The following is a 144179-nucleotide window of genomic DNA, read 5'->3' as shown; positions in this document are numbered from 1 at the left end:
CTGAGGACAGGGCAAGGGACACAGGCCAGTGTGGAGTTGAAATTGGGAGATAGCTGGATGTCTTTCACATCTTGCTTTTGAAGCCTCCTGTGATTTGGAGTCAGAGGACAAACCCTGGAAGATGGGGCTCATGAAGAACAGTCTTCTGGATCACCAAGTGGGGCCCAGAGGGTATGCAATGGAGAAGGGAGGTGAGGGGACAGAGTGCCACTAGCACACATCTGTCTTGGTTTCCTAGGAATCAGAAACCACTCTAGGTATTTCAACCAAGTATTGCATTGCTACTGAAACTGTTGGAAGACCTGGAGGAGCAGAAGTCAACTGACTGTTGGATTCAAAGTCTCTCACTTGGGCAAACATTATCTATGTTGTCTAGCAGCTGGTTTTCCTTTACTTCTTGGCATATGGAAGTTTTCATTTGCCAATCTGCTTGCTGTTAAGTGGGATCATGTTACTAGTGTTAGTCTGGGAAATGTGAGAACAAATAATGGTTACTTCCAGAACTAGATGGGGAGAAGTCCTTGAGCTGTTCTCTAGGTGTCTCTTTCCCGCCATGGTGATCATGGTGGAGCCATGGGGTCAGCGTGCAGGAGCTCCCAGCTTGATGCCGCTCAGACCTCTGAGTTAGTCCCTGGAAAGCCACATTTTGCCTGTGAAAAGAAAACTTTTATTGTATAAACTACTCAGACCAGTTTATTCTGTTAAATTACAATATAGCTAGAATGGAAAGCTGACAATAGAACCTGCTGTTGTTGCCCCATCACCAGTGGCTCTCATACCTGTAAAAACCATGAGAGGAGTCTGCATAACACATAGATGTCATTGTACCTTGCTTCCAAGTGGCCCAGCCACCAGAAGAGAGCCTCTATCTTACCCCCACCCTTTTTTTTTTGGTCATGAGTACATCCCTTTGATAGACCTATTTATATCATGAACTTGAATCGATTGGATTTTTATGTCAAGGTAAATTTTCCAAGTTGCAAAATGAAGAGTTCTGTAACCCTGAGGCCTGAGGTGACTGTGTGGCAAATGGTTGGTTGCCCCTTTACCCTCCCACCCCTAACCAGGAGCGCGAAACAATCTTTCCTTGTGACTTTTTGAGGTATTTTTCTCTAATAATAATAAAAAAAATTGTTACAGGAGCAGGGCTCTATTGTAAAAGTCTCAAACTAACCAGCCCCTAGACAACAAAGGAAACTACTACAGGAGGCTGGAAAGCGGAAACCGTTGTCTAGCCTGTTTTCTGTGCCTTTCAACCCAGTGCCACACACCAGCTGAATTATAAAGAAAAAGAGGTTTATTTTGGCTCCCAGTTCTGCTCTGAGGTTGGGGGACTGCATCTGGCAATGGCCTTCTTACTGGCAGAATCCCCAGGTGGTAGAGGAAGAGGGAATACACTAGAGACTTAGCCAAACAAGCTCTAAGAGCACATTCACTCTCTGAGGAGCCCATTACCCCATTACTCCATTAGTCCTGTGAATGGGTTATCCGTTCATGCGAGTAGAGCTATAACCATCCTCTAATGTCCCACTGGGGTCTCACCTCTCAACGTCTCATTACAGGGATAAAACTGCAACCCGAGTTGCTGATGGAGCAAATTATTTTCTAAGCACAGCCCACAATAGCTCATAGGAAAAACAAGGCATCTACCAACCCCTAACTCCAGGAAATGGTCAAAAATAGAATGGTAGGAGGTAAGATTTATGATCAGTTTTTAGAGAGACATTACAAAACATGAGACAAACTCATACAGTAATTAGCAGGCTTGCAAACATGGATGAAAAAGGAATATGGAAAGCACAGAAATTGGAATCCTAAAAGGCTTAGAGAAACTGATTGCTCTGTCATTCAAAGAACAGGAGCTATGTTTAAAAAAGGGTTTTGGCCAACAAGGACCATTTGTCAGCAAAGATGAGATTTTTAGGGTGTGGCCTTCACATTTAAGTCTCAAAGCAGCCACTTTAACTTGAGAGGGAGACAGGCTCTGGAGTGAAGAAACAAAGACAGAAATCAGTCTCAGGAATTGTATTTACCAAACTTCAGTGTTATTCACACATGGAACTGCTTGGGACATTTCTTCTTCCTTTTTTTTCCCAAGAAATTGATGAGAAGTCTTCGATTCTTGGAGGATGGTAGTTGCTGGAGAGAAACTGAATCTGTGCTAAAAGCAGGAAGTCACACCCCCTAACACTCAGTCCAAATGCATGCTTAGAAGAAAAGCTTGCAGAGACCAGAGCCAGCAACCGCAGAGGACCACGGACAAGGAGCTCTCTCACAGAGAGTGGAGATGGGATCTAACTGTGCCCACCTGCCAGTTCAGGGCCATCACAGTGCGTACTTGCAGAATTTCATCTCTGCAACAGTACAGTGTCTTCCCTTTTTCACCTGCAAGTGCTTACTGCAATTCCTTTGCTCTATCCTTATATATTAGGGGAGAGATGGGTCATAGCTCCTCATGTTTGGTATAGTTGTTGGGTTAGACTGGATAATTCTTTGCTGTCAGGCTGTCCTAAGTGTTACACAATGTTTAGCACCCTCCCCAAGACTTAATCCACTAGTTGCCAGTAGGATTCTTTTTACTTCTAGTTGTGCTGATCAAAACTGTCTCCAAATATTGCCCAATATCACCTGGGAGACAACTTCACTCTGGAGAGAGGATTACGGGGTCACAGGTTAATGTGGAGTTAGGTACAGACATGATGAAGAATCTGGCGCATTGCTTGGGGATCCTTTCCTCTGAACTTGATCCAGTGGCTGGGAGGATTTTAGGTTATCTTGTTTGGTGAGAGAGTAAGCTTGTTATTTCTTTGACATAAGGTGAAATGGCTATTTAGTGATCAAATGGATAGACTGTGGCACAAAATATTAGATTATCACCAAACTTGTTTTTCCCTCTTCTCCAACATACCATTTCAGTTTACCTTGCAATTAGTAACTGTAATAAAATTCCAGTTCTGGCCAATGGAATATTTGCATTTGCAGGCCTGGCCCATAAAAGTTTTGTATCTGTGATCCTTTCACTCTTTCCCTACCTCATGGCTAGATGTTGATGCCAAGGAAGACCTTAGAACCCAGGCGTTGAAGACAGGAAAATCTCTTATAAACCTGGGTCCCCAGTTCATCACAAAATGCTTCACTCACCCTCCCAAACCCGTCAACCAGGATATTGGTGTTCATGACGTCAACAGAAATAAGCACTTAATTTTCTGTATGATATTCTAATTATTTTTAAAAATTGTGTTTTAAAATAACATGAATTTACCATTTTAAGTGACGTTTAGAGGCATTAAACACATTCATGTTGTTGTACAGCCATCACCACTGTCCATCTCCCGGCATCTTTTCAAAACGACAGTAACGCCCCATTTCCATTATCCTTATTCCTGGCAAATACCATTCTACTTTGTGCATCAGTGTATCTCGCTATTATAAATGCCTCCTGTGAATGAAATCACACAGTACTTGACCGTTTGTGACTGGCTTAATTGACTGAGATATTTTACCTTAAAATATTTATTTGACAGGCAGATGGAGAGGGGGAGAGAGAGCTCCTGTCTGCTGTTTTTTCGACAAATGCCTACCATGGCTGAAGCAGAAGCTGGGAGCCAAGAGCTCAGGCCAGGTGTTCTACATGGGTGGCAGAAACCCAGCACTTAGCCGCCACTGCTGCCTTCCAGGTTCTGCAATAGCACGAGCCTGGGACTGGAAGCCTGACGAGCCTGGGACTGGAAGCCTGACGCAGGAACTAAACCGAAATTGGTAAGATACCTGGGATGCAGGTATCTTAACTGTTAGCTCTAACACCTACCCTGTCTTCTGATTTTTATGCCACTGAAATTTAGGGTATGTTTGTTATACCAGCTAGAATTACATAGAATATAGCAGGGACAGAGTAAGTCCCCTCAAAAAGTTGGCCAAGTGAGTAAATATTCAGCTATTGTTAATTTGAAACACTGCTTAAGAGACTATGCTGCATTTAATTTATTAATTTATGTTGTTTTATTGATGTGTCAAATTCATATATGATTCTATATTTAATGTACACTTAAAAAAACACAAACATTATGATAGTTTAAATAAAAACCAAGAGTCCACGATATTATGTTCTCTGTGCATTGATTTTTGGGAAATTGCTAAACTGGGTTGTTTGAAAAGGCATATTCCAACAAAATTAAATCCAATACTTACTTTATTTTTCCATTGCCTAAAATGAAACTAGATTAGAGTTTTGGAGATTGATTATAAGAGAATGACTTAGGAGTTTGTAATAATTACATTTCTAGAAATGCAAAAGCTTTTAGTTTTCATTTTTAAAGACTTTATTTTATTTTTAAAAATATTTTATTTGAAAGCAGAGTTCCAGAGAGGAAACAGGACAAGACAGACAGATTTATCTGCTGATTCAGTCTGTTGGTCTGAAGCCAGGAGCCAGGAGCCAGGAGCCTGGAGCTTCCTCTGATCTTCCACATGGGCGCAGAGGCCTCCATTGCTTTGCCAGGCACATTAGAAGGGAGCGATATTGGAAATGGAGCAATTGGGACACAAACAAGCAATCATATGGGGTGCCAGTGCTGCAGATGATGGTTTTACTTGCCATACCAAAGTGCTGACCTGTTTTTTAACTTTTAATTTATTTATTTTTAATATCAGAGAAAGTGTAGCAGTCAAAACACACCTGATTTATTCATCCAGCAGTGAATACAGATGTTGCTGATACCTAAATATTAACATTTAATTATCTTGGATATTAGTTGGTCTGATGGGAGAATAAAAGAATTTCAAAGAAAGAAACAGATTACTTTTTAAATTATTTTATTTGATTTTAGTACTTGACCTTTTTCATTACTAGTTCCTTTTTAAGCCTACTTTCAAATTTCAATGAAAGATGAAAAATTGTGTTTTTATTTTGTTTTTAAGATTTATTTTTTTATTTACTTGAAAGAGTTACAGAGAGCAAGAGGCAGACAGAGAGCAGGAGGCATGAGGGTGGGTGGATGGGGGCGGTGTTTATTTTTTAAAATCAACACTGGGCTGTATACTTTTCTACCAGAAACCACAAAGTTTATTCAACAACTTCTTTCCAGTCAGAACATAACTGGAGTGGATCACAGAGTGTTCTTTCGTTGAGCGTTTTTGATAGCTCTAAGTGTCCTAGGCTGACAGCAAGTGGGAAATCCCTAAACTCCAAAGTGGCCCTTCCACTGCTTGCTTCCTTCAGAGTCTTAAGATAAGGGCAGCGAAGGGAATGATTCATTTCTAACATCTGTAAAGGTAGCTATTTCAGTGGGCAGGACTGAATTTCTCTCTCCAGAGAACACTGAATATTGATTTCTGCTTCTTAAAATTTTATTTATTTGAAAGTCAGAGCAAGAAAGCAAGAGAGCGAGAAAGAGCGATTCCATCTGCTGGCTCATTTTCCCAAATACCTACAACAGCTGGCACCATTTGCTCCTCCCAAGGGTGCATCGTATCAGGAAACTGGATTGGAAACAAAGCAGGGATTGAACTCAGGCACTCTGGCAAGGGAAGCAGGTATTCCAAGCAGCATCTTAAAGCCACACCAAATTCCTGTTGCTAAATACTAATTTCTTAAATAAATACATTATGTAAGTTGTAGGAAATGAGGCTGTTTCTTTAAAAGCATTTTTGAAAATGTTGATGCTCTTTCAAAAATCTGAGAAAAACTTTTAATAATTTAAATGAAGCCAATCTTGGGTTCCAAACCCAAATGAAGGTTACTAATGTGTTGATTTACATCCCCCAAATTTTTGTGAATTAGTGAATCAAAGCAGAATGCTTTAAAGAAATGTGAGGAAACACACCCATTGACCAGAATGCATTCTAGCTTTACATTCTCTAATTAAACTGACCAAAAAAGACTGCTACTTCGCTTACGTAGATATCTGAAAACCATATTTCCCCATTTACAACAGAGATTCAGAACTTTCATGTACATGTTTAAAAATTTTTAATGAAAATTTAGTAAAGCACACAAACTGATCAATTTAAGTACAAAGAAAAGAACAGCAAAGACCATGTCGCTTACAAAGGAGTTCTAAATTAAGGTTATATACAACTGGAATTCTCAATGATTCGGAGCCATGACTTAACAAAGGATATAATTTAGGGGTTCCTGTTTTAATCCCAGTTCTGCTTTTGATGGTTTGATTATGAACAAATGACAACTTCCCCAAGCTCATTCTGTTCTGCAAAAAGAAGGTAGTCTAGACAAGCATTGACTAGTAGCACTTTCTGCAACAATGGAAACAGTCTCTGCTCTCCCACATAGTAACCGGCCATATGTGGAGACTGAACCAGAGCTCAGTTTACGTTTGTTGTGACTAAGTATTGAATTTTCAGTTTTACTCAATTCTAAACAGTTTAACTCAATTCTAAATAGTTTAAATAACCACATATGAGCAAATGGTAACAATGCTGGAGAGCAGACGTCTAGAAGTACCCAGGCACTCATGCAATAAGCATTTCACTATCTACAAACTACAAATCACCCAGCTGGATGGGGACGGCCCAAGCATGGCAGTGTTTTTGCACTCCAGGGATGAAGATGAAGAAAAGTAATGAAGTGCTTGTTAATACCTGTATTTCAGTAAGCATATATATGCAAAAAGCACAGAGGAGAAATGGCCAGAGAACGTATCACCTCTAACATTCTCTCAGGCTCTAAAATTAGATGAATTAGGTTCAGAATCATTTACAGAGCACATTCTCTCTCTGGTTCTCCTTTGGATCTCAGTACAGCACTATCACACAGTTTGTAGCCAACAGTTACTGACAGCACTCTCATTTTATGGATTGAAAGATCAATCATTAGATATTTAGTGCGTGCTTTTGTAGGTACCAAGCACGTTGCTAGGCACACACGAAAAAAATGAATCTGATGATGTCTTTATATGATCTCAAAAGTCCATAGTGAAGCCCATTCACTTGATTTTTTTTTAGGAAATGAAACTGCTGGATTCACTTTGGCCATATTTAGGACTGATGGTGTTTTAACTGTATTTTTAACTAGGTAGAGCCAAGTCAGCTACATTGCCTGGTTTTAATGATAAAGAAAGTAGAAATGAAAGAATTAGGTATGTTTGCTCAAAACTCTGCAAGAACTGTGCCCATAGAACATACTGGTTAAAATAAATAGCTGGAAATGACCTAACCTTAAAGCCATACTGAACGGAATATAAATAAGTCTCTAGGTATTTTTGTTGAAAAGTCACATTTATTGGATGAGAAGTTTCCAAAACCAATAGCCTAACCCTGATTCTGGACAAAAATTTCCTGACAGATTTGTTTATGCTTTCTCCTGCAACACAACTTATACTGATTGGCCAGCAATAATTTTGTAAAACATTTCTATTTAAAAAAAAATTTTGTTTTCATTGGAAAGGCAGATCAGATTTGTGGGGAGGCGAGAAAGAAAAAAGATCTTCCATCCTTTGGTTCACTCCTCAAATGGCCACAATGGCCTGAGCTGAGCTGATTCAAAGCTAGGATCCAGGAGCTTCTTCTGGGTCTCCCACACAGGTGCCGAGTCCCAAGGCTTTGGACCATCCTCTACTGATTTCCCAGGCCTCAAGCAGGGAGCTGGACAGGAAGTGGAGCAGCTGGGACACAAACTGGTGCCCATATGGGATCCCAGCACTTACAAAGTAAGGATTTAGTCATTGAGCCATTGTGCCGGGCCCAAAATACTTCTATTTATAATGCATCTTTAGAATGTCTTGTACATAGGGTAGGTATAGTGCTGTTCAAATAAAAGCAGGTCCCTGAATTATTATCAAAACTTTATTAAGAGGAAGCTTATCAAAGAAAGCAAATACATACATTGACGTTTAATCTTTAAAAATGAATAAATACTTGGAGGTGATATGTGGTAGAAAACCTTGCTTCCTCGTGCTACCTATATTTAACCTTTATTCCTTTTTAATGTACTTTTTTGTTGATGTATGACTACAGTATCCAGTCTATTGATAAGCAGTAGTTTGTTATGAATTAGATCAGGCCTTTTAGTATAAAAAAATGATGCAATGTGTATTCTTGTTATTGGATATACAGATATTTATTTATTCAACCAATATTTATTTTGTTGACCATTATGCAGATATTACTATGTTATTCAATTAGAAAATTCAAAAGCAAATTGAAATTTGGATCTTAGGAAATCATATTAGGGAAAATAAGAATTAGAAAAAACTTGAAAGAGAGGTATTTACATAACAACCTTCAAGAACACTTCAGAGGAGGAAGCAATTATTTCCAGATGAGACATTTTTAAGAAGACTTTGTGGCGGATGTGGCATTGAGCTAGACCTTGAGTCTCAAAGGAAGTGAAAGATCTACAAAGACAGAGAGGAAGGAAAGGCCTTTTTGGAGGCAGGAAAACGTGAATTTAGGAGGAGAAGTTAAAACAAAGGAAAGAATAACTGAGAATGCAGAAGAGAATCAGGTGGGAAGCACAGATTGTGGCCACATCCTGGCTGGTCCAGAGAATCCGGAGTTTATTTTGTAGGTCATCAAACCTCTGAGTAAAGCTGTGAAAAATTAGAGTTTCTCATTAGCCAAGTCAATCTTGTAGAGAGTATTTAGGATACATTGGGCTAAGGAGAGGCTAACAGCAGAGAGCAGTGAGAAGGCGAGCTCTCAGTGCAGTGCAAGCAGTGAGTAATGAGGTACCAACAAGGAGTTAGAGAGGCATGGTGATTCTGGAGAGGTTCCTATTACAGCTAGAATCAGTAAGACCTGGCGATGAGGTCTGGAGACCTTGCATCCAGTGATGGAGAGAGCAGGAGGCATAAACAATGATTTCTGTTTCATAAATCTGTGACTGAGAAGATGATAATACCACAAGTAAATTCAGGGAACACAGGAAGGGAAACAGACTTTTAAACTGATGTAGGAAATATGCTCTTGGAAGGCAAACATATTTATGTTACACTCTGGGGGAACTCCTCTCTCCTCATCCTTCCCCCCATACATATACAAGCACTTGAACTGAAGCCAGTGATAACAATGTGGAGGGCACTGGGAGACATCTTGGATCTTCACATTGTGACAATAACGGATGTCCACATTACTTTTGTTCAATATTGTTCCTTTTATTAGATAAATATATTTATGTTCTCTGACTGATGAGTTGGAGTGAGACCTTTTGTAACCTTATCTCAACCTTCTTGGTTAGCCAAGTGTCTGAGGTATATGGATTTTCTGATTGCATTCAAAATCTTTAGCCAACGAGATTCTTAAAATAGTGCAAAAGATATTTATCTTTAACAAAACAAAAAGTGCCCATCTGTAGATGGACTTGAGCTTTTAACTTATATGCTCCTTGAACTCTTAAACTTACAAGCTTTTTAAAATAAATGTGATGTGGTGAATATATTTAAAGAAAATAACCTATTGACAATTACCATCATGAAATGAAATGTAAGTTCTCAGTTGGGAAGCATAACTGTTTATTTCATATTTCTAAGAAATAACATTGATAATTCAGCAAAATTAGTTAAGATAAAAACACTTGTAAGAGAATTTAACAATTGTCTTACTTAAATGCTTTCCTAATAGGACACAGAAGAGCTGTTATTTGCTTCACAAACTGCCTTATAGAACCTTGGCTTTCTCTTTCAATCTGAAAAGATTCTAATAGGAACATGCAGTGCAAACATGTCATAATTAACCTTATCAACTTTTAGTTCTCTTCTAAATTTTTTTTTAAGATTTATTTATTTTATTACAAAGTCAGATATACAGAGAGGAGAGACAGAGAGGAAGATCTTCCATCCGATGATTCACTCCCCAAGTGAGTGTAACGGCTGGTGCTGCGCCAATCCGAAGCCGGGAACCAGGAACCTCTTCCAGGTCTCCCACGCGGGTGCAGGGTCCCAAAGCCTTGGGCCGTCCTCAACTGCTTTCCCAGGCCACAAGCAGGGAGCTGGATGGGAAGTGGAGCTGCCGGGATTAGAACCAGCGCCCAGCTGGGATCCTGGCACATTCAAGGCGAGGACTTTCAGCCGCCAGACCAGGCCGCCGGGCCGTTCTCTTTTAAATCTTAAGAGTGACATTTATTTAACAATACTAACAATACTTTTTTTTTTTTGTCTCTTCTTGGGAAAGGAGGTCCAAGCCCAAGGTCTGCTGAGACACTCAGCATCGTTTCCTTTCTTCGGCGTGCTTCACAGTACTAAGGAAGGGAGATTGCCGTGGGAACAACGAAGGCTGCACCATGCTTGGCAAGTCAGTCTGACCAAAGGTTGTGGCAGAAACTCACCCTGAATGTTTTCATATGAAGCAACAATGCAGATGATAGATAGCAAAAGCAGAACTCTTCCCTAATGACAAGCAGGAAAGCAGCTGAGGTAACTTCATAAAACAACAGATTTAAACGCAAATCTTACTAAAATTATTCAATGCTTAATTTTTCACTTTGGGTTTATTTGTAGCAGAGAATTGATTTCTTGGCATGTATGTTAACCAAGTGCCTCTTTGGTGGAATCCTTTTATGGTGGAGCTAAGTGTGCTGGCTTTGCACTAACATGATAATCCTGGGTTGTACAAGATGTTGTTGCCTCCAAGGCTGAAGCTGTTAGTAAGGGACTGTGGTGATGATGTGGCATAAATGGGGCAAGGCCAATGGCCAGGGGCTCTCTGTTGATTACAGTGGCATTGGCATTGAAGACTACCAATATACTTTGATTTACACTATCAGGGTGTGTTCTGGAAAAATTGTACGAGAACTGATTTTTTTTTTTTTGGAGGGGTGGATGGAAAATGTGAATGGCAACTTGATTGGTTTCTAACTGGATGAGGTTTCTAAGACATTTGTTCTGAATTTCTCTGTTTTATGTTATCTTTCATGAAGTTAAAGACTACATTACAAATATTAATACATGTTTAGTGATTATGACTTACTTATTTATTGTGTGTGTGTATTGTGAGAAAGAGAGAGACAGAGACAGACAGAGAGAGAGAAACATTCTTTTATTGTGTTATTCACCAAGTGCTTGCAATAGCCATCTGGCTGCCTGGCCAGAGCTAAATAAGGGAGAAGTAACTCAATCCAGATATTCATGTGCATGGCTGAAACACATTACTTTAGTCATCACTATTGCCTCCCAGATCTATAGGAAGTTGGGGCAGAAGCAGCAGCAGCCAGAGGCAGAAAAGAAACCCAGAGCTCTGCCACAGAATATGGGTGTCTTAGTTGATAGGCTAACTGCCTACCAATGGTTGTGACTTTAAAAGTTCCTTTGTATGTGAAAAATAGTCTTTTCCTCTACAACCCCAATTTAAACTGAAAATGTGGCTGTCTGTAATATTTATGATAACAATAATATCAACAAACACTTAGGAAACACTTATGAGCTAGATATTGTTCTGGCCCAAGCTCTTACTCACACTCTATAGATAGATAGCCTTATTCTTCCATTTTACAGATGAAGAAACTGAGGTTTAAGGAAATGAAACAATTCTCCCCAAATTACCATATCAGCGACAGAATCCCCGAACCTCAGAGTTTTCTGAATGATGTCCATGACTGTAATTCAGTGAAACTTGGATGATTTCATGTTCACTTACTTGGAATTTATTAATTCTTTTGTTTACATAATAACTATATATTGAATTCCCATTCATGGGCAGTCACTCTTCTATGCATTGAACAAATGACAATGAGCAAGGCAAAGGAAATTCGTGTACTCACACAGCCTATATTCTGACAGCTAACAGAGGTCTTATTAACTCAATATTTACGTATTTGAAAGGCAAAGCAAAAGAGAGAGGATATGAGGAGACTCACACATACAAGCTAGAAAGAGGAAGTATTCTGTGAATATTTTCTCCTTTTATTTTTAAATTTTATTCTTGATATTTGTTACATAGTTGAGAGGGGTGAACGCCCATGTGGGCCTCTGATTAGGGTGGGGAGGGTCGAGGTATAGAATAAGGTGATTGGGACAAATTTTAGTTCTTTTTCTAATTCTCCTGGTACATTGGGGGTGAAGGGAAGGAGCCTCCTCTTGCTGTGAAATTACCTTAAACCCCCCAGGAATAGGGGTGGTCATTTGATGATGCCTTAGGGACCCTATGTGGGGAAGAACATTCTGAGAGTGTTACTTGAGTGGTTTTGATGGGTTTGGGATATTGTTGGCTTCGTTGCACTTGGGTTGAGAAAATCTTTCCAAAGTCTATTGGCTGATTTAGTCCACCTTTGTGCATCCACAGACTCAGGAACATGCTGTAAATCTTGGGCAGGAGAGTTGTCCAACCTGTTTTGCTTTCCGTCTTCTGATGAGGCATTCAGTGTCCTTTGCTGGCCTAAATGATCTGGCCATCATGTCCCCTGTGGGCATCTGGGCATGGCGTCCACTGCACAGGCATCAGCAATTGAGGAGGCATAGTCGTCATACATGCACTCCAAGACCAGAACACACATCATATGATCTTTCCCTGTGGCCAGGGTTTGAGTCCAGTGATCTAGTTTGGGGAGCCCCCCCCTCAGAAACTTTCCCTGGGATCACCTCATACTTGACTCTTGTGTATGCCAGCCAGTGCAGTGTCAGTTTTATTTTGTTATGTGTGTCAGCCAATACACGTACTGCTGGATGCAGCTGTCTGGGCAGTTCCACTTCTAGTCCCATCTCTTACGTGAATTGATGGGTGCTACAGCCTAGTCTAGTCCAGCCTGCCACTGGTCCAGTCTTCATGAACACCAGTGGGTACTGTAGCCTAGTCAGGGCAACCCCCGGTAAACCCCAACTGGCCTTCCCCCACCCCAGTCTGTATGTGCTGGCATGTGCTGTTGCTTAGCCTAATCCTTCCTGTATCCCATCTGGCTAGCATGCACACCCATGGGTGCTGCAGCTTAGTTCAGTCTGATCCACCTTAAGACTCAGCCCACATATATGCAGATGGGTGCTGCTGCCTTGACCAGCCTGGCACACCACCAATCCTGGCTCTTGTGTTCACCAGTAGGAGCTGAAGCCCAGCAAAGGAGTATCCTTAGTTACCCTGTCAGGCATGTTCCCAACCCTGGGTCTTGTGCCTGCCAGGGGTTACTGTGGTTCAGCTACTCATGACTTACACCCAGTGGAGGCTCTTGGCAGCTGGTATTGTGGCTTAATTTAGCTAGCCAACACCAATCCTGGCTCTCTTCACCAGGGGTGCAACAGCCTAGCTCAGCGTGGCCCACCCCCAGACCCAGTCCAAAAGGTAGCTGATGTATGGGACTGCAGCCCTGTCCAGATCAGCCTGACCCCAGTCCAAGCGCTCACACTCATCAGTGTGAACAGTGGCCCAGCAGGAGTATCCAAGCTTCCTCCCAGGAGGCCTGCTCCCAGCCCCAGTCCTTGCACATGCCAGTGGATGCTGTGGCACATTCTGAGATGGCTTGCCCCAAGTCTTGGCATTTGCTAACAGGTGCTGTGGCTCAGTCAGCCTGGCCTGTCCCCAGGCTTACCCCTCACGTGAACTGGTGGGTGTTGTGGTCCAACCTTACATGGCCTGTACCTTGTCCTTGCTCTCACTCCTGTGTGCCTTGAACTGGCCCAGTCTAGCCTGCCCACATACCCAAACCACAAATATACCAATGGGTACTGCAACCCAGTCTGGCATGGCCCCAGCCCCAACTCTTTGTTCCCTAAGTTCCTCTACCAGGCCCACTTCCAGTCCTGGATCTTGCAAGTATTGGCAGGTGCTATGGCTCAGCCTGACATGGTTGCCCCCCCGCCCACAGCTCTAGCACTCAATTGGCTGGTACTGTGGCCTAGCCTGACTGGCCTGTACCCATTCTCACTCTCACTGATGGGTGCTACAGCCTAGCTAAACCTGGGTCACCCCCAGACTCTGCTCTCATGTGATCCGGCAGATACCTTGACCTAACCTGTCCTATCCTATACTTATACTGGCCCCTGTAAGTGCCAGCAGGTGCTGGGGTCTAGCCAGGTCTGGCCTGCTCCCCAGTCCCAACCCACACATGCCAATGGATGCTCCAGCCTTGTCCAGTCTGATCTAACCCCAGCCCTGGTTGTTATACTCACCAATGTGAGCTACAGCTTAGCAGGGTTGTCCCCAAAATTCCCCTGCCAGGCCTATTTCCCACACTGGATCTTACATATGCTGGTGGGTACTTCAGCCCAGCCTGGCATAGCTTGCCTACAGTCCCAGCTATTGCTGGCAGATATTGCAGCTTTTCCCAGCCAGGCATGGCTCACATCCTGTCCTAGCTCTAGTGCATGCTAGCAGGTGTTGTTGCCTGGCTCAGCCTGGTCTTCTCCCAGACCTGACTCACACAAATGCTGATGAGTGCTACAGCCTTGCCTGTCCCTAGCTCTGGCTCTTGTGCCTAATTGTGGTGTTTCTCAAGTTCTCCCACCAGGCCCACTTCTAGCCCCAGATCTCACATGTGCTGGTGTGGCTTGCTCTCAGTCCAGGCCTTTGCTTATGGTGAGTGCTACAGCCTGGTCCCTCCCAGCCTCCTCCTAGCATTGGCTCTCCCGAGTATCAGATTTGTTCCTGTCAGGTGAGTTCCACTGTCCAGCCTGGCCCAGACCATCACCCCCCCAACTCTCAAGCTAACTGGTGGGTGTTGCAATCCCTCTGAATATTTTCAAAGATCTCTTCCCATCGCAAATGATAGTCATGAACAATCATTTTTTAGACACATTAAATCATCAGGGCATAAAATAGTAGTACTTTAATTCTACTCTTCTTACTTTAAGTGTATGTCTTTAAAAAGGCATAGTGACAAGGAAGAAGAGAGAGAGAGAGAGAGAGAGAGAGAGAGAGAGGTCTTTCATCTGCTAGTTCATTCCCCAAATACCTCCAGTAACCAGGGCTGGTCCAGGTCAAAGCCAGGACCGTGAACTTCACCTGGGTCGCCCATGTGAGGGGCAGAGGCTGCTTTCCAGGCTGCACATTAGTAGGAATTGGGATCAGAAGAGATGGCGGAAGTCAAACATAGGTGCTCCAGATTGGAATGTGGGTATCCTAAGTGATGGCTCTTCCTGAAATGCTACAACCTTGTCCCTTATTTTATCGTTATTCCTTGTAGAATTTTCACTTTTTTTTTTTTTTTTAATTTTGTGGACCTGGTGTGACAGACTAGTGACTGAAGTCTTCACCCTGCGTATGGGTACCAGTTCATATTCTGGCAGCTCTACTTCCCATCCAGCTCCCTGCTTGTGACCTGGGAAAGCAGTGGAGGATGGCCCAAAGCATTGGTACCCTGCACCCATGTGGGAGACCCAGAAGAAGCTCTTGGCTCTGGATTGGCTCAGCTCTGACTATAGCAGCCACTTGAGGAGTAAACCAGTGGATAGAAGATCTTTATGTCTGTCTCTCCTCTCTGTAAATCTGACTTCCCAATAAAAATAAATTTTTTTTTAAGATTTATTCATTTTATTACAGCCAGATATACACAGAGGAGGAAACAGAGAGAAAGATCTTCCATCCGATGATTCACTCCCCAAGTGAGCTGCAACGGGCTGGTGCGCGCTGATCCGAAGCCGGGAACCAGGAACCTCCTCCGGGTCTCCCACACGGGTGCAGGGTCCCAAAGCCTTGGGCCGTCCTCGACTGCTTTCCCAGGCCACAAGCAGGGAGCTGGATGGGAAGTGGAGCCGCCGGGATTAGAACCAGAGCCCATATGGGATCCTGGGGCTTTCAAGGCAAGGACTTTAGCCGCTAGGCCACGCCGCCGGGCCCAATAAAAATAAATCTTAAAGAAAATGTTTTAACATAATTCTATTTATTTGAAAGGTAGAGCTATAAACACAGAGAGGGAAAAACAAAGAGGGGTCATCCATTCATTGGTTCACTCCCCAGATGGCTGCCATGGCTGGGGCTGTGCAAGGCTGAATTCAGGACCCAGGATGGTGATTATTAAATGCTGGATATGGTAGGGAGGGATAGAGATTGGCTAATGGTTGCCAAATCAGAGCAGAATTAAGAAAATAAGTGCCTAGTGTTACACAGCATAGCAGGGAGACTATAGTTCACAGTATATATACTGTAGTATGTATCATATGAACAGATACAAGTTCTTGCTGTAGGGGCTGGCAGTGAGGCATAGCAAGCTAAGCCCCTGCCCGTGATGCCAGCATCCCATATCAGTGCTGGCTCACATTCTCACTGTTTCACTTCCAATTCAGTTCCCCCTGCTTATGGGAAGGCAGCATAAGATGGATCAAGCCCTTGGGCCCTGCACCCAGTGGGGGGACCCAAAGGAAGTCCCTGGCTTTATACAGGCCCAGGTCCGGCCATTGTGGCCATTTGGGAGTGAACTTGTGAGTGAAGATCTCTCTCTGCCTCTTCTTCTCTGTAACTCTACCTTTCAAATAAAAATAATAAAGAAAATCTTTTAAAAATTACTCATTTTGGGGCCAGTATGATAGGCTAGTGGCCAAAGTCCTTGCCTTGCATGTGCTGGGATCCTGTATGGGCACTAGTTCATTTCCTGGCTGCTCCACTTCCCTTCCAGCTCCCTGCCTATGGCCTGAAGGCAGTAGAAGAAGGCCCAAAGCCTTGGGATCCTGTACCCATGGGGGAGACCCAGAAGAAGCTCCTGGCTCCTGGCTTTGGATTGACTCAGCTCTGGCCATTGTGGCCACTTGGGGGCAGTGAACTAGCAGGTGAAAGATCTTTCTGTCTTTCCTTCTCTCTGAAAGTCTTAACATTAAAAATAAATAAATATCTAAAAAATTACTTTTTAAATAATAACATTGGCTGCTGTATAGAAACTGCATTAAAGATGGCAAGTGTGAAGCAGAGGATCAGTTAAGGGAAGCCTGTTGATTTTGGGTAAGGGTGAGCATCCATCTGATGGGTCACTGCCCAAATGGCCACAAATCCAGAAGCTTCTTCCAGGTTTCCCATGTGGCTGTAGAGTCCCAAAATCTTGATCCACCCCTCCACCCCCCGCTTTGCTTTCCTAGGCCATACACAGAGAACTGGAAGGGAGGTAGAACAGCCACGCTCAAACAGTTGTCCACATGGGATGCTGGCACTGCAGGTGGAGGATTAGCCTACTACACCGTGGTGCCAGGCCTCCAGCTTCTTCATCTTAAAATGGTAACGTACTGGGCCCGGCGGCCTGGCCTAGCGGCTAAAGTCCTCGCCTTGAAAGCCCCGGGATCCCATATGGGCGCCGGTTCTAATCCCGGCAGCTCCACTTCCCATCCAGCTCCCTGCTTGTGGCCTGGGAAAGCAGTCGAGGACGGCCCAATGCATTGGGACCTTGCACCCATGTGGGAGACCCGGAAGAGGTTCCTGGTTCCTGGCTTTGGATCGGCGCGCACCAGCCCGTTGCGGCTCACTTGGGGAGTGAAACATCGGACGGAAGATCTTCCTCTCTGTCTCTCCTCCTCTGTGTATATCCGGCTTTCCAATAATAATAAAATCTTTAAAAAAAAAAAAATGGTAACGTACTGGATTGCTCTGTGGGTTTGTGACCAGAATCCATGTGCCAATGCACACGAAGTACTCAAAGCAATATCTGACCATAGTAGTCTTACGAAGTGTTTGTTTCTATTTATGTTTTAAAAAATTACTTTTATAGCAACACAAAGGTGAAATAGTGGTGATGAGCTATCTTTAGAGAAAGTGTGGAAGTTTAGGATGTAATTTAGAGTTCGAGTTGCCAGGGCTTTGCCAGGGATGTCTGGTCAGGAAGAATGAGGTGGAGGGGGAGAGGACAGGAATTGCTGCCCAGTTTCCAGCGTGGGCATCTGCACAGACCTGAGAGTGTTGTGGCTGAGAACAGGGATTGTTCCAGGACATCACAGATGTTCTCAATGATTGATGCTGAAACAGTAACAGCCACAACAACAACAAACCCTCTGCTTTGTAAAGCACTGAAAGATTTCGGTGTCCCAGAAATAGCTCTTCTTCTTTTTTTTTTTTTTCAATTTAATGTACTCTAAAACAAAGTCACCTTTCTGACCCCTTGCCCTATTTTTGAGAATTGGAGGAAGTGAGGACAGGTAATTATGGGACAATATGGCTATTCTTTGAAGAACCAAGCGTAATCTCGAGGAGCAATCAACTATGGTGTAATAAACAGTCCCGGAAAAGGTGGTGAAACAAACATCGTTATCTTTGATAGAGGCCCTTCAAAATTTAACTGCTGAATGTCTAATAAACTACATAATGAAGTTAGCAGGTGTGGTCTACAATCTTATCTTTGGGCTTCCCTCCCTGCCCTGCCAAAAGCTCACATCATAATGTACAGATCAAGTGCTTGGTGCTTGGTGCATCTCAGACACCTGGAGTAGCATGTTACCTTGCCCTTGTTGGAGTGTGTTGATCTTTGTAACCAGGGTAACAGCCTGATTTCACTCCTGCAAGACGGCTGTGGAGACACAGGAAGCCTTCCTTTTTTTACTGTTGACTCCCTGTTTACCTCCCTACCCTCCTGGGATGGAACCAGTGTTGAGTGCCGGAGTTGTCTTTTGCCTGAGTCCGGACAGAAGCTGTCTTTATTAGGCCCTCTTGTTTGCTAACGGTTGGGAGGGCATTTGCGTGAAGCCCTAAAGCTGGCCGAAGACTACTCAGCTAGCGCCGTTTTCAGTCTCAGCTCTTGAATTTGGTAGAGAATACAAAGTGACTAAAAACTTCGTGTAGATTTGCACATTCTCTCACAATCAGAGCTGCCTTTCAGTTATGTCTTTTTTTTAATCTTTTGCTTTAAATTTTTTACTTAAAAATTATTTTTAATAATTGTTCATATAGTTGAGAGGAATGCATGCCCATATGGGCCTCTGTTTATGGTGAGTCAGTTTTCTTTCCTGACACCAGTCCACAGGGAGAGATTTGGTTGTCATGGTTTCTGGGGGAGAGGGAGCAGGTGTTCCCTGAGACCTTGATGTCTGCTTTTCCTACCATCCCAGGGCTGAGCCTCGTGGTGTCTCAGTTACCACAGTACCCCTGATGTAGATCATCCTTGGATAGGTGAAAATGACAGCATTTCAGAAATATCCAATCCACTTGGACAGAACCCTTGGAATATGTACGCATTGAGACTCTGGGTTGATATAAGTTGGTGGTTCCTCATCCTTGGGTCCAGGGACGTGTGGAAAGCCATGTGTGATTTCCCCCCTTGTTTCTCCTCTTCCCCCAAGAACAACAAGAAGAAACAGCAAATTTGGAAGCAATGAGTTCACCCAATTTTCCATAAACCTCAATCCTTCCCACCCTGATCAACCATGTAATCATTATTAAAAACTAAAATTAAGAATAAAAAAATCTTGATGTAACAAACATTCTTTGAGGTAAAGGTAATATTTCCTGCTCTTGGTGGTACTTGTCTGATTTGGCATGTTACTCTTGCTTTTGGCAACCTCATAAAGAGGCAGGCGTACCCATATGTTCCAGAAGGGAGAAAAGAAGATCAAATGCTAAAATACTGGGCTACTTCCCTAGCAACTGACAGGTGGCTGAGGGAGGAACCCTTGGCTTTCAACAAGTGACTATTTTAGAGAGCAGAGGAACAGTTTGAAATCTGCACAGGTATATATCAGAAAGTTAAAGTGTTTAAAACCAAAGGTTTAATATTATTTTGTTTCATTTAGTTTGTTATAGCCGGGCTGATTAGCTGGAAACATCTGCTTTGGAAATTTCCAGGCCAACATGATCTTAGCCATAATGTGTGGTTCTCTGGGGAATCTGCTGGATGTTTGCTGAGGGGCCAGAGTGAATTTGGAATTGTTTATTCTTTTCTTCTTACATTTTCTTCTTTAATTTACATCAAAGGAACACATGGACATGGTAGAAACAGAGTAGCACTGGAGAATTTTAAAATGGAAAACAACAGCTTTCTTCCCTTCTTCCCAGAGACCAGCTCTTCCTTTTTTGGTTAAAAAAAAAAAAGATACAAAAGGTTTTAGTTATCAATTTTTATCACTTTATTCATCTAAACTGCCGCCTGAGAAGTTACAGCTGCAAATAATCTCCTCTGTGTGATTCAAGACTGTATTTCACTGCTTAAGACAGATTCAGTCATGAGTCACTTACTGACTGGGTACATTTTGGGGTTTGTGTTGGTAGGCAGTGCTGTTATTGGGTAAAACCTCAGAGAGTTCTTATACAAACCAAGTTAACTGGGATGTCAACTAGGTGGTATAGTCTTATGGGACAATTGAAAACACAGGCTGCTGCTGACCAAAATGCTGTAGTGTGGAACATGGCTGTACCTACACGGCAATAGCAGCCACTTTGGAATAATTTCTCCTTTTTAGTATTCCAGTAATGACTTTCAAGCTCTCAGCTGCATGCTTTTGCTGACATTTCTTAAGTTGTCAGTGTAGAAGATCACTAACTTTCACATCTATTTCCTTTCTATAATAAAAACAGGGTTTTATCACGGAGGTGTTTAACTGGTAGTTAGGACATCGTGTCCCACGTTAGCATGCCTAGTTTGATCTCCAGCTGTGGCTCCTGAGTCCGGCTTCTTGCCAGTGTAGACTGTGGGGGGCGGGAGCCTTGATTCACTCTCAGGGTAGACCTGCTCCATGTTGCCCATGCCTGGCTCCCTTACAGGTTTGTGGGGATTGAACCAGTGGATCGGACTGCCCCTTGGTCGTGTGTGTCTATCTCACTGGTTCTCAAACAAGCAAAGAAAAGGAATTTCAAAATAAGAATAGAAACAAAGATTTAGGTACTGTCTTCCAGTTTTTATATAACTATAAATTTGATTTGGTTGCTTATACTTAAATATAATTAAATAGCATCCTTAAAACTCTGGGTTTTGTCCCATCTCTTGACCCAAAAGCTACATTATTGGCTAAGTGATTATTCATGGTGAGAGGCACAGTCTTATTGTTTAGCAGACAAAACAGATCCTAGCCTCACTGACACTTCACATTCACGTTGGAGGGACTTGCAGGGGCTGCAGACCCATAAGTGCAATAGATGTTGGTAGGTTCAATGTGGAAGAAAGGGAGTAGAGAGAGATCACGAGTCAGGGAGGCGGGAGTGATACTCCTTTTTTTCCCCCAAGATTTATTTTTTAAATTTCTTTTTATTTCCAGAAAGGTAGAGTTACAGAGTGAGGAAGAGAGACAGAGAACCTGCCATCTGCTGGTTCATTTTCCAAATGGCTGCAAAGGCCAGACTTGTCCAGGTTGAAGCCAGGAGCCAGAGGCTTTTTTTGGGGGGGGGGTTTCCCACATGGGTTCAGGGGCCAAGCTCTTGGGCCATCATCTGTTGCTTTCCCAGGTGCATTAACTGGGGGCTGGATTGGAAATGGAGCAGCGGGGTCTCGAACCAGTGCTGGCGTTATTATAGATGGAAGCTTGGCCTATATGCCACACGCTAACCCATGAGCATGATACTTTCACATCTGTTAGTCAAATTCAGCCTCGTTGTGAAGTGGAATTTGAGTAAAGATGCAAAGGTCAGGAGGGTGTTATCCTCGTGACCACCTCAAGAAATGAGAGCTCTAGGCAGAGGAGATAGCGAGGCCTCACTTGTGGACGTTAAAAAGTCTAACTTCCCTTCTATTTATATAATTATGACTATTTCATTACTGTTTATGACATAGACAAATCACGTGTAAAAATTTACATTTCCATTTTTTACAGGTCCAAGATCAGGACTTCTGGACTTCTTGAGGAAGAATGTTGGGGTGTTCAAATTAAATAGCTTTTTAAAAAAATCATTTTAGAAACTGCTGGAATTGTGCCATATTTTAAGTGAGTTCATATTTTTATCTTGACACTGTTACACAATGCTTGTTGTTTGTCATTCCTGGAATTTCCAGTTGTCTCTTTTTGATCTTGTTGAGAGAAGAAACACATGTTTTCTTCATTACAGCAATGATACTGATTCTATAGTCATGTTTTGTGTGGATGACACTTCATTGGTCTCTGCAAGACCTTGTGCTTGGAACTCACTATCGTCTTATTCTGATTTGACTTGCTTTACAAATACACAGCACAACAATAATCTTGGAATTGTTGTTTTCATTGGAGTCCTGAGTTCTACGCCTTCGTATCTCTTTCCATGTTTCTCTTTGTTGATTCATTTCCCTGGAACAGACACAAAAGTCTCCTCATCAGAAAAAGCAGATGGGAGATGGAATTTCAGAGTGCTTGCAAATGTAAAATTGTTGTTTGTGTGCCTTCATATTGATTTGTAGTTTGGCAAAGCACAAAATTTGTATTAAACACTGTCTCTCCTTTGGAACCATGAAAACATTGTTCATTCTCTTTTAGCATAAAGTATGACTAAGAAGGAGCTCAATGCTAGTGTATTATATTATTGCTTTGGGGTAAGCTGCTTTTTTTCTCTTTCTAGAGGCATTTAACTTCTCTTTTAACTCTCTAGAAGCTTTTAACTTCTTTTCTAGAGGCTTTTAACTTTTCTTCCCACATTCATTGAGCACACGTCACAGTAATCTAGGTTTGGAAACTACCTAAAGTCCATTGATGAATGAATGGACCAAGAAAAGGTGATATATGCAAAAAACTGCAATATCATACGGCTTTATTTATTTATTTGAAAGGCAGAGTGACAGACAGGAATATATAGATAGACAGAGATCTTCCACTTACTGGCTTACTCCCCAAATGGCCATAGCATCCAAGATTGGGCCAACTTGAAGCCAGGAGGCAGGAATACCATTCAGGTCTCCCATGCAGGTGACAAGTACTTGGGTCACCTATGGCTGCTTTCCTAGGGATATTTGCTGGAAGCTAGATTGGAAGCGAAACTGAGGTGATATTTGGGAAAAGTCCGTTTTTCTTTTTTTTTTTTTTTTATAAATAATACATATTTATTAAAAATTCAAATACAGAAATAAAAGCACAATATCCCACCCAGTATACAGACAGCCACATAAATCCCCTTCCCTCTAATCCCATTCCCCAGAGGTTATCACTGTGAACAAGTTAAAGTATATCCTTTGAAACATTTTCCTTTGTATATACAAGTACATATAAACACACATAAATGCACTTTTGCCTTTTACAAAAACGAAATCATGTAAATATACATGTTAATCTTCAATTTCTATCTTCATTCATTCAATATACAGAAAATTCACAACAAATCTGATTATCAGTCCTCTTGGGTTCGTTATTCCATTATATAAAATTCATATTCAAGCATCAATTACAAAACTCTTAATAATATACTTCCTGCCATCTTTGAGTCTCATCTCTAACCACTCCAGTATGAAAAGACTGGAACATAAATTACCTTAAATTCTTCCTGAAACAAAGGCAGTACAATCAAACAAACAAACTAGGAACACACTCTGTCATTCCTAGATTTTGGCCTTTTCACTTTGTGTTACATTCTGCCTGGACTTTTCCATCTGGCAAGTCCCTAATTCTTCCAACAATCAGTTTAATAATGATCTCTAGAAGACAAGACTTCCCAACTTTTTTCAAGACATAATCACTTCTCTATTTACCCCTATACTTTATAGCTAGCTTCTTAATTGTACTTATCTCACAGTACTGCAGTAATTCATTTACATGTTTTGAGTTACCTTTCCATCCAAAGGATCTGATGGAGTGTTTATCTTGTTTTTCTTAAAGATGTATTTATTCTTATTTGGAAGGCAGAAGTAAGGGGAGAGAGAGCGATTTTCCATCCATTCCCCTTTGGGAGTACCTGGTTTGAGCTCTGCTGTGCTGCCTCTAGTCTGGTTATTCCACGTCAAGTTCAGCCTCCTGCTAGTACACATCTCTCTGTGTGCATCTTTCTCTGTGTCTCACTGTGGCTTAGACAAAATTAGAACAAAAGAATAGAAAAGTTTAAAAATCATGAATATGAAAGTGAGGTAAAGTAAGATGAAAAGTTGAGTGAATGTTGGGATGTGTCTACTCTAGAGATAATATATTCTGTATCCATATAATTTCCCTAGGGACAAAGATATTTTTCTTCCCTTTTAAGGTCTCATCAGACATACAAAATAGCATCACTCCCCTGAAGTTTATGTCTATCTGCACTTAACTGAAATGTCTCTGTAGCTGTAGTTAGTACTCATAAGGTCATGTGGAAATAGAGTGGGCCCTCAGTCCAGGGACTGGTCTCCTTAGATAAAGATTACATGACTATACAGAATGATGTCCAACAGGGAAGGTCACAGAGAAATAAGGCAGAAACTAGAGTGATGCAGCTGCAAGCCAAGGAATGCCAGGAGATTCTGGCAAGCACAAGAAACCAAGAGGATGCGACAGAAGAGAGTCTACAGATCTGGAAGAAACGAATCCTTGATCTCATGTTCCCGGCTGCCTGGACTGTGCAAGAGTAAATTTCCATTGTGTCAGACTGCTCAGTTTCTGGCCACTTGTTACAGCAGTCCTAGGAAACAAATGCACTCCTCCACCTCAAAGCTCCCCAAATTTTCCTGTACATGCGTAAGTGAAGCATCAGTAGGTGGTCCATGAATAACTGGCAATGATACCAACAAAATGGTCACAAATGAAACCTGTTCTAACCTAAAGAGAAGCACTTCTACACTAACTAAAACAAAAACAGAACAAAAAACATATCTCAGGGTCATGGTTGAAAAGGCTAATCCTCCACCTCTTGTCCTGTCTGCTCTGTAGGAGGACATTGCGAGCACAGGATTACAGTTGATGGGACAATATTTGTATGATAAACAACTGAATGGATGTCTTGTGTGTGACTGATTGGATATCCTTTGCATGAGAACAACTGTATGGCTACCTTTTGTATACCTGATGAGATATCATTTGTATAAGAACAGTTGAGTGGGAAGTAATATACAAGGCAAAAGGACTTCCAAACTAAGGCATAGAAACAGTTGATGGTTCTGTTGATGAACTAAGTATCTCTACCCTAATCCTGTATGACCCTCAGCATATAAAGTCTGTTGCCCCTAATAAATTTTGGCTATTGATCATCAGTCAGTAGTCCAAGCGTGTTGTTATCGGCTCCGTGCACCAAGTCCATCGCTGCAGGACAGCGACACTGCTCCACTTCCGAGCCAGCTCCTTGCTTATCACCTGGGAAAGTAGTGAACCCTGCACCTGAAAAGGGACATTTAGGATTGAAATGACAGAAGAATTTAATTTGCTTTTTACTTTCTGTATTCTGCTTGCGGTAAAAGGACAGTGAAGGGCAGTGACACATTTCATGACAGAGCCTGGGAGCCTAAGAGATAAGGGGCACCTGCAACTAGCCTCCGCCCCTAATGGCATGGCCCCCTCCCTGCTCATGTTAATGATTCCCACTCCCTGCTCATGTTAATGGTTCACCCTTCCTGCTTATGTTAATGATTTTAGCCTTAGCTTAGCCTTTTAAAAACCCCTCTGTCTAATGATTCGGGGTCGATGCCTAGCTTCCTGCGTGAGGAACTGGCCTCGGCCCCAGCGCGCTGGTAACCAAATAAAACCTCTTGCTGTTGCATCCTTCGGCTGGTGTGTGCTGTTTCACCGAGCGACCTCATGTCCCGTTCAGAAGGCCAAGTTTGGCCTCGGTCTTAACACACCCACGAGGGAGACCCAGAAGAAGTTTCTGGCTCCTGACTTTGGATCGGCTTGACTACAGCCTTTGCAGCTATTTGGGGAGTGAAGCAGTGGATGCAAGCACTCTCAACTTCTCTCTGTGAATCTGCCTTTCCAATAAAATAAATAAATCTTTAAAAAAATAAAGTTAATGGGCCTTTAAAAAATTTAAACAAAACATACCCTGGTGAAGTAATTTTTTCTTTCTATTTTATGTTTTTGTAGAAAATATACTTCGGTTTACTATAAAATGATTTGCTACAGCTGCATTTAAAATGTTTTTTCCTTTTTTTTTTTAAGACTTATTTTGTATTGAAAAGTCAGTTAGATATACAGAGAGGAAGATCTTCTATCCGTTAATTCCCTCCCCAAGCAGCCGCAACAGCCAAAGCTGAGTCGATCTGAAACCAGCAGCCAGGAATCTCTTCTGGGTCTCCCATGTGGGTGCAGGGTTCCAAGGCCCTGAGCCATCTTTGACTGCTTTCCCAGGACGCAAGCAGGGAGGTGGATGGGAAGTGGGGCTGCTGGGATTAGAACCGGAGCCCATATGATATCCCAGCATGCTCAAAGTGAGGACTTTAGCCGCTCAGCTACCGCATCAGGCCATGCTGCATTTTGGTTTTAATTGCATGAATATTACATATGTGAATTACAGTGAAAGAAATTGGCATAAATGAGGATGATACCTTTCCATGTTTAAAAAACAGATAATATAGAAATGTGGGGCTGGCACTGTGGCATTTTACATTAAGCCTCTGCCCGTGGCACCAACATGACGTCCCATATGGGCACAGACTTGAATTCTGATTACTCCAGTTTCAATCCATCTCTATGCTAATGGCCTGGGGAAGCAGTGAAAGAAGGTCCAAGTGTTTGAAGTCCTGTATGCATATAGAAGATGCAGAAGCAGCTCCTGGCTCCCGGCCCTTTGGAGAGTGAACCAGGGATGGAAGGTCTCTGTCTCTGTTCTCTCTGTATACTGTGTTTCAAATAAAAATGTGTCATTCTCTGTGGTGACCAGGTTGGCTGGGAGTACTTATCACACTGGGGTTCATTAACTTGACAATCAACTCGCAAAGACATGGGTAAGAGAGATAAACTGTATCTGCAATATTTATGAGACAAGCAAGTTGCAAATATTTTAAAATTCAATTATATATTTAAAAGAGAGAGGGAGAAACAGAGAGAGATTAAAATTAGAGAGAGAAAAACAGAGATTAAAATTATCATCTGCTGGTTCACTGTTCAAATGCCTTTAGTAGCCAAAGCTGGGCTTGGCTGAAGCCAGGAGCCAGGAACTCAATCCAGGTCTCCCACATGGGTGACAGGGTCCTAACCGCTTGAACCCTCACCACTGCCTCCCAGCGTGTGCAATAGCAGGAACCTGGCATTAGGAGCGCAGTCAGCACTTGACCCAGGTGCTCTGGCTTCATTGCTTCTGACCCTCTGGAATGGATTTTTTTTTTTTTTTTGGTTAATGAGTTTTCACAATGCTGTAACATAAAACAAAAAAATGTAAAACAACAAATAAGTAAAACAGAAATATATGAAAATTATTTTTCACTTTGTTTTTTCCAAGTATATTTTATTCAGCATAAATTTATGCACTTTGTATATTCCTAGCCAAATATGTCAGTGGATCTGGGGAAACATATTCATTGAACGAATCACATTTATTGAAAATTACAGAAAATTCTTACAGCTACAGAAGGGTTCCTAAACTGTCATTCTGGTGTTCTTGCCCCCTCTACTGGTAAGTAATCAAACTGCACTTAGCCTTTCTCCCCCAGCCACTCCTCCCGCCCTTTTTTCCCTCGGAAGACAAAAAAGATGAGCTTTGTCCATTCGTTATTTATAAAATCTGTTCAATAACTTAAAAAATCATATTGGAAATAAGAATATAGGAAATTATCTGTTTATATCTCTATGAGTTTCCAAATGGAAATTAGAGACTATTTTATCCTCACATCCCTAGCAACCTGCATACCACTTAGCCCAGTACGTGATCTCAATAAAGATTGGATGAATGCAATATTGTGGGACTTTTAAAAACTGCTTCTTTCTCCATTTATCATTTTTATAAATTTTTATACTTCACAATTATACTATATGGATGAAGTAAACATTTCTAACATTTTAATTTCAAATATAAAATCCTAAGGGATTTGGCCATTAGACTATCATGCCAGGCCCTGAATATTATCTTCTGTTGGCTGTTAGTCTTTTTGTTCTATCTGTGTCTTTTCTTTGCCGCCTTTTTAATGATTTATTTTGATGCTCATGGTTTTAATTTTGTCAAATTTGTATTTTACTGTCTACACATGTAAATGACGATTAAAAAAAAAAAACCTTGGTTTGGGACTCTTTTCCTACACTGAGATCACAAATGTATTCACTTAGATTTTCTTCATAATTATTTAAGGTTTCATTTGTTGCATGTAGGTCTTCACCTGGGATTTATTTTTATGTGCATTTGAGGTGGGAAGACTCACCCGTCTCTGACGCTCCCCGGTTTCCTTTCTGCCCCACCGGTTCATCGGAGATGCTGATGCATTTCTTGCCAAATATAGAAAGGCACGATTCAGCCCCAGCTTTTTCTTTCACTCAATCTTTCAGTAGCATTTGGCATGTCTGGCAGCTCTTCCACTCTAAAAACAGCCTTGTCTCACGATTTCTTTAATAATATGCCTTCCTGTTTTCCCCTGTTTCTTTGGTAGCTTTTTCTCAGCTTCCTTGAAAAAAGATAACAGTAGCTTTGATCTATGAAATCATTTCTGTACTCCAGGCTACATGTAAAGTATTTTTTTTTTCCAGCTTAAATAACACACTATTCAGGGGGAAAAAACTGGCACTCATTAGAAAAGTGAAGCTAAGGGATTTTTGTGACTTTTTCAAGATTGTTTCAGTGCAGGCTGGTTGACTTGGAGTCTCGGTTCTTATCTGTTGCACAGAGTTGCCTGTATCATCTCAATTCAACGTTTACCTTTTAGAGTTTATCAGACCTGGCTCCAGGACTCTCTCCTTCCTCCGCTCCCAGTGGTCTTTTTTCTCCCGCATAGCTTTAAAGCTCTGTGTGTACTATTGACTTGCAAGTGCATATTTGCAGCTCAAACCTCTTTTGTGATCCATGCAGCCAGCTTGGGCTACTGGCAGGACGCCCCTGCTGGGGAGCTTGCGGATGTAGCCCACTCCCAAAGGTGAGTCCAGGGTACCCTGTGTCCCAACATATGTGCCCCATGGCAGCGTGTGGGGTTGTTTCCAAGGCTGCTCCCCAACAAGGCTCCCATGGAGTGGTGAGGGGCCAGGCTCCTGTGCTGGTGCTGGGGGGGGGAGGGCGGGCACTGGCCCCTCCCTTCACTCCCTCACTCAGAGCAGCTCACTCTGTGTTGCAATGTTTACAATAAATATAATGAGCGAATGCAGGGGGAAAAATGCATCTCAGACTTGTTATGTTTAAAATTGAAACCTTGGCCTATTCCCTAGTCAGTCTCTTCCAGGTCGGAGACTAGCAACTCCATCCACCTTGGTGTCTCATTCCAATCTGAAATCTGAGTTATCTGTGGCTCCACTCTGTGCCACCATCCAGTCCTTTACAAAGTTCTTTAACATACGTCACAATCTGTCTGCTTCTCTTCTCCAACCGCCACCATCCCTGACCAGGCCAACCACTCAGAGACTCTAACTGATCCCCTGTCACCAGTCTGCACAGCAGCTGGAGGGATCTTGAGACCTGGGAAATAAAACACGTTGTATTGTTGCCCAAAACTCTGAAAGGGTTCCTGTGATGGTAGTCCTATTGTCCAGCAATGTTCAGTATCCTTCCTTGCAAGAAGAATTTAGGTCAGAAGGGCATTTCACTTGATTTGGCTCAGTTGATACTGATCCCACAAATTATGATACATATTTCAATTATGATACTTTGAACTCAGAGAGAACCCCCAATAAGGACACTTTAAATAGCACAGGTTGATTTTGTCTCTTGCCTAAAGAAGCCCCATGGAAGTTGAATCCATAACTGGTTCCCTGGCTCAGTGAGGTTATCAAGAATGAGGGTTCTTTCTGTTCTGCTCTGTCATCCTTTTTTTTTTTAAGGTCTATTTATTTATTTGAAAGATAGAGTGACACACAGAGAGGAAAGGACAGAGATAGATGTCACATCTGCTGGTTCAGTTCCCAAAAGACCACAACAGCTACCAAGTCCTAGGAACTCCAGCCAGGTCTCCTGCGTGGGCGAGAGGAAGCCTAATAGGTGGGCCTTCACCTGCTGCCTTCCACCTCCCAGGTGCATTAGCAGGGAGTAGGAGGCAGAGGTGCCAAGACAGGAGCCTGCGTTCCAAGTGGCGGCTTAACTTGCTGCCCCACAAAGCTCATCTCTGTCATCCGTAAGTGTTGGCTCTCACCTTCAGCCTTGTCGCTCCAACGCCTGGAGAGATGTGTAGGAAATAGTTACCAATATCTGCTAACCGGGAGGGGATTCAAACATGGACAGAAGTTCCTAAATTTCAGTGTATACTAAAGTTCGGAAATGTACAGAACATGTATTTTGTTTGTCTAAACTGGTCTTTCTCCTGAACTCTGCCTATTGGATAATGAAAAAAAACAAGTTAACCAGGCATATGCTTTATTTTAAGGCTTAAACTAGTGACTGAATTCGTCCTTCGAGAAAAATTGACTTCCTGCTCATTAACTTAAGCCCTAAAGGAGAGAGTGTCAGGATGCATTGTGGGGGGTACATGGCTTAGGTGTGGCTTCTGAGGCTTTGGGGCAAAGGGGCACATTGGCCCCGTCCATATCCTTAGAGCTGCTGGTTGACATCAGCTCATTCACTGCTAGTTGGTCTTCATCTTGGGCCGTCCTCGACTGCTTTCCCAGGCTACAAACAGGGAGCTGGATGGGAAGTAGGGCTGCTGGGATTAGAACTGGTGACCATATGGGATCCTGGCGAGTGCAAGGTGAGGATTTTAACCACTACGCTATAGCGCCCGGCCCCATCCGTCTCTTAGAAAGAGTCAACACAGTTACTGAATGATCTAACAAGCCTGCTCCTGAGAATATATCCAAGAGAAAGAAAACATAAATATCCACAAAACTTAAGCTCTGGTACACAGCAGTATTATTCGTAAGAACCAAAATGTAGAAAAACTCAAGCACCCATCAATTTATTAAAGAATAAACCAAAAATGATGCAGGCATACCACCAGCAAGATTAAATATGAATATATGCTACAGTATGGATGATTAATACTGTTGAACAGTTCCTTATGTGATTATTTATCACTTGGATACCCTTTCTTGTAAAGTGTTTTGCTTATTAAAAATTATCATTTTTGTCTTTTCTCCTTCTGATTTAAAAGCATTTTTAATATATACCAGTTGGCAGTCCTTTTCCAAATTTGTAAAATACAAACATCTTCTCCAAGTCTGTGGCTCATATTTTCACTCTTTAATGGTATCTCTTGGGGAACAGAAGTTCTGACTTTTAATGAAGTCCAAGTTACCAACCTTTTTCTTTTTTGTGGATTAGAACTTTGTTATTATTATTATTGCTATTGTTGTTGTTTACATAATATAGTTCCATAGGCACAGGGATTCCTTGGTATTCTTTTTAAAAATCTCTGTTATCCCAAAACAACAAGTGTACAGTTTTCTTCTAGAAAACTTACTGTCTTTTCATATTTGGGTCTAAACCAATTTAGGATTTTTAAAATTTATAGTTTAAGGTAGAGGTCAAGTTAAATTTTTTTTTGTAAATTTTTTTGTAAATTTTATTTTGTAAATATGAATTGATTCAGCATAATCATGGAAAATACTCCTTCTCTCACCATTGAATTTTTTGGGGGGGAATCAGGTTACTTCAAATGTGTTGGCTTGTTTATGAACTCTTTGTTATTTTGGACTGTTATTGCAGTCAATTATCTTTTTTTTTTTACTTTTGGAAATTATTTCTTTTTTTACATTTTATTATTATTATCTTCATTTTATAATACAGTTCCATAGACTCCTGGTATTTCACTTATCCCAGCCCCAATTCCCTCCCACCCACCAGCTAGTTCCTCTATATCATTACTAACATATAGTTCTTCATACTCAGTCATATGTCCATCATTGTGGGCATAGACAATCGCAGAGAGTCCAGAACTCTATTGTCAAGATATAGTAAACAGTTTCATTGTAAGTCCATCTTTGTCTGGAAGTAGAAATGCATACTACATTGTATCCTCACATCTGGATGTTAGTCTCCATTTCACAGCTACTATACATCCCCTCAAATGAAAAGTCATAATACAAAATCAACAATAGAGAGAAAAGTAGAACTTCACAATGCCATGAAGTAAAATAACATGTTAATAGATAAGATAGTCTCCATTACACAACTACTATACATCTCCTTAAATGAGGAGCCAAAAACAAAATCAACATCAGGGTGAAAAAAGAAATTAACAATTAAATAACAATTAAACAACATGCTACTAAATGACTAACGTGTAGCTGAAGAAATGAAAATCAAGAACCTTCTACAGAAAATGATGCTACTCTATGATCTATGAGTCATCGAATAATTTAATCAGAAGAAAGTGCTTTGAAGAGATGAAACAGACAGAAAACAACAAAACCCATGCGATATAGTTTCCGCTGATCTTTGTTGGTGAAGTGTGTCTCTTCTAGACAATAAATAGATGGGTTTTGTTTTTTTTTAATCCAGTCTACTAATCTATGACATTTGCTTGAACTTAAGCCATTTTATTTTCAGGGTTAATATGTATGTGTGGTACTTTGGTCCTGTCATTTTAGGAATGGGTTGTTCATTGGTTTAGTCTTCTGTTGTCTTTTTACTGGAATGTTCTTCCCATTTGCCTTTGGTTTTGTTTGGTGCTATTCCTCTTCTCTGTCAAGAGAACATCTTGAAGTATCATTTATGGGGCAGGTTTGGAAGAGGCAAATTCTTTTAACTTTTCTTTACTGTGGGAGAATTTTATTTCATTTTCAAAGACAAAAGAAGGCTTTGCTGGATATATTATCCTGGGCCAACGATTTTTTTCTTCTAGAATCTGGAATATGTCACCCCATTCTCTTCTTGCCTGTAGAGTTTCCTGTGAGAGATCTCCTGTGAGCTTAATTCCTTTATATGTCAACTGATTTTTTTCACGTGCACATTTAAGGATCTTTTCCTTATGTTCGATTGAAGAGAGCTTGATGATCATGTGTCTTGGTGAAGATCTCTTTTGATCAGGCCTGTTGGGAGTTCTGTGCCCCTCCTGGATCTTGTTTTCCAATTGTTTCTCCAGATTACGGAAATTTCCCTTTATTATTTCATTAAATACATTTGCAAACTCAGTTTCTCTTTCTGCACCTTCTGGGACTCCCATAACTCTTATATTTGGCCTCTTAATAGTGTCTTTCAATTCTTGAATACTTTTTTTGGCCTGATCCAGCTCTACTTCCAGCTTTTTGTTTGCTTCTCCCTGATGACAGGGAAATATTTTCCAATTCTGAGATTCTTTCTTCTGCTTGCTTCATTCTATTTTGGAGACTCTCCACTGTACTTCTAATTTGCTCTACTGTGTTCTTAATTTCTGATATATCAGCCTTGATTTGCTTTATTGCTTCCTTAAATTCTTTGAACTCTTGTATGTGCTTCTCATTGTTGATCAGAAGCTTTAAAATGAGTTTTCTGAATTCTGTGTCCCCCATTTTCTCGATGTCTTCCTCAGTTAACTCTGAGGTTGGCAAAGGATTTTGCTCTTTTGCAGGGGAGTTTTCAGTAATATTCATTGAGCCTTTGTCTCTTCTTTTGCTCTTGGTCATTGTACTTCTGGATAGCAGAGTCTTCTCCTTGGGCAGGTTTCTAAGCTGTGTCACCCACAGGTCTGCAGTTTGATTTTACTTATTGCAGTTGGTACACAACTCTTTGCTTGCAGCCAGTTGTGCCACTTCCTCCAGCGAGTTCCAGGTCTGGGTTCTTATGTTAGATTTCTACCAAGAACTCCGTAGCCCCAACTCCTGGCTCACCAATCTCTATCTCCTGTGATACCGTGCTGAGGTTGCACCATTGTCTCTGCAACCTTTCTCCCACTTCTGGTTGAAGCAGGTCCCAGGATTAGAGAGACACCAAGTGTCCTATATAGCTAGGTGGCGCTGATCTTGCCAGAACCTGTTGGACGTTAGGTCTGGGTGCCACACAGACCTATTTTGACCTGTACAATGCCACAGTCGGTATTATTTTTCTGTGGGACCAGTGCAATCCATGGAACTCAGTGAGTTCTCACGAGCTCAGCACATTCTCCCCTACAGTCCTAAAGCATTTGCCACAGTGTACAAAATGGCACCTGACATACTACTACTTCAGTTCTTGATCTGCTGGCTGTCAGATCTGAGGGCTCCCCAGACCTGTCTTGGGTGGAACCTGTACAATGCCACGTTGCTGCAGTTCACTGAGTTAGAAATGAGTTCACTCCCAGCTCAGCGTATGCTCAATCCTTTCCCTTGCCTTTGCCTCTTGAAGCCAAATGGCGTCCAATTTGGCTCTAGGGGGCTGACTGGGCTGTGAAATCCACGCTGTTCTTGCACTGCCCATCTGGAATCTGCTGCTCTGTCTCTGCTCCTGGTCAAATCAAACGGACCTGCAGGACAGGCAGTTTTTTGTCTGGGCTCACCTCCCAAGCTCCCAGTGAAAGTCCTTTCCCACCTGGTTGCTTGTGGAGTTCCAGCTGCTGGTGGAGTTCAGATCACTGTTAGCTGAATGCAGCTGGAGTTTCAGTTACTGCAACACCACACCGTTGTGTCCACTGCTTTCCTGTGTCTGTCAGTCTCCAGGTACCCCTCTGCTGTTGTTCTGTCCTCTTCTGTTTCCTCGAATGTGTCCTCTCTGCTTCATCCTTATTAAATGCTTTTCCGTCCATTTAAATGTGTCCTTACCCTATTCCGCCATCTTGATTCTAGCAGTCAATTATCTTAATCACTGTAGCTTTATAAGAAGTCTTCGTATCAGATACTATAAATCCTCCAATGTTCTTTTTGATTAAGTTCTTGGTTCTTATGTTTTTATGTGAACTTTTTAAAAAATCTACTTACCAGTTTGAAAGGAAGAATTACACAGAGAGGGTGAGGCATTGAAAAAGATAACCACATGTGGTTTCATTACCCAAATGGGAACAAAAGCTGGGACTAAGCCAGCTTGAAGCCTGGAGCTGGGAACTCCCTCTTGGTCTATCATGTGGGTGGCAGGGACCCAAGTGTTTGGACAAACTTCTGCTTTCCCAGCTGCATGAAGAGGGAGTCAGAGAAGTCAGGATTCCGGCTGGCTGGTGCTCATATAGGATGCCAGGGGAACTGTGCTACAGTGTTCGCCCCTGTGCAAGATTTAAGATCGTCTTGTCACTGTCAATTGTTTTGAATTCATAGATCCAATGAAATGTCCTGTAATTTGCCATTATCTTAGATCCTATTTAATTTCTTTCAAAATCTTTAAAAATATTTTAAACATTGTTTACATATTTACATAGTTGAGAGGGATGCACACCCATGGGGGCCTCTGATTAAAGTGGAGAGGGTCAGGTATGGAGTAAGGTGGGTGGGTGGGATAGTACAGGATCAGGTGTGGTTTGTCACATGCATCAGCCAACATACACCGGGATGTAGCTGCCTGGTCAGTTCTGCCCCAGCCCCATATCCTACATGAACCAATGAGTAATGTAACCCAGTCCAGCCAGGTCACCATAGACCTGGTCCTCACATATACCAGTGGTGCTGTGGCCTAGTTGGGTTGACTCTCTGTAACGTTTACCAGACCCTGCATAGCCTCAGTTTTTGAGTATGCCCGTCTCTGCTATAGCCTAGTCCAGCTCAGCCCACATCCCATCTAGCTTTTGCGCACACCCATGGGTGCTCCAGCTTAGCTCAGCCTGACCTGCCCCCGGACTTGGCCCTCATGTATGCCGATAAGTGCCAATCACCTTGTCCAGCTTGACCTCTCAGCCCTGGTTCTCATGCTCACCAGCAATAGGTACAGCTTACAGGGAGTTCCCCAAATTCCCCTACCAGGCCTGCTCCCAGCAACAGATCTCTCATGTGTTCGTGAGTACCGTTACTGACTGATGTGGCCAACCCACAGTTTGGGAACTCACCAGTGGGTACTGTGGCCTAGCCAGACTGGCCTTTACCCATTCTGGCTTATATTAATGGATGCTACATGCTAGAACCGATAATCATATGGGATCCTGGTGCGTTCAAGGCAAGGACTTTAACTGTTATGCTATCATGCCAGGCCCAAAAATTTACTATTAGTACTGCTTTTGTTAACAAAATCAGAGGTGAGAAGGGAAGTATAACCATAGACACCATAGATAGATACAGAATCATCAGAAATTACTACAGTCATACAATAACAAACTGGAAAACCATGAAGAAATGGATAGATTTCTCAATGGATACAATCTACCTAAACTAAGTCAGGAGGACAGAGAAAATCTAAATTTACTAATTATTTTTTTTATGTTGTTTTAAGATTTATTTTATTTTTTTATTACAAAGTCAGATATACTGTGTCGCGGCTAGCTGAGCCAGCATAGTAGGCACGGCGAAGTCCAAGCGAAAAGCACCGACACAGGGAGACCATGATGGTGTTAGAAGTGCTGGGAGCCGTCTCCCCACAAGCCTCTTTATTACCATATTATATCCTCTTTCCCCCAAGCCCATTAACAGGACAATAGGATGCCAATGAGTCTGTAAAGGCCAGGTGCTACTGCCATAGGCCTGATTCCTGAGTGCTCAGCTAAAGGAATGTAAATCAGCTCCTCAGCCCACAACAATACTGAGAGGAGGAGAGACAGAGAGGAAGTGGAGCCGACGGGATTAGAACCAGCGGCCATATGGGATCAAGGCGAGCACCTTAGCCACTAGGCCACGTTGCCAAGCCCCTAAATTTACCAATTATTATGATGGGGATTGAATCAGTAATAAGGACCTACCCAACAAAGAAATTTCCAGGATCAAATGGCTTCACTGCAGAATTCTACCAAAGTTTTCTTGTAGAATTAACTCTAGTTCTTCTCAAAATATTCAAAACAATCCAAAGGGAGGGAATCCTCCCAACTCCTATGCCCATCACCCTAATTCAAAAATTAGAAAAATATACAATAAACTCTAGACCGATATTCCTAAAAATTACAGATAAAGAAATCCTCAACAAAATACTAGCTAATCAAATCCAACAACACATCAGAAAGATCATTCACCCAGACCAAGATGGATTTATTTCTGGTATTCAGGGTTCAATACATGTAAATCAATAAATGTGATACATTATATTAACAAGCTGAAGAATAAACACCACATGATTGTCTCAATAGATGCAGAGAAAACATTGGATAAAATACAGAGCTTCTCTTGCTAAAAAAAAAACTTTAGAAAATTGGGTATGGAAGGATCATTCTTCAACACAAACAAGGCAATACGTGAAAAACCCATAGCCAGCATCATATTGAATGGGGAGAAGTTGGAGTTGAATGCACTAAGATCTGGCAACAGACAAGGCATTTCTCAAAGGAGGAAGCTCAAATGGCCAACATCTGAAGCAATGCTCAGGCTTACTAGCCATCAGGGAAATGCAAATAAAAACTGCAATGAGGTTTCACTTCATCCCCATTAGAGTGGCTACCATTTGAAAATAAAAAATAAATAAATAAATAAATAAATAAATACTGATGAGGATGTGAGGAAACAGCTATCTGAATCCACTGTTGGTGGGGATGCAAACTAGTGCAACCATTATGGAAGACTGTATGGAAATTCCCCAGAAATCTGAAAATAGATCCACAATGTGATCCAGCCTTCCCACTCCTAGGAATTCATTCAAATGAAGTGAAAACAGAATACAATAGAGTTATCTGTACCCCTAAATATATAACAGTCCAATTCACAGTAACTAAGAAATAGAATCAACCCAAATGCTCATTAACAGATGACCAAATAACCAAAATGTAGCACACATTCACTATGGGTATGACTCAGCCAGAGAGAATGGAATCTTGATTTTGCTACTAAATGGATGCAATTGGGAACCATTATGCTTTAGTGAAATAAGCTAGTAAATAAGCTAGTCCCAAAAGACAAATATCGTATGTTTTCTTTGATCTGTGGTAATTAATACACAGAATTTTAAAAATATAATGTACAGGTACAAAAGTGACTCTCTGGGGTTTGAGTCTTGTGTATAGCTTCCGTGCTAACACTGAAGAAACAGCAGGTTCTTCAATTCTTTGTTTACTTATTATTCCTCTGCTTTTTGTTACTATTTTTTCTACTTGTTACTTGTTGTTATCGAGGCCTAAAGGAGTATATATTTGTGAAAAAGAACTGTAGTAAACATGCAATAAAAAAGAAGAATATTTGGTTTGCTTCTGGGTCCTTATGTGTTTTTGTTTGTTTGTTTGACACACATTGCCATTTCTGTAGGGTAAAAAGCTAAGGGTGAAATTGTTGGGTTATCCCTCAAATATTTTTGGATTGTGTTTGACTGACTGTGATGAATAATTGAAGCTGCAGAAAGTGAAACTGCAGGGAGTCATTGTTAGAGCGGGCTTTTGTTTGTAATGCCTTTTAATTGTATTTACAGTATCACGCTAGTTGTGAGGTCTAACATCTTGTTTTGTTTGTCTCAACTATTCTTACTCTTTTTTTTTTTTAAGATTTATTTTTTGGAAAGGCAATCACACAGAGATACAGACAGAAAGATTTTTCGTTGGCTAGTTCGCTCCCCAAGTGGCTGCAATGACTGCAGCTGAGCCACTAGAAATTTCTTCTAGGTCTCCCACACCGGTGCAGGATCCCAAGGTTTTGGGCTGTCCTCCACTGCTTTCCTAGGCCACAGGCAGGGAGCTGGATAGGAAGTGGAGCATCTGGGACACAAACTTGCATCTATATGGGATTCCAGCACCTGCAAGGCAAGGACTTCATCCACTAGGTTACTGTGCCCGGCCTATTTTTTAACTTTTCCCCCACTTTACACTCTTTGGATTAATTCGGAATTTTGGAGTTTGCTTTTTTGTTTTGTGGGGCAGAGAATGCTGTCATCTGCTGATTCTGACCCCGGAAGTTTGTAACGGGCTGAGGCCTGATCCAGTATCCCCATCCAGCTCTGCATCGTAGATGGCAGGAATCAGGTCACTTGAGCTAGTTTGGGCTTGTCCAATGTGCCAGCGGCTGAGGACACAGTGTCTGACTAGTAACAAATTGCACAGCCACCTTAGTACAACAGACTTCAGGGCCGTGCACCCCAACTCCTCAGGGCCTCCACTTCAGCTATGAGACCCATAAAGAAGCTAAAGGAGCTGCAAGACTCTTGGATCACAAAACCTTACAGGGTTTTAAGGTGTCCCTTGCGTCCCTTGACAAGGAAGTTCGTGCTGAAATGAGACTGCAGTGGCATTAGCTGCTGGAGGGGGATGAGGAAGCAGCAGTGGGATCGTGGAACCAACACAGGCCCAGGGTGAGAACACTGGCAGGGGCTCCTCTCTTCTACCGAGCTCCCTGACCCCAACACTCAGGTCTTCCCACAGGGGGACCATGGCACCGTGGCTTCACTGAGGGCATGGAGCAAGACCAGCACCTTGTTTGTCCAGGCCTCACCGGCTGCCGTGATCCTCAGGGCTCAGCCCGGAACTTTGTACCAGGAGTTTTGGAGAATCCCTAGTGAACGTGCTCAGGTTGCCCAAAACTTCCTTCAGCTTCCTCGGCAACCCCACCCAGAGGTTGCTGGGAACAGATCAGCCGGGCAGGACAAATCTCAAGAGGTGCCTCAGGCCAGAAAGCGCCAGAGGGTGCGCCCAGGCGAGGTCCTCTCTCGGCTGTGCTGAGAGTCCTCGGCGCAGGAGTCTTCACGTGCCGCGGGTCGGAGGTCGCGGGGGCGCGGGGGTCGCGGGGGCGCGGGGGTCGCGGGGGGCGCGGGGGGCGCGGGGGGCGCGGGGGGCGCGGGGGGCGCGGGGGTCGCGGGCATCCCAGCAGGCAGTTGCCGCAGGTGCTCACCTGGGCAGGGGAAGCGGCGGCAGGTGTCACCGGACACCGGGCCGGAAGGCCTTCACTCGGAGGTCGCCGCAGCCGCCAGCCGACCTGCCATGCTGCGCTGGCTGCTGGGCGTCGTGCTGCCAGGGGTGGCCTGCCAGAATGACGATGACTACAAACGCTACGGCAGCCTCTTTGAAAAACTGGACCATAACGGGGACGGCGTGTTGGACATATTGGAGCTCAAGGAGGGGCTGAAACACTGGAGTTCCGCGTTCGGGCAGAATTCGGAGAAGGTAAGTCACCCGCATAGGAGGGTGGGCAAACCTGCCGCGCCGTCAGCTCCCGTTTCGGAGGCAGAGGAGTGGGGTTCTCAGCCTCGTCAGAGCCAGGGGGTTCCCCCATGCAGCCGCTTTTCACAGTGGCCGAAGCATTCTGCTGAGTGGTGTCTGGAACCTTGTCTGACATTAGCCTCCCATAGTACTTGGCAGTCGCGTTGGCCGTTGGGAATTCACCAGAACAGGGTCCCCTCTTTTCTCAAGAGTGTCTGATGACAGGCTCGGATAGGTGCCCGAGAGCTGCTCCCTTTCTTATGTCCACACGGAGGGGCTTCAGAGTCAGACCCAGGCCCCTGGTTTACGCTTCAGTTAAAGCCCTCTTCTTGATCTGGACAATTTCTGAAAGTATTTAAATGAAATTTCTGAGTATGAAGAGAAGAAAATTATTTTCTCTCTGTCAATGAGCAGTCTCGGAGATGGTGTGCACTTATTTCAGCCTGCTTTCACGGGTTATACATTTACATGAGGGGACTTCAAAAAGGTTATGGAAAGTACACCTTATTTTTTAGTTTCATTAGGAAGGATATTTGCCTTCAATCACTGCTACGTTTTGCAAACTACACGAGTATTTGTTTCCTAGGCAAGGCATTCAGAACATCTTCCGCGAAGTCTTTTGTTTGTTTTTGGAAAGGAAAGAAACAGAGATTTACTCACAGGTTCTCTCCCCCAAATGCCTGCAACAGCCAGGGGTGTACCAGCTCAAAGCCAGGACTGGAACCCAATCTGGGTCTTCCATGTGGGTGTCAGGGCTCCGCGTGTTGAGTAGTCACTGCCTCCCAAGATGTGCATTAGCAGGAAGCTCAAGTCAGAAGTAGAACTTGGACTTGAACCCACGCACTGTGATGTGTGTACTTACCACTGCCAACCTCCATCAGATTCCCAACCATGGGAACACTCAATACTGTAATCGTAACTGTCGCTATGAACCAGTGTTCATCAGAAGCAGGTACTCAGTCTCCATGTGTCTGTATATTTTCTAGAGTTTCTTTAGTTGTTAATTTACAGCTTTATTCAGTTGTGGTGTAATATATTTTCTTTTTAATTTCCGGAGACTTATTTTATGGCCCAGTTCAATACACTGATAAAAAGAAGGTCGATTATACCTATGTGGGTTAAAATGTCCTGTAGATATTAACTAGGGCCATTTGGTTCATAGCACAGATAAGCTTTTTAGTTGTTATTGTTGGTGGTTTTCTATCTGTTGATGAATTAGGGTGTTAAAGTCCTTCATTATTATTTTTTGGGATTCTGTGTCCCGCTTTAAATCCACTAACATTTGTTATAAATAGCCAGGTGCTCTGGCATTGGGTTCAAAAACAGTGAGGTCTTCCTGTAGAAATGATCCTTTAGTCTTTGACAGTTTTTGCATTAAAGTCAGTTTTCTATATTAGAATGATTTCATCTGCTTGCTTTTTGTTTTTCATTAGCATATAAAATTTGTTTTCATCTTTTCACTTTCAGTCTATGTATATTTATGTTATTGAGGTGTGTTTTTTGCGAGGTAAGGCCAGAAGTGACTTCTGGGGAAGTACCCCAGAATGCTAGGGAAGTGGGATGGCTGCATTTGTTTCCTTTTCCCTCTGCAGAAAGACCCCCAAAATTTTCTGCACCTGGCATTGTCCTGACTTGGGGAGAGTGCAAGTATTTTCCCTAGTCTTCTAATATGATTAGCATTAGGTTTTTCAGATCATGGAGGTATCTCAAGCTTATTTCCAAGTATTGGTGTTTTAAAAAATTTTACCTCCTCTATGTATAGTTGATGGTTAAACATTTGGGGTAGGTGGGGTAGAGCCTGAGGTTCCATATTCTGTTGTCTTATTGCTGTTATACTCCAGAAATTTGTATCACTGCTATAAATGGGGATTTAGTAGATTAAAGACAAACATATAATAAAAAAAAATACTATTATTCTTCAGTGGTGACGAAGTATCATGCTGTTCAGTGGAACTGAGCCTGGGGATTATTCTCCGATTTTTTTCTGTAAAATACTGGCAGATGTTGATGACGAATTAGCACAAAACTGAGACATTCTTCATGATGTAACCAGAATGTTTGCAAGGGAGGTAATTTTTTCATTGTGTGATTTGGTGTTAGTATTGTTTGCATGTGTGTGCCAAATGTATCACACTCACTGGGAAACACTAAGCTGCAGAATTAATTTGAAATCCTTTTTATGGCATACACCTTCTTCATACTCTCTCCTCTGCCTTCTTGTCTCTTTCTTTTCTTGCTTGTTTGTCTTAAGTGAATTGAAATTCTATAGAGGTGTTAGGAATATCATATGAATCCATACAAATAAAGTACTCAGAAATAGGTGCTTATGAATGTTAGTTATTACTATGATCATTGTCATTATCTTTTTATAATTAATGTTTATTTTGCCTCCTTGGAAATGCTCATATGCTCTTTTCTTTGAAGATTTATATATCTTTTTATTTGAAAGGTCAAGAAAGAAGAAGAGGGAGGGGAAAGAGAGAGAGAGATATCTTTTACTAGCCAAATGGCCACAACAGCCAGCAACCAGAGGCTCCATGGAGACAGAAACCCAAGCACTTGGGCTGTCTTCCACAGCCTTCCCAGGCACATCAGCGGGAAGCTGAAATTTGAAGCAGAGTAGTCAGGACCTGAGCTGGCATTTCAACATGGTATGCTGGTGTCAGAAGCTCAAGCTTACCCCACTGTGCCACAGAAACAGCTTCATCATGTCTTCTGAGATATCATCTCTCATTTATCTGGTCTGCTAATGCCTGTTTTCCCTTGCGAATCTCAGCTCAAGCCCTTGCTCTATGAAAGACTCTTCTGAATCTTCTAACCTTAATTGCATTCTCATTTTGTCATCTAGCAGATTGCCTTTGGTTATGTGAGTGATCTTTGCTGACGTATAGCTTCTTACCTCACTCGCTCACACCTAGGCTACGGTCTGGCTCACAGTATTAATTTTTTGTTTCAGTGAACCCTTATTAAGGACCTGTGTATGATATGCTTTATGTTAGGTATCAGAGATACAAAGACAAAGAAGAAAATGAGGTGAGGAAAGGAGTCTGCTGGAAATATGTGGGATATGCAGCTTTAAAAAAGTATTGTTTATTTAAAAAAAGAATAAGTACTAAGTGAGATTCAAGCACACATTCTCAATTTACTAGGCTAGATCTCAACTCATTAAACTGGACACACTATTATTCCACATATTATTGAATTGAGTAAACAAATTTTGGCCATAATGGCAGACTGTGTATTTTAGTGTCTTTACTTCCTTGAGGTTCTTAGTATTTATTGTTTACCTCAGGTGCATACTTATCTGCTTTCAAGATTCATAATTATTTGGAAAAGTGTGGTGGTTACTGACTTTACTATTACACAACTTAGAAAATAGCTAAATGTTCTTACCCTTAAGGCTGAGACTGAAAGACAAAGATCTCTGGTGCTTATGACACTCATAATTAGTGTGAGTGAAATGTGCAAATGCTAGCATGATCTAATGGATTTATTTTTGACACATCTCTGCAATGGGTTTCTTCTTCCATGTAGGAAATCCTTCAGGCTGGGGATAAAAATGCTGACTCAGGATTGGACTTTGAAGAATTTGTACGATACCTTCAAGATCATGAGAAAAAAATGAAGCTGGCATTTAATAGTCTGGACAAAAATAGTGATGGTGTGTATATAGTTCATCTACAGTTAGCTTAACATGCAGTCAACTGTCACTCTGTCCTTTAATTTACTTCTATCAATGTTTCAATTATTTCTACTAGCAATATAGCTGTAATTTTTAAATTACTAAGAATAATATATAAATTATAACCAAGACTAGCTTCTTATTGGAGTCAGACACGCTACTGTTGCACCACAAGGTCCCCCACACAGGACTAGCTTCTTATTGGAAATCCTTAGATCAAATGTGTTTCGAGACTTAGAAACTGAACTTTTAAGAAGGAATAGGGCATATGCGAAGCAGGTGGTGTCCAAATAACTGAACACCACTGTGAAATTATATGTGTGAAGATTTCCTCAGTGCAATACGGGTATGCACACTAAATTAGAAAAAAAAATTGATTAAAGTTAACCACATTTTAGCTTTAAAATGTTTGCAAAATTTATTTTTAATTTATTTGAAAGGTAGGAAGAGAGAGAGAGAGAGAGAATGGAGGGAGAAAGTGAAGGAGGGAGGGAGATATCCCATCTGCTGATTCACTTTCCACAACAACTAGGGCTGGACCAGGCTGAAGTGGGGAGTCCTGAAGTCAACCTGGGTTTCCCACATGGGTGTCAGGGACCTTAGGACTGGAGCCATCATCTGCTGCCTCCCAAGGTGCTCCTTATTGCCCCTTTGCTGGAATTGGGAGTGGAGCTGGGACTTCAGAATTTGTCCCTCTAGTAAAACGTTAGCAGCAAATTAAAAGGTGTTACCACCCATCTCCGCAGCCATTTTCTCTGGCAACATCTTATGCAGCACAGGCCTAAGAGAAATGGTAAAGACCTGAAGCTATCACCTTTTTAAAGGGATTGTAATTGTACTGGGTCTTTGAAAATAAAAGGCTGCTCCATGCAAAAGGGAGTGTCTTAGAAGAGTGAAGAAAGATGGGTACTTCAGATACAAACTGATCCAGCTCCATGCAAGAAAGTCTGGGGATATGACACAGTGTGAACCCAGACACTCCAACTGGGGATGTGAGTATCCCAAGGCTTCACTTCACTGCTATGCCGCATGCCCACCCCAAACTCATATCAGGCAATTTTTTTTTTTCATCAAGAAGTCACTCACTTTTTATACCTTCTTAGGCTTTGGGCTGTGATGAACAGATTATAGACCTACAAAACATAGACTTTCAAATACTGTTGCATTCTAAATATATTTTGCTTTATTTTTTTTCATGTTATTTAACTTAGTATTTTCTTACTTTTTAAAGGAATTATAGAAGCCTCAGAGGTAGTTGCTGCTGTGAAATCATTGGGTATAGATATTTCGGAAGCTCAGGCAAGGAAGATTCTGAAAAGGTCAGCCCTTTAAGCAGTTTTGTGCTTTATACTCAGTATTAGAAGCTAATAGCTGCAAACAGAGCATTTCCTCCTTCTTACGTGACTTTGAACAAATGTTCCTTTTGAATTTGTTGAATTCTGTCCTCAGTTCGGATCTGTTTCTTTAAAAGCAACTTCAAGTCCACAAACAAATGGAAATCACAATAAGAAATTATCTAACCTCAGAGTGGCCATTATCACACAGCAAATAAACAGTGCTGGTAATGTGTAGAGAAAAGTAACTTTTCTACACAGTTTCTGCACATCCATGTTGACGAATTTGATGGAGATTCCTTAAAAAATCCAAAAATAAATCTACTTTGTGGTCCAGTGATCCCATTTCTGGGAATATGAAATCAGCATGTTAAAGAGGTCCCTACACTCCCATGGTCATTGCAGCACTATTTAAAATATCCAAGATATAGAATCAGCTCAGAAGCCATTTCTGGGTGAACAGATAAGGGAAATGTGGTCTATACACACAGCAAAAATACTGTTTAGCCATAAAAACGAATAAAATCCTGTTATTTGGAACAAGATGGATGCAACTATAGGGCATTATTTCAAATGAAATGAACTGGGCACATAAAGATACACTGCAAGTTCTTTTTTTATGTAGTATAATGATTCCTAGAAGATGGGATAAGGATGAAAGAAGTTCTGACTAGTGGGCAACAAGCACAGGGAGAAGTCCAAGGAGATGAAATGGTTATTGTTGTAATCTAACCAGGACACATTACATGTGAATATTGAAATACCACATCAATATTTGAAATACCACAAAATGTGAAATATTCCAATTATTATGTATTAATCAACATATTTAAAACCCCTGTGGAATATTTTAAAAATAATTACCACTTCCAAGCATTTTGTTACGTAATTGAGCATTTTAGCAATAGAAACCAAATGAAACCTCTTATTCATGAATATCTAGTGATCATCTCTCCCTGTGACAGACTTCTCTGTGAGGGGTCTGCTTTCACAGATAAGAGGATTGGTGGGAGTGTGTTCATTCTCACATTTTCCTGGGTTTGAGAAGCAATCAGTACACATTTTGATCCACTTCAGAATTATTTTAGGTGTATGAGTTGAGATGCATTTATCCCAAATGTCTGGTGCTTTGATGATCCTCTGCATAGAACAGAGTATGGCTGAGTTAGGATGATGTATGTGGTAGCATCTGTGACTTAAACAACTGTCTGTGGTTTTTAACAATGATGAGAGATGTGTAGCTCTAGGAGAATCAGCACTCATCTTTGCTGTATCAGATACTGCTTCAAGATAATACTTTGAATTTTGTGAGTTTTATTTAAATATTTCTTTGTATTCTTTATATCCGTGGGCAATTTAATTTTCTATTCTTGTTGTAACGACGTTGAATATATATATATATATGTCAACGCACTGATCAAAAATTGCAAATATATGCTAAATCATACTGTAAAGTAAATCATGAACTACTAAGAGCAGGGATTTATTTGAAATTTATTTGTTAAACTCTCATGAACATCAGTGAACAGGACACAGTTATAAACAAGCCACAGTTTTTGCCTCCTGAGTTTAGGCTTGTAGGGAAGATAATACCAGGTAATCACAATGTAGTGTCCTGGATGAAAGCAGGTTGAAGTGGGCGAATTGGCCACTGGTGAATTTTATTCACTTTTTATTCACTCACTCATAAAACTCTCAGTGCTGGAAATGTACAGGTGACTTAGAAATTGTCTTTCCCTTGAAGAGACACAGGGATATATGTGATAACCACATCTGTGTATGAAATTTGATATTTTGGGGACTAAAATAAATGTGTCTTTTAATTCCATTTTTCAAGAACTTTTAAAAACCCTCATACAAATAATTTAAAAGGTAATATGGAATAGGTTATAGTAGGGGAATATTCTAAGAAAAATACTTATTCAATACTCCTTAAAGATATAAGGTCTCAGAAATTGTCATAACTCTGGGGAGCCTATTATTAAATGGACTATAATCTCTTAGAGGAGACCCTAAAGCATCAAACAAAAAAAGAACATTAACTGCAAAATAATGGCATATGAATAGATATTATGTAAGTATACAGAAATTACATAAATAAGTGTAAATATTAGTTAATAATACTCTGTTAATATTGGTTAAGTGACGGAAGTCAGCTCCAGAGTTCAGAGCTCAAGAGGGGATGTGGAATCGGTGAAAAGAGACACAGAGACAGTCACTTGATGCCCTCTGTCAACAACTGTCTTTTTTATTTACTTAGCCACATTACAAATTTCTGCACACACGTTTGATTGTTCTATTTTTAACTTCATGACCAAGCCGTCATGCACAGATGTTCGATTAATTAATGTTTTACTTCATGGTCAACCAGGTGCTCCTAAAGATAATTCTGTAAGTTACCATAATCAGTTTCTTCAAAGCAAGCCATTATTCATTCTTCAGTAGTAGCCATTAGATGACAGCCAGGACTCCAAGGCCAACGCACATGCAGTTACCTACTAATTAGTAATACATTCCTACCACATTTCTACTTCTACAACTTATCTCTCACTTAATGGGAGAAATACTTCAAAAGGGAAAAACATAAAGATCCAAGACAAAAGTTTCAAATATTAAATCCCCTACAACTACAGGCTCTACAATCCCATTAACAGTCAAACAATAATTAAATGTATATCTCTATGATATTAATAATTCTTTTAGCCAAAAAATTATAAAAGTAGCTAAAACAAGTACATTTTCTATGCACCAAAGAAAGCCTTTAGGAAGTAACTGTATTTATCGCCGTAGCAGTTTCAGTTCATAGTGTCATCACTTTCATTAATGTTTGGGATACTTATAAAGTCATTTCCCAGAAGGGGTGCTACATGTCTGGGCCAGGTTCCAGGGCGATTGGTAGGCACACAATAAGGTGTCCAAAAACAGCATGGGCTTAATTGTACTTCTGTATATAAATTCTTAAAGATCCACTCACCAGACATTATCAGCAACATTAACTTCCAAGCTCACATTGGTTGCAAAAACCATCTCACAGGGCCAACGAACAATGCCTCAATAGATTACAGAATTTGCAGTGGGGTGCTTGAGTGTTCACACAAAAAGGGGTGAGACTATTTCAAGGTGGTTGGAGAGACATCCGCCAGGCCTTGCCATACAGCTGGAAGCTCCTCGCAGCTGTGCCAACAGGGGAGCTGTTCTCTTCACACCTTTGTGTCCACACCCACTGCACAGACACCAGCAGCTAAGTGTAAAAATTTAAGTTATTACTAATGGGGGAATAGGATTTCAGAATATAAGACAATTATCTGTACTGTCTTCTCAATATTTCTGAAAAACTAAACTGCTCTTAAACAAAGTTTTGTTTTTTTTTAAAAAATCCATTATGAAAATCATGATATACAAAGGTGTGTGCCAGTGATCAATATTTAAGAAAAATTACATTTATTTTTATAGTGATGCTAATCTTAGGTACTTTTAAAAAAATTTCAGCATCGATGTTGATGGGACAATGACAATAGACTGGAATGAATGGAGGGACTACTTTTTACTTCATCCTGCATCAAATATCAATGAAATCATTCGTTTCTGGAAGCGTTCCACAGTAAGAGTACTTTTGCATTTTACTACTTTTATTTAGCTTCAAATGTCATAGCTATTATTATGATCGATTGTATGAATGATCTTCAAAAGTTTCATGAGAAGTATGTATTATATAAAACCATGCATGAATTTAAAAGATACTGTGCATAGAAATATATTTATTTTTAAGTCAATTTTTCCATGAACTTGTAGAAGTACCCTCAGATTTTTCTTTTTTCACAGGTATGACATGCCTCGTTGGGTCTTTTGTAACAGGAAAAGTAAATCTAAATATTAGGCTTTCAACATTATAGACTCAGAAAGTGACACTGGACAGCAAGGGACTATTAATGGGTAGCATGGCCTCTGTCTTATTCTTGGCTTCAGCAGAAGGCAGAAACCTGTCATGAACTAGAGAAGTGAAAGCAAGAGCATTTTTATTAAAAAACAAAAACCAAAAAAACAGCAAAGGTCAGTCTGTTCCAACGTGGAGGAGTTGTGAGGTTCTACATATATGGGATATGGCAATGATGGTTTAGAGGATGTTGGAATATCTATTTCTGGGACAGAAGTGGCACTTCTAGGAACTATGAACTACTCTTGCACCTATCCTTAAGTAACTTCTACTTTCTGTCAGAGGGAGGTTCTTGATGATAAATAGGTAATGACCTTTTAAAAGAGGTCGCTTGTGTCTCTCCCAGTCATTATTGCTCTCCCTCCTCCAAAAATTAACAAATACATGTATGTTGGATTTCTCATTTTTGTTTATTATGTTTACCATGTGTGAATGTGTGTGAGCTGTATGTTGTTTAATTTTGCCCTTTTTGAATTGTGTATAGTTTTGTTAGCATTCTGCTTTTCTGGATTCAACTACAATGATGTTTATCACCATATTTTGCTAATTTCTCTTGTACAGTATATCACTATATAAATATATCAGTTTTGTTGATGTATTTCACTATTGAACATTTGTGTTACTTCTAGATTTTGTGATTGTAAGTAATCGTTAAGTTCCCTTTTAAAAGTACATATTTATTTTATGTTTTTATCTACTTGATAAGTAAAGTGACAAAACAAAATCAAAACAGAAAAGTGACATGCGGGGAGAGATCTCCTTTTTATTAATTCCTTCCCTAAATGTTGGCAACAGCCAAGGCTGGTCTAGGTTAAAGCCAAGAAGCTGAAACTCCATCTCAGCATTCCAGGGGGTGGTAGGGCCCAGGCACTTCCTTGAGCCATTATCTGTTGTCTCACAGCACGCATTAGCAAGAAGCTGCTTTGGAAACAGAGTAACTGGAACTTGACCAGCACTCTGATGTGGGGATGCGAGTGTCTGAAGTGGTAGCATAATTTGCTGCATCATAATGCTCACTCCTATTAATTTTCTTATACCTATCTCCCCATAAACAAGAGATTTTCTAGGAATGTGGAGTAATTGTTAATTTTTGCTAGGTAACAATATTTTTTTTCCAAAATACTTTGTTTGTAGTTTGTTTCCATTTGCACAGGATAAAAATTGCTGTTGTTACATGTTATTGCCAGTGGTAGTATTGTTTAGCTGATTTTCTGCCCAAAGGAATTATATTAAACATAGTATCATTATAATTTCAGTTGAATAAGGTTGGAAATTTTTAAATGAGTTCCATTCTGCCTCAAACTTCACAAACTTTTTTGTCAGCAAGTCCTGAAATTGTTCAAGACTGGTAATGACCTACATTTGCAAACCCCACCAATCATGTTTTTTTAATATTTCATTTTCATCTCTGTTGATTTGTAATAAATGATCACTCTATCCTTAAAATAAGTGGTTCACTTGACTTCCAGGACACCATATTTCATGGATTCCTCTCGCAGCCCTTTCCGTTAGAGCTTCCTTTTAATTTTATATGTATATTTATTTATGAATGCATTTACATTTATTTGTATGCGAAGTTATGGGCTAAATTGTGTCCACTTGAAGAATGACGTATTGAAGTCCTAAGTCACAGCTTGTTGTGATCTTATTTGGGAATAAAGTTATTGCAAACGTAAAACGAAGTTAAAATAAGGTCAGAATGGAGTATGACTGTTGTCTTTATCAGAGTAAGTAATTTATGATGATAAATATATGGAGAGAAAACATTGTGTGGGTGCAAACAGAGATTTGACTTATACTGGTGCAAGCCAAAGAATGCTAAAGGTTGTTGACAAACCCCCTGAAGTTTAAAAAGGCAAGGAAAGACTCCCTTATAAGTTTCAGATGCATTATATTCCTATTGACAACTTGATTTTAGATTTTCAGTGTCTAAAACTGTGAATGAATTTTTTCTGTTTTAAGTCTTCTGGGTTATTTCAACCAACTCAGTGGTTACACAGTTTAGCTGACCAAAATCCTAAAAACCATTCTTAACACTTACTTTCCTGATAACTTTAGTACCCAACAACTATTAGGAAGTCTGTAGCTCAGTCTTCAAGGTGTTATCCTGAATTTGAGCATCCTTATTCTGTTATCTTTTTTTTTGAAAGATTTATTTATTTTTATTGCAAAGTCAGATATACAGAGAGGAGGAGAGACAGAGGGGAAGATCTTCCGTCCGATGATTCACTCCCCAAGTGACCGCAACGGCCGGTACTGTGCCGATCCGAAGCCGGGTACCAGGAACTTCCTCCAGGTCTCCCACGTGGGTGCAGGGTCCCAAGGCTTTGGGTCATCCTCGACTGGGTCCCAAGGCTTTGGGCCATCCTCGACTGCTTTCCCAGGCCACAACAGGGAGCTGGATGAGAAGTGGAGCCGCTAGGATTAGAATCGGCGCCCACATGGGATCCCGGGGCGTTCAAGGCGAGGACTTTAGCCGCTAGGCCACGGCGCCAGGCCCTATTCTGTTATCTTGGTTGAAGCCACCGCCCTGCTCTGAAACTGTTACATTAGCTTCCTAACTAGCTACCCCACTTCTATTCTTGCCTATAGTCTCTTCCCACCCAGTGATAGATGATCATTTAACAGAAAACACTCTTTGAGGGTCTCCCATGGTATTAAAAATTGTATTCTGAGAAAGAAATAAAATGCAAGTACCTTATTTTGGAGATGATCCCAGGAAATAGAGGGAAAGGACAGGAACCAAATATGAGGGTGTGAAGTACATTGGCACCTTGGTTGTTGAGAGCTTAGTATCATTGAGGAACTCAGAATGGAAATAAAACACATTACTCAGAGTTACCCTGCCCAACAGTGAAGGAGCTAGGGTATCCATCCCTATTTTAAATTGAAACTATTGGTAAAGGGCTGTTCTAGAGGGTTAGCAGTACACGTTGATTTCCTAGTATTCCAGCCTGCCTTGGAAAGGTAAAGAGTCGGCTTCTGGCTGCTGTTAGGTGAACATGCGCATGTGGAGAAGATCAGTGTTGAATGAATAAGGGTGAAATACCAACAGTACTTTTTGTAAACATTATCTTTATACTGTGAAAACATTTTTGATAGTATGGTGATGCTTTGCCAAAAAAGAATTTTGTTTTGGCTCACATAGGGTTTAAAAATTGAGAAAGTTCATATGTAGGGGAGGTCTTTACGAAGTTCATTAATCTTCTCAGAACATCATGGAGTGAAACTAGAGACTAAAAGGTCAAAACACCTCAGAAGATGTGCAAATCTCTGGAGACTGAATAACATGCTGCTAAATGAACAAGCGGTTATAGATGAAATCAAAAAGGAAGCTAAAAAAACTTCTTGAAATGAATGAAGGCATCAACACAACATATCAGAACTTGTGTGACATAGTCAAGGCAGTGCTAAGAGGAACGTTCATTTCAGTTAATGCTTATGTCAAGAATTAGAAAGGCACCATCAGAGATTATTACAAGCAGTTATACACCTACATATCAGAAGACCTAGAAAAAAATGGACAGATATGTTGGACACAGACCATTTATCAAAACTGAATCATGAGATAATTGAAAATCTAAGTAGACTCATAAACAGGATGGAGGTAAAATCAGTAGTCGCATATTTCCCAACAAAGAAACATTCCAGACAGGACGACTTCACTGCCGAATTCTAAAAAAAAGTTTGAAGAACTTACTCCAACTCTCTCCAAGCTATTCAAATTATAAGAAATGGAGGAAATCCTTCCAAACTCTTTCCATGAAGCCAATATCACCTTAATATAAAGCCAGATAAAGACACAACAGAGAAAGGTAGCTACAGACCGAAATCCCTGATGAACATAAATGAAAATCCAACTGTACATCAGATAGATTATATACTCAGACCAGGTGGTACCTGGCATGCAGGGATGGTTTAACACATGCAAATCAATAATTGTGATACATCACATGAACAAATTGAAAAATAAAAATAATAGGATCATCTCAATAGATGTAGACAAGGAATCTGATAAAAATCCAACACCACTTCATGGTAAAAACGGTAAGCAAGATAAGCATAGATGAACCATTCTACAACACAATTAAAGCATGGTATGAAAAGCCCAATTCCAGCATCACACTAAATGGGTAAAGACTGGAAGCTTTTCCACTAAGATCTGGAACTAGACAAGGATGTCCACTTTCACCACTGTTATTCATTATAGTATTGGAAGTCCTTGCTAGAACTCTAAGGCAAGAAAAAGAAATTAAAGGAATTCAAGTCCAAAATGAGGAATTTAAATTATCCCTGTTCACAGATGATATGATTCTATATATAGGAGAACTAAAAGACTTAATCAAGAAACTATTGGAACTTTTAAGAGAATTTTGCATGATAGCAGAATACAAAATTAATGAACATAAATCAATGGCTCTAATATGCATAATCAATTCTGTGACTGAGAAAGAACTTGTAAGTACAGTCCTATTTAGAATAGTGGAGAAAAATCTTAAATATCCTGGGTTAACCATAACCAAAGATATGGAAGACATCTATGGTAAAAAATTACAAAACATTAAACAAAAAGAAATAAAAGAATGAAAAAATGGAGAAGTTTATCATGTTCCTGGATTGGCAGGACCAGCATCATGAAAATGTCCATATTACAGAAATTCATATACAAACTCAGTGTGATCCCAATCAAAATCCCAACAGCATTCTTCTCATATATGGAAAAGATGATAGGAAAATTCATCTGAAAGCACAAGAGACCACAAATAGCCAAAGCTATCCTGAAGATTAAAAATCAAGCTGGAGGAATCACAATTCTAGACCTCAAGACATACTACAGGGAAGTGGTCATCAAAATGGTCTGGTACTGGCACAGAAACAGAGAAGAAGATCAATGGAACAGAATAGAAACCTCTGAAGGGATCCCACACATGAACAGCCAACTCATTTTGAACAAGAAAACTGAAAATAATCCAGGGGAATAGTTAGGTATCTTCAACAAATGCTGCTGGGAGAATTGGATAACATCCCTCAGAAGTAAGAAGTAAGACATTCACCTCTGACCATATACAAAAACAGCTCTAGATGAATCAGTGACAAAATCTTCACCCAGAAACCATACAAAAAAAATTAGAGGAAAAGTTAGGAAGCATTATACAAGCTAAAGGCATTGATAAAGACTTCTTAGAAAAGTCACCCAATGCACAGGCAGTCAAAACCAAAATAAACAAATGAGACTACATCAAACTAAGAAGCTTCTGCACAGCAAAGGAATGGTCAGCAAAGTGAAGAAGCAATCAACATAATGGGAAAAAAATCTTTGCTCACTACATGACTGATAGGGAACTAATATCCAGGATTTACAAAGAGCTTCAGAAACTCAGCAGCAAAATAAACAACCCTGTAAAGAAATAGGCAAAGGAAATGAGCAGACATTTTAATGATGAATTCAAATGGTTAATAAGAATATGAAAACATGCTCATGCTATTGGGGAAATTTAAATAAAAAACACATTAAAATTTTCCCTGGTTCCAGTGAGAATAGTTTATATTTAGAAATTTACTAACAAAACCTGCTGGTGTGGATGTGGTGAGAATTGTGCCCTACACCACCATTGGTTGGAATGTAGGCTAGTGCAGTTACCATGGAAGTAAGTATGGCGGGTACTAAGAAATGAAAATTGATCTATCATATGATCCAGCTATCCCACTTATAGGAATGTATCCAAAGGAAATTAAATCTGCATATGAAAAAGTAATCTGCAACCCTGTATTTAAAAAAATGTTATTGCTTTATGATACAGTTGCATAGGCTCTGGGATTTGCTGTCCGCCTTCCTAAGTTCCCTCTCTCCCCATTGATTTCCCCTATTGTGTTAAAATAGGTGGTCCTTCATGAACAGTCATAAGTCCATCATGCTGCAATTGAAGTGTTTTCTGATATTGTAGACATGGATAATGTCGGAGAGTCTGGCATCCTACTGTTAGGATATAAACTGGGAGTCTATCTTTGATCTGGATTCAGAGAGACATACTGCACTTTGTCTCCACATCTAAACATGTCAGTCTCCACTACACTTCTATCATGCATCCCCTTAAATACAGAGCCAGTAAACACAGGCCACAACAGGCAATGTTGTATTTATAGTAGCACAATCCACAATAGTAATGGCTTGGAAGCAACCCAGGTGCCCATTGAAAGTGGAATTTACCATAATGATGTAAATTTTTGCTGATGGTATGTTGGAGCTTTTAATTGATCGGGATGATACTCTGCTGGCTCTGTCTTCAAACCAGAGAGGGTATACCTAAGAAGCTGTTGAACTTGACTGGACAAGAAGATGCTGGACTCTATGTTTGGTATATGCTTGCAATGGGGGAATCTCAACTGAACTTGAACTGTGGTTATGCAACAAGGTGGAGGAATCCACCATGGTGGGAGGGTTTGGGGAGGGGTGGGGAGAATCCCAGTACCTATGAAACTGTGTCACATAATACAATGTAATTAATGAATTAAAAATAATAAATAAATTAAAAAAAAGAAAGTGGAATTTATAAAGAAACAATGATATATCTATTCCATGGAATACTACTCAGCCATTAAAAACATGTAATTCTACTACTTGCAACAAAATGGTCCCAGCTAGAAACCATTATGTCCGGTGAAATAAACCAATGCCAAAATTACAAGTGTCATATGTTCTCTGTGATCTGAGGCAACCTCCATGTAAAATGTCAGATAAATAGATATATTTGTAAACCTTTACATACATATAGTATATACATAGTATACAAATAGATATATTTATAAACCGTTACATACAAATAGTCTAATAGATTAACTGTATAATGGAGACTAGCATACCTGGATGAGAAGATACATAGCAGTATGCTTCTCTGCTTCTGAACAAAATGAGGACCCCCAAAGAAACTATTAAAAAGACCTTCACAATAGGATACTAGACTACCTACCATTGTCTGTACCTACAATGTCATGGTACACTAAATAGCAGAAAGAGATCTGTGACTTGCTGAAGGACTATACTATTGTAATATTGTAATAATATGTGGGAAAGCAGTAGGGAGGAGGAAATGGGATATGGGGAGTGGAGGAAGGAATCCCTGTTCCTGTGGAACTGTATCATGAAAAATAATAATGATAAAAAGTAAAATTTTAGAAAGCAAACAAAAACATATAGTTAAAATAAAAAATGGCTCATGGAAAATGTGCATTACCTTTTAATTCCATCCACAAATTTTAATTTTCTGGTTTCTCTGGAAATATTAGGGTATCTGGGAGCCCTGACCTTTATTCCTATACAAGGACAACTGGATAGGGATGGCTGAAACTCAGTAATGCTGATGTTTCTTGTGGACTTTACCTTCCCTGTGCGTTATGCCTTTAGATGTCTTCCTTAGCTTAGCTTTCCCAAGTACTTGAATTTACAGGTTTTTTGTCTTTTTAAACTTTAAGTTTATTTTAAAGGTGTGATTACAAATACATGTGGGACATTTTGGAGAGTTGGGAGGTGACAGGTGGGAGAGAGAGAAATGTTTCTGCCTTCCATCTTTTCTCAGCAAGAAGAGAGAGATTGATCCTCCAGGCTGCCAGTGTTCAAATGAAGTTGGGAAAGGGAGTGGGTTTATGTTTCCACCCAAGATCCCCAGTGACAGGAAGTACATTCTGGATGAGGGGTCATTGATTGGTAAGCAGGGTTTTCCAAAGAGCAGGGCTAGTATGGCTTCCAGCTTATGACCCTAAAGTGGTTATCTACCTGTGCCATTCCATTCCTGCATCAGAGATTTCTGACTTTAATCTGCTAAAAGGTGCAGATTCATCACATTTAGTTTCTTTCTGCTGATTTGAGGTGTAGGGCTTGCCTGTCATAGGTTTTGAACTCTTCTCTCTCAAGAGAGAGATCTCAATGGATCCCTTTCAAGTCTGACAACTTCTTCTCAGCACCAATTGCTATGTCCCCTTTATCTTCATCATTACTCCAAGAGAGTGTTGGCTTCTTTGCAAGGGCAGCAATGTGGTGGCTCTAATTATGCAACCTGTTTGCCTAGACCAGACTATATACCCACGGATTCTACTCTCTGAGACTGGAGATCCTGACTTGTTTGAAGGCAACATGAGATGAAAGCACTGGCTTTTTGCCAGTGTGAAAGGCCATTGATGGGCCTCCCTCCATAGCAGAGAGGACTTTGCTGGCTGCAACTTTACCCACATCAAAAGCCTACAGTGGGCCCCACCTGGTCCAAGGACCCTAGCAAGTGGGTAGCAGCGGTTCACTCCCACGCCCCCATGAATTTAACATTAAAGAGTGGGCAACTGTGCTGGCACACTGGTATAGTTAGCATGGAATTTACATGAGCCAGGCCCAGAATGCCAGTGAATCTTTGGCTGTTTTTCTCCCAGCTGTGTTAACACTTGCCTAGGTACAAGGTAATTCAGGCAGTTGCCTACACCTGGATGAATTTGGGCTCTTTAATGTTTTCCCTCACTCCTTTGGTTTCCTTTACCAGTCTTCTCTTGCTTTCTCTTCTTTTTCTGCCTAACTAGTCTATGCATTTTGCTCTTTTCCGAACAACATCCTTAACTGGATTGCTCTTTTTTTTTTTTTTTTTCCTGTTATCAGTCTGACAGTCTTCAAACCTTGGATCAGCCATTGTGACCATTTGGGGAGTGAACCAGCAGATGCAACATCTCTTTCTATATATATAAAACTCCCCATTTCCAATAAAAATAAATATTTTTTAAAAGGATTATAGAAATATTTAATTGAGTGGCTTTGTTTTTTGTGAGGGAGGATGAATGGAACTGCCCATCACTTTTCAGGTAAGATAACTTAACAGTAACAAAATTTCTGACTGAATGCAGGTCCTCTCACCTCAGAGGCCATGTTCTTGTCTGTCTTAGCATACTATCTCCTTAAGGAAGTATGACACATCCAAAGGAATGTTCCAGGCAAAAGCAATAGTATGAAAGAGATGTTGCATCTGCTGGTTCACTCCCCAGATGGCTACAATGGCTGAGGTTGAGCCAGTCCAGAGCCAGGAGCCAGGAGCTTCTTCCAGGTCTCCTACTGGGTGCGGGGGCCCAGTGCCTTGCACCATTTTCTAATGGTTTCCCAGGCCAAAAGCAGGAAGCTGGATGAAAGTAGAGCAGCCGGGACTTGAGCTGGTACCCATTATGGATGCTGGCACTGCAGATGGAGGCTTAGTCAGTACACCACCATCCCAACTCCTATACAGTATTTTTAAGATAACTTTGTTGCTTTTCCTTGGTGTCATATTTCTTAATCTCTAATAGAAAAGTTCTGCCCTGTAGGAGCTTACGGTATGATAAAAGAGTAACTTCTGCAACATTATACTGCTAATACATGGGACAGGATTTGGGATGCTAGACTACTAATGCAGTCAATATTTTGAGAACCCTTATCTTCATAGTTCAAAATGTGTTCAAAAAGTTCATGGAAGATCCATATTATGAAACAACTGCATGAATTTTTTTTGCATTGAAATAAATTCTTATTAGCTGGTTTTGTCTGAATAGCACCTAGTTTGAGGTGCTAAGAGCATTAAGATACAGGTTTGCAGAGCAACATGAATTTTGTTAAAACTGAAGCAAGAATAAATCTCAACTTTATGGTCAAGTTTATGTGAAAAAGTGGTGAAATCATTGATGGTTTAGGGCATGTTTACATGGTCAATTTCCCCACAGAAATCTGCAATTTACAATATGGATAACTAATTTTAAGAAGGGGTGAGATGATGTTGCAAGATAAAGGCAGCAGCAGCAAAACTTCCTATCAATTTATGAAGAAAAAAGAGTTAATTTGGTTCTAACCTAATGTGAGAGGGCAGCCAGTTGACTGCTGATGCAATAGCCAATGCCAGAGACACCTCAGTGGGTTCAGCTTACAAATTCTGAATGAAAAACTTGAATGTTCCCCTCACTAAGTTCCAAAACTCTTGTGGCCAGATCCACTGCAGACAAAAGCAGAGATTTTGATAAACATTTTAATGAATAGGATCAACATTTTTGGGGAAAATTGTAGTAGGAAAGGAAACATGGCTTTCCAGGTATGGCCCCGAAGATAAAGAGATGAAAGTGGTCCAGTCATGACCCAGGTAGCCTGGTCAAGAGCATAGACCATGGCAACATTTACTTGGGAAGCTCCAGGTATTCTACTTGTTAGGTTTCAGGAGGGCTGAAGAGTGATAGCACCAACTTCCTAGGAGAGTATTTACAAAATTGGTCATAACTTTAACAAGATGTCTTGGGAATCTTCACCAGACACTTCTCTCTAACCACCATGGTGCTCTTGCTCAATCATCCCATCAAAAAGGGCATTTTATACATTTTTTTGTGGAAATGTTACAGAACTTAATGTACATATTTTTCTCCTCTGAATTCTTTTGGCTTTATAATGCAAGAAAAAAATCTCAAAAAGCAGCCAATTTTCTTCGGTGAATAAAGTAAAATACACTATACTGACATGGTTTAATTCCCAGGACTCCCGGTTCAATTGGATTTTTAAAAAAATGACTGGACTGTTGCTTATCAAGATCTTTTTACTTGATGGAACTTAATGTTGAGAAATAAAGTTTGTACTTTTAATTTTTATCTTTAATTTCCTCAAAAGCTTTTAAAATTATCCCCATTCCACATTTGCAACAGTATATAAAAGAGAACAAGATGCTGTTCTTGTTGGGTTGCATTTCTAGCACAGCAATAAAGAAAAATCAAAAGCTACCTCATTTAACATTGTGCTAAAGATTACAGAGGAAGTGATGGGATGAGAAAAGGAGAGATGTTTTAGGTGGAGAGAAGGCCATGTATGAAGGCTCTGAGGCGGAAGTGTGACTGGAAAGTGAGAAATTAGTTGACTAAGCAAATGAAGCCAAGAAAATTAAAAAATCAGAGAAGTGATTTGTCCATGATGATTGATAGGTGGTGGAACTCAGGTCTTCTGAGTTGCTTGGCCTTCTTTCCTGTGAATCACACTACCTTTACATTTAGGAAAATTAGCATATATGTATAGCATGTATGATTGTTGAAAATAAAGTAAAATTGGAACTCATTAAAACACAGACTTTGTAAAAGAAACTCCAAAATTTCAACTTATAATAAGTGAACCATACATTTGGGGAATTTTAAATGAAGCAGGTAAAATTTGAAAATATTTATTCCCTAGCTAGCAAGTGGTAAACACAGCGTTGAATGAACAGGATGTGAGTTCTGCTCTTGAGATTCCATTTTTCATGGAAGCCACTATCTAGGTAGCTTGAGAATGTTATCACTAACTCTAGCAGAAATTTGTATGGCAAGTGTTATGAAAAATTGTTTGATCTAGTGACTGGTGCAGTGGTACAGCAGACTGATCCTCTGCCCTGTGGTGCTGGCATCCCATATGCATGCTGGTTCTAGTCCTGGCTGCTTCACTTCCAATCCAGCTCTCTGTTTGTGGTCTGGGAAAGCAGTGAATTATGACCCAATCCTTGGGACCGTTCACTTACATGGGACACCTGGAAGAAACTCCAGGCTCCTGGCTTCAAAGCAACCCAGTTCTGGTTGTTTTGGCCACTTGGAGAGTGAACCAGTGGATAGAAGACCTTCTCTATCTCTGTAAAATCTCCCTTTCAAATAAGTACAAATAAATCCTTAAAAAAGTATATGATCTTGTACAAGTAGCAAAAATTGTCAATCTTCTGTAACTTCTTTTGCTCCTTATATATAATGTCTTTGTAAAAAGCTATTTTTAGTTGGTCATTTGTTTGCACCTTATTGCCTAATTATTTTAACTTTTATTGCACTTATTAGGTGATTGATATAGGAGAGAGTATAGCCATTCCAGATGAATTCACTGAACAAGAAAAAATGTCTGGAGATCGGTGGAAGCGTTTGGTGGTAGCAGGAATAGCAAGTGCAGTTGCACGGACATGCACAGCACCTTTTGACCGCTTGAAAGTCATGATGCAGGTAGTTGGCACAGCTTACCTACCCTGTTAGAGCTGAAGTAAAATGAAAAGTCCTTGAGTAATAGCTTAAATATTTTGGACTCTTTTATACAACGTTCATTTAAGTTTTACATTTTCCTAAAGATGTAAATTTTCTTGTTTTCAATATTGAAGAATTCCTTAAATTTTCTTAAGATTCTATTAACCCAAATAAAATTTTCTTTGAAATAACAGTAAAATTATTCTACTAGTAGAGATTTTTCAGAAATAAATCCTGAATAAAGTATTAAGATATATTATTCTATTTTTCAATAGTTGTGTGATTCTGCTCTATTTAAGTACCAAGTATATATTCATAAGAGAAAAGTAATCTGTCTAATTACCTTTAAGTTACTGAGTGACAGATTATTAGTAGTAGTCATAAACAGTGTATGGCTTAGTAACATTCATAATTAAAATTTAATATTTGCTGTATACTTTTTCTACAAAGATATAAAAAGCAGTAATCCACAATCTAGGTAATTTAAATTTGTTTTTAAGCATGCATGTCTGGATGTTTGTTTTTCATTGTCATATTGGTGGAATTTTAGTAATGTATTATGAAGTTATTATAAATATGATTTATTTATGTTAAAATTGCAATAGTTATGTATTTACAATGCTAGATAGTGATTTTGTGAAGTTTGCCTTCAGAGAAATTAGAGTATATTCAGGCAAATGGGAAATTACGCATGTAATAAATGTGATGCAAGTGCTGTATATTCAGACAGAGATGAAAATAATGTGATGGAAATGCTCAGAAGGAGTAAGTGCCATTCTCTTTTGGTTTCTTATTTCTCATATAAATATGTAGTGATGTCTTGGTTAAGGACAGGAAACACACTTTAAATGGCCAAAGATAGTGGAAAACTCCACCATCCTTCTGTATGCTTATTCTTTGTGTAACCAGTGTTACATTCAGTCAGTTGAGTAAATTCTTCTAGTTGTTAGGAAATGTCAGGAGTGAAAAATCCTCCTCTTGCAGGTAGAAACAGGAAAAATTAACTTCCTTAGTAATTAGGCTGATCAGAAAAAAATAAAAATGAGATATTAAGGGACCAGTATTAATATAGTACGGGGCTACACAAGGTGGAGACATACAGGAAGGAGGGAAGGCAGGGAAAGGAATCAAGAAAATAAAGAAGATATATTTATCACATACTTATCATTTGCTAGCTGTTAGACATACAAAGATGCCAAATATATATTTCATACTCCAAGCCCTTACGCACATATAAGTCTTCTATTGTGCTAATGCTGGTGATGGTGCTATTGACAACAGTCATTCCTTATGATTAGTTGCTGTGTGTAAGGTAGTAGGGAATTGTAGAGACATGGGGTTGGGATTTTGTAAGGGATTGAAAACGGGTCCATAGATTAGGGAGAGTGAAAATGAATGGAGCAAATGGCAGGGCCTGGAAAGAGTGAAAAAGAGGAAGAAATTGGGCCCTGTGCAGAAAGGAGGAGGAAGAAGTGGGAGACATAAAGGTAAAGTAACTGGAGAACAAATGACAAAACTGACAGGAAGGTGAGTGAGAACTGGGGAGACAGTAATAGTGTAATGAACAGCAAGAGGAAGGAAAGCAAAGGGGAGAAAACCTTTGCCATTTATGCTATTGGTTCACATTCCTTTCATTTACCCGTCTGTTTGACATTGAAGTAGATTAATTAGGCTCTATCCTCTTTATGAATGGAAGTATTGTCGTGTGAGTCTCACACAACAGAAAGATACACTGTGAAATACATGTTTGTCATATGGCCAAAGATAGTCCAGAGCTGTTGGAGAGCAGGGACCAGAGTCAGATGGCCCTTGGTTGTTTACATTTATGGATCACTCCCAGTTGGGTCTGCCTTTCAGAGGGGATCATCATGCCAGGTTACTTTTAGAATTAAATTTTGTACAGCGCTTAGCTTAGTGTCTGGTACATAGCGAATGTTAAAAATAAGGCTCTCATTTTGGCAGAGAAATAAATAAATTGCACTGTTACTCTTTCATAAAAGCCACATTAACATTTCTGTAGTTATATTTTTGAGGTTTTACACATTGCATTTTTAAACCACAGTAAAAATATATGCCACTTAAGACGCATCTGGAAAATAGAAAAGACGTAAACATTACCTTTCCTCCCCCCACCCAGAATGATCATTATTAACACTTGAGTGAATTACTTTAGTATTTTTTAGAGTAGCAATAGCCTTTTGTTAGTTTTGTGCCTGACAATATAAGTATGTTTCTATGTCACTTCATATTCTTAAAATATGATTTTAATGATTATATAAGTATTTGTTTTATCATTTCCCCTGTTGCTAGAAATGTAGGTGGTTTTTAATCCACCTTTAAAAACAATAAGCAATAATTTTACAATGAAGATATTTATGATTTTTTTATTTTTGGGGAAAATTCCTAGAAATTTACCTTGTGATATGAACATTTTTAAAGTCATGATGTGAATATTCTTGATTTAACATAGGAAGACACAGCCCTTTCAAAATGTTTGTGGAAAATGGAATTTAAAAATACATTTAAGTTGACACAAAAGATTTTTGAGGACTGATGTTGTTGCACAGTGAATTAAGCTACTACCTAGCCTATGATGATGCTGGTATCCCGTGTGAGCACATGTTTGAATTTGGGCTGCTCCATTTTTAATACAGCTTCCTGTTGCACCTTGGAAGGCAGCAGAAGATGACCTGCATGCTTGGGATCTTGCCACTCCTGGGAGAGGCCTGAATGGAATTCCATGCTTCTGGCTTTGGCTATTGCACCATCTGGGGAGTAAACCAGAGATTGGAAGAGAACTTGCATTCTGTGTGCGTGTGTGTGTAACGTCCTGTCTCTCTCTAACTCTGTCTTTTAAATAATAAATCAATCTTAAAAATTGAAATCAGTTCATATGAGGGGTTCTTTTAAAAGTTTATGAAAAATATGTAGTAAGAAAAACTTATGTAAGGGTTTCAAACTTTTATGCACCAAAATAAACTAATCTATTCAATTTCCCACAGGCTTTTCACAAATTTACTTATTTACTTGAAAGGCAGAGTTACAGACAAAGGGATAGAAACAGAGAAATTTCCATTTGTTATCTTCCTCCCCCAGATGGCTACCATGGCCAGACCAGGAACTTCACCTCTATCTCCCACATGGGAAGCAAGGGACAAAGTATTTGGCTATCTTCCATACTTTCCAAGCATGTTAGCAAGAGGCTGGATCAAAAGTGGAGCTACTGGGATTAGGAACAGTGAGATACAATCCTGGTCCCTCCACAAACTTTTTATAGCACTTTCATGTATATTTGTAAATTGTTGTAGATTTACTTTGCTCATAGGAGATTAAAAGTTTCATTTTTTCTTGGTTTCCCATTATCATCATTCAGAGAGTATTCTGTTAATGTTTTCACTTTCACTTTCTTTTTATGTAAAGATTTAGTTTTGTTGAAAGGTGGATTTTACATAGAAAAAATATTCTGTCTTCTGATTCACTCCCCAAATGACTGCAATAACCAGAACTGAGCCTATTTGAAATCAGGAGCCAGAAGAATCTTCTGGGTCTCCCATGTGGGTGCAGAGACCCAAGGACTTGGGCCATCTGCTGCTGGTTTTCCCAGGCCCCAAACTTGAAGCTATATCAGAAGTGAAGTAGCTGGTACATGAACTGGTGCCCATATGGGATGCCAGCACCATAGGCAGAGGATTAGGTTTCTGTGCCATAGCACCAGTCTCTTCACTTCTGCTTTCTTAAAAACATTTTTCTTATCAGAAAAGGATAGACTTTTTAAAATGGGAAAACATCAAAAGCTTAGGCGATAACATTAATTGTGTAATAATTGTATAGTAATTTGCTAAAACAAAATTGAAACTAGCTTAATTAACAGAAATCTATTATATTACAATTCTGGAGGCTGCAAGTCCAAAATGAACTTGTTGGAAGATTAGTGCCTTCCCAGCGCAGTGTGGGATACTTCACTCTAGATCTGTGTCCTTGACTTGTAGATGGCCATTTCCTCTCTATGCCTCCTCACGTTGTTTTCTCATTGAATATGCCGTGTCCTTGAGGCAAATTTCTTCCTCTTCTGTCATATTAGGACCCTTTAGAACACCTCGCCTCATGACTGTAACTTTTAAGTATATGTTGGTAACAAGATCAAAATTAATGTGTTAATTTTAAATGTTTCTGAAGATGATAATGGCATTAAAATCATGGATTTATGCATATGTGTATAATTATTTCATTAGCAATAGCAATGCTGATATCATATTGCCATAAAAATGACAGATCAGTTTATCTTCTGTTGGCTTCTAGGTTCAGAGTTTAAAGACAAGGAGAATGAGATTGGTTAGTGGATTTGAGCAGATGATAAAAGAAGGAGGGATTCTTTCTCTTTGGCGAGGAAATGGCGTAAATGTGTTAAAAATTGCACCAGAGACATCAATCAAGATTGGGTCCTATGAGCAGGTACAGTGTTCTTTGTCTACAGATTTTTTTAAAGATGTATTATTTTTATTTGAAAGGTAGATTTACAGAGAGAAGGAAGCACACAGTAAGATCTCCTAGTCCTTGTGGGTGAAAGGAAATGGACACTGCTGTCATTGGAAGAGCTTTGGTGAGGCACTTCAAATGCAGCTACGTAAGTGCCATGATTTGGGCACAGATACAGGCAGGTTTATGGGAATGTTATTTCTAGTGGCTCCATTTATTCAGTGAAATGGGAAGCAAGGAAATGTTGAAAGTGTGAGGAAAAAGCAGAAGACATTATATAGTTTCTAGGAGAGTGGAAAACCAAATGGACTGAGGAATTAAGATTGCTGGCTGTAAAGACTTAATTTTGTAATCATGAGTGTAAGTTGAAGTTAGCTAGTGGGCAGATCTATAAAGTCTTGCTTTCAATAGTGTGTGTGTGTGTGTGTGTGTGTGTGTGTGTGTGTGTGTGTGTGAGACAGCTTTATAATTCAAATATTTACCCTTTTCCCCTTCACTTTTGACAGAGCAGATCTTTAATTTACATTGTAGTCAAGTGAAAAGCAAAAGATCCTAGTTTGCCAGTAATACAGACAAGGGTTATAAAACAGTAATCAAATGGAAAAAAATGATTCTTTCACCCATATACAATGGTGGATTTCAAAGGAATCACATATCATTGAAGCTATAGTAGTACAAGATTCTTAAAGGTTAGTTTGACAAAGGTAAAAAAAAAATGTTTGAGAAAACTGTATTTGCAGCAACATTGATATGTGTAGGTATTTATTTCCTTTTTTTCTTTTTAAAATGATTTTTTTTAAAGACAGTATTACAGAGAGAAAGAAGAGAGAGAGATGGAAAAAAAGAGAGAGGGAGAGAGACTGAGAGAGAATCGATCTTCCATCCTTTGGTTCATGCCCTGAAATGGCTGCAATGGTCGGAGATAGGTTGGTTGAAGAGCCAGGAACCAGAACCTAGGGGCTTCTTCTGGGTCTCTCTTCTGGGTTCAGGGAACCAAGGGACTTGAACTATCCTCCCCTGCTTTCCCAAATTATTATCAGGGAGCTGGATCAGAAGTGGAGCTGACAGGACTTGAACCAGCTCTCATATGGGATGACAATACTTCAGGCAGAGGCTAAGTCTGATATGCCACAGAACTGGCCCCATTTATTTTAACCTAGTTTTTAGCTTGCACATGTAAAGGAGAATATGCAGTATTTGTCTTTCTGTGTCTGGTGTATTTCACTCAACACAATGTCTTCCAGATACATCATTTTGCGATGAATGATAGAATTTAGTTCTTAAAAGCTGAATAGTATTTCATTATGTATATATGCCAGACTTTCTTTATCCATTCTTCTGATGATGGACACTTTGACTAATTCCACATATTGGCTGTTGTGAACAATGCTGTTATAATTATGGTGGTGTGGGCATCTCTTTGAAACAATGTTTTCCTGTCTTTTGAGTGTATTCCCATTAGTGGGATTGTGGGTCAGAGCCAAATTGACGTCTGGCACCATGTTCTTCAAGATCCTGAACTGTGAGTTAAAGAAGCCCCATTTAAAGTTCACCCAACTTCAAGGACAGCACTTGTAATACTATATTAGAGTAGAAGTTCTTGATAAAGAGATTATAATATTTAAACTTACAAAGGTTAACTGGAGTCCATTGTATATTAGTAGTAGTAGTAGTTAAGGAGACTCAAGGTGGCAGAATAGGCTTTTGCCATTAATATAGTCTAAACTTTAAAATGTAGAATCAGTATTAGAAATGTCACTGAAGGATTTAATTTTTATGTCCTGTGTTTAATGCTAATTACTAAAATGTGAGCCTTAAAGTTTTTTTCCCCTTAAATTAGTTTTATACACAAAGGTCTCTATTTGCATAAAATGGGAGGAAAAAGATTATTGTGCTTGCTTTTCTTAAAGTAATTCTTTATTCTGAAGTGGTGCAGATTTAGAGTATGGTAATCAAGTGAGCAATATAGTATATAAGATGGCATATATACAACATAAAGAGACGCTATAAAATCACAATATAAAAATTATGAAGTTTGGTAGTGTTTATGTGTCACTCATTCTCAAAGTTGCCACAAAGGCTGAATTGGAAGTTTCATGTCTGCATGAAATTTCCTATATTTTTAATGTGTATGATGGACTTAACTTTTCTTAAATATTAAAGTCTGCTGATTGCTATAAAAATAGTAGTAAAATATCAAATTCTCTGAATTATTGGCCAAAGGAATGCTATATAGAGTAGTAGTTAAAGTCATTGACCCTGAAGCCAGATTCCAATCCTAGGCCCACCATTTATAGGCTATATAAGATGGACAATCTGTAAATATTCTTTCTTTTTCTTTTTTAAAGTTTAGATGATGTTTACAAGGATGACCAGAATAGAAAGGATCCAGGGTTAGGGAGAAGTGGGTCATTGCTTCCAACTCTCTATTTCCTCTCCCCATTTCTGGGGGTAGGGGGCATATATGGGGATAGGCCATACCCAGCCTCCAAACTATCCCAGCACCCGAGGATGGGAAAAGGCCACCAACATCAACCAAGGTTCACAATGTGGTACATGCTGCAAAGGTTCTGCGCAGGTGGATGCAGTAAGTTTTGAAATGCTACTGATCTTGCCGATCTGTGGATGAAGAATCCCTTCCAATTGTCCATTGGTTGACCATCAACTTCACAGTGTCCAATAGCCCAGATATTTGTAGTCATCGCCTGGCTGGGGTAGCTGTTATATGTTCTGTTCTCCATTCTCTGCTATGATTCCAGATGTCCTCTGGAGGTCCCAATGAGCTACCATGTCCTCCGTGTGCACCATGGTCTGCCGTCCAATACTCCATCCTCTACAAAGAGGAGGACCAGTTCTCCTAAGTGGGCTCATGGACCTGAGCCAGGTGACCCGGGATCCCCTGGACCCCCAACCCCTGGGGCTCACAGACCCCAGGAGACCCAGGCCCCTCTGGAACCCCCACCCATGGGGCTCATGGCTTCAGTATCCACCATGCAGGCAGACCCAAGGATCTGGGCTAGAAGACCCAGACCCAACTGGACCCTCTACCCCTGGGGCTCATGGACCTGACACTACATAGGTGGGCCCTAGGACCTGGGCCAGAAGACCCAGGTTCCTCTGAGCCCCAACCCCTGAGGCTAATGGATTCAGCACCCACCATGCAGGCAAGCCCAAGGACCTCAGCCAGGTGACTCAGGCTCCACTGGAGCCCCCACAGCCAGGGCGGGCTCACAGACCCAACACTTACTACATAGCTGGGCCCTAGGATCTGGGCAAGGAGATCCAAGCCCCACCAGATCCCTCACCTGGGCCTCATGGACCTGACACTCACCATGTAGATGAGCCCTAGAATCTGGGCCAGGAGACCCAGTGCCCTCTGTACCCTCTACCACTGGGGCTCACAGACCTGACACCCACCCCCCGCCAGACTAACATGGCTCATCATTCCTCAGCATCCATCAGTGGGTGCTTCAGCCTAGTTCAGTTCAACCTACCCCCAGTTCCAACCTGTGCTGGTTGATGCTACAGGCTAGTCTTTACCAGTCAGCCCCCAGTCCCAGTTCGAGTGTGAACTGGCTGGTGATGCAGCCCGACTCGGTCTGTCTTACATCCCATCTTGGTTCTTGGATCTGCCAGTGAATGTTATGAACTTGCCCGGCCTGGCCCATGCCCTGACTTGAACCACATGTATGCCTGCAGGTACTGTAACTTGGTCTGGTTTGGGCTACTGCTTGCCTTGGTTCTTGTGCTTACCTGGAGGGACTGCAACCTGACAAAGGAGTTCACCAAACTCCTCTATCCATTCTTCTGCCACTAGCAAATCTTGCACACACCAGGGGTCTCTGGCCCAGGTTGACTTTGTCTACCTGTTGTCCTGGAAGGAACAGTGTCCTTGCCCAATTGGCCCATACCCTTTCCAGATTTTACTGTTGGTTGCTGCAGCCCAGTCACACCTGGTCCATGCCCAGACACAGTTCTCACATGGTTCAGCAGGAGTTGAGACCATCCAAGTCCATTCTACACCCATCCTGACTTTCACGAGTACCAGTGGGTGCTGGAGTTTAGCCCAGTCTGGCACTCCCCAGGCCCAGGCCACACCCTTGCTAAGGGAGACTGCAGCCATGTTCAGCCCAGGACAATGCACCGATTCTGGCATTCCCATTCATCAGCCCAGCTGGGTATTCCAGCCCAGCTGGGGTGTCCCCTTAGCTCCCAAACCAGGTCTATTCCCAGAAACAGTTCTTGTGCATGCCAATAAAGATTGATGTTCCATATAGATGAGCCATATATTCCCCTGCAGATTCTACCCCCAGACCTGATCACTCATTTGTTGACTTCATGGCCCAGCCTCACAGAACCTTTTCCCTTTTCTGATGCTCTCTTGTGGGTTCCATGTTGTAGCCCTTCCTGTAGAGCAGCCTTGTGTATGGACATTCCAGAGAAGTCATTCCTCACCGGATCTGAACCCTAAGATCCCTGCTAATCCACACCCATGCCTTCTCCCATACTCTGTGTAAGTTCACACCCCAAGATCCCAGATCCCACCTTAGCTATCCCCAGCAGCAGCCATATGGCTGGGAAAGTCAAGCATTCATGCCTCCAGGTTGGACTCATGTGGGCTTCCCCCACCATGATGGCAGTGGTCAGCAGAGCCAGGGTCCTGTGTCTGCCCAAAGCTGCCTAAGATATTCCCACAGTGTGGTTACTGTGGAAGGAGGAATCTTTTGGGGCATAGACAAGCCCAGCATTTTCCCACTGCCTGGCAATGGTGGCCAGGGCTAGGATCCCAAGCGCTGAGCCTACCTGGCTCAGATTTCCCCAGCAGCAGCTACGCGGCTGGGAGAGCTGAGCACTCATGCCTCCAAGTTAGACTTACCTGGGCTCCTCCCACCAAGATGGTGGCAGTGGTATATAAATATTCTTTAACTAAAATAGAGGTAATAATGATTAAGGTTGTTTGGGGAATTCAGTGAATTAATATGCATATAAAGTGCCTAGACTAATAGCTCACACAGCCATTTACAAGCATAAGCTATCATTTTGTTTACTAGACCAAGTGTAAATTATTTATAGGTAATTTGTTTTTACTTATTTGCTGCTAAGAGAGAAAGGAGGATCTATTAACTAACATGCATATACATATAGAATTGTATATAAACTATAATCAAGGAAATGTGAGGCAAATGTGAACATCATGGCTGAAAAGGTCTAAATGCAGTAATGGAAATCTCAGACTGTCTGAGGATCACAAAACCACCCTCAGGTTGAAGGGTTCACAAGAAAGGGTCACAAGACCTGGCATTTAGCAGCACTTTACCCAAGACTTGTCACTACAATCAATGTCCAGAAGTGTTTTGTCCAAGTTCTTCTAGTTGTTCTATGGTTTTAAGCTTATGTCTAAGTCTTTAATCCATTTTAAGTTGATTTTCTGTTTGTTCTGTGAGATTAATATCCAGAATTGTTTTTATTGATGAGACTGTACTTTTGTCAGTGACACCAGAACACAGACAACAAAAGAAAAAGATGTATAAGTGGGAATACATCAAACCAAAGAGCTTCCACACAGCAACAGGAATAACATATAGAGGGGAAAAGCAACTTACTGAACAGGAAAAACTATTTGCAAATCATATATCTTCTCAGAGATTTTATTTAAAATATGTAAGGAGCTCACATAACCCTTGGTGAAGATCAGTTGACTAGATGTATGGGTTTCTCAGCTCTCTGGTTTATTCCTTGGTCTAGATATTTATTTTTAGCTCAGTTAGAAGGTCTGACACTTTGTTGTTCTTGCTTATCGTTGACTTGTGGTTCATCTTTTCTTGTTCCACATACATTTTAGAATTTTGTTTCTAGTCTTTGTAGAAACAACGACACTGAGATTTTGATTAGGGATTTCATTGAATTTGTAGATAACTTTGAGTAGTATTGAATAATATTTAATCAAATGAACAATGATATCTTATTATTTGTGTCTTAAATTTTCCCATCAGTGTTTCATAATTTTCATTGTATAAAATGTTTGCCTCTTTGGTTAAGTACACGCCTAGAAATTTTATTCTTTATGTCACTGTTGTAATTGGCAATTTTTTTTGGTTTGGCAATATTTTCTTAATGTTCTACCTCATGTTTTTATTAAATATTAAGGGATTTTGTTTGTTGAATTTTCTGTCATGCAATTTTATTGAAATTTTTATTACCTGTAACAATTTGGGGAGGTTGAATGTTTAGAATTTTTTAACAGACATGCTCATGTCATCTATACAAAGATACAGTCGTGCACTGTGTAATAAAATAGCAATTACAAACTGCACATACAATAAGATTATATTGCCTAGGACTATACTAGGTTTGTTAGTTTATACAAGTATACACATTGATATTCAGGTGACAAAATCACCTAATGATACATTTTTCAGAACGTATGCCCACTTTTAAGTGTTGCATGAATGTACTTTTACTTATTTTAGTAATACCCCTTATTGTTCTGATTAGGGCTTCTAATAACGTGTTGAACAAAAGGGCTGAGAATGGATGTCCTTACCTTTATTAGATCTCGGGTGGAAGCTCTTATTTTTTTTCCCTTTGATTATGATTATGATGTATGTTTTAGTCTGTTTTCTGCTGTTATAGCACAATAACACAAACTGTGTCATTTATACAGAAAAGAGGCAGGCTTGGAGACCAAAGATTATTGGCTATTAAGAGCTTTCATGCTGCACAATCCCATGGTGGAAGGTTAGAGAGCAAAAAAATGTATGTTAACGAGGAAACCACAGTGTCATACTGCTTTGGCAATATGGCATAAATTCTTTCAAGAGGACCGTACCTTCATGACCTAGTAACTTCTTTTTAAAAAATGTTCCAGAGTACCTTATTAGTGTTTCTTTCTCCCTCCAAATCCAGTATTTTCAGTGAAAAATTTTTGTGAATTTTTGGTAACTAGTTTTATATTTATACTTTGAGTTTACACTTTGTTTAGTAGTGCAATATAATGCAAGTTGTAGTGTAATAAAATTTGAGTTTTAAGGTTTTACTTTAAAATTGTTCATCTAGGAATAGGAGCAAAAAGCCCTACCTATTAAAACTACTACACAATGGCAACGAAGTTTCAACATGGGTTTAGAAGAGACATTCAAATCATATAAGTATTCTTATCTCTTATCTGTTGTTTCTTTCATATGTTACCTCTATATTCTTTTTTGTTTTTTAATTTGTATTATATTTTATTTTTTATTATTATCATCCCATATCAGAGTACCTTGCTCAAGTCCTGGCTCCATACCTCCTGATTTCAGCTTCTTGCTGCTGTATGCCTTGGAAGGCTTTCCACCTATGTGTGAGACCTGGATTGAGTTCCTAGTTGCTGACTTGCATTGATCCAATCTCAACTATTGCAGGCATTTGGGGAGTGAACCAGATGGAAGATACTTCTCTTTCTCTATCTTTTGGATAAATGAATAAATCAATCCATCACCTTCTTAAACTGTAATATGTGTGCTTCAACAAGCCACCACCATGTAAGTTTTCATTGTGGTAGGCTCTTCTATCCAGGAACCAATTCCTGTACTTGTTAGGGTTCATTCTAAGCAACTGATTCAAAGAAATTCCAGAACCCAGTGACTTAAGTAAGAGAGGGTAAGTAATCTGGAACTTACAATAACTACCATTATCACTACATGACTTCAAAGGATGTGCCTGTTTGTGATTTTCCAGGTGAAAGAAAGAGGAAGAGTACATGTCAAACATCTTTAGGATAGGATTGCAGAATGTGTACACCCAACTTCCCCTCCTATCTCATTAACCAAAATTACTTAGCTATGTAATTTATATACAAGGGAAAAAACAATAGTCTGCTGTTGAATAAGCCCTGTTCCTAGAGAAGATGGTTTTTACTGGAAATGGATAGCACTCTCTCTGAATTAACTGAAGCAATTGTATTTCCTGATGGGAAGTTACTGATCTGAGAACCAGAAAGTTAGGTCTTAGCAAGCAGCTGAGTCACATGGATCAATCACTAGAAAAGGCAAACAAAATCATCCTGCCTAGGAAGTGGCGAGGGCATATGCTTGCTAGAGTTGTTTTGGACACTAAATGTTCAATCTTCAGGAAACTCATGATCTTTAGATTCTGTTGAAGCCTGGTTGGTGGTTAGGCTTAGATTTCTATCTTTGCTTTTTCAACATGTATTCTTATGATAATCTGGCTTGAGCTAACAAGAATGCATTATTCTTTGTAACAAATAGAGCCTTCTACATTAAGTTACTATTTCTGATTTTATCCAGTAGCTGAGCAATATTAAATGTATTCCATGTGTAAGATGTGGTGGTAAAAATTGCTAATTTCTGCTCCTTTTGGGTCATTTGCATACCCCTTATGAAATAAAATGTTCAAGAATTTGCTTAAGTGACTTAGAATTACTGTTAAGTTGTTCTGCAGGAAAAGGTAAAGGAAGACTCATTAGAGGATTTTTAAGCATTGGACAATTCCATAAAAGTTAACGTTAGGTATTCTGTAAGGTTGTGTGCTTATTAGGCATATGGTGTAATTTTTAAATACGATTTTATTCCACTAATTAATGCTATAGACTTGGAAACTTTATTTCACTTCAGTAATATACATTCCAACACTTTCATTCATACAGTATAAAAAATGGCTTAGTTTTGATGACGCTCATGTAGGAGTTCTTCGCAGATTCATATCTGGTTCATTGGCTGGTGCGACTGCTCAGACCTGTATTTATCCCTTGGAGGTATGCATTATTATAGCATTTTAATTAAAGCCATGCTTTAGATGAAAACTACAACTTCTTATGAATGAATTCCAGATCAATATTTTATATAATAAACTTACTTCCAGCATAATACATTGCACTGGTCCCACAGGGAAAATAATACTGACTGGCATTTTACGGGTGCCATCCAAAATAGGTCCAGGTGGCCCTCACACCTAATGGCCAGCAGGTTCCAACAAGATCAGCACCAGCAGCACTCTATTTAGGACACCTACTGTCTCTCTAGTCCTGGGAACTGCTTGAACCAGAAGTGGAGAAAGGTTGTACAGACAATGGTTCAGCCACAGCAGGGGATCACAGGAGGTGGAGAGTGATGAGCCAGGAGCTGGGGCTATGGAGACCGTGGTGGAAGCCTGACACGTGAGCCCAGGCCTGAGACTCACAGGAGGGAGTGACACAAGTGACTACAAAGGAAGAACTGAGTACCAACCACAATCAGTAAAATCAAACTATAGACTTGTGGGTGACAAAGCTTAGAAACCTGCCCTATGGAGATGAATCTGCTAACCACAAGTGAAATGACCAAGAGCAAAAGACTAGACAGAGCCCCAGTGAGTATTACTGAAGACTCCCCTGCAAAGGAGCAAAAGTCTTTGCCAACCTCAGAGTTAACTGAGGAATACATTGAGGAAATGGGGGAATAAAGAACTTTAAAATTTGTTATAAAGCTTTTTATCAATAGCGAGAAGCATATACAGGAGTCCAAGGAATTTAAGGAATAAGTCACATAGGAAATAGCAGTACTGAAACAAAATCAAGCAGAATTATTGGGAATGAAGGAATGATACAATTAAGAAAATTAAAAATTCAGTGGAAAGTCTTAATAATAGAATGAATGAGGCAGAAGAAAGAATCGTAGAATTGGAGGATATTCCTTGTGACAATGGGGGAACAATCAAAAAGCTGAAAAAAGAGCTGGGTCAAGCTAAAAAGGTATTCATGAATTAAGACACTAGTATAAGGCCAAATATAAAGAGTTATGGGACTTCCAGAAGGCACAGAAAGAAGAGCTGGGCTTTATTCAATGAAATAATAAATAAAAACTTCCCTAATATGAAAAAACAATTTGGAAACAGAATATAGGACAGGCACAGAACTCCCAATAGGATTGACCAAAATTGATCTTCACCACGGCACATGATAATCAAGCTCTCTTCAGTTGAACCTAAGGAAAATATCCTTAAATGTGCATGTGAAAAAAATCAAATAACTTTTACAGGAGCCACAATCAGACTCTCAGCTGACCTATCAGAGGAAACTCTACAGGCCAGAAGAGAATGAAGAGACATATTCCAGATTTTAAAGGAAAAAAAATTGTCAGCCTGGAATAACGTACACAGCAAAGCTTTCCTTTGTCTTTAAAAATGAAATAAAATTCTTCCACAGTAAAGAAAAGCTCAAGGAATATGCCTCTTCCAGATCTGCCCTCCAAAAGACAAAGTTGTTTTCTTGATAGAGAAAAGGATTAGTACCTACTAAAACCAAAGGCAAATGTGGAGAATATTTCAATAAAATTACAGCAGAAGATTAAAACAATGAACAACCCATTGCTAAAATGACAGGACCAAATTCCCACATATCCATATTATCCCTGAATGTAAATGACTTAAACTCATCCATCAAATGTCATAGATTAGTGGACTGGATCAAAAAACAAAACCCATTTATCTTTTGCTTATAGGAGACATATCTCACCAAAAATGATCAGTGGTAATTACATCTCAGTAGCATGTTATTTAACTTCATGGTGTTGTAGATTTTAATTTTTCTTCCTGTTGCTGATTTTTTTGGAGTGGATTTTCATTTAAGGAGATGTGCAGTAGTTCTGTGACAGAGACTATCATATCCAGATGTGAAGACACAATGCAGATTGCATCTCTACTTCCAGATCAAAGATGGACTCCCAATGAAACTGTTAAACATACGCTACTGAATGACCAATGTGTCACTGAAAAAAAATGAAAAAGAAAACCAAGAACCTTCTTGAAGCAAATGATGCTATTGCATGATCTGCAAGTCAGTAAAGAATTTAATATGAGAAAATAAACTGAAGAAATGAAAATAAAAACAAAACATTGAAATCCTTGCGATATCAGAGGAATATACCTCTACACTATAATATTTGGCTTTTTACCCTTTCCTATACGTACCATGTCATGCTGCACTTAAATATCAGAAAATTAAGTTTGTAACGTATACGAAGGGATCATAATGGTGGGAAGGGAGAAAATGGAAGAGGAGTGAACTGTGAAACTGCTATGGAAAAGAATAATTAAAAAAAAAAAGAAATGACAACTTGAAAAGCAGGGAATGGGGAAAGGAAGAGGGTGAAGCTGCATCTAGTTTCTGCGTCTGTGTCTTGGAGAGGTTGACATCTGAATGATCTTTTTCATTTCCCAAAGTATGCATGCAAATGTTTTAGCATCTTATTTCATGGTAATTTAAAATTTACACAAAAAAGCTGCGTAATGATTCTGCTCATCTCATTCCCCCTATCACCACCTCCTATTAGCAGATTTGTAACAATCAATGAATACACAGTGGGGCAGAATGTGCATTTTAAGAAGTTTTTAAAAATATTGGCTCTTCACTAAAATGACCATCATTTTAAACTTAAGTTTTAGCTAAATTTGTTTTATTTTAAAGTAATATACTATCATAAAGGAAAAGTATTAGGACAATGCTATCTTAAAGCACATTAAGAGTGTTTGAGGGAGTGGATGTTTGGCCTAACACTTAGATGTGTATTAAAACAGTCACTCCCATATTACAGATTTGGTTTTTTGCTGGGCTCTGGCCCACAATTCCAGTTTCTTGCTGTTAGAGACTCTGGGAGGTAGAGTTGATGGCTGAAGTCATTGGATTCCTGCCACCCACTGAAGGAGACTTTGACTTCCAGGCGTCCCTAGCCTATTCCATGATTGCAAATCTCTCACCCAGAATCTATGCTTTTCAAACAGCAAACAAAAAAATGCCAGTAGAAGTGGAGTGGGTATATCAGGATATATCAGTCAAAGACAGAGCAACCAATTTTAATTTTCTTTTGATTAGTTTAAAATACCTTTATATTACATCATTTGTTCTTAATTGAGAATCACTATTGGGGGCCAGTCTTGTGGCATATCAGGTAAAGCTACTACCTCTGCTGGCATCCTATATAGGCACTAAGGCATGTCTTGGTGGTTCCACTTGCCACCCAGGTCCCTGTTAATGGTCTGAGAAAAACAGCAGATGGCCCAACTATGTGACCCATATGAGTTCTGGGTGAAGCTCCTGGCTCCTGGCATTGACTTATCTCAGTCATGGCTGTTGTGGCCACTTGGGAAGCAAACCAGCGAACAGAGAGCTCTTTCTCTCCCTCTCACTGCAATGGACTTCCAAATAAATAAACCTCTAAAAAATAATTATTGTAAAGTTGTAATGATGTTTATGCTTTCTTTCTTTTTTATTTCTATGACAGTTTACAAACATTGTAATGTATTATAGCTCACTGGATGGCTAAAGGAGTTGGATAGACCTGAGCAATTTATCCTTATTGTATTATTCCACATTTAGGTACTAAAGACCAGACTAGCGGTGGCTACTACGGGAGAGTATTCAGGGATTATTGATTGTGCCAAGAAGCTTCTGAAACAAGGAGGATTCAGAACACTTTTTCAGGGTTACATTCCTAATTTACTGGGCATTTTACCTTATGCAGGATTAGATCTTGCTGTTTATGAGGTGAGTTTCTTATAATTTGACATAATGTATTAGATTAGAAAATATAGCCCAACAATTTTTATTCTAAGAATATGGTTCTAAATTACTTTTTAATGAAATAGCTTTTGATTGAGAATTCGACTTAGTTGGTTTGGATTTTCCATTATATATACATTTTTTCTAATATACATATTATATAATGTATTTCTATAATGTTATATATATATTCTAATACTAATTTATTCTTATTGTGAATTAGATCTTGGTAATAATGACTAAGAGACCTAAATTTTGATAAAATAGTGGTTTTCAACTATGGATAATATCAGAATGACCTACATGTTTATCTTTTTAAAAAGTTTCAACATATACATAATGAGATATTTTGATTTAATAACCTCAAAGAGATGCTTGGGTATCAGAGTTTTAGCTCCCTGGTGCACTCTGATGTACAGGTGAGGTATTATTGCACTGTTGTGAAAAGAAGAGCCAAGGAGAGAAGTAATTGGGAGTTGGACAGGAGTGGCAGCAAGGAGATAGGACAGACACCATGACCAGGTAGAACTGACCAGGCAAATTCTGGAGCACTCCCCTTTAAGCCCATCATTCCACCTTTATGAACATTTAGATTTCATGGAAATCATCTTAATATTTCCCATTAAGAGTCAGGTGAGAATGTGTGAGTAGAAAACTTAAATAATTCTCAGTCCAGGAAGGGCAGTTCTCAAAAGGCACAAACCCAACAATATTTTTGGCAAGTACTACCTCAGTTGTGCCAAAGTTGGCTAATTTAACTTAGCACTTTAAAAAGTATAATTATGTTTCTGTAGGTGTTTAAGATACTGAATTTTATACCATGTGTTACGTTTTATATTCTTACTTATGTGATCTTACTAAAATAAATTTTCACTGCTATTTATGTTGGGCTCTCTCCATTCTTTAATAGTTCAGTATTTTTTTATTTCACACCAGAATACCACAAGCCATTTCTTTTTTTAATCATTAGATGATTATAATAGTAAATCTATGCATTCTGATCATTGTCGTAATACATAATTATAAAGTTGATGTCCTTTAATAAATGAAGTGTTTTGAAGCACTTAATGGCATTTAAACATTTCTGAATAATTTCTTCCAGCTACTTTTATTTAAAAAAAAAAAAAAGACAAATTTGGAAAGATGAGTCTTTAAAAAAAGAAAGAAAGAAAAGTGATTTCCTTCACCAAGAGTGGATTTTGCAGTTGTCCTCTTAACAATATTCTATTAATCTTTGTGAGCTTCTGCAAGGCTTTGCTTGGGTGTTTGAATATCATCTCAACCAAAAACAAATAAACAATGCACACAGAGAGATGCAAACATAAAACTCAAACTGAGGTTGAATAAGTATGTTTATTTGAAAACATTTGCATACCATCCCTGAAATGGGAGAGGATAGCCCTTTAGTACTAAAGAGCTCTTGTATTTAGAATTATATGGCAGCTGAAGAATATTTATTATTCTATTCTCTGCTAGCTTTTGAAGAATTATTGGCTAGAGCGTTATGCAGAAGACTCCATAAACCCCGGGATAACGATTTTGATGGGATGCAGTACACTGTCTCACATGTGTGGTCAATTAGGCAGCTTCCCTCTGCACCTTGTTAGAACTCGCATGCAGGCTGATGGTGAGTTGTTGTCATTGATTCAATGAGGCAGAAAGAACTAAAAAGTCATTTGTAAAAATTAAAGATTCTGTGAACAAAAAATGTAGAATTATGCAGGAAAAGCTCTTTGATTAAGGCATGGATTTTGAATCTAGTATGTTATTAAATTGAACTTTTTATAGATTTATTTTATAAATTTCTCATTTCTTTCAGTTATGTGGGATCCCTCTGAGAAGTTTGCAATTAGGAGGTACTGCAAAGAACAGTGGAGGTCTTCAGAGTGATCCGTAGTCCCCACTTGAGCATGTAATGCCTCCATAGTTCTGCTATCATGTCATGTTTTGTATCAGGAAATTAACATATTTGTGGCATTGAATTCATTTTAAATTCCAGTTTGCTTGAGGAAGGGTGTCTGTTTCTTCCTTTCACAGTCAAATATTGGGAATTTACATTTTAAGAAAATACATTCTTTTTTTTTTTCAAGAAGGAAAAATTTCCTACATAAACCCTACTGTTATGTCCTTGGATGCCTTATTTAAGGGATCATGTGGTATGCTTTCTGATTCTGTTTGGTTAGATTTTTGAATTTTTTTTTAACTCTGCTAACATAAAGAGGACAGATTTCCTAAAATTTCTGAGGTGATAATCATACTTCCCTTTTTATTCTCCTCAACCCCCGTTCTTCACTTTTCTTTTTATTTCTTAATTTTTGCAAAGTCATAATCCCCCCTATAATCACAGGCCCAATTCACCCACTAACAAGTAAAAAGCAGGAGATGACAGTTCCACAGAAATATAAATAAGCACTAAAGACAAGAATCAAATTACAAGATGTATGTTTCATTCCTATATATTTTTTTGTGTCCTATATTAACATATCAGAAAAGACGTGATATTTGTCTTTTTGAGACTGCTTTATTTCACTAAGCATAATTTACAATTGCTTCCATTTTATTGCAGGAGACAGAATTTCATTCTTTTTATGACTGAGTAGTAGTCCATTGTGTAAATATATCCCATTTTTTTTCCAATCATTGGTTGATGGACATCTGGGTTGATTCCATGTCTCAGCTATTGTGAATTGAGCTGCAGCCAACATGGGTGTAAAAGTAATTCGCTCATTTGCTGATTTTATTTTGTTTGAGTAAATTGCTGGGAGTGCAATGGTCAGATTTCCCAGGAATCTCCCTATGTCTTCCATAATGGTAATAATAGTATTCCAAGCTGCTTTTCTCCCCATATCCTTGCCAGAGAGTTGTTGCTGTTGTTGTTTCGTGATAGCCATTCTACCTGGGGTGAAACAAAGCCTCATTGTGGTTATTATTTACATTTTCCTGGTAGGTATTGATCTTGAGCATTATTTCATGTAGCTGTTGGCCATTTGATTTTCACCCTTTAAAAAATGCCTGTTCATGTCCTTTGCCTCTTTCTTAACTGGATTGTTTATTTTGTTGTTGTTGAGTTTCTTGGTTTCTTTATAGATCCTGGACTTCAATACTATATCAATGCCATGGTTTGTAAATATTTTCTACCATTTAGTTGTCTCTTCTTTATGTTGAATTTTTTGTTTTGCAGTACAGAAGATTCTTAGCTTGATGTGCTCCCATTAACTTATTTTTGCTTATATTTGTCTATACTTCTGTCTTGGTTTTTTTCCCCAAGAAGTCTTTGCATATGCAAAGAGCTTGCAGATTTTCTGCTGATGTATTCCTTTGGTAATTTGATTATCAAGTTGTATATTTTGATTTTTGATCTATTTTAATATTTTTGTATAAGGTAGGGGGATCTTATGTCATACTTCTGCTTGGGTGGATACAATTTTCCCAGGACCATTTGTGCAATCTGACTGGAAGATCTATTCATCTCATCACCCATTTTCTCTCTATTAAACTATCTGTGTTATGCCCCACTTCCAAATGTTCCTTTTTCGGTCTTTCATGAAGAGGTTTTGATCATTTTTCACTAGAACTTTCTTCTATGATGGAAATATTTTGTATCTGTGTTAGCCAGTATGGAAACCACCAGTCACATGTAGTTGCCAGGCATTTGAAATTTTGTTAGTGTAGGCTGGGGACTGAATTAATGGTTTTATTTAATTTTAATTGATTTAAACTTAGATGTCATATATGTCTAGGTACTCCATGTTGGCTAGCACAGGATTATAAAGAGGAGAGTGTATGCTTTGAAGTAATTTTAATCTGCATAATTTCTTATTTATCTTTGAGTAATATTAATATATAAAGATTAAATATTGATTTACATTGTTTTTTTTAATTTACAGTCCTAGCAGAAAAGGAAGCAACACCAATGATTCAACTCAGTCAAGAGATATATAACAAAGAAGGGAAATGGGGATTTTTTAGAGGAATTACCCCTAATATCATAAAGGTGCTTCCTGCAGTAATCATCAGCTGTGTAGTTTATGAGGAAGTGATGCCATATTTTGGACTAAAATAGAAGTCAAGTATCAAATTGTTATCATTGACATAATCATCGAATGGATAATTCCTGGATTATAGAGATCTTATCTTTTCCTAAAAGAAAATATGTATCAAATAATTGTTAAAATATTTTTCTTTATCAGCTATAAGATAATAATTTTGATGAAATTCCTTAATAATTAAAATCTTAATATCCACAGAATTCTATTTATATTTAGCACTTGAAAATGTGGATTCCAACTTGAAATTTCTTTTTGAATGGATTTAAAAATTCTGAAGGGTAACATTCCAGAACACTTGGCCAGTTACAAGATTTTAATCTTAGTCTTTTGAAATTAAAAACACTTTTTCAAATGAATTTTCAAATGTTTGATACACCAAAAACAAAATCAGTGCATTTAAAACTGATGTCAAAGTAAATGACTGGATCTGTTTTCTTCTTCAAGAAAAATGAAAAGTGAAAAATGAAAAGTTGCTTTCATTATTCCTTCTATGATATCGTGGACGGAATATTGATGACATATTTGTTACTTCCCTGGATTCCCTGAATAGTAAATATAAACACTGTTGATTCATTTCATTTACTAAAATGTTCAGCTTGTATAAGGAAATTGGCATTGAGAATGAATCCACATTGAATAAAATTTCTTTTATCTTCAAAAACTATCACATCAGCATCCTCCCATTAATAATGAAATCAAATGTTCATACTGAGTCACAATGTTTTCATGATCCCTATGAATGATTTTTCAGTGACTCAGTCATCTAGCTAAATCCTGAAGTAATTTTATGCTTAAAAAGGTAGTTACATTTTTTTAAAGTTGTGGTAAAATCCGTAAGTACTATCTTTACCTATTTTTTGGTATACAATTCAATAGTACTAAGTGGGGTTGGCATGGTAACATATCAGACCAGTCCTCCACCAGTGGCGCTGGTATCCCATTTGAGTGCAAGTCCATATGATCTCCCACATGGGAGATCAGGCTGCCAGGTCCAGACCAGCCTAGTTCTGGCTGTTGCTGCCATTTCAGCATTGAATCAATAGATGGAAGAATAAATAAATCATTAAAAAAACACCTAAATTTAATGCTAAATATATTGCCCTTCCATGACTTATTTTAGTTACATATGGGTGCACAGTGAATGAATATGGACAGAAGATTAAAAAAAAAAAAGAAAGAAAAAACCAACATTGTGCTACATCAAAATTTTAAATCATAACACTTTAGTTCCACATTTTTGGTAGTGTATTTTAAGGACCTGTAACCAAACTGGTGCTTAAAAACAAAAGCAAAAAAACAAGCAAGCAAGCAAACAAACTCAAAATATGAAAATGTGCTTACTTAACTTTCTTCCTTCTTACTCCTTTTTGCTGGTACTGCAGTCCCAGCTTTTACAAACCTTCATCTTTATGTTATGGCGCCCTCTGTTGTGCTACTAGCAACTTTTCACTGTGGTCATCTTCCTATTACTTCAGCAGCAACAAGTCATACTGCTCTCAGTTTCAAACTTGTGATGAATATCCAAATACATCCACATGGTTGCAGTGATGCAGATGATCATGAATTTGAAGATACTACAAAGATACAAGCAAATCAATCTGAAAAGATACTCTGTTCAGAGTACAGGTAACAAATATGTGTGAAGCAAGCGAGCAAAATTGTCCTGTTCAAAAGGGTGATAAATACTTGAAGAAATATGCATCTGAAAATTTTTCTCTGCTTAGTGCAACTGTCAAAACGCATCTTAGGGGAGCAGTCTTTATAGTTTTATAGATTCCTGTTTTCACTGTTATTTATGTGATACAGCCGTACAACTGCTTAGGTAGGATACAGTTATTTTCTGCCTCCCTGGGCTAGGCTATGAGCTCCATGAAGCTGGAAATTTGGTGGCTGTCGTCACTACTGCCTGCTGTAGAGACAGATCAGTGCACGGTACTGAACAGGCACTCAATACATCTTTGGTAATTGAGTTAAGGAAGCAGGTGGGAAGACAGATCAGTTCACACCTGCTTTACACCTTAGAGCACATTAAAGTTTTTCACCAAACTTCCTGCAGTAACCCTTTTCATTTTTGTATCAATTGTAATTCTGTTCGTCTTAGATTTTGATGCTGCTGCTGCTGTGATGATCATGTGATGCTTTCAATATCCAGCATGTTTATTTCTAATTATACTTCATCTTTGTAACTTATGAATGGGAGAGGTTTGTATAAAAGAAACAAAGTAACTCTACCTTCTTTTCCTTTTGAATTATCCTATCCAATTTCTTACCAACGTGTTATCAATTTCCTCAGCTTTTCAAGCAAAGAACATGAATAATAATCTCTCCTAAGAGCTATGCTTTCTTCTGGTTTGTTCTTTAAAAAAAAAAAAAAAACCAAACAGCTATTGTTGTCCTGTATTGTGATGAAATTCTAGCTTGGATTTTACTTTTTCCTCTGCCCAGCGGTCACTCCCATCATTGTTCCTGGCTTAGGCATTCCTGACCATGCTCCAGCTGCCCTTTGGCCTTTTCTGCTTTGAAGCCAATCTCTTGTTAGAAAGCAGGTGAATACACAGGACAAGACCTGAATGTCAAAGAAAACCGAATACATCTGTTCACAAGGGGCAAAAAAATCAAGGTTTAAACACCATCTTCCTATGAATGAAGTTTATACCCATGTAGCACCTAACAAACATTGAGTGTTCTCAAACCAAGTATGAAATGATCAGAGACCTTTTCAGTAAAATACAAAGTTACTTCAAAAAGCTCTTGGAAAATGGAATAAAGATAAATTTGTTTTGGTCCAAAAAACTTGGAAATGCATGAAGATGAGAGGTACACAAAAACTTCTTGAAAATATATCTTTTGCAGAAAAATAAGTTTATCTTTGAATTCCATTTTCCCATGAACTGTTTTAATTACTTTGTATCTTCTGTAGGTACCTAAGAAGCTACATCAATTCCACTCAGTGTGTTTTGGAAATGTTGTATCTTGTTGATCTCTCAGTGCTTGTAAGGAAATTAATTTCCTATAGAAATAGGAAGAAAATTAAGTATTGGGGGATTTTGGTGTATCTTTAATTTACCTTCTCTTTTTACAACCTAGCAGCAAACCAAGCAGAACGGGGGCATTATGCAGGGGTGTTTCTGAAACTGATGCCAGCTTCACCCCACCCTGTGGTGCTCTCAGGTTAGGGCTGAGTGGGAGTTCTGCCCTCAGGGAGCTGTCTTCACTCCTCCAGTGCTCTTCATGAATGTGGATCAACCCTACTGCACTCCCCTTCACAGCCTCTACACATAAGCCCAACACCAACCTCCTCTCCCCTACTCTAGCAACACTGAAGGAAAAACTGAGTGGAGAGAGGCAGGGCATCAAACCACGGGCTGACTGGTTTCCTGGCCATCACTTTTCACAACAGGATGGGTGTCTGTTTGTCCAGTGTTGCTTCATTTCCCTTACAATACCAACCACATTCCTGGTCTCATAAAATGTGTTGTGAGGTTTGTTTTGTTTTGACTTTGCTCACACAGAACTGGTTTTATCCAATCTGCCATTGCAAAGGAAAATGTATCACAGGCAAACATGAGGAGCGTCACAGCTAAGAAGCACTTTTTAAAGGTGTTAGACTTTATTCACTTTAAAAAAGCAAATTACAAAGAAACCGCAAGTGCAATTTTAAAGATGCCCAAATGTCCTTATCCAGAGAATCTGTTATGTTTCATCAGTGCCCCAATAGCATCCCAAATAGCATGTGCTTCTATTTCTTTAGTTTCCTTCAACCCAAAACAGTCCCTCAGTCATTCCTTGACCTTCACTGCTTTCCCATATTTGGAGGATATAGATTATTTTCTAGAATATCTTCTTGACTATATTGCAGGTGTGGTTTTGGTTGGGTCAGTCACAGAAGTGATACTATGTTCTCCCTGCACCCCATCAAGAGCCACATGATCATCATCTGTGCCATCACTGGTGATTCTAAGTTGGAACATGGAATTTGCTAGGTTTCTCCCATTGTAAAACTCTTCTTTTCGCATCTGTAATGTGTAATGTTTGTGAAAAGGCAGTTTGAAACAAGGCAAGTTTAACATTTCTGATCTAACTTCTAGCCACTTGAATATGGATTTTTTTTGCTTGAATAAATTATAGCTCCTGTAATGAGAATATTCTAATTCCATCAATATTTATTAACTGGCATTCTACTGCACTGAAGTTTCTCATTCTACTTCTATGCACATCATGTGCACTGATGGGTTCCTGTTTGATTTAAATAGGATATAGTCCACTGACACCATACGTTTTGGTGCCCACATTGCCCTGGATTGGGCCAGTGCCAACGCCTTCAAGCTGACTACGGGTCCCTTTGACACTCTATTCTTTGAGTACTCATGTTCTGGTGAAGCAATGTAAACAATGCTCATCTCTTAGCTTCCCTGCCCTTGCCCTAGCTCCCCTTTGTGGGCTGGTATTTCACATAGTTAATAAAAGAACTTAAACACACATAGTTTTTTTTTTTTTTTGAAAGGCAGATAGACAAACAGACACACAGAGTGAGGAGAGGGCAGGGAGAAAAAGAGAGATTTTCCATCTGCTTGCTGTTTCACTTCCTAAATGCCCCAACAGCTGGGGCTGGACCAGGCTGAAGTCAGGATCCCATTTCATATCCCTCACATGAGTAGCAGGGGCCCGCGCATCTTGAGCCACCATTTCCTGCCTCCCAGAGTGCACGCTATCAGAGAGCTAAATCATAAGCTGAGTTGGGACTCAAACTGAGACACTTCAGTATTAGATGTGGGTGTCTAACTGCTCTGACCTGCCCTGAGAATGGTGTTTAGAAAGAAAGGCTCCGATACTGTAGTGCTTGTTGCTGATATTACTTCTTCTAGAACCTGTCAGTGGACAGAACTTGAAAACATATGTGGACACACACACACACACACACACCTTTTTACTTCTACAACCTAAAAACACAACACTAAACTGATGCCAATATCACTAATTCCAGTACAACACTACAGGAAACATTCTAACTTAACCTGGAAAATGGAATTAAAAGATAACTTTATTATGGTATGGAAAAATTGAAATATATTCATCCACTTTTTATTTCTATTATTTATTTATTATTGGAAAGTCAGGTTTACAAAAAGAAGGAAACACAGATCTTTTATCTCCTGGTTCACTCCCCAAGTGGCTGCAACAGCTGGAGCTAAGTCCACTAGAAGCCAGGGGTCAGGAGCCTCCTCTGGGTCTCCTACACAGGTGCAGTCATAAAGCCCTGGGTCATCCTCTATTGCCTTCCCAGGCCACAGCCAGGGAGTTGGATGTGAAGTGGAGCAGCCAGGATACAAACCGGCGCCCATGTGAGATCCCAGCACATGCTAGGGGAGGATTTAGCCACTAGGCTATGACACTGGGCCCCATATAGGCCCATATAGGTTCAAGGTATGGAGGTAGGTGGGTGGGACCAATGTTTCAGTTTTTTCCTTTTTATTCTCCTGATCTGTTGTGGGCAGGGGACATTGAGGGGACAGCTTCTTGCTGTCAAACTACTTCAGCACCAGGGGATGGGAGATGGTCATTTCATGAGGCCTTAGAGACCCTGATGTGGGGAAGAGTGTTCTAAGAGTATTCTTGCATGGCTTTGATAGTGCTACAACATTGTCAGCTTTGTTGCACCAAATTTGAGAAAGTCTTTCCAAGATCTATTGGCTGATCGGGTCCACCTCAGTGTGTATTCACAGACCTAGACACTTGCTGCAAAACTTGACCAGGAGAATTGTCCAATCTATTCTGCTTTCCATCCTCTGATGAGGCAGTCGATGCCTCCCTGTTGGCCAGGAAGAACTGACTGCCATGTCCCCCATGTGCAGTGGTCATGCTCTCCACCAAACAGGCATCAGCAACTGAGGAGGCCCATTCCTGATACATGCACTCCAAGGCTGGATCACATATCTTGTGATTTTCCCTGTGGCTGGGATTTAAGTCCTGTGATCCAGTTGAAGCATCTTCCAAGACACGTCAACTGGGGTGACCTCAAACTTGACTCTTGCATGTGCAGCCAGTATAGCATCAGGCTTGGTCTGTTACCTGTACCAGCCAACGCACATACCAGTGGTGTAGCCACCTGGTCAGTTCTGCCCCTAGCCCCATCTCTCATGTGAACTTATGGGTGCTGTGGCTTAGCCCAACCCAGTCTGCCACAAGTCTGATATTCATGCACATCAAGCAGTGGCACAGTCTAGTTGGGGTAAACCCCAATAGCCCCAACCAGATGTGTTCCCAGCCCCAGTTTCTGCATATGCCAGTATATGCTGCAGCTGAGCCCAATCTTTCCCATATCCCATTTGGCTCTCATGCACATCTATGGGTGCTGTGGCAACCTTATTCCACCCTGCCCCCATACCCAGCCCATACATATGCCATAGTATTGCTGCTTTGTCCAGCCTGGCCTACCCTCAGCCCTGGCTTTCATGCTCACCTGTGGGAATTGCAGCCCAGCACAGGAGTACCCACAGTTTCCCTGCCAGGTTCACTCCCAATCCCAGATCTTGAGCTTGCCATGGGGTAATGTAGTCCAACCTGACATGACTGGCATCCAATCCTGGCACTTGTCAGCTGGTGCTGCAGCCTAGTCCAGCTGGCCTGCACACATTCTGGCTCTCATATCAGCAGGTGCAGTAGCCTGGTCAGGCTGTAGACCCAACCCAAATGCCAGCTGATAGGTGCTGCCATACTGCTTGGATTGGCCTGCCCCCCCCCCCCGCCCCCAGTACCAGCTCTCATGCTCACCAGTGGAAGCAGTGGCTCAGCAGGGGTATCCCACAGGTTTCCTTCCCAGGCTTATACCCAGCTCTGAGCCTTCCATGTGTCAGTGAGTGCTAGGTACAGCCTGGTCTGAGACGGCCCTCCCTGAACCTTGGCATTTGCTAGCAGGTGCTATTGCCCAGTTCAGCCCAGCTTGTCCCACATCCCAGCTCTCACTGACAAGTGCAGCAGCCTAGCCTAGCCTGGCTCACTTCCAGCACCAGTCCTCATATGAACTGATGGGTGTTGCAGTCCAACCCTGGCTGGCCTGCACTGTGAGCTGGCTCTTGCTTGTGCCAGTGTGTGCTGTGGATTGGCCCAGACCTAGCCTGCCCCAGACCTGCTCCACGTGTATGCTGACAGTTGCTGCAACCCAACCTAGCCTGGTCTTCCCCCTGCCCCAGCTCTTGCATTCACCAGTGGGAGCTTTAGCCTAGCAGGGGAGTTCCCCAGTTTTCCTTACCAGGCTTGCTCCCTGTCTCAGACCTGGCAAGTGCCAGCAGGTGTTGTGGCCAGCCTGACATAGCCAGCCCCCAGTTTTGGCACTCATTATGGTCTGAACCAGTTCTGGCTCTTACTAGTGGGTGCGACAGCCCAATCCAGCCTTGGCCACCCCAAAACCTGGCTGTTATATGACCTGGCAGTTGTTATGGCTTAGCTTCACCCATTCTAGCTCTCTGGAACACCAGTGGGTGCTGAAGCCTAGCCCCATCTGGCCTGTCCCTAGACCCATCCCACACACATGCAGAGGGGTGCTGTTGCCTTGTGCAGCCTGGTCCACACACAACTCTGGTTCTCATACTCACCATTGGGAACTACAGCCTAGCAGGGATTCCCCAAATTTCTCCTATCAGACCCAGACCTTGTATGTACTGGTGAGTGCTTTGGCCTATTCTGGCATGGCTTACCCACAGTCTCAGCTCTTCCTGGTGGGTGTTGCAGTCTAGCCCAGCTGGGTGTGCCAAATGGTGCTGCAGCCTGGTCTAACCTGGCTTGCTTGCAGACCTGGCTCACACAAATGCTGATGAGTGCCGCAGCCTTAGTTGGCCTGGCCTGCCCCTAGCCCTGGCTTTTTTGCTTCTCAGCAGGAGCTGTAGCCTATTAGGGGAGTTCTGTAAGTTCTCCTACCAGGCCTACTCCCAGCCCCAGATCTTATGCGTGCGTTAGTGGTGTCATGACCCTGCTTAGCATGGTCTACCTTTGCATGTGCCAGTAGGCACTGCAGCCTGGCCCAGCCTGGTTTCCTCCCAGCCCTGGCTCCCTTAAGTGTCAGGTAAGTTCCTGTCAGGTGAGTCCAACCTGGCTTGGCCAGTCATCACCCCTCAGCTCTTCAGCAAACTAGTGGGTGTTCCAGTCCCACAGAGGCAGGGCAACAAGTCCCCTATAGGATCTGCCCCCGGATCTGGTTCTCTCATGTTCTGGCGAGTGCTGTGGCCCAAGCTGATTGTGGCCCACTTCCTGTCCTGATACTTACAGTAGGGTACTGTGGCCTAGCTCAACCAGGCATGTCCTTCACCCTCAGCTTTGATACGCACTGGCAGGTGGCAGATGATGCTACTTAGCCCAGCCCAGGTCTCCCACGTGGGTGGATGCTTTGACCTGTTCCAGACATGCCCTCCAGTTTTCTCCACTAGCAGGGAGCTGGATAGGAAGTGGAGCAGCTTGGATATAAAATGGTACCCTTGTGGGATCCCAGCATGCAAGGATTTAGCCACTAGGCTATGGTGCCGGGCCTGAAGGCGATGATTCTTTTTTTTTTTTTTAAGATTTACTTTATTTTCATTACAAAGTCAGACATACAGAGAGGAGGAGAGACAGAGAGGAAGGTCTTCCGTCCGATGATTCACTCCCCAAGTGAGTGCAACGGCCGGTGCTGCGCCGAAGCCGGGAACCAGGAACCTCTTCCGGGTCTCCCACGCGGGTGCAGGGTCCCAAAACTTTGGGCCATCCTCGACTGCTTTCCCAGGCCACAAGCAGGGAGCTGGATGGAAAGTGGAGCTGCCGGGACTAGAACCGGCTCCCATATGGGATCCCGGGGCGTTCGAGGCGAGGACTTTCGCTGCTAGGCCACGCCCGCCCTCCGGGCCAGGCAATGACTCTTAAGCCCAGAATCTAGAAGTAATATAAATAGCCAGTTTGGTCTCCAGATGATTCACTAACCAGGGGGTCTTTAAAATGCCAAACTCAATAGGTACTTAGACATCAAAAAGAAAAACAGGGCAGAAAGAGAGGCAGATTCCTGGTCAGAGTTCCTGGCTTTGGTTGGGACAAGGCGTTTTTAATGAGCAGTTCAGAATGTGGGGGGGGGATTGAGGCTAGGGGAGGCGGGTGCACGTTTACTCCTGCCTGCCACACCAGTACAATCAGTTTCCGTAAAGCAGTTGGGGCTAAACCCAGAGCCGCTCTGATGACGCACCACTTCTCATCTGATTGGCACTTTCACACATCAAACGTGGATTCTTGCTGTCGCTTGTCGATGTCATCTCTTCATGTTTACCCAGTCATAGGAGTAGGAGGCAGGTGTGCTCTCTGGAAGTCCAAGGTTCTTTCTGTTCTATTGAGTCTTGGTAGCTGCATCGCTCTGGGGACTTGGGAGCCCAGAACTCCATGTAACCGCTGAGGAGACACCCCAAGTTTCTACGGAGCTGACTATGCCATTGACCAAGGCACCTCCTCTTAGCTACCGCCCACGCAGATAGGCAGGGCCGTTCTCACAAAGGCCCCTTCCCAGTTTTTAAATTACTCTCACAGATGCATTCAGATTCAGCTGCTAGGCTTCTTTATCGCTCAATCCCATTCCAGGGTGCAGCTCCGCTCCTTTCCTCCTTACACCCACCCCCTGTTCCTCGCCAACTCCTCTATGCTGCCAGTGCAAAACGGGCCCACATGCGTGGTGTCCGGAGGCACAAGAAAGAGCTCTGAGTAGGACTCACTGGGCAGTCAGCCAAGCTCCAGACCCGGGGTGGGGTTGCTTTTATACACGTACCCCGCACCGCAAAATACAAAGCCATCAGCCAGAGTTCTTGCCTTTCTAGGGGCTTCCTGCTAGAGCCGCACCTCGCTGAACTGCATAACCAGGTTCTGGGTTGCACCGCCCCTCCTGGGAGCCACCCGGCGGCGCCAGCCCGCGCTTCCGGCCAGCTCCAGGCAGGCCGAACCGGGCCCCGGGCGAGCTCCTCCCCGCGCAGCAGCCTGGCGGCCACTCCCCGCACGCTGGGCTGGCCAGGCGCCGCTCGCCTCCCGCGCGCAGCCCTCGGCGCCAAGCTCAAGCCTCGCCCCCGTGCCGCCCCGACGCCCAGCGGCCGCGGGCCCCTCCCAGCCAGGCCTTACTCAGGTCCTGGGCGCGCCCTGCAGCCCGCGGCCGCCGCTGCCTCCGTCACTGGGCCGTTCCTCGCCCACCGCCCCGGGAACCATGCTGCGCTGGCTCCGGGGCTTCGTGCTGCCTGTCGCGGCCTGCCAGGGCGCGGAGCCGCCGACGCGCTACGAGACCCTGTTCCAGGCGCTCGACCGCAATGGGGACGGCGTGGTGGACATCCGCGAGCTGCAGGAGGGGCTCAAGAGCCTGGGCATCCCCCTGGGCCAGGACGCCGAGGAGGTGGGTGCTGCCCGAGCGCTGGCGGCGAGCGGCGCGGATACTCTGGGGACGCTGCCAGGACCAAGTAGGGCGGCGGCCCCGGGCTTGTTCCCAGAGAACGCGGAACTGCGGTTTCCGCGGGCAGATGGGTTAGGAAACTGGGGGACCCAGGAGCGCGGTCGCTTGCCTGGGACCGGAGTCCCTGGTGCTTTATTGGACGGCGTCGAGTACTGGAAACGCTTTGCCCACGAGCCCTGTGGAGTTTGTAAACCCTCCCCAGCACTTGTTCCGAGCGCACCTCAGCCCCTCCGCCCGCCTTGGAGTTCCAGACTCGTGTGGGACACGGGTTCTGGAAGCAGGCTCCTACTTTGCAGCGCTTCCCCGCGGTTCTGTGCCTCGGGCAAGAGGTTATGGCCTCAGACCTATTGACAACCCCCTGGTCTGTTTGCCCGGCTTGCTGTGGAGGAGGAATGATGACATTCCACGGTTTAAGGCTTGCTCCAAGTGCCACCGTCGATCCCCCAGGCTTGACTTGTTGCTGAGCGAGTTCTGAGTCATTTTCCTCTGAGTCATCGGATGAACTTCAGGAGTCCCTTGAGCTGAGCTTCCTTAGCTATGTCTTCAATGCTAATGTTCATGCTAGACCTTATTATCCAATCTGACATTCGTTTTGACTGATACACTCTTTTATAGAAGGTTAATAATGACTATTTCTGGCTGATAGGAGTTAAGTAACTTCTCTGTTTTTTATTTACAATTTTTTTTGTTATTCAGTGGAGAAAAAGAGTGTATACTATTTCTGTGATTCACAAAAGAGTTATTTTTATTTGTAGTATGTGTTGCGTCCCCTGAGATGGGTCTCTGAACTGCTAGTCAAAGAAGGTGGTCAGGTGTTGCTACTGTTAAGTTTTCACAGAATGTTATTCTAATTTCACCTTCCACTGAGATCATGACCACCGGAGGATGAGAGCTGTGTTTCACTCATCTGAAAAAGTTTAAGGCTGTGGTTTCAAACCCTAACAAAGTTCTGGACCATTTAGAAATAACTAGGAAAAAAAAAAAAAAAAAAGAAAAAACAACCAACCAACCAACCAACCAAACAAAAAACCAAAGACCAAACTGAATTTTGAGATTGATTTATTTTAAAGGAAGAGAAAGAAGGGGTGAGCCAACAACAAAGAAATCTTCCATCCCTGGTTTACGCCCCAAATGGCTGCAGCTGGTCCAGGGAGTACTTGAACCCCCTGCTGCTGCTTCCCAAGGTGTTTTCAGCTGGAAGCTGGATGGGAAGTGGAGCAGCTGGGACGGTGCTCTGTTATAGGATGCTTATATCATAAGTGCTGGCTTGGGCCCAGTGTGATGGTGGTTCAATCAGCGCATTTTCGTGCAAGCACCAGAATCCCATATGGGCACCGGTTCATGTCCCATTTGTTCCATTTCCCATCCAGCTCCCTGCCTGTGGCCTGGGAAAGCAGTAGAGGATGGCCAATGCCTTGGAAACCTGCACCCAGATGAGAGACCTGGAATAAGCTCCTGGCTCCTGGCTTTGGATTGGCTCAGCTCTGGCCATTGCTGCTCTCTGGGGAGTGAACCAGCAGATGGAAGATCTATCTCTCCTTCTCTCTGTAAATGTGTCTTTCCAATAATAAATGAATAACTCCTAAAACAAAATCTGGGAATGCTGGATTAAAGACGAATATCTTTTTGCATATACAATGAAGCTTGTAGGAAAAAAACATTCAGACTGCCTGAATTGAAATATTGGTTGTACTGCTTTATTAATTTGGGCAAATTTCTTTACCTCCCTGTCCTATTTTTCATGTCTAATGGGGGTAACAACAATAACACCTTTTAGGGCTGTTGTAAAGGATAAATAAATATGCAAGGGACTTAGCATTATACTTGATACATAATAAGCACTCCAAAACTAGGAGCTTTACATGGTGACTTCCTTCAGGAGCTCTCTCCATGACTGGATTTGCATCCCTTTCTTTACAAATCTGCCAATGTTTTCCCATTTGTATTTTGAGTCAAGGACTCTGGCTTATTCATTTTGGCTGTGTCTTTTGGTGAAGTGCTCCTTTCATCATTAGACTATTTGTTTATTTGCCTGCTCTTCCAACAGAATTCCTCTGTATTTCTCAAACATCTCCATTCCTGTCCAGCGCCTTCTCTTGGCTGGGTTGTTTTCTCAGGGCACCTGTGGTGACTCTGTAGCAGCTGAATTCCCACCCTGATGCAACGATAGTCATTGCCCTTCACTCCACTAAAGGTGCCGTGGTTTTTTTTTTTTTTAAAGATTTATTTATTTTATTACAAAGTCAGATATACAGACAGGAGGAGAGACAGAGAGAAAGATCTTCCATCCGATGATTCACTCCCCAAGTGAGTGCAACGGCCGGTGCTGTGCCGATCTGAAGCTGGGAACCAGGAACCTCTTCCGGGTCTCCCACGCGGGTGCAGGGTCCCAAATCTTTGGGCCATCCTCATCTGCTTTCCCAGGCCACAAGCAGGGAGCTGGATGGGAAGTGGAGCTGCCGGGACTAGAACCGGCGGCCCATCTGGGATCCCGGGGTGTTCAAGGCGAGGACTTTAGCTGCTAGGCCACGCCACTGGGCCCGGTGCTGTGGTTTTGTTTGCCTTCTGAATGAGGGTGTGGTTGAGCCAGTCCCAGGACTCCTTGTTTCTACTTCTCTGAAGCTGGTGCTTACTGGTGCTGACTGCATCCGTGCTGCCCCTCTGAACAGCAGAAACCAAGATGGTGATTGGGTGTGCAGAAAAAAGTAGTGGGGAAAATGCCTGTGCAGGATTATGGGAAGGCAACAGCTGTAGCCCAAAAAGACTTCAGGTGACATTGCAAGTTGAATCCCTGTGAAACGAGTGCGAGAAAGGAGGACTAGTTAGGAAGACTCCAAAGCCTCGTCCTTAGAAAGTTTCCTGCAGGTTCATGGGGAGGAACACGGGAAATGTCCTCTGTTGGGGAAGTCCTGTGTTGGCTGCCCTGACTGGCATCCAGGGTGTGTCCCATCGCTGGTTGGAGCAGCCCCAGGAAGGTAGGAATTGATCATGGGCGATGTGATGGGTCCAGAGTTCGAAGGTGTGGCAGGGGTAGGCTGTAGTCACACCTGCTTTCATGGCAGGTTTTCTGGAAGGTTTGCTGAACCACGCAACTCCCTGACCACTCTTGATCACTCATTGCATTACTCAGAGTGCTTTTTTTGCATAGGTTTGCAGACTCCTTCAGGCTTCCTGACTGCTTTTGCTGAGGGAGTTCAGGGGGACAAACTGAAATATCTGTTGCTTCAGTTGGTCGTAACTGTATTTATGAGTTTTGTTCCATTTTAAAGCCAGCTCATCCTCAGCTACATAATCTCTGCAGGTCTTTTTGGTCTCATGTAGACACTCATTCCTGAGCTGTCTAAGCTGCCCAGGCAAGCATTGCTACATCTCCCCATTCACAGTAATTACTGGGCAGGGAAGAATCAATAGATGTTCGCCTGGATCTCTGTCATTCCATACCTGTGAGTATTTCTCTGGGCAGCCTTGCCTCCAGATGATCAAGATCAGTTCACATCTTCCAACCCGGTAATTTTTCTTCTTACATATTGATCCTGGAAGCAAGGAGTTCAGAGTGACTAGTAGTACCTGCAGCATATTGTTGATTGCAACTCTTGCTGAGTTCCCTGGTGAGTGACTCTGTAGGGCTAAGAGCTGTGGAGACAAGAAGCAGAAAGCCCCTCTGTGGGTCAATGAGATTTATGTTATATGACTACACTGTTACTTCCACCTTTTCTGTGGGGGCCACCTGTTGGAACCCTGGTGACATCTTTCATTTTGCATGGTACCATGTCTTGCAAAGTAGTCGCTGTCTCTGCCAGTTGCTGTCTTCCAGTGGGATCCCCAGCTGTGTGTTCGGCAGCCGTTCCAGTATTCTGTGAGGTTGGCTGCTCTCTGGATGGTATGGTGCTATGGTTTGAATGTGTCACCCAGAAGGTCTCTGCTGTAAACTCAAACCCCAAATGCATATGCTAATAGTGTTTGGAGGTATGACTCTTGAGTAGTAACTGGGATTCAGTGAGATCCTAAAGGTGGACTATCTATGATGGCATTGGTGGTTTTTTGAAGTGAAAAGAGACCACACTAGCACACTTACTTTGACTCGCTGAGGGATGACATTGCAGGTAAAGCCTGCTGAGATGCTGAGCAGGTGGCAGCACAAGCCCTTGGACTTACCATTCTCCAGACCTGTGAGCCCAAAAAACTTGTGTTCTTTATAGATCATCTGGTCTTGGTGTTTTGTTTTGGCAAGACAAATGGACTGGGATGTGTGGTATGTTATATGGCCAGTTAACTTACTGGTCACAAGCCAACTTCTATGCTTTACTTACTGGGAACTGCCCAGGCCATGGGCCGCTGCTGCTCAGTAATGTGTATGTTTCTACCTCAGGCCATTTCACGTTTCTCACAAAGTAGGTGATTCCTCCAACTGGAAAGATTTTCATTTTCTGTTATTTTTCAGGGCTACATCTAAGTAGCTGTGTTGCTATAATGCAACTGCTAGCTCTAATTTTTTTTAAATAAACTGGAATGGAGGGCATGGTAGGAGAGAAAGAGATAGAAAAAAGAGTGTGAGTGAGTGTACTTCCATCTATTGGATCACTTCTCGCCTCAGTTTCCCATAATGACCAGGGCTAGGACAGGCTGAAGGCGGGAGTTGTAAACTCCATTCAGGTCTCCCATGTTGGTGGCAGCAACTTAGTTACTTCAACTACCACTGCCTCTGAGGGTCTGTGTGAGCAGGCAGCTGGGGTCGGGGCCTGAGCAGGTGTAATCCAGGTATCGGGTGCAGGCACCTTACCTCTGACTGCCTATCCTGCTGTCTGATTTTGTTGGCTCACTGACCCTTTAGTAAACCAGGCTGCTGCTTTTTCCATCTCATGTTGAAGGTACTTCAAAAAGTTTGTGGAAAAGTGGAGTTAGGAGATAAGTTTATTTTGGTCCAAGAAATTTTTGGAAATTCATGCATAGGTTTTACTAAGATAGGATTGTCATGAATTTTGGAAGGTCTTATTTGCATGAATGTAAAAACATTTTTATACACACTATGATTTTGAACACTTTTTGAAGTGTGTTTATTTTGGCTTTTTTAGTGGTTTGCAGACTGAAACATTGTAGCTTCCCTCTCACTCTTCAGAAATCTGGATTTAGGGGCCCAACACCATGGCTCAATTGGGTAATCCTCCCCTTGCAAATGCCAGGATCCTGTACAGGAATCAGTTCCTGTCTAGTTGTTACCATTCAGCTCCCTGCTTGTGGCCTGGGAAAACAGGGGAGGATGGACAAAAGCTTTGGGAAACTGCACGTGTGTGGATTTATAAAGAAGGCATAAAATGAAAGGGATGAGATCTCGGGCCCGGCAGCGTGGCCTAGCAGTTAAAGTCCTCACCTTGAAAGCCCCAGGATCCCATATGGGCGCCGGTTCTAATCCCGGCAGCTCTGCTTCCCATCCAGCTCCCTGCTTGTGGCCTGGGAAAGCAGTCGAGGATGGCCCGGTGCTTTGGGACCCTTGCACCCACGTGGGGGACTCGGAAGAGGTTCCTGGTTCCCGGCTTTGGATCGGCACAGCACCAGCCGTTGTGTCTCACTTGGGGAGTGAATCATCAGACGGAAGATCTTCCTCTCTGTCTCTCCTCCTCCTCTGTACATCTGACTGTAATAAAATAAATAAATCTTTAAAAAAAAAAAAAAGGGATGAGAGCTCACCCAATAGGATTTTACAGTGATTTTTCTCTACCTTCTCTGACATTGTCTCAGTGGTATCTCTAATTAACTAGCGGAAGATAGGAGGGAACTCAGTTTACATAGGATGAGGATGTTCCTGGACCTAAGTTCATGGCCATTGGCTTAACAATTGTGATCTATTAGGCTGGGAAATCCTTGGCACTTTTAAGTTTGTTGTTTGCCATCTTTTCACAGATACACACTCTTACTATAACTTTCTTGGGATAGACTTAGAATGCTGGAGGCATGGGACCATGGAAGCTGAGATCACTATTAGGGACTGAATATTCATGCTCCTTCCTAGCCCTGACTGAGATGCTCACCCCTGATGTAATGGTGTCAGGAGGTGGAGCCTTTGGTAGGTTATCGGGTCTTGAGGATGAGGCCTTCATGAATGGGATTTGTGTTTATAGAAGGGACTCAGACAATACACTTTGCAGTCATGTGAAGACACAAACAGAAATTTGCAGTGCATGGACCAGGAAGTGCACCCTTGCTGGGTGCTCCCCCATCCAGGACTTGCAGCTCCAGAACTGTGAGAAATACGTGTCTACTGTGTAAGCTAGGTGGATTGATTTTGATAGAGTAGCCCAAGTGGACTAAGGCAAATGAATAAGAGCTAAAAGGAAAGTAGCCTGCTCAGGTATCAACTGATCACATACTTGTCAATTTGAGTTTCACTTGGGATTTACTTTTCTTATTCCAAAAATGCAAATATAACAATGGGTGTTTGGTAAAGTGATAGAGATGCTGTTTAGCATACCTGCATTCCTGATCTAAGTTCTGGCTCTTGTGCATCCACTCTAGCTTCTTGCTAATGCTTTCTCTGCAAGGCAGCAGAGGATAGCTCAAATACTCAGACCACTCTCATCCGCATGGGAGACCCAGATGCAGTTACTGGTTCCTAGCTTTGGGTCACCCAACCTTGGATGTTGTAGTCATTTGCAAAGTGAGCTCGTAGATGGAATTTCTCCATCTACGTCTTCATATATCTTTACTGGTCAAATTTTAAAAAAAAAGACACAATAAAATTGGAATACCAATTGCACTTCCCCGGGCAGTTTTTAACAAGTTCATATATGATTGGGCATGAAAGTTTGTTAATTATATACTTTAAAAAATATGCTCTCGTGTATAATAGATAGTGAAGTCTGTGAGAACCCTGTGTCCCCAAGGGCGTGAAGTGCGACTGAGTGAGTGCCACAGGAGCAGTTGGACTGGGTCACCTGAGAAAGCCCTTGTAACTCAGACCCGCAGTCTTTGCATTCTCTGTTGTATTGACAACTACAGATGGAATAAAGTCACGCACAGAAATAGCAGCTTGGCAAATGTTTATCATGTTGCATGGGTTTTCTTTTCAGGACTTCCCTCCATGACAGTTCGTCTGAGAACAAATAGAGCATTCATTCCACTAACGTTGCAATTATTAGAAACTTTTTCGTTTCTGATGTTATAATATGAAACCTGATATGAAAGTGACAGGGGTGTGCTATGGGGCATGGCATCCCAGCAGAGAGATTATGGTATAAAAATGTGATGCAGTCTCAGTTACTTTTATGGCAATGTTCTAAAATACATGAAAATTAGATCTTGTGTGTTGGTTACTGATTTGTTTTAAAATCTGGCATGATAATAAATTTCCTATAAGAGAGAAGGAAATGGAGAGAATTCCTTAGCAGTGCATAAAATATCCTTTCCATCTTGGTGAGATCCTAACTGTTCAGCCACTTCCCAAGCCCCATCATTCTACATTCCCTCAGTTGGCCACAGCCATACATGTTATCTCTTTATTTTCTTTTCTCTGCCTGATAAATTATTACCATTTCTCTCATTCTGCCTGATAAATTATTACCACTAGAGCTTCAGCTTGAATTTGTAATTTTAACCTAGCTCAATCAGAATTATTTTTTATTCATATCATAGTGATGACATTGAACACACATTAGCTTCCATAGGACACCATTCTGTAAGTTGCCACTGCAACTTTATAAAAATAAATCTTTAAAAAAAAGAGATTTATATTTTTTTTTTATTACAAAGTCAGATATACAAAGAGGAGAGACAGAGAGGAAGATCTTCCGTCCGATGATTCACTCCCCAAGTGAGCTGCAATGGCCAGTGCTGCGCCAGTCCGAAGCTGGGAACCTGGAACCTCTTCTGGGTCTCCCACGCGGGTACAGGGTCCCAAATCCTTGGGCCGTCCTCGACTGCTTTCCCAGGCCACAAGCAGGGAGCTGGATGGGAAGCAGAGCTGCCGGGATCAGAACCGGCACCCTATGGGATCCCGGGGCGTTCAAGGTGAGGACTTTAACTGCTAGGCCATGCCGCCGGGCCCAAAAATTTTATTTCTTTAAGGGTCAGATAAAGTCCACTGAGGCATCTGAGTCCAACAGGTTTTATTAGAACATCAGAGAGATTTGTTCAGAAAATTGTTTACAGGTTGTCCTGTTCACTGGTGCCATGCACCCAGTGCTTATTGCTGTGGGCTATGAAATCACATAGAACAGGATCCGACATACTTACCAGAGGTCAGCATGGTAGGGCAGCAAATCCCTTATTAGTGCTGATTCAAGACCTGGTTGCCCCCTTTCTGATCCAGCTCCCTGTAAATATACCTTGGAAAGTAGCTTAAGATAGCCCAGATGCTTTGTCCACACAACCGAAGTGGGAAATCTTGATGGAGACCCTGGCTCCTGGCTTTGGCCAGGCATCCATCTGGGGAATGAACCAATGCATAGAAGATCTCTTACTCTTTCAGTCTTTTGCTTTCTCTCTGTCACTCTGCCTTTTTAAAAAATGAAGTAGATCTTAGTAATAAAAAGATTTTACCACTACCTAAGCCTATGTCCTTGGGGTAAATTATTTAACTCCTAGAAACCTCAATGGTAAACTTGAAATGTAAGAACTGTTCAGTAACCAAGCACAGATATTTAACTCATTCAATTAATGCTTTTGATTAGTGCCAGACATTGTTCAATGGACTGGGCATGTAGTGGTGAACAAGACCCAGAGGGATCTTCATTGTATTCTCCAAACTTTCCCTGTAGGAAGCCTGTGTGTTAGGTGGGTAGGGAAAAAAAAAATTGAGCGAATAATGAGCAGGGTAATCTGCAAAAGTAGAAGGAACTATTTAACAAAAATATGCATCTTTTGCTAGATGTGACACTCAGCTCTGCGGTTTGCTGTTTCTCATTAAGTCTGTAAAACACTTGGTCTATTTTCCTTGTCACCCTGTCCCTGACTTCTGTCTTCTCTATAGACTCCAGTCAGCTCGATGCCTGTTTCCCCCTGGGGTGTCCCTCTTCTGGGATTCTGCCACCACCGGCATCCTCTGAAGTGTACAGGGAAAGACTGCCTTATGGGACAGTTCATCCCTGATGGGGCCATGGCCCAGAGGACTCTGTGAAGTAACCCTGGACATGTGCCACTGCCCTCAGCCCAGGGGGAAAGGTTGGTTGCAGAGTCCATGGCTTATGACCAATCGGGGGCAAGCTTCCTCCTGAAAGAGGGCCCTTGGAGGGAGATGGCCAGGGCTCTGGAGAAGGGAGATGAAAATTTCTGTCTCAACTTTTTAGAGAGCTCTTCACGTTTAGGAAAATAAAAGTCAGTTTTCAAAAGGTTTTTTTGTGTGTGTGTTACTACTACATGTCCACATTTCCAATGAGGCAGGATGCAGGATCCTAGATAGAGGAGTAGGTCTTGGGAGGACCAGGGTCCCCTGCTTTTTCTGCAGTGAGCGGCTTAAGAAACTATGGGTACTGATGTGGAGAGTCTCCGGACATATCCTTGGGATCCTGGCAAATATGACCTTGCCTGCTCTGAGCCTAGCTTGCTAAGTGTGCTACAAACAATCTAAGGCTAGAACAGCAGTAGAGCTAGTGTAGAGACTGGCTGAAGACCAGGAGTGGGGGATGGAGGGTGTGTGGGGTGCCAAGGAAGGGAGAGGTCACAGAAGAAAAGGCCCATGCAATCCCATTGCCATTGGGTTTCAATCACCACCTTCCCAGTTTTTCGTACTTGGATTCCCAGACAGGCACCACCAAACACATCTTTAATAAAGGTCAGTGGGACGCCACCCTCAGAGGCGGTTTAAGAAATGATTTCTAATTTTACACAGCCTTATGCTGGATGGCATCTTTCTGGTAGTTTACGGGAAGCAGTGGTTTGAGATGCCCCAGGGCATCTTCTCTGCCCACCTTGCAGTGTAGTGGGAACTATAGGAGGAGCTTGCCCCAGACACCCAACACTGGCCCACAGGTGGCATCTGCTCGCACATGCACGCACGGTGGCTCTGGAGCCGTTAAGATGTGCCTTCTCCTCCCTGAGCCTTTACTGCTATGGTTACTCTGTTTGTGTCCCCTGGAGGCTACTGTCTGAGGTCTTCCTGCTGCGTTGAGGTGGGAAGAGGTTGCCTTGGTTCCTGTATCTTCCACCTGTAAGAGACTCTCAGGGACCATAACCCCGCCTCAGCGACGTCGCAGATGAATGTACTCTACGGAGATCTCTTTTGGCAGTTGGATTATAATAAGGCTGAGACCTTGGACATCTTTGAGTTTCAGGAGTGTCTGATGGATCTAGGGGTCACTCAGTCCCTGGAAGAAGAGCAGGTGGGTCTCCCTTGGGGCTGGGGGCCCTGGAAAAGCCTTGGGAAGAGAGAACTGAAGCCAAAATGTACAGGACTCTCAGCTTGGCTTGGGCCCCTGTGATGCTCAGCCAGTGGGAGTTGTTCAATCTTGCTATTTATTAAGAAGAACCAAAGACAGCTAACACTTTCCTCAAGCATTTTTTCCTCAAAATTTTCCCCTAGAAACAGTTTTCTAGTTTGGATTGCTCTGAAAATGTTGGCTACAGCTGTTTCCTTTTGGGAGTTACCTATTGCAATGTGCTCACTTGTTGCTTGTAGCCCAGATGAGTATAAAACCCTTCCTATTGGCCATGCAAACCTTGGGGGTCTTCATTTGAAGTATATGTTCAGTCACCAACCAGTTGTATTTTAAACATATTGGATACAATGACCACCACATCTTGGTCCCTCTGTGACAACAGAAGCCCACATTGGATGTCATCTGTGGACCAATCCAGTCAAAATGTTGTCCCTGGAAGTTCACTTGAATTTTTTCCTTAATTCCTTAAAAAAAAAGTGTTTTTTCTTGTTGAGCTAAATGCTCTTCATGCCACAGTTCTTGGATTTAGATTCCCAGGTGTGACTTCTATTATTTGATGCACTAGCTTTTCATAAGAAATTCTGGGTTTTTCCATGAACAGGTATAATCATCTGAGATATTTCTTGCCCGTTGTTTTCCATGAGCGATGTAGTGAACCACAGAGAGGCTTTGCTTGCCTGCGGATGACTGTTGAGGGCTCCCCTATCAAACCCAAGGTGGAGGCATCCCCAGAGAGTTGTTTGTCAAAGGAACCTTGTTGTGGCCACTTTAGAGCCAGTCACATTTCCAGGAATTTCTAGGGAGGGGTCTTTTCCCACATGTCTCTAGCTTTCCTGGTAGGAACTTCACTTACCTAGGTTGAGAACTTAGTTGATTAGAGAAAAAAAATATTACTTAACATGGTATTGATTTAATTGCCTTGTGAGGACTAGTAAGTCGGTTCCTTGAATGATACATTATTTTGTTTTGCTTTTTGCTGTGAGAGATGAGAAACTGAATATGCAAACAGACACACATAAATAAATAAAACAAACTCACCTACAACCTGCATAAACCTGCCCTGGAAGCCTGCCCCTTATCCACAGCAAACAGCCTGGGAAACCAGCTTTTTGTGTCAGGTTGCAGGAAGTCGATGGCTATCTCTCACCACAACTCAGAAGGCCAATGATGACTTCTGTAATAATCAGTCCCATATGGCCATGATGTGGTTAAGAAGTGGCAGCTTTCCTACTTTAAACACTTTTTTTCCCCTTAGGGAGAGAGCGAGTGAATGTCAGGGGCTAGACTGGGGCTAACAAGCAGCTGGGAATGCAGTCAAGATTGCCCATGAGACCAAACTAAGTACTTGAGCCATCACAGCAGCCTCCCAGGGTCCACACTGGCAGAAAGCTGGAATTAGGAGCTGTAGCTGGGCATCAGGCCCACCCACTCCCAAGTGGCACATGTGTACTTTAACTGCTAAGCTAAAACTTGCCTGTATTTTGGCCAAGTGTATTCATCTGACCCATCTGTACCACTTGTAGTTAAGTTTCCCCCTGCCTGCTGCTGGTTTCCAATTGCAGCACACAGCAACCCTTCTCCTTTCCACAGTTGGAACCTCAGTTGAGCTGCCTGCCTTTGAGTCCCAGCCAAAACACAAGTGACAGTGCCCAAGGCCTTTGCTAGTTTAAGTCCAGACTTGACATATGTCGCTTGCTTTGTTTTCATATATTTCTGCATATAGGGAACACACAAGAAATTCAAAAGAGGAATATGGGTCCAAAAGCCAACCTGTTCAAAGACATTGTTATAGATGTCCTTTAACTTGTAATTTATAATTAATTTCCACTGGCTAAGGAATAAACTTCCTAGATAAAACTTCTGTCCATCAACTAGGCCCCAGAACCTTGGGTTTTTTGATTATGTAAATCTAAATATATGTTTTGGTTGTTCAGGAAGTAATTTCCAGATGAAGATCATTCTCAACATGTAAAAAGAATTAAACAGCAGTGGTTGTTTTTCAGAAACATAATAAACATGCATTTGCTTTAAAAGCTGTCAGTGTAATTGGTATATTTTGATCAGGGCTATTATATGTTGCAGATTAGAGAATCCTATTCAAATTAAGCCTACACAGAAAAGGTTAAAATTCTTTGTTAAGTACCCTTTTTAGACTGGGGAAGCAACTCTGTATCCCTAGTTCAGTAGACTTTTTTTAATAGATGATGTTGAATTCAACAAATACTTATTAAGATGATTATATGACTTTGATTCTGTGAATGTGGTAACAAATTTTTGATTTTACTTTCTTTGAGAGGGAGAAAGCTTCTGTTTACTGGTTTACTCCTCAAATTCTCATTTGTCACGCTGCTGTTAGGTTTTGGAATCAAGGATCTACCCACTTCATGAAATAGGCTAGGAAATCTTCACCATCTTTACAATACTTTGGGAAGTTTCTTTTCCTTTTTTTTCTTAAAAGTTTTGGAAAGCATGGACTTAAGGCAACATGGATCTGGATTTTTGTTTATGGAGATGTATCAGCTTATAAGTTAATATTTGTCGGACTGTTACTACTCAGGTTTTCTATTTTCATAATTTTTTTAGACGTGTTCTCTTTTTCTAGGCACATTTCTGTTTCATCTCAATTTCATACTTTTGGAGCTATTCATGATATCTTTAATGTTGTTAGTATCTGGTGATTTCTATATATTCTGACATCAGCTATTTCTATGCTTCGGGATCTTAGCAATTTATTTTGGTCTTTTCAAAGGGCCATCTTTGGACATTGTTTATCCTCTCAGTGTTGTTTTCTTTGTCATTACCTTTTGCTCTCTTTTTAAAAAGATTTATTTGTTTTTATGGGAAAGGTGAATTTATGGAGAGAAGGAGAGACAGAGATCTTCTGGTTCACTCTCCCAAATAAATGCAAGAGTTGGAACTGAGGTGATCCAGAGCCAGGAGCTTCCTTTGGGTCTCCCAAATGGTTTAGTGTCCCAAGGTTTTGGGCCATCCTCTGCTGCTTTCCCAGGCAGAAGAGAGCTGGATATACACAGAGCGGTGCTCATGTAGGATCTTTGTGCTTGCAAGAGGAGGATTAGCCAATGGAGCCATTGCACTGGGCCACCTTTTCCTCTTCATGTCTTTCCTTCAGCTGTGTTTTTTTGTTTTGTTTTCTGACCTCTTCAGAAAACAAATGATTGATAATAGATTTTTAGGCTTCTTAAAAACTATGAATATTACTTTAAATTTATATTTATCTGTAGGTTAAAAATTGTTTCTTGAGTTTGGAGCTGAGGGTCTAACCATGATACCATCCTGCAGCAGCATTACATTGTTTACCCAGAAAAGACCATCAGAACAGGGAAGCTGTGGGAAGGTGATTGTGTCGTCATAGGTGGTGGTAGGAAAGGGTTATATGTAACAGTAAATTTCATAAAAACTGTTTCTTTGTCAAAACAACAATTTCTGGTCATAGAAATAGTTTAGCATGACAGACTTTAATAAGAATGATTTTAAGGAAACGATTATTTTGGAAATCAAAGGAAAACTACTTTTTCAATCCTAATGTAAGTCAAGTGTTTGTCTTCTGTCTTGGAGTTTATAAAGTACAGATCAAGAAATTTAGAGTGTGATTACATTAGCCTTAAAGAAAAACTATGTTATATAGAAATTGCTGCATAATTGCTCTAATTGAAAATTTATCATACAACTGAGTGTCTTTTTTGCAGTGGTATGGTTCTTTCTGTTGCAGGTCATCACCATAATGAATAATGATATGGTTGACTAAAAATGGTACTATAGCTTTACAGGAAAACAATCAATTTGTTTAAAATCTATATCTAAGCAATTTAATATGTTAGTACATAATAGCAATGAAATCTCTAATTTTTTCTTGTAGAAAATTTTTACTACTGGAGATGTCAACAAAGATGGGAAGCTGGATTTTGAAGAATTTATGAAGTACCTTAAAGACCATGAGAAAAAGATGAAACTGGCATTTAAGAGTTTGGACAAAAACAATGATGGTGTGTCCCTCTTCTATTCATCCCCAGCTATGAAGAAGCACTTCCCTTCTGTCTTTCAGATGATAATTATTTCTTGAGTTAGCACTTGGTCTGTTGTGTGACATGTGATTTTTAATTTAGAATTCATATTTTTAGTGAAGGTGCTCATAGATAGCTTTGTCCATCAAATTTTTAAAAAGTGGGTACAGCCTGTCATAAAATGTTAATTATGGAACATTATTATGCTGACTTGATTTAAAGTTTTGGGTTAAAAACAGTCATTCTGGAGGCCAGTGTTGTGGTGTGGTGTGGTGTGGTGTGGTGTGGTGTGGTGAGTTGAGCCACTGCTTGCAGTGCTGGCGTTCTGTGTGAGAGTGTTGGTTTAAGTCCAGCTACTCTGCTTCCATTCCAGCTCACTGCTGATGTACCTGGGAAAGCAATAACAGATAGCCCAGTGTTTGGGCCCTTCCACCCATGCGGGAGATCAGGATCCTGGTTCTTGGCTTTTGGTCTGACTTAGACCTGGCCATTGTGTCCATTTGTGCTATGAACCGGTAAATGAAAGATATCCCTGTCTCTGTCTCTATCATTCTGCCTTTCAAATAAATAACTTCTTAAAAACATTGTTTTCTTTCCCTCTGGGTAGAGATTTTATGTGTGTGCATAGGAATGAATATTGTATATTTGAAAATTTTAAGACTATCAGATTATCTCACATTGATAGTCTTTTGAAATAACCAATTTAGAGAAGACACACTGTGATCCTGAAAATCAGGGGAAAGCTAGAATATAAACATTTAAGGATGTAACTTTGGTTGGGATTAAGGCTTCTCTATTGAGATTAGAGTCCCAAGTGTGCAAGGCCAAAAGCAAGGACAGCGGAACAAAAGGAGGAGTCACAAAACCTGTTGATCATCAGAGACAGCTGTTGCTAGGAGGGCCTTCATGAAAAATTGAATACAGTTCCAAACCCCTCCAGTACTTAGGAATGATCAGTCTATTTATTTATTTATTGACTTTCTTCCCCCAAGTTAAATAGGAGGGAAAGTATGTCAGTAGTTGGCAAACTTTTTTTTCCTAAAGTTCAGATAGTAACTATTTTAACTTTATAGACTATGTGATTTAAGTTGCAACTACTGTTCTTTGACATGTTGGCTCAGAGTAGCCATGTACAATTTGGGGGCAAGGGGACATAGCTATGATCCAATAAAACTGTATGTGTAGATGGTCAATGGGCCTTATTTGGCTAGAGGGCTATGGTTTTCTGGCTCCTAGTTTATACTAAACATTGACCTCAGTTAAATTCAGAGTGACTTTCTTCAAACAGAAAAACAAGCCAGGCCTTTGGATGGTTTTGATGATCACCCCAGCATATCAGCCACGAGGAGCTGAGCTATGGCAACTGTCTGTCGCCTCTAATCTTCAATCATATGCCCCAAGTGTGGTAAAATTCCATTTTTGCAATCACTTTTCATACTTCCTTTTAAACTTTCATTCTAAATCTTGAACCTTTCCAGCGCATTTGTTGAGATATGATTGTGTACTCTCAGAGCTGGCAGTAGCTGGAGATGGGGATATCCCGGGACTAGTGGCTAATAATTACAGATACATCATCCTGCTTCACGAGTTGTGTACACATAGATGATCTGTTTCAGAGAATTCTAAATGAACTAGTGGAAATAATTAAAAATGGAATGTTAATGATACATGTGGACTCAAGCAATGTCCTTTAATTTATAGTTATTGTATATTTTGATTTCTCTCTGTAGGCTCATATTTTTATTTGTCACACTCATTTAAAACAAAGCACATAGGCTATTCTCATTATTCATGGATTCTACATATTGCTAACATTTACCCCAGAATGTAAACTTACTGCATTTTCCTTGTCATTCACAGCTGAGCACAGAGCAGGAAACTCACTGCACTTTCCTGGTCATTCATGGCTGAGCTCGGAGCAGTGAAAGATTTGAGTTAATCAGCAAGCGCATGCCTGGTGCTCAGTGTTCTGCCTTCTTGCTTTTGCTATTGTTCTTTTGGTAGTCTATTTTGTGTCATTTTTAAAAAAATGTACATTCTGTTGGTAATTTCACTTAAGGTATTTCTCCAGTGCTGTGCTATAGGTCTGTTTAGTTTTCCTAAGTACAAGAAGGCTATGGCATACCTTTAGCTAGATACTGAACTTTGCCATGAGTTCAAGGTTAGTGAATGAACAATATACATTCCGTGAGGTATAGTAAGGCAGAAGCAAACATAAGACAAAGTTACGCATTGAGAAATGAGCAGGTCACGGTCAGAGGCTCATGGGAACCTATGGAGCAGTGGTTCCCATAGAAGTAATGGTTCATTGTTTGCTAATTCAGCGTTCACAGTGATGCAGAAGGTGACTAGGGTGGATAGCAAGAACCGACTGTATCTTGTGAAGAGACCAGCCACGGGGCAATGTTCAGAGTGGTTTTTGAGGTTGATGATGCCTTTGGCTCTCCTTGTGTTGCCCAGAATCTCATGTTGCTTTTTTCATCTCCCAGGAAGGACTGTCTTAGAATCCCATTGTTTCTTTTTTTTTTTTAAGATATATTTATTTTTTTTATCTGAAAGGCAGATGTACAGAAAAAAGGGGATACAGAAAGAAAGATGTTCCATCTGCTGGTTCACTCCCCAAGGAGCTGCAATGGCCGGAGCAGAGTCAATCTAAAGCCAGCATCCGGGAGGGAGCTTCTTCTAGCTCTCCCACATGGGTACAGGATTGCAAGGCTTTGGGCTCCACCACTGCTTTCCCAAGCCACTAGCAGGGAGCTGGATGAGAAGTGGAGTAGCTGGGACAAGAACAAGTGCCTAAATGAGATCCCAACACATGCAAGGCGAGGATTTAGCCACTAGGCTATCACACCGGGCCCAGAATCCCATCATTTCTTCAAGTTCCTTACCCTAGGTGAAGTCTTGCTAGCCTTCCTAGTGGTGATTTGTCTTCCTCTGTTGCTAGAGAAGTATGCTGTGGGTGCTGCTGTGACCACAGACCCTCCCTTTATTGTGTTTCATTGTATTCCATGGTCTCAGGGTTAGCACTGTCATGAGCTAACTTAAGGGGAATACAGTAGTGCCACATTTATTGTTGGTATTTTAGTTTTATTGTTTGCCTATAAACATGTCATAATTTCTCTAATGCCAATGTTTTCTGGTCCTCCATCACTCCTCTTTTCCTGTGCTCGCTGTTTGTACTGCCAAATTCCTCAAAGAAGTGTTCCTTATGTTCATGTTCTCATTTTCTACTTGTTTTTTTCTGCTTTATGTGTTATAAATACATAACCATTTATTAAATGTGAGAATAGCTACTTTTAAAGTGAATACATTTTGCTTTAGTTGAGTTTATCTTGGAGTTATGAATATCTTGGTTTGAATCTCAGTTCTACATATTTAGATTTCTTAATACAATTATATGCTTATTTAAGTATTTGAGAGAGAATGACAGCGTATTCACTAGTTCCCTTTACAAATGTCCACAATGGCAGATGGGAACTGAATCCATGTCTTCTACCTAGGTGACAAGCACTCAGTAACTTGAGCCATTCCCTACTGACTCCCTGTCTACCTGAGAGGAAGTTTAGAACTGAGAACCAAAGCCCATTACCAAGCCCAGGTGTTGTGATGTGGGACATGGTATCCTAACAACTGGGCAGGACTCATGACTGCCTACTCTGCCTTGATTACATTACTTGGTAAGGCTGCTCGAGCTCCTTCTCTCATCGTCTTCAAACAAGTGTCATTATCTACAAGAGAGTCGTAACTGTTGAGTAAAATAATATGTGAACACTTGCTTAGTGCATTTGTTTCAGCAGTAATCGTGTCACATATATTTAGACAAATGTATAGTTCACCCAAATGCATACTGTTGCCTTAGTCATTTCAAAGTTTTCTATTCAAGGAGAGGTTTGAAGTTTATGATTTGTAAGATCCAACTCTGGATTTATACCATTTTCATTTTTTAAAGGAAAAATTGAAGCTTCAGAAATTGTCCAATCTCTGGAGACACTAGGTCTGACCATTTCTGAACAACAGGCAGAGTTGATCCTTCAAAGGTAAGCTCTTCTTCCTGGTGATGGTTTCTGATGTTCATCTTAATAACCTGCATTAGAGATCTGCATTTGTAAACTGGTTCTTTTTTTCTTTTTTTGACTATTTTTATTATTATTTTTATTATTATCATTTTATGATATAGTTCCATAGGCTCCTGGTATTTCCCTTATCCCAGTCCCAATTTCTCCCACCCACCAGCTAGTTCCTCTATATCATTACTAAACTATAGTTTTTCATATACAGTCATATGTGCATCATTGTGGGCATGGTCAATGGCAGAGAGTCCAGCATCCTATTGTCAAGATATGGTAAACAGTTTCATTGTAAGTTCATCTTTGTCTGGAAGTAGAAATGCATGCCACACTACATCCTCACATCTGAATGTTAGTCTCCATTTCACAGCTACTATACATCTCCTTAAATGAAAAGTCATAATACAAAATCAACAAAGGAAAAATAGAAATTTGCAATGCCTTGAAGTTAAATAACATGTTACTAGTCTCCATTACACAGCTACTATACATCCCCTTAAATGAGGAGCCACAAACAAAATCAATATCAGGAAGAAAAAAGAAATTCACACCACCATAAAGTTAAATAACATGCTACTAAATGACTAACGTGTAGCTGAAGAAATGAAAATCAAGAACCTTCTTGCAGAAAATGATGCTACTCTATGATCTAGGAGTCATTGAAGAACTTAATCAGAAGAAAGTGCTTTGAAGAGGTGAAAGAAACAGAACATCAAAACCCATGCGATACAGTTTCCGCTGGTTTTTGTTGGTGAAGTGTGTCTCTTCTAGACAATAAATAGATGGGTTTTGTTTTTTAATCCAGTCTACTAATCTGTGACGTTTGATTGAGCTTAAGCCATTTACATTCAGAGTTTAATATGTATGGATGTTACTTTGGTCCTGTCATTTTAGGAGTGGGTTGTTCATTGCTTTAGTCTTCTGTTGTCATTTTACTGGGATGTTCTTCACATTTGCCTTTGGTTTTGTTTGGTGCTATTCCTCTGTCAAGAGAACATGTTGAAGTATCATTTATAGGGCAGGTTTGGAAGAGGCAAATTCTTTTAACTAATCTTTACTGTGGAAGAATTTTATTTCATTTTCAAAGACAAAAGAAGGCTTTGCTGGCTATGTTATCCTGGGCCGACAATTTTTTCTTTTAGAATCTGGAATATGTCACCCCATTCTCTTCTTGCCTGTAGAGTTTCCTGTGAGAGATCTCCTGTGAGTGTAATTGGCATTCCTTTATATGTCACTTGATTTTTTTCACATGCACATTTAAGGATCTTTTCCTTATGTTTGCCTGAAGAGAGCTTGATGATCATGTGTCTTGGTGAAGATCTCTTTTGATCAGGCCTGTTGGGAGTTCTGTGCTTCTGTGCCCCTCCTGGATGTTGTTTCCCAATTATTTAGATTAGGGAAATTTTCCTTTATTATTTCATTAAATATATTTGTCAAACCAGTTTCTCTTTCTGCACCTTCTGGGACTCTCATAACTCTTATATTTGGCCTCTTAATAGTGTCTTTCAATTCTTGAATACTTTTTTTGGCCTGATCCAGCTCTACTTCCAGCTTTTTGTTTGCTTCTCCCTGATGACAGGAAATATTTTCCAATTCTGAGATTCTTTCTTCTGCTTGCTTAATTCTATTTTGGAGACTCTCCACTGTACTTTTAATTTGCTCTATGTGTTTTTAATTTCTGATATATCAACCTTGATTTGCTTTATTGCTGCTTTTTCCTGTTTAACATATTCCTTAAATTCTTTGAAATCTTGTATGTGCTTCTCATTTTTGATTAGAAGCTTTAAAATGAGTTTTCTGAATTCTGTGTCCCCCATTTTCTCGATGTCTTCCTCAGTTAACTCTGAGATTGTCATAGGGTTTTGCTCTTTTGCAGGGGAGTTTTCAGTAATATTCATTGAGCCTTTGTCTCTTCTTTTGCTCTTGGTCATTGTACTTCTGGATAGCAGAGTCTTCTCCTTGGTACAGGTTTCTAAGTTGTGTCACCCACAGATCTGCAGTTTGATTTTACCTATTGCAGTTGGTACACAACTCTTTGCTTGCAGCCAGTTGTGCCACTTCCTCCAGCGAGTTCCAGGTCTGGGTTCTTATGTTAGATTTCTACCAAGAACTCCATAGCCCCAACTCCTGGCTCATCAATCTCTATCTCCTGTGATACCGTGCTGAGGTTGCACTGTTGTCTCTGCAACCTTTCTCCCACTTTTGGTTGCAGCAGGTCCCAGGATTAGGGAGACACCAGGTGTTCTATATAGCTAGGTTGTTGGTGGCGCTGATCTTGCCAGAACCTGTTGGACGTTAGGTCTGGGTGCCACACAGACCTATTTTGACCTGTACAATGCCACAGTCGGTATTATTTTTCTGTGGGACCAGTGCAATCCATGGAACTCAGTGAATTCTTGTGAGCTCAGTGCATGCGCAGTTCAGAGTTGTCCCCTACAATCCTAAAACTTTTGCCACAGTGTACAAAATGGCGCCTGACGTACCACTACTACAGTTCTTGATCTGCTGGACATCAGGTCTTAGGGCTACCCAGACCTGTCTTGCGTGGAACCTGTACAATGCCATGTTGTTGCAGTTCACTGAGTCAGAAATGAGTTCACTCCCAGCTCAGCGTATGCTCAGTCCTTTCCCTTGCCTTTGCCTTTCCCTTGCCTTGGGTGCAAAATGGCGCCCAATTCGGTTCTAGGGGGCTGACTGGGCTGTGAAATCCACCCTGTTCTCGCACTGCCTGTCTGGGGTGCTGCTCTGTCTCTGCTCCTGGTCAAATCAAACGGACCAGCAGGACGGACAGTTCTTTGTCTGGGCTCACCTCCCAAGTTCCCAGTGAAAGTCCTTTCCCACCTGGTTGCTTGTGGAGTTCAGATCACCGTTAGCTGAATGCAGCTGGAATATTGGTCTCTGCAACACCACACCGTTGTGTCCACTGCTTTCCTGTGTCTGTCAGTCTCCAGGTACCCCTCTGCTGTTGTTCTGTTTCCTGGAATGTATCCTCTCTGCTTCATCCTGATTAAATGTTTCTCCATCTGTTTTAACGTGTCCTTACCCTATTCCACCATCTTGATTCTCCATTGTAAACTGGTTCTTAAACACCTCAGTACTCGGCACCATTTCTCATTATGCTCCTCCACTGCCTATCCTTTTTTTCCTCTGTTCATTTTCTATGTGCACAGATACCTAAATTGTCAGAAGGAAAACGTGAGCTCAGGCTGCTGGACTCTTCTTGTAAGGCCACAGAAAGGAGTGGAATGGCAGGAAGGCTTATTATAATGTGGAGATCAGTAGTTCTGATGTACGTTTCCCTGTTTTCCCATCAGGCTTCTAAAGTGACGGGAGAATTCATTCTTTTATGTTCAGCAATCCTATGGATTCAACATGTGGTTGAACCTACACTAAGTAGTAAAAGCCAGGGCTGTCCTAGCCCGGTATGTCCAATATGAACTTGCAGAACACAGGCCACTGTTACTGTTTTGTCTGAGACCTTTATAGACTTCATGTTTTATTTCAAAGGATAGAGTAGCAAGCTAGTCAATGCAGGTGCTTTCAGAACTCTCTTCTTTAAAAAAATAAAATTTTATGTATATATATATATATAATGTATATATTCACAAGGCAGAGTGACAGAGAGTTGTACTTGTTTACTTCCCAGCTTGCCTCGATGGCTGCAGCTGGACCATGCTAAAGCCAAGAGCCAAGGATTGCTCCTGGATCAACCACACAGGTTTCAGGGGCCCAAGCACTTGATCATCTTCCAGTGCTTTCTCAGGTACATTAGGTTGGATCAGAAGCAGAGCTGCCCACGTTCCAAGTGGCAATTTTGATATGGGCTGCTGGCACTGCAAGTGGTGGCTTAAGTTCCTGTACAACAGTGACCCGATTTCTGTTTTGAGCAAACTTAAGGACCAGTTTTTTGTTTTTTTGGTTTTTTGTGGATTTTTTGCTAGTAGAAATTTAAAGGGATGATTGCATTATGTTAATGTTCTTGTGATTGTTAACAGTTTTCACATTATCTAAAATACTTCTTCAATATGACTTCATTGTCAAATTTGTCTTCTTTTATATCTGTATTCATGGCATTTCCCCCATTCTGTGTTCAGATTTTCTTTTATAAGAGGATGCACAGTAGGAATTCTTGAAGTCTCAAAGCTGAGTGTACAGCTGCTTTTGTTAGCACCGGGTGAACAAGGCGCTCCAAAGTAAATGAAAAACTGAAACACGAAAAGGAGATAAATTTTGACCTTTGGGCATGAAAGCATAGGGTATTCTGCTTCCAACATCAAATTCTTCCAGGACAATAAGGTTTTAATTTGCTTAGGCTCTTAGACCAGAGTCATAGTCTTGTCTTCTATTTGATAGCTTTAGGAATAAGGCAGATTCTGAGCTCTGGCTCCAGAACAGGTGAAAATCCTTCAGCTAGGAATGCCATAACAAAACAGCCTGTCTGGGTGCCTTCCACAGCAGCAATTAGTGATGGGAAGTTCAAGATCAAAATGCCAGGGTAATTGGGTTTCAGTGAAGGTTGTCCCTCTGGTTTGCAGATGGCAACTTCTTACTGTTTCTGAGAAGGGGAGAAGGAAGAGAGCGAGGAAAGCGGGAGGAGGAAGGGAGGGGAGGAAGAAGGAGAGGGAGAGGTTACTGTCATTTCCTCTTGTAAGGCTGTAGTCCTGTCAGACGAGGGCCCCACCCTTATGGCCTCATTTCACCTTAATTACCTCCTCCTGGTATAGTGACATTGGTAACGGCTTCAATGTAGAAAGTTTGTGGAGGAATACAAGTCAGTACAAAGCAAAGGATGAAGCAGAAGAATGAATATTTAAAGTAGCCATGTACTTCATGGAGCATTATTATTTTTTTTAAGATTTATTTATTTTATTACAAAGTCAGATATACAGAGAGGAGGAGAGACAGAGAGGAAGATCTTCCATCCGATGATTCACTCCCCAGGTGAGCCGCTTTGGCCGGTGCGCACCAATCCGAAGCTGGGAACCAGGAACCTCTTCCGGGTCTCCCACGCGGGTGCAGGGTCCCAAAGCATTGGGCCGTCCTCAACTGCTTTCCCAGGCCACAAGCAGGGAGCTGGATGGGAAGTGGGGCTGCTGGGATTAGAACCGGCGCCCATATGGGATCCCGGTGTTTAAGGCGAGGACTTTAGCCACTAGGCCACACCACTGGGCCCAGAAGAAAGCATTATTTTATGACAGCTTTATTAATTCATATACTGTAAAATCCCCTGCTTTTAAGTTCGGTGGTTTTCAGTGTATTTACAGAGCTGAGCACCCATCACTGCTAATTTTAGAACATCTTGTCAACCTTTCAAAGTTGCCTATTCCCATAAGCACTCATTCCCCACTCTTGTCCCCAGTGACTCCCGATCTACTTTCTGTGACTGTAGGTTTGTGTTTTCTGGACATCTCCTGTGTGTCTGGATTTTCTTTCTTTCTTTCTTTTTTTTTTTTTTTACTTAGCATGATTTCAGAGTGTTCGTGTTGCAGCACACATCAGTAGTTCACTCCTTTTTTAGACCAGTTAATACTCTGTTGATTCGGTTTCTCTAAGCAACCATGACTAACACATTGTGGGTATTAAGAGGCCTCTCATTGTGGTTTTCATCTGTAGTTCCCTAATGGCTCATGAGTGGTGTACATACTTCTGTAATGCTGGCTGTTTTTTTTTTTTTACTGCTGGTGTTCATATTAGCTCACTCAAAATGCTAGTGAAATGTTTGGAAGGTAAAACATGGTCAGGGTTTCCAAAGGTGGCGATCACAGGCCTCTGTCAAGGGCTGAGCTGTCAGTGTCGTTCGTGCAAGTCTAAATGTCAGCTTTTTTTCCACTACTTCACTGTCTCTCCATGCCACAGATGGAAGCAGGTGCAGCTGGGTCACCCACGGGTAAGGGTGGAGTTACTCAGATGCAGTTTGATCACTGAGGCCCACGTGTTCAGTGGTAGCTTTGGGTAGCGCCTGAAATGTAGTCACTGTCAGACACATGTACTACTTATCCTCTGCTCTCACGTGAAAATCCAAGTTTCTTTTGGCTTTCATTACCGTCTCATTTCCCTTCTTAACTTGAACTTTCTTATCTCAAGATTCTTCTCCCTGGCTTTACCGATGACCTTGGCATCTGTCCAACAATCTTTCTCTTCACCTCGACTCCTCCAAGACATTACTGTTCTGGCTGGTGATTCATCTTTCCCCTTAGCTTAGTGCTCCTTACCCTAGCTCCTAAGACTTTCATCTTCATTCAGCCTCGGCAAACACACCACAAATCAGGGTTGTGTTATAGCTGATTCTGCTCCTCCCATCCTCTGATTCATTGCGGAAATGCCTGCAACTGGGGCTGAGCCAGGCTGAAGTTTGTATCTAGCAGCTCAATCCAGCTCTCCTGTGTGGGTGGCAGGGACCCAATCATTGAGCCATCAGCTGCTGCCTCCATGGATGAATATTAACAGGAAACTAGAATTGGGACTGGAGCTGGACACTTGGGTATGAGATGTAGCCATCCCAAGTGGTGTCTTCACACTATACCCAGCACCCACTCACTGTGTGGTCCCTTCTTGCCCTTGTTCCAGCTTTTACATGCTTGCTTGCACTTGGTTTATGACCCACTGCTTACTTGTTCTCTGTTTCCACCAGTCATCAGGTTCCTTTGGATCCAGTTCCTTTCAGCAGTTCCCTGGCTTCTCCCCCACCAGCCCCCCACCCAGTCCCAAGACACCCTGCTGATGCCCTTTCTGGCCCTGTCATTCAGACCAGGCAACATTTCTGGAGTAGAATCAAGCTGCATGGATCAGTAGTCTGAAATGTAAAGCCTTTTGTCTCAGTTGACCTCAGATCAGAAACTTTATGTTTCTGCTTGTCCATTCTTTGTTCCTGCCTCTCTCTCTCTCTTTAAAATTCTTTTAATTTTTTTAATAATCTTACTTAGTTGATTAGGGTACAAAGGGTCAAGGGCTACAGGAAAGTGGGTAAAACCATTGTTTCCACACTGGACCTGGCTGAGATCAGGAGCCAAGAGATTACCATACACATCAGCAAGGAGCTGAATTGAAAGTAGAGCAAGTGATGAGAATCAAGATGGTAGAATAGGGTAGAGACATATTTAAGCAGACAGGGAAACATTGGCCAGTGTGAAGCAGAGAGGGCACATTCCAGGAAATAAGAGAGGGCAGAAAAACAGCAGAGAAAGGAGGTTTGTAACAAAGACAGTGAGAGAACTGACAGATTTAACAAAGACTAGTTGTTGGAAGGAAAAACTTCTGAAGGGACTGCTGAGGAAAAAATATAAAAATGAGATGTGAATAAATTATGTTTAATTGCAAATAGATTCATCAGAAACTTTAAAAATATGAGAAATGTGTTACTGCAAAGATTTGAAAACATACATAATAGATGGACTTTTTTAACGATTTACTAATTTTTATTGCAAAGTTAGATATACAGAGAGGAGGAGAGACAGAGAGGAAGACTTGCATTCTTCTTCTTCTTGGCGATTCACTCCCCAAGTGACCGCAACTGCCAGAACTGAGCTGATCCAAAGCCAAGAGCTAGGAACTTCCTCCAGGTCTCCTATGTGCAGGGTCCCAAGGTGTTAGGCCATCCTTGGCTGCTTTGCCAAGCCACAAGCAGGGAGCTGAATGGGAGGTGGAACTGCCGGGATTAGAACCTGTGCCCATTTGGGATTTCCGCGTGTTCAAGGCGAGGACTTTAGCTACTAGGCTAGGCCACCGTGCCAGGCCCTAGATGGATTTCTGAAAAACACATGTAACTGACCAAAACTGAACACAAAACTAGTCCACTGTACTCAAACAAGAGATTGAATCAATCATTGAACATTTTCCTGCTAAGGAAACTTCAGCCCTAGATAGTTTGTGCTGACTGTGAAAGAACAGATTTACAAACATTTCCAGAATAATGGTTCACTTTCTAGTCTTTTCTGTGAGGCAAATAAGGCCATAGTACCAAGAATCAGACAAGTAACAAAAGCAGGAAATTATAGGTCAATATCCTGTATGACATAAATGTCAAACTTTGGGAAAATATTAGCAAACCAAATCAGCTAAATGTTTAGAAAAACATGCCATGAGCAATACATGAGCGACTTATAAAATTGAAAGATAGTAAAGATGACCTGGTGCAGAAGATGTGCTTTCTCTTCAAACTGGTACAAGAGATCTCAGGGCTTGGGTGTATGGACCTCCCGGCAGTGTGGCAGCTGCTGGGGGGACCTGAGCCAAGTTGGGTTCAATGCTTGGGACCCTAGGCCCAGCCAACACTGCCAAGCAGTGGGCAAATCCTAAGCTTGCTTCGCCTGTTGGCACCTGGCAGTGAGCTCTGGGGCCTTGGAGCTATAAAATTACTGCCTAGGGGCATCCATGGATAAGGCCACTGTACTGTAGGTGAGGAATGAATTCTGAGGGATGCCCAGTGACAGGGCCACTGTGCTTGTAGGTAAGCAAGGGGAATGATACATTGTGGTTTGCAGGGGAGAGACTCCAAGATCTATATGGGTCAGATTGATGCACCAGCCCACATGGCAGTCCTGAGTAGGGCTTGCTAGCATGGAACATTGCTGACCACCACATGCCACTCTATGTGAAAGCTAGGGCTGGGGGCCTGTTTAGTGGGGCTAGATCCCAGTACCTGACTGTCAGAACAGGGAACGGGTCACATTAGGCAGGGCCATGACACCAGCACAAGAGGATACCAGGTCCAGGGGTGGGGGTAGATTCTGTGGGAGATATGTGGGCCAAACCCTGTGGAAATATAAGTCCCACTGGTTAGCTCAAGAGTTGGGGTGGTGATGGGCTGAGCTAGGTGTGATCATGGAACCTGCTAACACTTATGGGTACTGGGACCAAGAATAGTCTGTGCAGGTCCAGGCTGCAGCATCTGCATGTGCATCCTAAAACAGGGTTTGGGTAGTCCGGCCACAACATTCACCAGCCAAGATGGAGGAGCAGGCTGTGCCGGGCAAGGGCTTAGCACCTGCTGGCATGCATAAGATCTGGGTCTGGGAGTGAGCTGAGTGGGGGCCTGGGGAAACTCCCCTCGTGTGTCATAGCTCTCACTGATGATCACGTTGTCCAGGCCTGGGGATTGGGCAGGCTTGGCAAGGTAGCTCCAACTGTTGGCAAATATGTGGGTTGGATTTGGAAGGAGATGGACCAGGCAGGGCTGAGAAAACCTTAGCTCACTGGCAAGTGCAGAAACCAGGCTGGAGCACAAGTCACACCTACCTGTTTGCATGAGCCAGGGATGGGAGTAGACTGAGCAGGCCCAGGTTCCAGTACCTGACAGAGTTGGAACTAGGGCCAGGCTGGGTCAGGCCAGGCTACGGCATCCAAAAGCAAAGGCCAAGACAAGTGAGGGACTATACCAAGCTGGGTCAGAGCAACCACTGGTACATGCAAGATCTATGGCTGGGAACAGGCCTAGTTGGGAGCTAAGGGGACACCCTGGCGGGGTTGTGATTCCCACTGGTGAGTGCAAAGACCAGTATAGGGGCTGTGATATGGTCTGGGCATGACTGCAGTGTCCCCGGCACAAGTGTGGACTGAGCCTGGGGTGCACCAGGCTGGGCTAGACTCCAGCACCCACTGGATAGGTGTAAGTGAGTGAGGCTAAGTCTCTGCCCCTGCTGAGCCAGGTGTGAGCTGTGTCTGGGTGTGGAGTAGGCTTGGCTGGGCTGTAACACTCAGCAGTAAGAACCAGAATGGGTAAAGACCAGTCAGGAAAGGCCATTGTTCCTGCTAGGACAGGATGTAGACTAAGTAGGGCTGGCCCGTTGACCCAACAATGGTGGAACTTGGGAAATTCCTCTGTCAGGACATAGTCCCTGCAGGTGAGTGCAAGAACCACAATAGGGTACAGCCCAGACCAGACCAGGTTGCTATATCCACCAGCATACATTTGGCACAGGTTGGGGATGAACCAGGCTGGGCCAGTTCATATCACCCACTGGCAAATCTGAGCACCAGAATGGAGTGTGAATCAGACCAGGTTGGGCTGCAACACAAGCCAGTACACATGAGAGCCAGGACTGGAGGACAGCTGGGCTGGGCTAGGTTGTAGCCCCCATCAGCATGAGCTAGAGTTTGGGTGGGCCAGGCCCGGCCAGGCTGCAGCACCCACTGGCAAATGCTGAGGTGAGGTGGGCCATGCCAGACTGGGCCGCAGCAACCAGCCGGCAAATGTGAGACCCAGGGGTAGAGGGAACAAAGCTGGTGGGGGGGCAGCATGGGGGCTTCGCTGTTGGACCACCACTCCCACTGGTGAGAGTCGGGATGGGAGCAGACCAGGTGGGCAGGGCTTACAACACCTGTTGGCCTCATGTGAGCTGGATGAGGAGAAAGCCAGGCTGGGTTGACTGTTTCTACTGGTACATGCATAAGCCAGAATGAGTGTGAGTTGGTTGGGCTTTACTGCAGCCTCAGCTGGAGATGCTGGCACGAGAGGGCAAATTCTGTCAAGTTAAACTGCAGAACCACGTGGAGAGTGCAAAATCCAGGAGTGGGAGTGGGCCCAGTAGGAAAAACAGTGGGCACCTCCCTCTTGGGTTGCCACTTGGATTGGTGAGCATGAGTACCAGTACTGGGGCAGACATGGCTAGTCAGAGAGTGGCACCCACTGGCAGATGTGGTGGCTGGATAGTAGGGCTGGTTGAGTTGAACTAGGTTTCAATGCCCATTGACATGTATGAGAGCTGAATGGGATGTGGAACAGCCTAACCAGTCTGCTGTACACACTGGTAAGCACGGGAACCAGGCAGGAGGCGGGCCTGGTGGGGGTTATTGCGGGTTGTTCGGACTAGGCTGCCGCTCCCACTGGTGTATGCGAGGGCTGAGTGTGTGATGGGCAGGATCAGGCTGGGCTGCAAAACCCATTGGTTTGTGTAAAAGACAGGGCTGGAGACAAAACTTACCCAGCAATTGCAACCACTAACATGTGCTTAAGCTGATTGGGGCAACAGACTGTGCCAGACTGTATTGGCAAGCACACACAAGAATGAGATCTGGGATCACCTCAGATGAAGTTTGGAGATCCCCCAACTGACCTGCCAGACTCAGAACCCCAACCCTGGAGAGAATTGCAGGTTCCATGGTCTGACTGTGGAGTGCATGTGTCAGAACTGAGCCTTCTCAGTGACTCAGAGGGAGTGATGAATAGCATGTCCAGGTGCACACGGAGAGGATATGGCAGTAAATTGGAGTCTGCAGAGAACACCTGATACTACAGCAGAGGACAGAACAAATTAATCAACTACCGAAGCCAAGTGTTGGCAGTGACTATCTGGGCAAACAGAGACTCTAAAGTGAGCTATGTCAACCAGTGGATTCTGGAGAGATTTTTATTGTGCTTTCAGTGGCATGATTGGCAATAATTCAGAACTGTTGAACTATCAAACATCTCGAGCAGGACCCTCAGAGCATGCCCCACATTGGGGATCCTGGGATGGTGTTGGATGGCTGTCCTCCATCTCAGGGTGCAGAGGCATTTGGAAACATGGGTGTGGCCACTCTCATCTCCCTCCTTCCCCCAGATATAGGAAGGAAAAAGGAGAATGCAGAAATAAGGGTCTCCCCCACCTTTCTGTAGCCCTTGACCCTTATCACCCTAATCAACTATGTAAAAACCATAAAAAAATGAAAATAATTATTTAAAAAAACCTGATACTAGAAAAAAGTATCTGGTTTTGTGAGGTCAAGCTTATTGTTAACTGTGTATCAAGAAACAAAGGCCCCCAAAATAACCAAGATGTTTCTGAAGAAGCATTGGCAGCTGCGGGCCTGCCCTGTCGGATATCCAGAGCTGGTAGTAAATGGCAATTGAGACAGTGGAATTGCTACACAAATAGACGTGTGGACAAGTGACATGTAATACATAGCCAGAGAGGGACCCACCAATGTTTCGGATGTGTGACAGCAGATTAGCTTTGTGGTACCCTGGGGAAAGGAGGGGACTGTGCCATTCACGGTTTTGGTGCACCTGGTTTTTATGCAGACAGAAATACCTACTTCATATCATACATAGACATTACACTTTAAGGTAGGGGGAAGTTTTTATTTCAATGTGGGAAAGAATGTATTTATTTTTTAAAAAGACACACAAGATGCTAACCCAAAAGGAAAAGGTTGATAAATTCAACTGTATTGAAATTAAGAGCATCTATGTTTGGACATCATAAATAAAGTAAAAAGACAAGAACAAAGTTACAAGTAACTTGAGGGATTAGAATCAATTATGTAGGAATTATACATAGGAAAAAGACATCTCTCAGAAAAGCAAATGCTGTTCAACCTCATTTGAAGGGGAACAGTAGTTAAACCTGTGGTGAGCTTGTCTTCAGTATGTAAATATTAAGTGTTCTGTGACTTTAAGTGACAGAATGTAAAACGTGTTTATTGATTCAGTAACTCCTTGCTGTGTATCAGACACTGTTTTAGACACTGCAGTTGTATGACGACGAACAAAATCAACACAAATTCTTGTTGGTGTGCAGGGCACTTGGGGAAAGGGGTAAGACAAGCAACAAGTTCACTAGAACAGTGAAGAAACAAGTTCTTGCAGACAGAGCTAGGATGATTGCAACCCAGAACACAGTTAGCAGCAGAAGTGACCAGGACTTTTTTTTTTTTTTACAGATGTGGAATGTATTCTGGATTAAACCTGTATGCTGGGACAGGTGATAGTTTAAATATAATTTCACTTAGGCAGATTAAAATAAAAAGTGACCTTAGAAAACTCAGGAAAAGGGCCTGGCACGGTGGCCTAGCAGCTAAAGTCCTCACCTTGAACGCCCTGGGATCCCATATGGGCGCCGGTTCTAATCCCGGCAGCTCCACTTCCCATCCAGCTCCCTGTTTGTGGCCTGGGAAAGCAGTTGAGGACGGCCCAATGCTTTGGGACCCTGCACCCGCGTGGGAGACCCAGAAGAGGTTCCTGGTTCCCGGCTTTGGATCGGCACAGCACTGGCCGTTGCGGCTCACTTGGGGAATGAATCATCAGATGGAAGATCTTCCTCTCTGTCTCTCCTCCTCTCTGTATATCTGACTTTGTAATAAAAATAAATAAATCTTAAAAAAAAAGCTCAGGAATAAATATTTTAGAATTGCATTTTATTAGGCTGCTGTCTCTTTGTATAATTTTCACACAAATTACAGAATACAATTTAGGAAAGATGTCAGAAAATTTTTTCTAGAGGAATCCATTAACCCCAGAAATAAGTAAGCATTTTTGTTGTGTCAACTATGTTAGGAGCTGGGCATACAGTTACGAGTAAGTCAAAATTCTGACACAGTTCAGAGTTGCTCTTGGAATAAAATAGGTACAAAAAGCTGTAATGCCATGAAGCTTGCAAAGAAGCTTGAAAAACAAGCAAAGAGTTGATGTTAAATATCTAAAACTGCACATTGTTAAATTAAAATCAAAATCAAATATCCCTTATCCCACATACTTGATGCCATAAATGTTTTGGATTTTGGAACATTTACACATGAGCTGCTTGGGGAGAGGGACTCAAATCAATACACAGAAATCACAGATGTTTCATATATATGAGTGTTTATGTGCATGTAATTGGCAGGTAATTTTATACAACAGTTTCAGTGCACCTGCACTGATGGAGAAGTTCTGGATTTTGGAGCATTTCAGGTTTTCAGGTGAGGGATGGTCTCTCTGTACCAGCATGTCTTCAGGCACAAATACTCCATCAGTTACCCAGAGTTTTACATATATATATTATATATTTTATATTATATTTTATTATATTATTATATATCACATTATATTATAGTATAGTATATTAATATTATATATTATTTATATATAAAATCTATGCTAATTTTCTTACTTTGGAGTAAGTTGGATAAACTGATAGCACATTTTGAGTGTATTTCAAAATCATATTCATATGTAACAACAGAGCATTAAAAAAATCTCTTCTTAGCCAGTACAAGAAAATTGTATCATGAATCTTTTCTTCACTACCTCCCAGTTTTTATCTTCAGCTTTTATGTTTGGTAGTTAGCTTAGGGTTTTGAGTGCTCTCTTTAGTAAGCTTTCTCTCGGTTTACTGGCTCCATGCTTACTGAACTAAATTATCCCACCAGAATGCAAAAGGCTCACTGTCATTTCCAACAACTTATAAATTATAAATGGGACCTATTTTTTTTAAACATTAATTTATTTTCATTTGAAACAAAGATTTACAGAGAGAAGAGGCAGAGAGAGATATCCTCTATCTGCTGGTTCACTCCCCAAGTGGCTATGAAGGCTAGAACTGAGCCAATCTGAAGCCAGGAGTGAGAGATTCCTTCAGGTCTCCCATGTGTGTGCAGAGTCCCAAGGACTTGAGCCATCATCCTCTGCTGCTTTCCCATGCCATAAGCAGTGAGAAGGATCAGAAGTGGAGTAGTCGGGAGAGAAACTGGTGATCTTATGGGATGCTGGGACCAGAGGTGGAATTTTTTTTTTTTTTAAAGATTTATTCATTTTATTACAGCCAGATATACACAGAGGAGGAGAGACAGAAAGGAAGATCTTCCGTCCGATGATTCATTCCCCAAGTGAGCCGCAACGGGCCGGTGCGCGCCAATCCGATGCCGGGAACCTGGAACCTCTTCCGGGTCTCCCACGCGGGTGCAGGGTCCCAAAGCATTGGGCCGTCCTCAACTGCTTTCCCAGGCCACAAGCAGGGAGCTGGATGGGAAGTGGAGCTGCCGGGATTAGAACCGGCGCCCATATGGGATCCCGGGGCTTTCAAGGCAAGGACTTTAGCCGCTAGACCACGCCGCCGGGCCCCAGAGGTGGAATATTAGCCTGTCAAGAAGCTGTACTGGCCCTGAGATTAAAAAAAAAAAAAAATTAGTAAGACTATTGAGTTGGAAAACAGCAAAATAATCAACAATGTTAGTTTTGTTCACCAAATTTGTTCTTAATTATTTTTAATAATTTTCAGCATTGATGCTGATGGGACAATGACAGTGGACTGGAATGAATGGAGAGACTACTTCTTGTTTAATCCTGCTACGGACATTGAGGAGATCGTCCGCTTCTGGAAACATTCCACAGTAAGCGCACTTCATGTTTTGTCGTGAAAAGTTTATTCATTTGGAGTTGGAGGCAGAGGGCACAAACTTCATCCCAAAACCGTCTAAGGTTTATCGGGCAGTGTGCCTAGCTCTGGATAACTCCTTAACTTGTACTCTGTTTATTCTATTAGATGTAGATTTACTGAGTGTCTTAACCTGCAGATTGCATAAAACACAGCAATTCTCAAAACTTAGAAGAAATGCCACCCAGATAAATACACTGCCTTGCTTTTACTGGCATTCAAGCATTCTGCCAGAGAGAAGTATGCAAGTCCCAGGCTCTTAATCTTTATAGCTGCTGCATTGTGGAAATTATCTCTGCATCTGCCGATTGCTGGGATTTTATTTCCCTGAACGTTGATGAAAGGGTCAAAGTTCCCTTCTGAAACATTTGCTTATTTAGTCAGACTGCCTGGCAATCTCTGGCATAAGGCACTTACAGTAATTATTTATAAAATCTTTCTGATTCTCTGCTTGGCTGCTCCTACCAGTCTGTATTCTACAGAATTTCCAATGTAGGTTATGCTTCATTGACATCCTTCTAGCATGTATTCATGACAACAAAGTGCTGTGATCAGGCAGTCTGCTCCTCGCAATGCTGACAGCACTCTGAAGGGGCATTAATTTCCCAGGAGCTTCTTTCTATACATATTAGTGGATTTCTGTAAATGTAGTGTGTAGTGATGAAGTCAGCAGTTCACATCGTCATTAGTAATCAGATCTCAGCTTCCGTGGAGTATTGAGATAACAGCTGTTGAGTGCTTGTTCAACCAGGAGCATAAATTATACTGCATTAGTAATCCAGTTATTTATGTGATTTGTATTGTGTGTGGAGACAGTTCATCAACAGGTGAGGCTAAAATTGTATATCCATTTATTCATAATAAAATAGAGAGGGGGTAGCTACGTCAGCATAACTCCTCTCCCTTACACTCATGCCTGTGAAATCTTTTATGGTAAAATCCTTTAGATAAAAATGTTAGAAAGCTGTTGTTATTGTAGCAGTTGATTATTCTTCAGCTATAGTCATCATGTTCACAGTACATGGGAGGAGTGATCCTTTCAGCCAATATGCTGCTTGCTGTTGGCTGCATTTTTTATGGATTCTATTGCATGCTTAAAGTACCAATCTAATTTATAAAAAGTATTTAGCGACAATATTGGAAGTTAATTTAGTGGTATTCACATTTGTAATATTGATGTAAATTTTTCATCTACATATTTAAAGTGCATAGCATGGTACAAGAAATCAGATGGATATAATCTTGAGATAAAGAGAATATCTTTGAAGAACTTACAAACTAATTTCTTCAAAGATTTCCTTGCCAATTAGATGTGACTTTCTGACGTGATGAAAGTGCTGATTAAAAAGGGTTCAGGGTGCTGATCAAATGCTGTCCCCTCCTTCTGACTGACCAAGAGAACAGTTACCTGCATCTCTGAGGACAGTTGAGTTCTGAATGGTTGATTTGGTAAGTTTGTAGTTGCTGTGTGATGTCTTTCCTCAGGAGCTGATGATGCATTTGGTTTAGTGTAAGTAGGCTGCTCCTAGTCTTCCGTATGCTCCACCTGCTAAGAGTGGATCATAACTGTAAGGCAACAGGTGATTCTATGAAACAAAGAAAGCTTCTGTCAATCTATTTTTTTAATAGGAGGTACATAAGATCCTTTTTCCTTCCTATTTTAACAGGGAATTGACATAGGGGATAGTTTAACTATTCCGGATGAATTCACAGAAGATGAGAAAAAGTCCGGCCAGTGGTGGCGGCAGTTGCTGGCAGGAGGGGTCGCCGGTGCCGTGTCTCGAACTAGTACTGCGCCTTTGGATCGCCTGAAAGTCATGATGCAGGTGAGCTTCGGTCTGTGTGCCTGAGGAGTTTGAGGGATATTCTGCAGTGGGTAGAAATGTGGTGCTTTGCAACAGAGCCTTTGCAGTTTCTCAGTAATAGTCCTCGATACCTTAAAGAAAAAAAAAAGCCTATTTTATTGCGATTACTTCTATATTCATCCCAGAGAAGAATTGCAATCTTCTGCCAAACTTTAAATTTTTTTATGTATGTGTGCAACCCATTTTAAGTTTTGGCATTGTATGATTATTCAATTTTTAATAAAGTCAGTAAAATGTGATTATCTTAATTATTTCAATTTTCTCTCTTATGTGCTTTTTTCAACAGTGGGATATTACTGAAACCTAGAACTCCATGATTTAAAAATTATTTATTCTTATTTTGGTTCATTTCTCAAATAGCTGTAGCAGCTGGGGAGCAAAAGCAGGCAGCTCTGTGTGAGCCTCCCACACAGGTCTAGGGGCACAAGGACTTGGAAGTGGAACAGCCAGGACTTGAACCAGCATTCACATGGGATCCAAGCATTGTAGATGGCAAAGTTAACTTACTGTACCACAATGCTGGCCTCAAATTTTAAGTTTTTGTTTAATCTAAAGCTGAAATTAGCAGAAAAAAATCTAGATTTTAAGATTGAATATGACTGCAGAGTGGAAAGAATTAATTATTATTTGATTCTCTTTGAGGAAACCCATTTGGTCCTCACTGGAACCCTGTGAAATAGGCATTTGTCTGATTTTGTCATTAGGGAAAATGAGTGAACTCTTATGACAAATTAATCAAGAAATGTATTAAATTTGCCACTGAAACGCATGGTCCCCACATGGTTGAACCTCTGAGATTTCACTCTCTTTCATCTGGAGTGGGAGTAAGAATATGCATAAGGATTCTTATAAGAATTAAATGATGTGCTCATAAGTAAGATCCATTAAAATGCCATATTCACAGAATAACGTCTTGGAACATAAAAGCTATTCAGGCAATATTTTTTAAAAGTAGTTTGTGATATACCTATAGGTATCACTGCTTATGTTTTTCCTTCAAGTTTCTGTGTAAAAATACTTCTAACACCATTTCAAGCTCCCACCCGTTCAAAACGTATCTTAATATTAGCATTTATTTAGGAGCAAGGATAATATTTACAAGAAAAGCAAACGGGAGTTGTCTGTGTTTTACTGTGGGAAAAATAGTGAACTGACTGTGAGAGAACTTGACTTTGCATACATTCCTCTCTCATATTTCATTATGAAGTTTATTTACATAAATGAATTTACCTGGATTCTTGTTTCTGCAAGATCCAGCCCATATGCAGGTTTGAGACATCCCCGGGACTCAGTGGACTCAGGCGAAGCTGCTAGGGTTATGGATAGCGTTCATTCCAGGGAAAAGGTACAGATGAAAGTCAGCCACTCGACGGAGTACTTTGGGTTGCATTTGGGGAGCTAGCACGTGAGGTCTTCACAAGTGACTTCCCCAGCATTGCTGCAGCACAGTGTGCACAGAATGTGTCAGACCTTGTTGGGGCTCAGTCTTGTGCCTGCCATCAGGGCTTTAGGATGGGCTCCAGGGTCTTTAGTCTGTAACTCCTCACAGCTTGTTTTGCTTGTTTAAACAGTAGTCATTGGGCCCGCCATGATAGGGTAGCAGCTAAAGTTATTGCCTTGAACACACGGGGGTCCCATATGGGCACCAGTTTTAATCCTGACAGCCCCACTTCCCATCCAGCTCCCTGCTTGTGGCCTGGGAAAATAGTCAAGGATGGCCCAAAGCCTTGGGACCCTGCATGCCTGTGGGAGACCTGGAAGAAGTTTCTGGCTCCTGGCTTCAGATTGACTCAGCTCCAGCCATTGTGGCTGCTTGGGGAGTGAGCCATCGGATGGAAGATCTTCCTCTTTGTCTCTTCTCTCTGTATTTCTGCCTTTCCAATAAAAAATAAATAAATCTTTTTAAAAAATAAACAGTAGTCATTCATTTGTTTCTGTGCTGCAACAAAACAGTAACAGATTTCTTTAATTATTTTGCTTATTTTATTCAATTGGTTTTAATATATTGGCAATCCTGAGGACCACTGTGTGTAAATGACCACCCCCTCTGTGGTAGAAGCTAGTTCCTTAGTACTAGTTCCTGAGTTGGGCATGTAAGATAGGTCATGGAATTCTTGTCGAGAGAGGCTTCAAGACATGTCACAAGGTGCAGCTCTTGTTTTTGCTCCCAAGCTGGGTGCACTGTGTGTGACTGGGATCCCTGGTGTTTGCCAAGTCATTGGCAGCCTCTTAGTGTAGTGTATGTCGCACATGGAGTGCCAGATGGGAGTCACAGATCACCTGCAGTACACGTTTAAAGTCTTTCTTAAAACATTCACTTACATTTCAGAGGGACTTTCATGATCTAATACTTAATTCAACTTACATTTCCTGATGAATGTCATTGTTCATATTAGTTTTACTTTGGATGGTGTCCCCTCTGCTTTCCTGCGCTGAGGTAGAACTTGTTTTACTGCAGATTCAGAAACCAGGGTCGACAGTGATGGTGATTCTGTCCCCTAACATTGTGTTTTTCTAAACCTTCTATGTATTTCCAAATGCATTGTGTTGATGTCATGAACAGTGTTGGAAACAGATTTGTGCTTATGTAGAAGTGACAATAATATGCCACTAATATTTTTATACCATTTTGCTTTTGTCTTCAGGTTCATGGCTCAAAATCAATGAACATATTTGGTGGTTTTCGACAGATGATAAAAGAAGGAGGTATCCGTTCCCTTTGGAGAGGAAATGGTACCAATGTCATTAAAATTGCTCCTGAGACAGCCGTTAAGTTCTGGGCCTATGAGCAGGTAATTCTTGCCTGTGGAACTTGTTCACAAAGAAGAGTTAGCAAATGGGTTCACTAGAAGTTAGCGTGTGTTCCTTGGGGAGATTACATAAACTCCATTAGAGATGTGCTGTTGTTACCTGTTCGCCATGTAGGGGAGACATTCTATGTACATTACCCAGCTGAATGGGGAGGATAAGTCAATAAGAGCTTACAGAATGGGAAATATTTGAGTTCTAAACTCAAAGAGAATGAGAGGAGCCCTAGAGGGAATTACCACAGAGAGGAGGGACTCCAAAGAGAGGGGTGGCCCAGAAGTCACCTGAAAGTGAAGGGTTTCATGAGGGTCAAATGCTGCAGGAGAGTTGACACAATAAGAAAAATATATTTTATGACTGGTTATCTTAGAGAAAAGTAAGTTTAGTTTAAATATTTCAGTGAAGTGATAAGACTCAGTACTAAATTGTGCTAAAGTGAATGGGAGGCAAGAAAAATTGGATACCATAGACACCCGTTTCAGGTGATTCAGTGAATGCAAGGAAAAGAAGAGGGTGAGGGTGATGGATGAAAAGTAAGCTGGGTGGAGGGGCCTTCTGATTTATTTTTATATTGCTATTGCTAAAGAAAGTTTGTCAACAGAAAGGAGTTAAAAATATAGGTCTAGGCATTTGTGGAATGAATGGATGGATGGAAGATCTGTTTGTCTGTGTCCCGCTCTCTGTCTCCCTGCCTTTCAAACAAAATGAAAATAAATAACATTTTTAAGTCGAAAGCATGTAGGTGAGAGATGTTGATTAATGTGGCTGGTGTTTAGAGGAAGTTAAAGCATGTAGGTGAGAGATGCTGATTAATGCAGCAGGTGTTTAGAGGAAGTCTATGTGGAGGCTAGAAGTGAAGGAGGTTGGAAGGGCCTGCAGGAGAAACAGGTTCTATTCATGAACTTCTGTAAGGATGACCTTTGCCTGCAGCCAAAATTTCCTTGTGTCTGCTTGGAAAGAAAGGGAGATGCAAGTGACTGTGGGTAATTTGTGGGGAGGAGCTGAGACAAAAGGACCATGCTATACTTGCCTACTGGTCTTCCTTTTCTTAAAGTGCTTTGCCTGAAGGGAACAGAGAAGACCACTGGGTGGGAGCTGAGATAGGCAGAAGGATTCATGGAAAATTTCTTTGGGAAAATAAATTATGTGGCTTCAGCAACTGGTTAAAGTCTTGGTGACAGTTACCTCTTCCTTAAGATGGGAATGAAGCTTGGTGACTCAAAGTACCCAGCGCTCTGCCTGACCCTCAATATGATCAACATCTCAGCTCTTCCCTTCCATACTATGTTGGGTATGTGGGAGCCCTGGACACTTAATCCTTTAAATATCTGTGCTTCAGCAGTCACTAAATATATACTGAGGACTTTTGATGGGGGCTCTTGTGGGAACAGGTGTAAAAATGTCTTCATGGCTCTGGTCTCTCTACAGGGAGGTTTTTTTGTTTTGTTTAATCAATGATAGTGATTATGACAATCTGCAGTGCTGTAGAGTTATGCCCTAGTAACACTCCAAGAGTTAGTAGGAATTTTTTGTGACATTTGATAAACGTGGCCCTCAGATGTCCTGACCCCTTCTGAGGTGATGTGTGCTCTTTGGGGACCTTCACGAAAGAAGGTCTCATGAGCAAAAGAACACACGGGCCTGCTGGAAGAGAACCAGCCTGTAATTTGGCCTGGGCTCCAAAGGTCTCGAGGAGCAGCAGGTGGCCAGCCCTGAAGAGGGTCAGTGCAAAGCTAGCCACCACAGGGAAGAAGCCTTGGAAAAGTGACACGTCCTCGGCCTTCTCTTCACCCAACACATCTGCTCCACCCGCTGTCCTGCCTGCTTCTGCATCATGTGTCAGGAGCCCATTGCCTCTCTAGACCTACCGCACCTCTCTGAGAGGAGGAGTCTAGTTTATCTGGTTGATTTCTGCAGTCTGTGTTTTAGCAGAAATTTTCTCTCCATGTTGTATGAAGATAGTATAATAGTAACAGTAACAATAATGATAATAATACCTAAATATATGAAGAAATGGTCTCTACCACTAGCCATTAGGGACTTGGAAATTGAAACAGTGAAAAGCTATCATCTCACTCTAGTTAGGCTATTATCAAAAAGCAAAAAATGCACAAGTGATGAATGTAGAGAAAAGAAAATATTTGAGTACTTTCCTTGGGAGCACACTAATGCAAACTAGAATGATCATTAGAGAAATTCCTTGGAGAACTGAAAATAGATCTATTCTATAACCCAGTTATCATCCCAATTTTGATTATATATTTAGAGGAAATGAATAAGCATTTAAAAGAGATATCTGCACTTCCATGTTTACCACAGCACTACTCACAGTAACTCACATATGGAATTAACTTGGGTATCTATCGACGAATGGGTGGATAAAGGAAATGTGGCATATAAACCCAATGGAATGTTGTTCAATGGAAGGATAGCATGAAATCCTGACACTTGCAGTGAAATAGGTGCAGCTGAACTCACTGCATTATATAGAATAGGCCAGACAAGACAAATACCACGTGTTCTCTCTTGGATGTGGAAGTTTAGAAAAATAGTATGTTTGAGTTGAGAATACTGATTATTAAGGACTGGAAGTGGTGAGGGGGAAGAGGGATAGAGAGAAACTAGATAACAGGTTCCAAAGCACAAACAGAATTAGCACGCTCAGTGTTCTGCAGTACTGCAGGGCAACTTGGTCCACAGTAATGCATTGTCAGCCGTATGTAGAAGTAGAGGAGAGAAGCTGGAGGGAAGCAGGCCAATTGCCTGGTTTGGTCAGTTGATTCTGCATACATGTATTGAAATATTGCACAGTTAAAATTTTGAAAAATCATTTAGGGGAAAAAAACTCATGATGTTCAAAAAGAAAAATAAAAAGGGTAGAGAAACTTGAAAAAAAAAAGCAGTAACACGCAATCTTTTGCCAGGTGCCTAGCACTGTGCTAACAGTGTTATGTCCATGATTTTATTTAATCCTTGCAATTGCCACGTGGGACTGGTGCTGTTCTCACAGTCAAGGACACTGTAACTTCTTCATGAACTTGCTCAGGGCCACATGGCTCTGGAATTTGTGGTACCAGCATCCTGCCCAGTTGATATTTTCGTGGCATTTAGATCATATTTCCACCTTTGGTTGGGCTGCTTTAGTACTAATGTTCCCAGGAGGTGCTGGGGTTGATGGGTCAGCATAACTATGTGTGATCTACAACAACTGTTTTTCTAACTTGTTTTGTTGACACTTCTTTGTTGTTCGCTGGGTTTACTTATGGTAGTAAGAATGTATGCATCTACAGAAGCTTTGGGAGAGGTGTCAAAGTTGTCAAAGCTTTATTAGCCTCTTTTTTCTGTGCATTAGGAAAACTCTGATTCTTTCCTAGTCTAGTGTGTAGAACGTGTGTTCTTGGAAGTCAAACTTGGAAACCTCTGTCCAGTAAACTGAGTGTGTTGGCCTTCACACCTTGCTTTTCTGCTATTATTAATTTAATGTAGTTTGAGACACATCACCACATTGTCAGTGGACTGATTTCTAGAAGCTGATTTGCAGTTTGGAATTGTCCTAAATAACATGGGCTGTGTAGCAAATATACAACAGACTGGTGGCTTAAACAAAGAAACAAATGTATCTTTCACAGTGCCAGAGACTGGGAAGTCTGAGATCAAAGTCCTGGCCCTTTGGTGCCTAGTGAGTCCTCTCTTCCTGGCTTGCAGAAAGCTACCTTCTCAGTGTGCGTGCACATAGACTTTTCTCCATGCAGCTATAAGGGTGTGAGAGAGTAAACACAATGGTGTCTCCTTTGAGGGGGTCATTCATCCTACCCAGAAGACCCCCTTCTTGTGACCTCTTCTGATGCAGTTACCTCATCTTGTGGTGAATTGGGGAGGCCACACTTCCATCCATAGCAGGTGCTAATGTGCATGTATTAATTTACTCCTGCAGTACAAGAAGTTGCTTACTGAGGAAGGACAGAAAATCGGAACATTTGAGAGATTTATTTCTGGTTCCATGGCTGGAGCGACTGCACAGACTTTCATTTACCCCATGGAGGTGAGTCCCCTCATGTGGCCTGCCAGCCTCGTTGTGTCTGTATAACAGCTTATGCCAGAATGAACAGTTGTGAGCAGTAAGCATTTGTTTACTTACAGCTTAGATGGGAATCTGGGAGTAGCTTCACTGGCTACTTCTGGCTCAAGGCTCTCCACAGCTTGCAGTCAAGCTGTTGCCCAGGGCTGCAGTCGGCTCACCTCTCTCTGGTCTTGGCTGTGCTTCCAAGCTTAATGAGGAGAGTAAAGCAGGCCTCACTGGCTACTTACTGGAATACCGACTGTTTGCCAAATAGGCCTTTTGATGAGCTTCCTGCATATCTCCTCAACATGGGAGCCAGCTTTCTCTACAGATAGTGATGAGAGAGCAGGATGGTATAAATGGAAACTGTAGCCATTTGTCACTTCTGCTGTATCTCTCTGGTCCTGCAGCCCAGCCTTGCAGAATGTGGGACTGAATGCAAGGCTTCAGGAGTTGGGGTGCCACTTGAAAGGCTGGCTGCTAAGTGTAGGTGAGAATTTTCTAGGCTGTGAATTCCATAAGGGATCCTCAGGATTTCATGAGAATGCTAATGATCCTAACCAGACCTCCTTCGATCAGCACATGAATTGACATAAGTTGGCAGCCATGTTGGAGGGAGCAGGGCTGTTGCATACAGTCTTTGAGATAAGAATGACTTTTAGGTATTTCACAAGTAGGGGCAGGCCTTTGACACAGTGACCGCATTGCACTGCTTGGATTTGGGTTCCAACTCTGCTTCTGATCCAGCTTCCTGCTACTGTGCTCCCTGGAAGGCAGCACTGATGACTCGAGTCATTGGTTTGCTGCCACCTCTGTGGGGAGACTTGGTTGGGTTCCAGGCTCCAGTCTTTGATGTGGCTCAGCCTTGGCTGTTGTGGATGTTTGGGGAGTAAGCCAGCAGATGAAAGATCTCATTCTCTGTTTCTATTTCTCTGCCTTCCAAATAAATGAAAATACTGCTTCTGGAGGAGGGTAAAAGCAAAACCTAGGAAAAGCAGACTATGCAGCATAGGCCTCATGTTTTAGGCCTGCCAAAATTAAAATACCTGCTGCTTGACTTTTACAAAAAAAGTTTGCCAACTCCTGCTTTAGAGTAAAAGTAACTTAGATGTTGATATCTCTCTTGAAAAATAAGAGTTTTTAATAACCTAAAAGACCTAAACTAGCTATGCTCTTAATTTCAGCTGTTGTGTGGGATGCATGTTAACATAGCTTTCTTTGTAAGCATCACAATACGATTGTTCATGTTTCTGCAAGGCCTCCCTAATAAAAATATCTTAACTCCCCCCTTATCTTTCTCTTACATCTTGCATCTGAATAGCGCCACCTTCTCACTCCCTTCTGCCTCATCCTATGTCAAGCAAGAAACACTAGAGTTTCTATTACCATCCTACCTGTGGCTCATCAGTCTGTTTGTTCCACTCTTTCTGCCCCCATGCAGATCCTCTTTGCCGTGAATAAGTCTTCCTGGCTCCTCTTCGTTCCCCAGTTGAGCTAATAAGTGTGGGAGAATGTATCAACCAGCTAGACAGTTGTTAACTAATAGTGTACCCGTGTACAATGTGTGGGTTTTCCCTGTAAAATGGCTTCTTCTGAATTCCATGACTATACAATAAATAATAATATTTTGTCATGTTCTTTTGTTTCCAGGTTTTGAAAACCAGGCTGGCTGTAGGCAAAACTGGGCAGTACTCTGGAATATATGACTGTGCCAAAAAGATTTTGAAGCATGAAGGTTTTGGAGCTTTTTACAAAGGTTATATTCCCAATTTATTAGGCATCATACCTTATGCAGGTATAGATCTTGCTGTATATGAGGTGAGTGTTCAGCGATGTCTTGATTTTGAAATGTGTTTAATTAGCTTCAAGAATTTCTTCAGAAAGAGGCAGATATATTCCAGAAAACAGTATATGATTTCTGTGCTCAAGAATATCTTCCTTGATCTTTTTCTTCAAGCACCTTAAATATCAGAACCGATTGGCATTGAATCCCTTTTGTGTTAGATTTCCTTCTGATATATTTTGGTTAATGAAGAGAGTAGACTCAGATTCAGGTATAGCTGTTTAGCTTACAAGATAGTGCTAGGAATCTTTGAGGAGGGAGGGAAAACAAGCAAAAAGGTCACATTTTCTTTGATTTGTTAACATTTGTCGCTGTGAAGCCAAGGAAGCGGCAGATGTGGACCTCTCCGATTCTTTCCTTGTACTGAGCTCACAGTGTGAATCTGGAGTCAACCTTGTCCTCACAGTCACTCAGTAACTGCTGAATCTGCCAAGCATTGATGGAGTGCATTCTGATGAGAAATCCCTGAGTTAGGTATTGAATCTAGGGGCTGAAATAAGGACTTGGTGTTTGCCTTAAAGAAACTGAGGATCTGCTGGGAGAGATGGAGAAGCCAGTGGCTAGAGCCAGTGTGGCCACCTGTGCTGTGGTAGGTGTCAGCCAGGGTATAGGTCAGGAGGGGGCTACCCACAGGAGAGGGGTTAGGGGGATGTGCACTGAAAGCTTCTGTAGAAGAATTTACTATTTGTTAAAAAAAAAAACCCTTATTGAGATATAGCTCATAAGCCATTATATATAATCTGCTTCCAGTATACAGTTCCCTGGCTTTTGATATATTGACATTATTCATGTTTTTAAAATTATGGTAAAATATAACATTTGCATTTCAATCACTAAAGTGTACAGCTGAGTGGCATTAATGTTTACAATATGATGTAACTTCCACCATGAAATTTTTCTGCAACATTTTTATCAGACCAACACAGAAGCTTTTTAACCATTAAGTAGTAGCTGCCTACTCCTCCTTTCCCCAGTCCCTGACAGCCCCTAAACTACTTCCTGCCCGTATGAGTTTGTGTATTCTAGATGCTTCCTAAATAGAGCCATACAAGATCTGTCTTTCTGTGCCTTGCTGAATTGTATGGTAATGACATGTCTGACTCCCTTCTCATCTGTCTTTCTGTACATCCTGTAGCTATTAGCTATGTCATTCCTCCTGCAATTAAATACATTGAAGTTATAGAAACTGATGAAAACTTATTTATAATTTCAATAATATGTAGAAACTCCCTCCTTGATGTCTCTGATCACCTTGAGTGAAAGGAGTTGTCCGGTTTGCTCTTCATTGTCCTTATTTTTTCTGTTTCTCTGGCAGCTCTTGAAGTCTCACTGGCTAGATAATTTTGCCAAAGACTCTGTGAACCCTGGAGTCATGGTGCTGCTGGGGTGCGGTGCCTTATCCAGCACGTGTGGTCAGCTGGCCAGCTATCCCCTGGCCTTGGTGAGAACTCGCATGCAGGCGCAAGGTGAGTTTTTGATTAAGAACTGACACTGATTGAAGTTCAACGTCAGTGATGTGCTTTACAGCTTTCTAGTTCCATCAGGGCAGCAAAGTGTCACTTATGACAATATTTCTCCACCTGTTTTATTGCCCCATTTGTGTTGGTGTTCCTACCTTTCTTAAGATCCTTTACAGAAATTGCTTTCCCAATCTCTCCCTCCTAATGAGAAGGCAATGCCATAGCTGCCCAGCAGATGCATTGTGTATAGGTATAGATTTTTGATACAGATTACAGCATTTCTTCTAATATGCTGACTGCACGTTTTAAGGGGCTTAGCTTGGCCAACTGGAATGAATTTGGCTTCGGAACATTTCCCCCAAATAGCTGGGTTTTCATTTTCTTATCTCTGAATTGGGAATGAAAATTGTGCGGGGTGGTAAGACTTAGCAGCAGCACCTACATCTGTGTTAAATACTTGCTAAGTTAAATTGTTTATTGGCACTATTACTTGGGGCTATTCAACTACTGAACTCTGGTTTCTCCTCAAGATGACACTGTCCCTTTGGGCTTGATCACACCATCTCCTCCTGGTCCTTTATCTTCTGCCAGATCATTGATTATTCATTTCTTACTGTTTGTTGCCTTGGAGTGTGTCACTCAATTCCCCAAGTCTGCATTCTCTGCTTGCTTTTCCTTCTTGCTCTGCCCCGGTCAGTCTCATGTACTGCGTTTCTTTAAATAGGACTCGCTGGGTGTCTCCAGCTCAGTCTCTAACCCTTCTTCTAACCACCCCTCCCTCAAGGAAGTTGTCAATCATTTGCTGACTCATACTTCCTGAGCCATTGTTAGATAGGCATTGCCAGGAGCCTGGCTTGGAACAGTCAGCCACTCAAATGTGGTTTCTGTCATTATAGAGAGGAAAGACATACAGCACCTCTCTGGATAGTGGAACACAGAGCAAGGCACTGTGGCCTATCGGGAGCTGGAGAATGTCCCCATTAGGAAAAAAAAAGATTAAAAGATTTTGTTACAGAGTTAGAGAGAGAGAAGGAATGAGAGAAAAAGAGAGAGAAAGAGAAAGGAAGGAAAGGAAGGAAAGGAAAGGGAAGGAAGGATGGAAGGATCTTCCATCCTTAAAGGGCTGCAGTGGCTGGAGTTGGGTCAGGCCATAACCAGGAGCTTCCTCCTGGTCTTTATGCTGCTTTCTCAGGTGCACAGGTAGGGCGCTGGAAGCGAAGTGGAGCAGCCAGGACAGGAAATTTTGTCTATCCAGCCTGGAGATTGCAGGCATTTATGCTGATCCTGAGTAGACAGGTGGCATAGGAAACGAGAGGGCTTTTTGATCTAAGAGAAATCGCATGTGAGGGCGCTGAGGCAGGAACCAAGTAACGTGTTTGAGGGGCTGAGACAGCTGTGGCTCAGAGAGCCTTCCTTGTGCAGAGAAACTCCCATGTTTCTTGCATGTTGTTTCTCTTAACTGGTGTGGCTGTCTTATGGGACTAATGCTCTTATTAGCCCCATTTCACAGATGAGTAATTGGGGCAAAGAGAGCTTCAGGAACTTCCACAGAGTCATGCTTTTGGTCAGTTGTGGAGCTAGAATTCAAAATCACCTGCTGATGAGTCCTCCAGTCTGCCAGCTCCAATCTAGATCTTTGTGTGGCTCTTGAGTTTGCTATTTTAAAAGTCAAGGGCCAGACATATGCATCTGTTCAGATATCTAACTCTTAGGTATTTTCAGAGTGAATTCCAAAAAGGCCAGGAGGGAATTTCAAAGTCTGCAATAACTGCTTTTTCGCTTTGTCTCCGTGTGGCTCAGGAGGAGGTTGGGGAGATGGCAGTGTGGTGTGATAGGAATTGAATGGATGCTGGAGGCAGACCACTTTCTGTCTTAGTGCTATGGGACACGTTTCTCCATCCTTCCAAGTCTCCAGTTCCTCATTTGTAAAATGAGTGTAATGTGACCTTGCACAATTGGTGTGGAAGTAATGAACCCAAGATCTAGCAAGCTTTAACTTGTCAGTAAACAGCTGCTGCTACTGCCCATGTTATTAGAGTTAGCGCTCTCACTATTGGATGCTATACAAAGAGAATCGCATAAAGGGGCATTTTCTTAACAGTCTTGGAATAAATGTTAACCTTTCATTTTATTGTAGAACATTATTCTGAATCCTGTTTATGGTACTATTAGCAAAACCTGCCTAAATGAGGCTGTTTTTGCATCTCTCTCTTTAGCTATGGTGGAAGGAGCCCCGCAGCTGAACATGGTTGGCCTCTTTCGAAGAATCATTTCTAAAGAGGGCCTCCCTGGACTTTACCGAGGCATTACCCCGAACTTCATGAAGGTGCTTCCTGCTGTAGGCATCAGCTACGTGGTGTATGAGAATATGAAACAAACTTTAGGGGTAACTCAGAAATGACAGGTTTGATGTTTTGACTTTGGCACGATTAATGAAATTTCCAGCCATTTCTGGGGAGACTTTTTCTCCTAAACTTGTAACAAGTTTGTGGCAAAACAAAAACAACTGTTCGTCTTTCACAAAAGGAAAATACACTTCACTGATCAGTTCAGGCATTTGAGCTTACTTTTCTATACACAGAAGTGTTAAGGATCATAGTTTTAGAAAGCCACAGAACCGTGCCAGGAATACCTCTTTGGCAAGTCTCTACCCTTGAACCTTAAATCTCAAAATGTATTTGCTTGAATTAAATTGGTTTTGTGTGGTAGAATTATTAATCAGGAATCTTTAGTTTGGTCGATTTAAGTCTGTGCCAGTTCTTCTATACTTGTATGTCTGTTTCTTTAAAAACAAAATGACTATAAAACCTTGAGACATAAATTATTTTATATATTTGGGATATTTCTCTAGATGTCTTAACATTTCTGTGTAAAACCAAGAAGACACAATCATTGCACTTAAAATATGCCTTCCAAAAATCAGAGTAAACTTTATGCCTTTCCTTTTCTTTAACCAGAGTAAGAATCAACATATAGAGCAGAACTTGTAACAAGTGATGAAATAATATTTATTTTGGTGGGCACTTTTTCATTTTCCTTTCATTGTTATTTGGTTCCTTATATTATACACTGATTGTCAATACCAGGCAGCTTATTTAAGAGATTCTGTCTGTTGTTGCGTTGAAAAGCAGCTATGAAAAAAAAAAATCAAGTTCCAAACCCAAACTCAAGCCCTTTGGCCTTTGTTTCCTGCTTTTTGAATCCGATTCTGTCTTAGAAAGGCTTCCTGGGAAGCCTCACTCTGAGTGATGCGAAATCCCTCTTTGTTAATTATGGGAAATGGATTGATAGTGAGTTTTCTTCCTATTGCAGACTTTTTTTGAAACTGCCATTCTCAATCTGAGAGCACAAAGCTAAGAGAATAGTATTAATTGATGCTATTGATAGATGAATGAGGCTAAGGAGAATATCTTATAGTCGTGTATATTAATCTTACATATGCCCACTTTAAATAAAAGACTCAATTTTCAACATACACATTTATGTAATATCTTGTCCCAAATTTTGGGAATATGGTATGATTTGGAAACTTTAGCTTGTAGTATTGGTAGCATTTATTTTACCACACAGTTTTTGGCCGCAAGCATCTTTTCTAACTTGTACAATTAGAGCTTTAGTTGAAGCTGTTCTCCAGTTCCTAAGCTCGTTTGAGTTCAATTTTCTAATAATTTTTATAAGTAGCCAACGTGTAAATGAAAATCTTATGATGTAGTAAGCATTTATTTTATTTAAGCCTACCTCTTTTATTTTTTTAACCAAAGGGAAAAGATGGACTGTGATTGTGAAATGTAAGATATAATTTCATCTATTTCAATTGTGCCCGATAAATGTCTCAGTATTTTTATAATACACACATATATATGTATGCGTGGGACTCTATTTCTAGAGTTATTTGTACTTTTGAAGAAGATATAAAATAACTTAAGGTACACGATTAACTCTCTTTACTCATGAAATTATGGGAATGAATAATTTTTCTAACATCTTTGGAATTCCAGACTGTAGAAACATGAATATATTCATTTTTCATTATGAATTTAAATTGTTCTCTGAATTTTTAAGGTATGAATGTGATTTATCTATGCATTTTGTAACTTTTGAAAAAAATGATCTTCCATGTTTTGGAGCAAAGCCCAGAATATAATAGACTTTGTTTCTGATGTTACTGCATACTGTCTTTTCATTTATATTAAAAATGTTTGTTTAGAAAATGACTTGTTTTCTAATTTTAAAAAATGTAGAAATAAAGCAAACGCTGACTGTCATACAGCTTGCGTCACAGGTGGAGGTTTGAAGCTTTGCGTATGTGATTCCACGGTGTCTCACATTTTTTGGTCTTTTTCTGTTATTTTTCTGTATCGTGCATTTTGGCATATCTGACTGCACGATGTCTCACATCTTTTGGCCTTTCTGAGCAGCCAGAGAAGTTGCTTTTTTGTATCATTCAGCTTGGCATCCGTCTGTCTGAATCCCACTTTCACCCATCAGGGTCAGCCCCGGGGGATCTCAGTACCAGGAGACTCCCAAGCCACAGTGCTGATGGGGCAGGGTGGGTGTGGACTCTCAGATAGTCTTGAAATTGTGGCATTTACCAGTAGGTAGTTTAAGAAATCATAGGGCAAATAACAAGATTTGACTTAAAAATGAAATCAAGGCTTATACCATAGGGGAAGCCTGCCTTCCCGCTGACCAGGAGTCACACAACATCACACACACCTTTTGTTGAAACGTGCTGCTGCCTTGGCCCCTGCTTGAGAAGCAAGCAGATTGCGTCCTTTGGGGGCCGATCAGGTCACAGGTCTGATCATGGTGCTGTCTCCTTCCCAGACAGGAATGCTGTGAGCACTCTCAGTTGGAAGTTTCCTTCTTTTTGTGTGTGTGTGTCCTGAGAGCTTGCAGGGAGCAGTGATGTTGGTGAACGGGAACATCCGGCAGCCCCTCCTGTCCCTCTTGTGCCTGTACCGTGTCCCCCTTGGGGGAGGGGCGTGGAGTCGTCTGTACTTTCTGAGCACAACATCACAGTGTCTACCTGTCCACCCCTTTCGTGGAGGCCAGAGCTAGCTGGGCCTGTGTGCCTGGCCTGGCTGTGACCACCAGACTGCTCCCCTCTGCTCGTGTTGTGGAGGAAGCAGACTGTTCCCAGCCACTGAGGGGTCACGAGCAGTGCTGTCTTGAGTTAGCCCACTTGGCCACAGCCACACTTTGCTGTGACAGTCCTCACCACCCAAGCATTATCTCCATTCACCCACTCATTTTCTCTTTCAAGCCATATTTATGTTTGTGTGTATGAGTGTTTTAAAGATCTATTTCCTTTCTATGAAAGGCAGAGTAAGAAAGACATCTTTAGTCCACTGGTTCACTCCCCAAATGGCAGCAACAGCCTGGCTGGATCAGGCCAAAGCTAGTAGCCTGGAAGGAACTTCATCTGAATCTCCCATGTGGGTGACAGGGGCCCAAGGACTTGAGCCATTCTCTGCTGCTTTCCCAAGTGCATTAGCAGGGAGAAGGGTCAGGCACAAGTGGTAGCTTAACCCAGCAGGCCACAAGTTCCCTGGCCACCAGGGAGTATTTGTTAAGCACTGTCTTAGGGACTGGGGACATAGTGCTGAGCACTCAGCACTTGTAATCACAGGTTTGGCTTCTGGGGAAGGACAGAAAGCAAAGGTGTCCTTTGTCAGATGGTGCGGAGTGCAGATGTTATTATTAAAGGGGTGCTGGGATTGGCCTTGCCCAGGACTGGGAACTGAATCCTGGCAGACAACATGCTGGTACTGTGGCTGTAAGTGGCAGGACAGAGGGGAGGCCAGCCTTCCTAGAGCAGTGAGCCCAGAGAGGGAGTTCTACCCATGTTTGGGTTTTTTTCCATTTTTTAGTTTCACAAGAGCGATTTCTTAGTGATCTTTCCACAACACAGCTCAAAATTTCACCTCTTGAGGGAGAGTTTTCAGTATCAGAAACATTGTTATAAAATGCCCTAGTTTCCATTAGCTTGTTCCTGTCACAGTGGACTAGCGTTCCCCACATTAGCCCACTCCGAACAGCTTGTCTGTTGGCTTCCATCTCTGCAGGCAGAATTTTACTCTTGACAAAGGATTTGACTTTGAGCCTTTAAAGTCCATCTATGTAGAATGTGCATGTCAGAACTGTGCCTCTTCAGTTACTGAAGTCAGTGTAGAGGGTGGCATGCCCAGATGCATGTGGGGATATGACAGTTCATTGGGGCCTGCAGAGAACATCTAGTACCATAGCAGGGGATGGAGGGCAGAACAAATTGGACAATTCCTACAACCAAGCACTGACAGCAAGTATTTGGGTGAG

The 144179-nt window shown here is 41.5% G+C and overlaps 2 protein-coding genes across 5 annotated transcripts; both read left to right on the top strand.

The window, feature by feature from the left end:
* The first annotated feature begins 39553 nt into the window (after window positions 1-39553).
* LOC101535193 (mitochondrial adenyl nucleotide antiporter SLC25A24) lies at window positions 39554-81868 on the top strand. Of its 3 annotated transcripts, XM_058659762.1 has the most exons (10): window positions 39554-39778; window positions 43349-43475; window positions 44728-44815; window positions 48320-48431; window positions 60588-60746; window positions 65064-65216; window positions 73885-73992; window positions 77590-77757; window positions 79249-79399; window positions 81660-81868. In XM_058659762.1, the coding sequence occupies exons 1-10, from the start codon at window positions 39596-39598 to the stop codon at window positions 81833-81835; spliced, it is 1425 nt and encodes a 474-aa protein (XP_058515745.1). In that variant the 5' UTR covers window positions 39554-39595; the 3' UTR covers window positions 81836-81868. The 3 variants fall into 3 exon arrangements, with proteins under 3 accessions (XP_058515745.1, XP_058515751.1, XP_058515758.1); XM_058659768.1 differs by lacking the exon at window positions 73885-73992; XM_058659775.1 differs by lacking the exons at window positions 73885-73992; window positions 77590-77757.
* A 10046-nt stretch (window positions 81869-91914) lies between these two features.
* On the top strand, window positions 91915-141038 carry SLC25A24 (solute carrier family 25 member 24). 2 transcript variants are annotated; one of them, XM_058659752.1, is made up of 10 exons: window positions 91915-92202; window positions 106504-106630; window positions 110598-110685; window positions 125670-125781; window positions 127493-127651; window positions 130336-130482; window positions 134433-134540; window positions 136209-136376; window positions 137717-137867; window positions 140078-141038. In XM_058659752.1, exons 1-10 carry the CDS (start codon window positions 92020-92022, stop codon window positions 140260-140262), a joined length of 1428 nt encoding a protein of 475 aa, XP_058515735.1. In that variant the 5' UTR covers window positions 91915-92019; the 3' UTR covers window positions 140263-141038. The 2 variants fall into 2 exon arrangements, with proteins under 2 accessions (XP_058515735.1, XP_058515740.1); XM_058659757.1 differs by lacking the exon at window positions 91915-92202 and adding an exon at window positions 102311-102569.
* The last annotated feature ends 3141 nt before the right edge of the window (window positions 141039-144179 follow it).

Source organism: Ochotona princeps, chromosome 2 (assembly GCF_030435755.1).
Source record: "Ochotona princeps isolate mOchPri1 chromosome 2, mOchPri1.hap1, whole genome shotgun sequence".
NCBI lineage: Eukaryota > Metazoa > Chordata > Mammalia > Lagomorpha > Ochotonidae > Ochotona > Ochotona princeps.
Note: the sequence above shows the minus strand (reverse complement) of the source record. Positions and strands in the feature narration are given on the sequence as shown.

Excerpts from the sequence above, each read along its gene's own strand:
- LOC101535193 (XM_058659762.1), top strand. The coding sequence starts at position 39,596 with ATGCTGCGCTGGCTGCTGGGCGTCGTGCTGCCAGGGGTGGCCTGCCAG. Across the intron at positions 65,217-73,884 it reads AGATTGGGTCCTATGAGCAG|TATAAAAAATGGCTTAGTTT; the intron begins GTACAGTGTTCT and ends TCATTCATACAG. Across the intron at positions 77,758-79,248 it reads TAGATCTTGCTGTTTATGAG|CTTTTGAAGAATTATTGGCT; the intron begins GTGAGTTTCTTA and ends ATTCTCTGCTAG.
- SLC25A24 (XM_058659752.1), top strand. The coding sequence starts at position 92,020 with ATGCTGCGCTGGCTCCGGGGCTTCGTGCTGCCTGTCGCGGCCTGCCAG. Across the intron at positions 106,631-110,597 it reads TTTGGACAAAAACAATGATG|GAAAAATTGAAGCTTCAGAA; the intron begins GTGTGTCCCTCT and ends CATTTTTTAAAG. Across the intron at positions 110,686-125,669 it reads GCAGAGTTGATCCTTCAAAG|CATTGATGCTGATGGGACAA; the intron begins GTAAGCTCTTCT and ends AATAATTTTCAG.